Here is a 144,179-nt window from a genome sequence, read left to right on the forward strand (position 1 = left end):
GAAACCCTGATTTCTCCAAAAATAATAATAGTAATCAAAAGCTAGGCGTGCTGGCACACACCTGCAGACCTAGCTACTGTGGAGGCTGAGTGGAAGGATCACTTTGAGCCCAGGAGTTTGATTGTATTGTGTATTGTGAGCTACGCTCGAACCACTCCACTCCAGACAACACGGCAAGACCCAGTCTCTAAACAAAATAAAGGAACATCACAGCATTGTTTATAGAGATTTAGAAATGATCCCAAAATGTCTTCAGGGAGATAAATCATCTAAATATAGCTATATCGACTCTTCCTAAATTCCAAATTTCGGTGGGAACAATAAATGAGATAGAAGACTTCTTGAAATGTATCAAGACTCAGGAAGACAAAACAGAAACTTTCATTAGGCAGTATCAAGAATGTTCATTAATGCTATTTCTAATTTATGATACGATCATCTAAAGAGAAAATCCCAGCAACAAGAGTCCAAAGGAAAGGGAAAATAAACGAAAAGAACGACCACAGTTTCTACACATCCAACCTCTTCTCTACCACCTCTCAGCAAGACCTCCCACAGCCAATCACTGCTTTCTCTTGCGGACTTACCCTCTACTCTGTGAACACATGAGCCAGGGAACCCTGAGAAGTCCCTGAGTGTCTTCCAGGGGCTCTGCAAGGTCAAAAGTCTTTTCATAAAAAGACACAGGTTTTGTTTAACTTTTCCACTTTCATTCTCTCACAAGTATAATTGGAGTTTCCCAGAGGCTACCTGACATGGGATGTCACAAGAAATTAAACATAGAAGCAGAAAGGAGAACCAAGTTTTCTTCTATTAAACCATACTTTAAAGACATACCTAAAAATATAAAACAATGTCACTGTTCTCACCAACTTTACTGCTTAAAAATGATAATTTTAATTAAAAATGTGATTTATGTAAACATATATTGTTTTAATTTTTCAGTTTTAATGTTTAATATGATAAATATAGATAGATATAATCCAAATAAATAAAAGCTCTTTGGGGTCCTCAATAACTTTTAAAAATGTAAAGTGTTCCTGAAACCAAAAAGTTTGAGGACTGATGCGCTAAATCTCATACCCTTTGATGTAGCTTCCACCCAGGTCATTTCTTAAATACTTGATCAATCATTTCCCATGTCCCTCACCCTATCCTTGTTGCAAAATTCCATTTTCCTACTCCAGCCCTCCCTGTCATGAGAAAGTTCCCAGGTGGTTGACATGATTCACTAAATCTTTCTTAACAGCTTTATGATGATAACATGACATATACAAATTGTATAAATTTAAGGTAACTTAATGTTTTGATATTTCTATACTTTTCAAAATGATCACCACAATCAAGCAAATTAGCATATTATCTCTACATATTTACCATTGTGTGTGTGTTGACAGTAATTAATTTATGATCTAGTCCTTTAGCAGAACACAAGAATATGATACAGTGTTGTTCCATGTTGTACATTATATCTCCAGAAATTATTGTAACTTGAACATTGCACAGTTTAATTAACATCACCCCATTTCCCCTCCCTGAGCCCCTGGCAACCACTGTCCTATTCTCTGTTTTTATGAATTTGACTGTTTTAGATTCCTCATGTAAGTGAGATCATGAAGTATTTGTCTCTGTGTCTTGCATTTTTGCTTGGCGCAATATCTTCCAGCTCCATCCATGTTTTCACAAATAGAAGGATTTCCTTCTTTTTCAAGGTTGTATAATATTTCATTTTATGTATACGCATCACATTTTCTTTACCCATTCATCTGTTCCTCTGCCAAAGGACACTTAGGTTATTTTCATATTTTGGTCATTGTGTGTCATGCTGCAATGAACAGGGGATGACAGACACCTCTCTAAGACTCTTATGTCAATTTCACTGGACATATATCCAGAAGTGAAATTGTTGGATTGTGTGGTAGTTCTTTTTTTTTATTTTTGAAACCGGGTCTCACTCTGTCATCCAAGGTAAAGTCCAGTGGCAAGATCATAGCTCACTGCAGCCTTGAACTCCTGGGATCAAGCGATCCTCCTACCTCAGCCTCCTGAGTAGCTGGGACTACAGGTGTACAACACCATGTCTGGTTAATTTTAAATTTTTTTCAGAGATGGGGTCTTGCTATGTTACCCAGGCTTGTCTGGAGCTCCTGGCCTCCTGCCTTGACTTCCCCAAATCCTGGGATTACAGGTGTGAGACACCACACCAGGCCAGTGCTATTTTCAATTTTCTTTGGAGGAACCTCAATACTGTTTTCTGTGTTTTACTAATTTGCATTCCCGTCAATAGTGTATAATGGTTTTCTTTTCTCCACATTCTTACCAACCCTTATCTTTTCTCTTTTTGATAATAGCCATTTTAACAGGTGTGACATGATATCTCATTGTGGTTTTGATTTGCATTACTCTGAAGTTTAGAGATGTTGAGCACATTTTCATATACCTGTTAGCCATTTGAGTTTCTTCTTTTGAGATGTATTTATTACGTTCTTTGTCTTAAAATAAAATTAGGTTATTCATAAGTTTGGAATTGATGTGTAGGTGTCCTTCTTACTTTTTTGAACTCCTTATAAGAGATATGGTTTAAAACATTTTCCGCATTTCATAGGTTGTGTTATCATTTCATTAGTTGTTTTCTTTACTGTGCAGAAGCTTTTTAGTTCGATGTAATTCATTTATCTATTTTGCCTTTGTTGCCTGTGCCTTTGGCATCATATCTAAACAAATTATTGCCAAGAGCAATGTCAAGAATGTTTTCTCTTGTCTTCTTCTAGGAGTTTTATGGTTTCGGTGATTACATTTAAACGTTTAATCCATTTTGAGTTAATTTTTACATAAGGCGTGAGCCAGGGATCCGATTTCATTCTTTTACATGTAGACATCCAGATTTCCTAACACCATTTGGTCAACAACATTTCCTCTCCCTATAGTGTCTCCCTGTCACCTTCCAGGGTGATCAATTACTGCAAATGTGTGGGTTATGCCTAGGTTCTCTATTTTGTTTCACTGTTTTATGTGTCTGTTTTTATGCCAGTACCACAGTGTTTTTTCTTTCTACAGCTTTGTAATTTAATTTGAAGTCAGGAAGTGTGATACCTGTAGCTTTGTTCTTGCTCAAAATTGCTTCTGCCACTCAGGGATTTTTGTGATTCTATATGAATTTTAGGATTTTTTTCTATTTCTGTGAGAGATACCATTGGAATTTTTATATGGATTACATTAAATGTGTAGATTGCTTTGAGTAATATGGACACTTTAATAATACAATACTAACTCTTTCAATCCATGGGTTGTCTTTCAATTTACTTTGGTTTAAATTTCTGTCATCAATCTTTTATAATTTGTAGTGTTTAAGTCTTTCACTTCTTTGGTTAGTTAATTCCTAAGCAGTTTATTTGATACTGTTTTTTAAATTTCCCTTTCAGACAATTCATTGTTAGTGTTTAGAAGTAGCAATGATTTTTGTATGTCGATTGTGTATCCTACAACTTTAGTAAATTTATTATATAGTCAGTCCTTCATATCCATGGGTTCTGCAACCATGAACTCAATCAACTATGAACATAACCTGTACACATTTTCCGTCTGTGGTGGTTTGAATCCACAGAGGTGAACCCATGGATACATAGGGCCAACTGTATGTGATTTTATGTGAGGGACTTGATCATCACAGATTTTGTTATCTGAGGGGGTCCTGAAACAAATCCCCAGCAGATATGAAAGACTAACTGTATTATTCGTAACCATTTTCTGTGGAGTCTTTAGAGTTTTCAATGTATAATAATCATGTTTTCTGTTAACAGAGGTAACTATATACTTCCTTTCAATTTTGATGTCTTTTATTTCTCTTGCCTGATTGCTCTGGCTAGGATTTCCAGTACTATGTTGAATAGGAGTGATGAGAGTAGACATCCTTGTCTTGTTCCAGATATTAAGAAAAAGCTTTCAGTTTTTCCCCAGTGATTATAATATTAGATATAGGTTTTTCATATACAGCCTTCACAGTGTTGAGGTAAGTTTCTTGTATACTTATTTTGTTGAGAGTTTTATCATGAAAGTATATTGAATTTTGTCAAATGTGTTTTCTGCATCCATTGGAATGTTATTTTTATCTTTCATTCTGTTAATGTGGTATATCACATTATTAATTTTTACACATTGAAACATTCTTGCATCACATAGATAAATTACAATTGGTCATGGTGTATGATCTTTTCAATGTGCTTTTGAACTCAGATTGCTAGTTAGTATTTTATTGAGAATGTTTGCATCTATATTCGTTAAGGATACTGGTCTGTAATTATTTTTTCTTGCATTGTCTTCGTCTAGCTTTTAAGTCATGGTAACATCGGCCTCATGAAATGAGTTTGAGAGTATTCTCCCTTCTATTTTTTTCTGAAGAGTTTAAGAAGTTTTGGTGTTAGTTCTTCTTTGGATGTTTGGTAGAAGTTGCCCATGAAAGCATCTGCACCTGGGCTTTTCTTTGTTGGGAAATTTTTGATTACTGATTAGATCTCTTTTCTTGCTTTTGGTCTGTTCTATTTCTCTTTGGTTCCATTTTGGTAGATTGTATCTTTCTAAGAATTTATCCATTTCTTCTAGGTTATCCAATTTATTGGCATATAATCGCTTAATTGTCCTTTATAATCATTTGTATTCCTGTACATTTCCTATAATGTCTCCATTTTCATTTCTGATTATATTTACTTGAATTTCTCTTTTTTTCTTAGTGTAGCTAAGGGTTTGTTATTTTTGTTTTTATTTCCAAAAATTCAACTCTAGCTTTGTTGATTTTTCTATTGTTTTCTATTTTATAGTTATTTTCTTTATATTCTAATCTTTATTATTTACTTCATTATGCTAACTTTGGGTTTAGTTAGTTTCTCTTTTTCTAATTGTTTATTTTTAAAGTTAAGTTGTTCGAGTTATATCTTTCTTATTTTTTAATGTAGGTATTTATCACTGTAACATTTCCCTCTTAGCACTTCTTTTGCTGCATCCTGTAAGTTTTGTTGAGTTGTATGTTCATTATTATTTGTCTCAAGATATTTTTAAAATTCCCTTTTGATTTCTTCTTTTACCCAATGGTTGTTCAAGCATGTGTTGTTTAGTTTCTGCATTTTTGTAAATGTTTCTGTTTTCTGTTATTGACTTCTAATTTTATTCCATTGTGGAATGAGAAGATACTTGGCGTTATATCAAACTTCTTAAATTTGTAGTATGCCTTGTGACCTAAGATTTGATCTATCTCAGAGAAGATTCTGTGTGCACTTGAGAAGAATGTATATTCTGCTGCTGTTGGATGGAAAGTTGTGTATCTGTCAGTGTTTAATCTACTGTGTTGTTCAAGTCAGCTGTTTCCTCTTTTTTTATTCCTGCCTAGATGTTCTATCCATTATTGAATTTGGGGTACTGTAGTTGGCTACTATTGTTTTAGTGTTACTGATTTCTCCCCTTAGCTTTGTTGATATTAACTTTATATATTTAGGTGTTCTAATGTTGGGTGGATATATATTTTCAATCTTCCCATTGAGGTGAACTTTTATCATTATATAATGACCTTCCTAGTCTCTAGTGACAGTTTTTGATTTCAAGTCTATTTTTTCTGATCTAAATATAGATACCCTTGCTCTTTTTTGTTTACCATTTGTGTAGAGTATCTTTTCCCATCCCTTCACTTTGAGCCTCTATGTATCTTTATATCTAAAGTGACTCCCTTATAAATATGTACTGATGAGTATCTTTCATGCATTGTGCCACTCTATGTCTTTTAATTAGGTAGTTTAATCCTTTCACATTTAAAGTCATTGTTGGTGGGTAAGGAGTAACTTGCGTTTGGTTAAGTGTTTTTCATATGTTTTGCAGTTCTTTTTTTTCCTCTCTTGCTGTCTTCTTAGTTTGGTTATTTCTTGTAGTGGTTTGGTTTCATTTATTTTTCTTCACATTCTGTGTAGCTCCTATAAGCTTTTAATTTGTGGTTGCAAATTTACATCTTCTATAAACAGATGTCTTAATGTTATCAGCTTTTTTGGAATCATTTTCTTTCTCTTCCCTCTTCAGACATATTTGCAAATACTCTGTTTTTCAAGACACAAGTAAATAGGGCTCTGGTTAGAAATTTATCAATACGAAAAAAAGATCCTCTGAGTCTTTTGATAAGTTAGAAAATAATGATAGACTGCGGTAGAATGTCATGTATTTCAAGTTCTGTCATCTATGTTACTCTGCAATATATTTTCTGTGTGTATTAGTCAGTTATATATTTATAAGGTAAATCCGTAAAGCATACGTTCTAGAATGCCCTAACTTAAGTCCTTAAGAGATATGCTCCTTATAGCCTTCTTGGCACTCCTGAAGTGTTAAATATTTCCATTGAAGAAGGTTGTATATGGCTTCTGAGTTGAAGTCTAGACAGGTTAGGATTATTTTTTGCTCCTTTTGCCCACACAGCACCCACTGTCCCCTCCCTTTGTTATTAGCCATTATCTGATACCCTAGATGAAGCCACCTTCTATCCTTCAGTTTTGGCGTGGTGGCTGATTTCACCCCCAGTTTCAGGAATAAGCACAGGACAGCTACTAACAAGTATATTGTTCTCTCAAGGAAGAAACCCAGCTAAGGGAGAAAGGGGGGTTGAAATCCAGCCGCATGCTCTTCTCCAAGCCACATGCCCTGATACAGGGCTGCATCTAACTGGAGAAAGGGGAGCCATTTTCTAATACTTGCAAAGGCACTGTGTGGACAGTGGAAACCCTGTATGTGCTCGTGACACAGGCCTGGCCAATGAATATACTTCTAATCCTGGCACAGATGAAACTAGAAATGGACATGAAATCCAAGCCTCACACCCAAAGTCAATCTCTACTCTCTTATTGAAACTATTAGAAGTGTTTCTGTTTTTCCTTTATTCTGGGGCTGTGGAACTAAGGAAATGTAAACTGGAGGAGTGATGATGGCCACATTGCAGCACAAAGGGAAAACTTGTCTGAGAATAAAATCAATGGGGAAGAAAAAGCAAGGAAGCTGAGAGGAGCCAAGTCCTGAGTCCCTACGTTCAGACATTCTGAAGCTACACCCTGGATTTTTCCATTATACGAGTCCACAAATTAGTATATATTTTTTGGCTTAGACCAGTTTGAATTTGAATTCTATTATTTATAACCAAAGGAGTCCTACCATATTATCTTAGCCAGATTTTCATAAACACGGTATATGTTGATCAACAAACTTCCTAAATGTTTGAAGTTCACTCCAAAGAGTGTGGGGAAAAAAGAAAGAAGAGGAAGAAAATAGTTACTTATCATCCACAGTAGTCAAGGAAGCTGCAGAAGCATCAAGCAAAAGCAGCAGAAGTTAGCTTTGTACTCCCACAAACCCAGCTCTGAAGTACTCCACCTAGTGGCCCACAGCAGAAGCTGCATTTCTAAAATCTTTAAAAAGACAGAAAAGGAATCACCACTTACCCTGGGAAACCTAACAGGGGAGCAGGCCACATGGGAATATGTCCCATTGGTTTGAGGTCGATAAGTCCATTTTCAAAGCTTTAGTAATTCCAGAAACAAGAACATATTTATTTTGCTTTGATCACACAATGCCTAGTTATATTAAAAGTAAGGAGACATTCAATAAATACCTTTTATGGAAATAAAAACAGACAATTTAGGAGAAAATTAACTATCGATGCATTATTTTCAAAGGTAAAGAACAAAGAAAAGAAATTATTCTGAACACACAAAACTATTTTATCAAGTATCATGGTAAATTATCATTACATACTAGGTCACTTAATAAATTTCCAGAGATGATTGGAAAGAGTTTCCACAATAGATTTTGTTTCACCCCAGGAAGAAGTTTCACAAAAAGTTAGTTACTTATCTCCATTGTTACCAGTACCAAACTAATCCTATCATTCTGAGTCAAATTACAAATAACGTCCACACTTTTCTCCAGTGAGATCACAGGAGATGCCTAAGTGGAATGTGTTTTAATGTGAGGGGATAATTGGTTTATATTTTTCCCTGAAAATAACAAATTCTAGACAACTTAAGCAAAATAGGAATTCGATGAAAGGATATTGAATAGTTCAAAAAATCATTGAAGATGCTGGAGAAGCAAGGTAAGAACTGAGGGAAACTCAGCACAGCCAAGTTCATTCGATGGAAGCAGATCTTGGGATGCCACCACTAGGATGTTGCCATTTGACACTTGTCACCATGTAGCTGGGCTCTGCTGAACCTAGGCACTTGCTACCACATTCCTGGACCTGCATCTCATCTCTGCTCAGTTTCTCAGAATCATCTCTGATTATTTCAGGTCTTTTGCATCATTTCATTGGGTTCCAAGTTTTAATAAAGAGACATCAGTTGGCTGGGCCTAGATATGTGCCCACATGTGAGTGGCCAAGAAACTGGAAAAAGGATCATGCACTCCTTTCAGCTTTTGTAATGGAAGGTGGGGCCTGTCCTCATATTTCGCTTGCGGTTCAAAAAACTAGGAAGGGTGTTTTGTTGAAATGAAACCCAAAACTATAGCTATCCATTTATAGCACCTTATTTGTACAGGAAGAAACCATGAGACAAAATGTATAAAAGTGCATGGGAGGTCTAAACATATGAGGGGGTTTCTGAGGAGAGAAAGATCATACTTGATTGGTGCTGTGGTTTCACTGTGCCTCCTCCGAGATTCAGCATTGACAATGTGACAGTGTTGAGGTGGAGCCTACGGGAAGTGATTAGGCCATCAGGACTCCTACCTCAGGAATGGGTTTAGGAGCCCTCATGAAAGGGCTCCATGGAGGGAGTTCATCCCTCTTGCCCTCCCGCCTTCCACCATGTGAGGACACAGTGTTCCCTGTCTCTGGAAGATGCAGCATCAAAACACCATCTTGAACGGAGAGAACAGCCCTTACCAGACATCAGACCTGCCAATGCCTTGATCTTTGACTTCCTAGTCTCCAGAACTATGACAGATAAACATCTGGTTTTCATAAATTGCCTAGTCTGTGTTATTTTTTTGTAAGAACAGCATAAATTGACTAAGACGATTGGGGATTAGAAAAAGTTTTTTGAAGTGGCATTTGAGAAGGGCTTGATAGATAAGATCTCTACAAATAGAAATAGAGAGATGGTTTGAAATCACCCAGGTGAAAGGAGTAACACAGCCATGTTCAGTCTGAATGCAAAATGGAGATGGTAAAAAGTACATAGGATTCCACCACCAGTGGGAGGACAGAATTGCAATGTGGCAGCAATCTGTAAATATAATATTTATCACTCATTCACATTTATTTAGAGTCTAATGTGTTCTAGGCTCAGAAATTAAGCAAAGAAAATCTAGCTATGCATAAGTCCAAGACTTTGCCTTTGTGAGAGTCAAAATAATGACCCCATAAAGATGTTCTAGTCCCTGGAATCTGTGACCATATTACTTTACATGGGGCAAAAGGGACTTTGGAGATGTGATTAACTCTTGAGTTAAGGGGATTATCCTTGATTATCTTGGGGGCCAATCTAATTGCATGTGTCTATAAAATCAGAGAATCTTTCCTGGCTACAGTCAGAAGGTGATATGGCTACAGAACAATGGCCACAGACATCCCACATTACTGGCTTTGAAGATGGAGGGATGGTCCCATGATCCAAGGAATAGGGACAGCATCTAAAAGTTGGAAAAGGAAATGGATTCTCTCCAGAGCCTCCAGAAAGCAATACAGCCCTGACAACACCTTGACTTAAGCCCAGTAAGACCACAGTCAGAGGTTTGCCCTACAGAACTATGGGGTCGTAAGTCTTTGATTTAAGCCACAAAATTGTGGTAATTTGTTATGGCAGCAATACAAAATTAATATTAAGAACTTTATTATTTGGAAGATAGGTAGACCAGAAATCCAAATTATAATATAATTCGATTAAAACCTATGGAGATTTGCGCTAGGTGTTTTAGAAAAGAATTGAGTATTAACAAGACTAACAGAAGAAATGTTCTAAAATTTACACACTAAGTACATCACATTTTTCTAATGATCACATTGATAGAGCAACTTAGAATCCATGGTTTTAACAAACCAACAGGCTTATATACATATATATAAAATATTATATATATATATATATAATATATGGAATAGCCCCATGGGCACGGGCAGCCCTGGGCCAAAGGGCAGCACTGTACTAGCAGCCCACACCCCACCTCACCCGCCTACCCTGAGCTGACTTGTCTACTAAATGATAAATAAACCTGTCAATCTGTCTGGTTTAACTTAGAAGGGCCTGGATGCAACAAGCCTGAGGGCTGTGACTGGGGGAAGAGAGGTCACAGACGGAGCTCCTCCTCCTTCTGCCACTGCCCACCAACTGAAAGCCACCAACTGAAGTTTGCTTAGATTCTCAGCCTACACCTTGTTCCCAACAAAACACATGCAATACTTTGGCCCCCACTACAATCTCTGGAATAAAATATTCTATGGATCTGCTTTTTGAGCTGCAACTTATCTTACTAAATTCCAAGAAGCTTATGTAAGAGAAAACCACCAGATAATACAAAATTTTCAATGTGATCATCATTGCTACTTTTAACTAGAAATTATCCAGTAAATGTATTGTGAACTGCTTTGTGACTATGGTGATTTGTTTAGTCTTTCTGATCCTTAGTTTGATTATCTCAAATATATGAGTATCACCAATTTTATAAAGTGGCTCTAAAAATTAAATGAAAGAAAAATAATCCTCCTACTCCATATATTGAACACTTACAAAATTATAGGCATTGTGTCCAGATTTTTAAATACTTACCTGATAGAAGTCTCCTAACAACCCTCTCTTTTAAATTACAAGCATTTTGCCATGGTTTTTACACATGTAAGTTATGGAAGCCTCGTAACAATCACATCTTTTATAGATCAGCAAACTGAGGCTCAGACGAGTTAAAAACACATTCACCATCAAATCATAATGAGGGATGGAACTGGGATTCAAATCCGGTTCTCTCTGATGCCAAAAATGGTGCAATTTAACGAGGACCAAGTTACACCCAGAACATGGAGGGATTAAAATATGTGGATTCCCTTTTCTGCCCCCTCATGTGGGAATTTCAATAGCTGTCACTGCCTCAGAGCAATCCTAAACTCCCTCCCAGGTTACCTTGCAATGGCCCCCTTATTCGTGGGGATGATTAGGAATCTGCATTTTTGGACCACAAGCATCTATAAAGAGTTGTGTTGATCAAGAAATAAAATTTTCTAGGCCATAGGTTACTGTGAATTATCTAGCTTCTCTGCAAAAAATAAAGGGGCTATTCCATGTAAAAAAACACAGGACCCACTGAATCTGTGCAGAAAGACTTAGAACTATACTGCAGGAGCAACTTACTGACAGCTGCGCCTGAAGACCAGCCGAAACACACAAAGCAAGAGCACCTCCAATGACCAGGTGTGGTGGCTCTTGCCTGTCATCCCAGCAGTGTGGGAGGCTAAGGTGGGTGAATCACTTGAGGCCAGGGGTTTGAGACCAGCTTGGGCAACACAGTGAGCCTTGTCCCTACAAAAAAAATCATTTTTTATTATTCGAATCAAGAAGAGTACCTCTAACCCCTTGCCGTTGCTTTAGGGTAGATAGCTCTGGTCTAGAACTCAAGATATGAAACTGAGTCCCAGTGTAGCTACTTAAGTTTAAATACAAGAGCTGTCAGACATTTCCTCTAAAGCAACGAAATCTGTAGCATCCATTTTGTACTTTGGAAACTTAGTTTTTGGCCAGCCTCTAGGAAGAAGAAGGCCCATAACTGGGCATATGGGTAGAGAGGAGAAAAGAAACCACCTGGATGCAACAGAGAAAGACCAAGGCATGGAGACGCCAGGCAGAGCCAGTCCTCATGCTTGGGGCCTGAGCCTAGGAAAGGAACTAGGTGAAGAAGGGAGGAGCCCCAGGCTGTGGATGTCTCTGGGGGAACCTTGGTTCAGCAATGGCCAGAGGAGCTCCTGAGGCCAAGCAGTATCTGTCGCCTCCCTACCTTTGGGGGTCTTCTGGTCGCCAATGTGCTGCAAGTCATGGCTCTGGAATCAAATTGGGCTCAAATTGTGCGAGCTCCAACGCAGTGGAGCCTGGCGCTACTCCCACCTCCTCCTCATGGATCTCAGAGCTGCAGGATGGCTCTGCCCACCGCACCCTAAGCTGGCCCTGCTTGGGGCTGGCATTGGGGGACAGGATGTTGTGGGCGTCTCTGCTCCTTTCTGCTGGTGCCTGTGCCTTTGCTGGCCAACGACTCATAGATATCAGAGCCACAGGATGGCCCCGCAGAATCACTGCGCTGGCCCTGCCGGGGGCTGGCTTTGGTGCACATGCGACCGGTCATCGTGGTCCCCATGGGGCACCTCTGCTCTTCTCGAGGCAGCTTGGGCCTTCGCTTGCCCCTACGTCTGCAGAGCTGAGCACCTGCTGCCTCTCCCCAGGAAAGGCAACCAAATGCCACCAACTTAAGGCACCCACTGAAGGCCGCCAACTGAAGGCCGGTTGCCCAGCCAACCTGATCGTGTCCTGCTTAGGAAGAACCAATCAGGCCTTGAGTTTCCTCCACGCGCTGCCCTTCCATTTGTGACGTGTGAGTCCAGGCTCTGGCTCACAAAGCCGCGCCCCCCAGCGACCCCGCCCCACCTTTCATTTATTGGTAGCTGGAAGCAAATTTCAGGTTTCCTTACTGTGAATTATGAATATGAATTATGATGCAATTACTATATCCTAATGTACCTCATGCACTATCTGACAGCCAAAGTCCCCTCTTCCCCCATGGCCTCTGAGTTTTTTGGAAACTAGAAAGAAGATACATTTCTGCAGGTGCTTTCAGAAAAAAACATTGCCACGATCTAAGGTTACTCTGTGATGTCAAGTCATATTTCATATGCCATACATATTCTTATGTATATTCATAATTCAAAATGCACATATTCAATCAAATTAATAGGACTAAAAAGGAAATTTTCTAAAATTTATACACTAAGTACATTATATTTTTCTAATGATCACTTTGATAGAGCAAACTTAGAATCTATGGTTTCAACAAATGAAGAGGCTTATGCAAGAGAAAACCACCACCTAACACAAGATTTTCAATGTGAACATCATTGCTACTTTTCACTAGCAATTATCCAGTCAATATATTGTGAACTGCTTTGTGACTATGGTGATTTATTTAAACCTACTGATCCTTTGATTATCTCAAAAATATGAATAATACCAATTTTATAAACTTGTTCTAAAAATTAAATGAGAGAAAAATAATCCTCCTTCTCTATATATTGAAAACCTACAAAATTAGTAACATTGTGTCCAGATTTTACACACTTACCTTACTGAAGCCTTATCACAACCCCATCTTTTAAATTACAGGGATTATTCCCAGATTTTTAAACACTTACTTTATGCAAGTCTCATAACAATCCCATCTTTTATAGATGAACAAACTGAGTCTCAGATGAGTTAAAAACACATTCACCATCAAATCATAATGAGTGATGGAACTGGGATTCTAATCCAGTTCTCTCTGACACCAAAGGTGGTGCAATATAATGAAGACCAAGTTATATCCAGCACATGGAGGGATCAAAACATGTGGCTTCCCTTTCTCTAGCCTCTTACATGTGAATCTCAATGGCTTTCACTGCCTCAGAACAATCCTAAACTCCCTCCCAGGGTGCCTTGCACAGGATCCCTTCATTTTGGGGACGATAAGGAATCCGCATTTTTGGACCACAGGCATCTATAAAGAGTTGTGGTGATCAAGAAACAAAATTGTCTAGGCCATAAGTTACTGTGAATTGTCTAGCTTCTCTGCAAAAAATAAATGGGCTATTCTCTTTATTTTTTACTATTCCACTATTGACAATAGCCTAGAATCAACCTAAGTGTCCAAGAAGACTTGGTTTGACCCTGAGGATTACTAATGTTTTCACTGTGGTCATTGTGGTAGATTATATTATCATTCTCCCATTATCTGGTCTTCCTACTGCAGTGACCCTATCTCCTAGAAGATTATACATTTCTGTCCTATTGAAGAAAGGGTCAGATTTAGATATGTGACCTGTTTGGCCACTGAAATGCAGGTAGAAGTGGCATGTGTAATTTGTAAGCAGAAAATTTCCTTTTTCAAGGATCTGGCAGGCATCCCTTTCAAATGTAATCCTCCAGAAAGATAATACCTTATTTCCCAGTCTCCATGAGAGAGTAAGAGCGTAATCTTGCTCCAAGTTGTAAAAATTACCTTATATCATAAAGATAAAAGAAAGTTTAATTTTCCTTTGAGAAAAGACAGTTAGCAAAGACAGGTGGCCTATGATCGCCCCCTTACCCTCACTTTCAAAAACTCCACGGCCCTTTGTATCAGAGGAGCTGAGTTCAGACTAGGTCTGGCCTCTCTCCCGTATTGCAATAGCTTGAATAATATCTTCCTTACTTATTTAACTTTTTCCAGTGCAATTTTTTTCTTTGACTCTTTCCTCCCTCTCTAAAACTTACATTGAAATTTTAGTAGGATTCAAGGCAGCCAATCTCGACCCTTGAATATGTAAAAGAACCCTTTAAGATTAAAAAATCCATGTTATCTTCCATAAATTATTTCTCCAGACTATTGCCTTATTAAAAGTTTCTAGTTCTTATTTTTGCATTGAAAAGGAGAATGATGATTTTTAAATAAGTTCCTACTCACTTTTAATTTCTACTATCACAGTTTTATTGCTTTTCATGGCAATAGATTCCTCTGGTTCAACAAGAAGGCCAGAACAAGGAAGTACAGAAACATCTCAATGTATCTCAAGAAGTTATTTAACATGGACAGTGTCATTTAATATCTTTAACATCCCTATCAAATGGATGCTATTATTATCCCCATTTTACAAGATATTAAAACTTACATACTGTAAATAACCAGCTGAAAGTCATACAGCATGGAAAATACAATAAGCATACAAAGAAGCAATGGCATTAGAAGTGGAAGAGGGTGAAGGATTAAAAGGCTAAACTTAGTTTGGTTAAGAAAAAAGAAAACTAGGAGGTGGCAAACTCTTGTTGGAAAGGGGAAGGATTTGGGCAGAGCAAGGTAGTGGAGTAGATCTCTTCAGTAATCATACCACTACAGACACATCTATATGAACAACTATCCACATATGAAATTACCTTTACAAGAGCTAAGGAACCCTGAATACGTGAGTGAGTCTATGAAGCCCCTTTGGACTGCAAAGAGGAGTAAAACCATGCTTGGACAGTAAGGGAAACAGTACTCTTTGACTGTGATACTCCTCCTCCAGGCCATAATGGTATTATATGCAGAAAGTCCTCCTGAACTCACAGTTCTTACACTGAATAAAGTGAGCAGAAGTTGAATATTTTTTCCACCATACTGAGTGCCTTCACAGTAGACTCACTCCTGCATCAGCCCACAAGCAGCACCATGAGTGTCAACAGAGCTGAACCACCAGAAGCATGCTAGGGACATAAAGAAGGGATTGGGTTAGCAATACTTACCATATGAAACTTAGCAGTGGCTAGCCATTCCTACCAGAGGAAACATTATACCAGGCAGGTTGTTTATGGGCACCACACTGTGGGAAACATGATACACAGACTGTCCAGATTTGATGGCCTGGCTCGTTCTCCCCCTACAGACAGCAGTCTTTCTGTGGATCACCCATGGGCCCATCCAGTTACATTGCATCAATGGTGAAGCCCCATTGCAAGACTTATGTCTAACCTTTGCTTTGGGCACCTCCTAATGCTAAAATGGAATATAATGGAAATCCACACAGAATTTCTAAACAAGCCCACTGAGAAACAGTCAAGAACAAACCCAGACTGAGAAGATTGAAATAAATATTTAATTCATCAATGTGTAGACAGAGATGTACATCTACAAAAAATAAGAATAGCCTAGGAAATACTGCCTCATCAAATGGAGAAAACAAGGTGTCAGCAACTGAACCTAAAGACAGGCAAATGAATGATGTGGCAGACAAAAAAATTCAAATAGCTGTTTTTTTTTTAAAATCTGTGCACTTCAACAAAGCACAGAGAAACAATATGGAAATTTATGAGAAGTTCAATAAAGAATTTAAAATAATGGGAAAAAATCAAATGGAAATCCTGGAGGTGGAAAGATCAGTAAACAAACTTAAAAATGCACTAGAGGGCATCAAGAGCAGAACTGATCAAGTAGAAGAAAAAAAGCAGTGAGCTCAAAGACAGGCTCTTTGAAAATACACTGTCAGAGTAGAAAAGAGAAAAAAAATGAGAAGAAACAAAGAAAACTTATGAGATCCATGGGACACCATCAAGAAAAAAAATCTACAGTGTTAAAGTGGAACTAAGAATGAAAAAGAGTTAGAAGCTTATTCAGAGAAATAACAGACAACTTTTTAAACTTGGAGAAGGATTAAGATGTTTAGGATGGCCAAAGCTCACTAATTTGATTTAATCTGAATAAGACAACCACAAGACATATTATAATTAAACTTTCAAACGTCAAAAACAAATAGTAGGTCCTGAAAGCACTAAGAAAAAGGAAGCATATAACACATAAGAGAATTCCAATGTGCCTGGCAGCAGACTTCTCAGCAGAAACAATATAGACCAGGAGAGAGTAGGATAATAGAATCAAGTGCTGAAGAAAAAAACTGTCAACAATGAATACAGTATCCAGCACAGCTCTCATTTAGAAATGAAGGAGAGGTTAAAACATTCTAAGACAAACAAAAGATGAAGAAATTCATTGTAACCATACCTGCCTTAAAAGAAATGTTAAAGAACAATCTTCAAACTGAAGGAAAAGGGCACTAATATGTAATACAAAAAATTGGAAGGTATAAATCCACAGGTAAAAATAAATATTCAGACAAATTCAGGATGCTCTAGTATAGTAATAATTGAATATAAACTACTTACATGTTTTTAGTAAGAAGGTTAAAATACAAAACAAAAATAATAACAACTACAATAATTTGTTAAGGGATAAGTGATATAAAAGATGTAAATTAAGACATCAAAAATGCATAATGTGGGGGAGTGATTGAGTTAAAGAGCAGAGTGATTGCTTTTCTCCATTTCTTATTATCAAAATTAAGTTGTTATCCATTCAAAATTACCTATTGAAACTATAAAATATTCTTTGCATGCTTCATGGTAACCAAAAGGCAAACATTTTTATTAGATACACTAAAAATAAAAGAACTAGAAACAAAAACACACAGAGAAAATCATTTAACTACAAAGGAAGACAACAAAGGGACAAAAAGGTACAAAAATTCTAAAAGACAACAAGAAAACAGTATATGGCAGTACAAGTCCTTATCTAACAATAATTACCTTGAATGTAAATAGATTAAATTATCCAGTAAGAAGACAGAGAATGGGTAAATGGATTAAAAACATGACCTAACTATATTCTTTCTACAAGAGACTCCCATCACCTGTAAATACACACATATATCGAAAGTGATCAGATGGAAAAATATATTTTATGACATTGGAAATCAGAAGAATGCAGAAGTAGTTATATTTATATCAAATAAAATAGACTTCAAGTAGAAAAACTGTAAATACAGACAAACAAGGCCATTATATAATAATAAAGGGGTCAATACAACAAGAGAATACAATAATTGTAAATATATAATGCACTCAACGTTGGAGAATCTAAATATGTAAAGCAAACATTAATAGATCTAAAAGGAGAGACAAAAAACTGTACAATAATAGTATGAAACCTCAACATCCCATTTTCAGCAATGAACAGATCATTGAGAGAGAATCTCAACAAAGAAACATTCAAATTGCACTCTAGATCAAAAGAATTTAACAGTTATTTACATAACATTTCATCCAACAATTGGATAATTCATTATCTTTTCACCTGCATATGGAATATTGTCCATGATAGACATGTTAGACCACAAAACAAGTCTTAACTAATAAAAAAATCAAATCATATCACGTGTTTTTTTGACCATATGGAATAAAGCTAGAAATAAACAACAGAAGGAACTTCAGAAATTGTGCAAATATATACAAATAAAACAACATATCCTTAAACAACCAATGGGTCAATAAAAAAAATTTAAAAATGTCTTAAGATGAATAAAAATGAAATCAGAACATATGAAAACTTATGAAATACAGCAAAACGGTCCTTAGAGGGAAGTTTACAGCAATACATTTCTACATCAATAGAGAAGAAAGATAATGAATAAACCATCTAACTATGTATTTCAAGGAACTATAAATTCAAGAACTAAGACCCAAATTAGCAAAAGAATATAAAGATCAGAGCACAAATATACAAAATGAAGACAAAAAATACAAACGACTAATTAAATGAAGGAATCTTTTTTGAAAAGGTAAAATTGACAAATGTTTTGTCAGACTAAGAAAAAAGAGAAAATTCACATAAAATCAGAGATGAAAAAGGATATACTATGATAGACTCTAGAGAAATAAAAGGAATCATGAGTAAGTACTACAAACAATTATATGCCAATAAATTGAAAAACTTAGAAGAAAAACGTATGCTCTGGACACATATAACCTATCAAAATTGAAGAAAGAAGAAATAGAAAATGTGAACACACCAATGACAAATAATGAGACTGAAGGAGAGATTTAGGCTCTCAGTCAAGGAAAATCCACTTCACACAGTAGCTCACAACTGTAATCTCACAGTTTAGGAGCCCAAGGCAGGAAAATCACTAGAGGCCAGGAGTTCAAGATTAGCCTGGGCAACACAATGACACTCCATCTCTAAAAATAAAAATAAAAATTCCCCAGGTATAGTGGTGTGTACTTGTACTCAGGAGACTGAGGCAGGAGGATCACTTAAGACCAGGAGTTTGAGGCTGCAGTCAGCTATGACTGCACCACTGTATGCCAGCCACAGTGATAGAGTGAGACCCTGTCTCTAAAAAAATAGAGGAAGAAAGAAAAGTTCACGACTTGGTGGTTTTCGCTGACAAATTCTACAAAACATTTAAAAAACTTATACAAATTTTTTTCAAACTATTTCAAAAAAATGAAAAGGAGGGAACTCTTCCAAACTCATTCTATGAAGACAGCATTTCCTGATTCCAAAATGAGACAAGAACAGCAAATAAAAGAAAACTCCAGGCCAATATCATTGATAAACATAGATGCAAACATTCAAAACCAGCAGTTCTAGCAATGAAAATTCAAAAGCACATTTAAAAGATTATTCACCATAATCAAGTGGTATTTACCTGGAGAGGTAAGGATAGTCTAATACATGTAAATCAATAAAATGTGATACATTACATTAAACAATGAATGATAAAAAACATATAATCATTTCAATAGATGCAGAAAAAGCATTTGACAAAATTAGACATCATTTTATGATCAAATCTCTTAACAAATTAGTTATAAAAGAACATAATAAAATAAAGATCATATGTGATAACCCACAGGCAACATTACACTGAATGGTGAAAACTTGAAAGTTTTGTCTCTAGGATCTGGAACAAGACAAGGATGTTCACTTTAATCACTTTTTTCAACATAGTACTAGAAGTCCTAGTCAGAACAATTAGGTAAGAGAAAGAAATAAAAGGCATCCAAATTGGAAAAAAAAAAAGTCAAATTGTCCCTCTTTGCAGATGACATGATCATATATGTAGAAAACCCAAATACACCACTGAGAATCAGAAATAATAAATGAATACAATAAGGTTTCAGGATACAAAAGCAACATAAAAAATCAGTAACATCTCTATACTCCAATAGCAGACTATCTGAAAAAGGGATCAAGAAAGTAATCCCATTTAAAATAGCTATTAAAGAAACAAAATACCTACAAGTAAGTTAAGCCATGGAAAGATGAAAATTATTAAACATTGATAAAAACAATTAAAAAATTAAAATAAATAGAAAGATATCCCATGTTCATGGACTAGAAGAATTAATATTGTTGAAATGATCATACTACTCGAATCAATCTATAAATCCAATATAATCTCTATCAAATTTCCAATTTCATTCTTCACGGATATTAAAAAAATCTTAAAATCCATGTGAAACTACAAAACACCCCAAATAGCCAAATAAATCTTAAGCAAAAAGAGCAATGCTAGAGGTATTACACTATCTAATTTCAAAATATATTACAAAGCTATCCTAACTAAAACAGCACGGTATTGGCATAAAAACAGTCATGTAGACCAGTGGAACAAAAATAGAGAGCCCAGGCATAAATCCACACATTCACATGCAACTTATTTTTGACAAAGGTGCAAACATTCAATGGGGAAAAGACAGTCTTTTCAACAAATGATGCTGAGAAAAGTTCATATCCACATAGAAAAGAATGAAAGTAGACCCTTATCTCTCATAATATACAAAAATCAACTCAAAATAAATTAAATGTTTAAATGTAAGACCCCAAACTATGAAAATAGTAGAAGAAAACATAAATGAAATGTTATATGTCATTGGTCTGGGCAAGGACTTTTTAGAAACACATCAAAAGACATGCACAACAAAAGCAAAAATAAACAAATGGGATTACTCCAAATAAAAACTTCTGCACTGCATAGGAAACAGTCACAAGAGTGAAGAGACAACCTACAAAATGGGAGAAAATATCTGCAAACTATTCACTTGATAAGGGGTTGATATCCCAAATTTATAGAAAACTCAAACAACTCAATAGCAAAAACACAAATAATTGGATTAGAAAATAGTCAAGAGAGTTGAATAGACATTTCTCCAAATAAGACAAAAAAATCAACAACAAGTATATGAAAAAATACTCACCATCACTAATAATCAGAGAAACACAAGTCAAATCCACAGTGAGATATCATCTCACCCTGCTTAGAATGCTTTTTATGAAAAAGTCAAAAAATAACAAATGCTGGCAAGGATGTGAAGAAAGGAGAATGTTCATACACTGTTGGTGGAAATGTAAATTAGAGCAATTTCTATGGAAAACAATATAACTTCCAAAAATATTAAAAATAGGCTTATCACATAATCCAGCAATCCCACTACTGGGTATATATTCAAAGAATATTAAATCAGTATGTCAAAGAGATTTCTGGACTCTCATGTTTATTACAGCACTATTCACAATAGCCAAGAATCAACTAAGTGTCCAACAATGAACAAATGAATAAAGAAAATGTGGCATATATGCTGTATTTGGCCATTCTTGCATTGCTATAAAGAAATACCTGAGATTGGATAATTTAAAAGAAAAGAGACATAATTGGCTCCTGGTTCCATGGGCTGTACAGGGAGCATAGTGCCAACATCTGCTTGACTAGTCAGGAAGCTTGAGAACTCATTCACTACCATGAGGATAGCACCAAGTCATGAGGGATCCACCTCCATGACCTAAACACCCCCTACCAGGCCCCATCTCTAACAGTGGGGATTACAATATAACATGAGATATGGGTCAGGACAAATATCCAAACTATATCATATGCACATTTGGCCATAAAAAAGGATAAAATCGTGTCACTTGTGACAACATGAATGATCATAGAGGACATTGTGGTAAGTGAAATAAGCTAACCACGGTAAGACAAATATCACATGATCTCATTCACATGTGAAATCTAAAAACACTGATCTAATAGAGAGTAGAAGAGTGGTTACCAGACTGGGAAAGATAGGGAGGAGAGGTTTTAACAATGTGTTATGTATCAAAATACCACATTGTACCCCATCAACATGTGAAATTATCATGTATCCACTTAATAAAAGAGAAGAAAAAAGAAAATTTAAGAGTCAAGATACTGGGGCACTGGAAGAGATAGAAGAGAAGGTGAATTGGCAATAAGGAAGAGAGAGTCTGAAAGAGCATGTCACAGAGTGGAACATTAAAGTTTATAGCATTAGAAATCAATTTTTAAGTTATTGAAAAGTTAAGTTTATAGCCATGAAAGTGAGTAGCTCAAATGAAGTGAAAGTAAAAGTCAATGAAAGATTAAATTAGAAAATATATTGCTTGGCATTCAGTAGTTACTTCAGAAATATTAATAAATCTTAAGAAAATTAAGAACGCCAAAGCATTCATAGTGGACCATTATCGTAATACAAATCTATGAGATATTTTATTCTTTCCAGTGAAGGGAGTAATTCAACAGTCTTGATTATAGGTTAGAAAATGATTTCTCCAGGTGCGACCCACTGACCACATTCATTGTATTTGAATTGCTTGAGCAATTTGTTTCAGGAGAAAATGGAAAGATTTTAAGATGGACCAACGAAATTACCACTGAGTGTCTTTAATGGAAATCTCAGCCTTGTCTAGAATAACCTGGGTTATCTGTTTCTATAGGGTCTCTGTGTCTTTTGTTTTCCTTGTTATTTACAATTCTGTTAGTTGTAGATTACTGATAGTAATGCAAATATTCTTGACTATAGACAGGCAAATGATTTATTTTGGTGGAAGTATAATTAATTTTCCTTTTTCCACCTTCCATCAAGAAGTCAGTTTTGAACCTATCAAGCAGATTTATTTCAGTGTTCCTTAGTGCCTAGATATGTGTGGCTCTTTTAATTTTCCATAAAGCTCAGTATAACATCTTACTGGCTCCCTAATTAAATAAATGAGTTAAACAAAAATCTTAGACAAGTGTTCATTTTATATTTGTAAGTTATAATTTACCCTATTTTAAGCAATTTTCCTTTATCATTCCTAAAAATACAGATTCCTATCCCCCATGCTAGACCTATTGAATCAAAATCTCAGGCCTAAGGCACAACAATTTGCATTGTTAGTAGGCTTTACAAATGATTTTTAGGCATACTAAATTGTATTAACCATTACCATTCTAATTCTTTAAACTTTAATTATTGTATTTATAATTCCATCTTCATCAAAGTAAACTTTTGGTTAGCAAAAAGGGTAGAAACCCCCTTATTCAATCAGACTGGGAACAGTAATAAACAGATTAATCACAAATTTAAGTTAGATGGAGGAATCATAAGAAGTATTAGATGTAAGTCTTTAAAACTTAACTTTAATTTAAAAGATGTGTGTAAATAAATTTGCCAGAATTTTGATGACAAGGTCAAAGCTTTGCACAGATTCAGAGTGGAGTTTCTTGTGGAAACTACGCCAATGATATGTTGTCATTGATTTCTTGTTCACTTTCTGTGAAGACAACTGGGGTAAAGCAATCTGAAATCCTAGATTACACAATTTTTCCCATTTGTTTCTAGTTGTCTTGCCAACAACAGTTAAGCTGAGAGCAGCTGTTTGAGTTTCTTATTTTTCCAACACATTTAGTTTATTTCTCAAAGAAACAACAATACTACTGTTGTTATACTCATTTTCTAAGTTTACATAATATTTATTTATTTATTTATTTATTTATTTATTTATTTATTTATTTTGAGACGGAGTCTCGCTCTGTCACCCAGGCTGGAGTGCAGTGGTGCGATCTCTGCTCACTGCAAGCTCCACCTCCCGGGTTCATGCCATTCTCCCGCTTCAGCCTCCCCAGTAGCTGGGAGTACAGGCACCCGCCACCACACACAGCTAATTTTTCTGTATTTTCAGTAGAGACAGGGTTTCACCGAGTTAGCCAGGATGGTCTCGATCTCCTGACCTAATGATCCACCCGTCTCTGCGTCTCAACATAATATCTAATTAAATCACATAACTACAAGAACAAGAACAAATGGTGTAAACATATTTAGGAATGAACACAGCTTCCCCTTAGAAACTATACAATTTCTGTGATGGAAGGAGAAATGTACAGGCATTAAAAGTAGCTCAAAGGCTTTCAGTTTGCAGTGGACATCAGCCAATAAGTTGTACAGGGGTACTAGAAAGTGCTGATTGCAAATCAGTTAAGTGGAAGTCTGTTAAGGCAGCATCCACTGTATCTTAATCTGTGAAGTGAATGTTCTAAAACTGGGTTCACTTTTGCTATAAAGGACCAGATGATAAATATTTTAGGCTTTGCAAACCATACGGTCTCTATAGCAACCATTCATCTCTACCATTGTAGCAGGAAAGCACCATAGATCCATGGATGTGCTCCAACAAAACTTTATTAAAACAGGCAGCTGGTCTGAGGGCCATGTATATATCTTGCTGTTTTCATACAGTTTTCTAAGTTAGTAGTTCCCTGCCTTTTTAACAATCAAGGATTACTTTTAATCCTCTCCTCTGATTTTATGTTTCAAAAGCCCTAAGAAAAACCCAAAAAATATATGTATTTTGTAATTTTGGGGGTTTCTTATTTTACTAATAAGTATTAATGATATATAAAGGATACCCACTAGGTCACTAGGAAATAATCAACATTATTAACACTAATGACTTAGTTCTGGATGGAAATAAGAAGTATTCGACTATATATATATAACTTAAAACCTGTATAGCTTTTTCTGGTGTAAATATATAACTTTTTGAGATTTTTCAAGTATTAAGTACAACTTTTGGGAATCCTCACACCTGGCTCCCTATGATGACATTCAAGAATTCCTTAGGATTCTGGGAATCTTAGAATGAAAGTCACTGCTCTGTAGGAATGAATGAATGAATGAATAAGAAAGGGAAGGAAGAAGAAAGAGCATGTTTACTAAATGTAAATTAATCATCAAGGAACGTTTATTTTACTAATAAATTTGTCAACTTTGGGTTGCCAAATCTAACAAAATACCAACATGGCATTCATGGTGATCACACCTCTAGTCAAATTTTATTTTAGTTCATTGACTATAGATTAATATCCTGAAATACTCAAAAATTCTGTCCTAATTCTGTGAATAATTCACTTATTAATCACCCTATACACTACTTAATGAATGGAATGGTGCTTGGAATAAAGATAATTACAGGGCTAAAACGGTTTTCTCTAGAGGCAGGCTATAGGATTTTATTGTCTGACTGGAATAAAACAAAATTAATCAATATTTTCTGCAACTGGTGGCTTTTGACTTAGTCGTCTATTAATAGCTATCAATCACTATAACCTCAGTCCTATTTCCTCCATTCTTCTTTTTGCTATCATAAAAACTTGTCCACTTTTTTCCTGTTAGATCTATATGTTTCTCCTCTTTTCTTTTCATCCAAACAACTGGACATCAACTTAGTACAGATAGTGCAATTGATCTGAACCCTACAGAACTCACTGTTCCCATTTACATAACTTACATAACTGTCAAGCTGAAATCACTCTCAAATTTTTTTAATTCAAAATTTTAATTTCATTTAATCATATTTATTTAGTCATTAGTTAATTTATTTTGAAGATAATTTTAACTTGTATTTTACATTCAGGGGTACATGTGCCAGTTTGTTACATGGGTATATCTCATAATGCTGAGTGTTAGGGTATGAATGATTCCATCATCCAGATGCTGATTTGGTATGTTTTGACTCTGTGTCCCCACCCAAATCTCATGTTGAATCGTAATTCCCAATGCAGGGGGAATGACCTGGTAGGAGGTGATTAGCTCATGAGGGCAGATTTTCCCCTTGCTGTTCTTAGATGGTAAGTGAGTTCTCATGAGATCTGATGGTTTAAACATATGGCACATCCCCCCTGGCTCACTTGGTCTCCTGCCGCCATGGTAGAACGTGCCTTGCTTCTCCCTTCACCTTCTGCCATGATTATAAGTTTCCTGAAGCCTCCCAGCCATGCTTCCTGTACAGCCTGTGGAACTGTGAGTCAGTTAAACCTCTTTTCTTTATAAATTACCCAGTTTCGGGTAGTTCTATACAACAGTGTGAGAACAGATTAATACATGAGCATAGTACCCAATAGTTAGTTCATCAAACCATGCCTTCCTCCTTCTCCCCTCTAGTAGTCCCGATGTTTATTCTTTCCATTTTTATGTCCATAAGTACCCAATGTTTAGCTCCCACTTATAAGTGAGATCATGTGGTATTTCGATTTGTATTCCTGCATTAATTTACTTAGGATAATGGCCTTCAGCTACATCCATGTTGCTTCAAAGGACATGATTTTGTTATTTTTATGGCTGCATAGTATTCCATGGTGTGTGAAATGGTTTGGAAGGTGGCCCCTATAAATCTCACGGTGAAATGTAATCCTCAGTGTTGGAGGTGGGGCCTGGTAGGAGGCGTTTGCGTCATGGGGGTGGATCTCTCATGGCCTGATAACGTCCTTGTGATAGTGAATTCTTTCGAGATCTGGTTGTGTAAGGGTGTGTGGTACTTAACCCCACTCTCATTCTCTCTTGCTCCTGCTCTGGCCATGTGATGTGCCTACTCCCTCTTTGCCTTCCATCATGAGTAAAAGCTCCCTGGAGACTCCACAAGCACCATGCAGATGCCGTCACCATGCTTCCTGTACAGCCTGCAGAGCTGTGAGCCAATTAAATCTCTTTTCCTTATAAATTACCCAGTCTCAGGTATTTCTTCATAGCAATGCAAGAATGGCCTAATAATACTGCGTGGATTTACCACATTTTATTGATCCAATCCACTGTTGATGGACACCTAGGTTGACTCCATGTCTTTGCTATTGTGAATAGTGCTGTGATGAACACACAAGTGCATATGTCTTTTTGGTAGAATAACTGACTTTCTTTGGGTCATATACCAGTAATGGAATTGTTGGCTTGAAAGGTAATTCTATTTTAAATTCTTTGAGAAATTTCCAAACTGCTTTCAACAGTGGCTGAACTAATTTACATTCACACCAATAATGTATTAATGTTCCCTTTTCTCCACAGCGTCCCAAGATCTGTTGTTTTTTGATTTTTTAATAGTAGCTATTCTGACTGGTGTAGGATAGTATCTCGTTTTGGTTTTGCTTTGCATTTCTCTCATGATTAGTGATGTTAAGCCTAATCTTTGCCACCAGAAAACTGGGAAAATACAGTGTTGCTTGTCAAAATAAATTGTTTTACTTTGCTTTAAAAATAATCAATTGAGTAGTATATTTCTTCCAGCAAAATTAAGAAGTAAACATTTAGAAATGTACAGTACCTTGCTGTTAAGTCTTCACACAAGTATACCAATCGAACATAAAGGCCATCTTAAACTTTCATTTGAAATGAAAGACAATTTTTAAGAGGTTAAGGGCTAGTAATTTGTTAAAGTACTGAAGTTAAATTAGCTCAAGTAAATACAAAGACTTTCCTTTAATTAAAGCCTTTTAAATGAACACTTTAAAGCATAGTTGGTTTCTCCCTCAAATCTTGTCCAAAGACACTGTTAACAACTCAGTATATCAAAGAAGGTTTCAGACATGATTATGAAGCTCCCTCAACTTACAATGTGCTATTTGCAACCTTAGATGGCTATCATTCTGGCTTTTCTACTTTTTAGCAACAATAAGCACACCCTTCCCATTTCTCCCCAACCCTGACTTACCCCTCTTTGCATTTAATATATAATTTTTTGCAGAGTGTTCTTACACGTCTTTAACTGTAAATATGACAAAAGCACACCATATAGTACACGTGCCACACGTATAAATTGTTGTATCTAGTCATACAATTTTCCTTTTAAAGAAGGAATATTTTATTTTCAAAAAGCAAAGACTCTAGGAATCTTTTCTAGCTGTCAGTCATAAAAACATAAATTCTTGGTTAGATTCCAAAATTTGCCTAAGAACCACTTGTGGTACTTGTCAAACACATGTATTCTGAGTCCCATCCGTGATCTTCTGAATCAGAATCAGCAGGTGAGAGGCCTGGGAATACACATTTTAAACAAACGTCCACGGTGATTACGATTAGTCAAGCTTGAAAAAAATTTCACTAGGATCTTTATGACTGAATAACCTCACAAACATAGGAAAGTTACTGGAGAAAAATATGAGCAGAATTTCAGAATTCTGCCTTTGCTGAAAGTGTTTGTTCCCTCCTCCTCTACTCATCAAGACCTGACTGTTTATGTAACTCCCCCAAACCATCAACACCTGGGAGGAGTTGAAAATGATTTTAATGAAGAAGAAGAGCTGATGTTTAATTTCAAAACTGACTGTGACAATAGAAGGGAGAGACATGAATTTATCTTGATTCTAACACAAAGCATTGTATTTGAGTCTACAAACGAAATTGGTTTCATTTTTATTTTTTGTAAGTTTTTGCCAAACTCTATGCATATATAGAGGCTGGGCAAGAAAGAAAGAAATCCAGAAATATGGCATATGCCATCCCTTATTTATTTCCCCATGCGACCAGCCAACAGCTTCTTCACCTAGTCCCTGCTTCAAGCTGAATTTCTGTCTACTTCTCTATTGGAAATGGAGCTTCCCTAAAGACTGCCTCAATGTCAGTTACCCACCGGCCTTTTTTCCATCTTGTGCTCCTAAACTTCAATGATATTAAATGATATTACCCTTTCTAGAAATTCTCCTTAGCTTTGATTTTATAATTTTACTCTAACTCTGTTTCACTCCTTCTTTTATAGCCTTTCTTTTCTCTATCCCTTTACTGCAGACATGTTGTACGGCTTTGTTCTTGACCTTCTGAGCTCTCCATATTCATTCCCTCAGAGCTTGTATCCATTTTCTTGGTGTCGGCCTTCCTGACTATCTGATTATTACCATCATATAACGAAGTTGGTGATGAGCATAGCTAACATATCCTAGGCATTTTCCATGTAGGTTATCATAAGCACCCTATATAATTCGTACCATTTAATTCTTCAACCCTAAATGATACTATTACTAACCACATTGTATGAGATGAGGAAACTGAGATTTTCATCAAAACCGCGGAAAGCAAACATGAGAAGCCCCTGTGTGTCTCCTTTGTTAATGCCTCTGGACATCATGGCATGTGGATTGCCCTGGAATGGGGATTAGGAAGCGCAGCACTGTGAAAACACCAGAAAATACGTTATGATAGCGGGTAAGGCCACTCATCTCTGCACATTGAGACGGTTTTGTTTCTGAGTCAGGTTTGAGATGAGCCAATCCTGACTCCATGGTACCACCAGGGATCACGAATTTAATAAAATCTTCGTGGATGCTCGGAACCCAACTGGTCTCTGTTTTCTACTTTAGGGAAAGAGCCACAGCTTGAGTGGAGTGGGGTGGTTTTGGTGTCACATACGCGATCAATAATACCCACCGTTTTGGTGTCACATACGCGATGAATAATACCCACCGCTGCAGAGGAATCACCGTGGACTACTCCTCGTTTCATCCCATGCTCTTGCGATGGATCCCTCTCACCTGTTTACTGATTTCATTCAAATTCTCCAGCGAAAACAGGACCCCGACTTGCCTTCTCTATCCTGGTTCCCATCACTCTGCTTTACAGGCCTGTCCTGCTCACGGCTCCTCACACCAGCGCTGCACGGCTCCCTCCACACCTCCGCCCTGTTTCCTCCATCAGACAGGACTAGCTTCCTCCATCTCTATCGGGCAAAAGCCTGCCCAGCGTTCAAGACCCTCCACAGATGCCGCCTCCACGATTAGCCTTCTTTCTGACCCCTGAGCCTGTAACACGCGCCACCATAACTCTCCACCTCAGCCCACATTCCCACAGCACTCACGACGTCCGCGGCCCTCAACATGGTGCTTCATTCTATTTTAGGGTATTTCCTGCTTGTTTCCTACACACACAGTCGCACGAGGCACAGCCCCGAGTGACCGGCGCAAGAGTGGCCCGCGCTTCCAGCCGCGCCGCCGCAGGCCAACGAGGGCAGCCTAAGCCGCTTCCCGCCCCCGCGGGGACCGTCGCCAGCCCGCAGCTCTAGCGGGAGGCCGTTTCACAGCGCGCCCGGCAGCCCCGCCACCGCCAGCACCGGCGCCTCGGGCGGGCTTTACTCCCCTCGGGGAGGTGCGAATCCTCAGGGGCTCCTCGAGAGGGAGCCAGGGAGCAGCTGCGTGCGGCACCTTTCGGCCATCTGCGGCCGCCGTAGCTCCCCAGCAGAAACTCGGAAGTGGAAATCTCAGCCATTCAGCATTTGGGTCAAGACGGAGGCGGGTTCTGGACAGACGTACGCTGTCGGGGAGTGTTTACTTTGCCTCCACTTCTGTTCCTCCCCGCCCTGGTGCTGCTCCGGGTCACATACTCGTCCTGAGCCAGCTTCAGCCTCTCCGCGCAGAAGTCTCCTGGAGCCAACTTCTGCGAGTCGAGTACTCTTATGTGAAGTCTACCAAGCTCGTGTTCAAGGGAACCAAGGTGAAGCGGTGGGTCCTGCAGCTGTGGCGGGAGCCTCCTCAGTTCTTTTCGGACGCACTCCAACCCCGCGAATCCGGTGGAAGTCGTGGCGTGGAGAGCTGGCTTTGTGGCATCCCAGGCTTCGCCCTGGCCCCTGTCCGGGCTGGATGGAGGCCGGACCGCGGTTCCTGGCGCCTGTGCAGAGAGGGGCAGGTGACCCGTGGCCCCGTATCCACGAGTTTGGGTCCCCTGAGGCATCTCTCCAGGCCTCTGCCTGGTGGGTCTGCGTTAGTCTAATCTTGTAGTTCATGATGATAACTTCCTTTATTAGGGATTATTCTTTTCTCCATCGTCTCTTCCTGGAAAGGTTATTGATTACTTTTTTCTCAGCTAATATGTAGAGTGAAACCAGGATGAATCACACGGTGGTTGAGGTGTATATGGGCTTTGATAGGAATATGGGCTGGAACCTGCACTCTATCATTTACTAATTTTGTAATTTGTGGCAAATTGGTTAATATGTCTGAACTTCCATTTACTCATTAAGAGATCAAATATCTTTGAACCTCCGTTTACATATTTATACTTTCAGACCATTTTTTATACCTTTAGAAGACTGTGAGGATTAAATGAGAGAACATATATGCAGTAAATAAATTGAACCAAATGTGAGGAGGAGGTCATAGTGGTAATTTATTAGCTCTTTAGGAGAAAAATACCTGTGCACTCATATCCCCGCTTCTTTTTTCACTGGCAGATTTGCCCGAGGTTGACTGTACATACAAATATTGAGCATTTCCTCCTGGTCTCCGTGATAAACAGAAGTTTTGATATTTTTAGGCGAGATGGAAAGAAAGTATCAAGGAGTGAGCTGAAGCCACTGCCCTTGAGAACCCTCTCGAGGAGTCTGGGCTCATGAAGATGCCAGAATAAGTGGCAGGTATATCCTGAATGAATGTGAGATTTTTACTCTGTGAATTTCCTGTGAGAAGTGGTGAGTTATCTTCTGAAAACTTTATGATGATAATGCAGACAAGAGTGTCTTAAGATTATCGTAATAATCATAATTAATGCTTGTATAGCACTTTCAGTGTGCCAAGAAATAGTTGTAGGTACTTTGCACATTAACTTTTTTCAAATCGCTCTTGGTTTTTTATTTTTTTATTACGATGTAATTCATAATTATAAAATTCACCCTTTTGTACAGTGGTTTTTAGTATATATTCAAGAGGTTCACCACTGTCTAGTTTCTCAGTGTTTTCGTCATCTCAGAAGGAAATCTCTTCCTACCCATTAAAGCAGTCACATCCCATCCTCCCCCTCTCCTAGTCCTTGGCAACCACTCGTCTGCTATCTATGTGAAATTGCCTATTCTGAATATTTCCTAAGAAATCATGCAACATGTGGCCTTTTGTGTCTGGCTTCTTTCACTTATAACATTCTTGAGGTCCATCATTGTTGTAGCACTTTTTCCTTTTTATGGCTGCATAGTAGTCCATTGTATGGATGTAACATTTTGTTCATCCATTCATCAGTTGATGAACATTTAGGTTGTTTCCCCTTTTTGACTATTGTGACTAATGCTAGTGTGAATATTCTTATGTAAGTATTTTTGTGGGTGTATGTTTTCATTTCCCTTGGGTATACATACTTAGGAGTAAAATTGCTGGGTCATATGGTAACTCTTTAACTTTTTGAGGAAAGCCAAACTGTTTCCTGTAGATGCTGCACCATTTTACATTTCCACCAGCAATGTGTGAAGATACATATTACCTCTTAATCCTCACAATAGCCTTAAGTGTTATTATCCTAACTTTTTAAGTGGGGAAACTGACTCACAGAGAGATTCAGTACCTTTTCCAAAAATTGCAGAGCTAAGAAGTGACAGAATCAGGATTTAAAATCTGGAAGTGTGGCTCTACAATCTGCTTTGAACTTTAACATAATATGTACAAAGCCTGAAGCAAATTCTCAGCACTGTATTTAAGAGAGCATAGCAATGTAAGTCTTCCTAAATCAATAATTTATAAATGAAACAGCTTAAAAGACTTCCAAGTTTCAATCTTATGATATTTATTTATCACACAAATCAATATACCTAAACTCATCTATATAAATTATGTCCTGTAGTAAGAAGAAAAAGAGCAAAGATAAGAAGAGAAAAAGAGAAGAAGATGAAGAAACCCAGCTTGATATGTTGGTGAGTCAGTTTTCAGTGCTTTATTCTGAAAAAAGTTAACATTTCTTGAGATCTCATTGAAAACATTTTCCTAGTTAGAAATTTATGATGTATTCATATTTGTCTTAAAGTGCTTAAATATTACCTACAGTTGTAAATTCCATTTATTCTTTAGCACAGTAGATGCTACTGATGCCTTTACTTCATTATCAGAACACAGCACAGGAGAGAAGAATTACAACTCTCTGACTTAGTAGGCACCATTAGACTGCTTAATAGCTGGAGATTCTGATACATAATTTTAAAGGCTTAATGTAAATGTTATTCAACCAAATATATTTTACAAGTTATTTTCTTTGAACATGTATACATTTTAGTTGTAGAAGTCAGTTGTCTCTTAAACGAAGTGTCTTCACAGGAAAAATCATTATTTTGTGAACTCTGAAACAAATGAAAATTTTAAATACAATATCAGGGTAGCCTGTAAATGATACTGGAAATAAATTGACCCAAACACACTTAACCAGCCTGTTTTCTGTTTGGCTGTTTCCATACTTTTTTTTTCTCTTTTAAAACTTGGTAAGTTGCATTTTGAATCTTCATAAATTATGGTAGCTTAAAAAATATATAAAATATGGAATGGTATAAAGCTAATATTCTGGAAGAATCATTGTTTTTGAATTGGCAAATCAACAATTCTAAAATTAGGGTAAATATCTAGCGTAGATATGTAGATGTGGAATTGCTGTGTCAAAGGATAGGTGAATGTTTAACTATATAAGAAACTGCCAAAAATTTTCTAAAGTGGTTGTGATATTTTACCCTCCCACCAAGAATGAATTAGTTCTCCAGTTACATCCTTGCCAAGAGTTGATGGTGTTATCAGTCTTTTCTCCCAGTCTGAGTTTTTCCCAGTCTGAGTTTCTTAATGGTGGTTTTCGGATGGACACCTTTTTTTTTTTTTTTTTTTTTTTTTTTTTGAGATGGAGTCTCACTCTGTCGCCCAGGCTGGAGGGCAGTGGCGCGATCTCGGTTCACTGCAAGCTCCACCTCCCAGGTTCACGCCATTCTCCTGCCTCAGCCTCCCAAGTGGCTGGGACTACAGGCACCTGCCACAACGCCCAGCTAATTTTTTGTGTTTTTAGTAGTGACAGGGTTTTCACCATGTTAGCCAGGATGGTCAGAAGCTTTTAATTTTTATAAATCTTAGTTTATTTTTTTCTTTTATGGTTATGGCCTTATCTCTTTGATCTAAGAGATCTTTGCTTACCCCAAAGTCAGGAAAATATTCTACATTGTCTTTTAGAGGCATCATAGTTTTAGTTTTTACATTAAATCTGTCATTAATCTCAAATTAATTTTTGGCATGGTGTGAGTTTGGTTTCAAGATTTACTTTTTTTTTTTTAATATCTTGATAGCCATTTGTGCCAGCACCACTGGTGTTTCCTTTTTCCATTAATCCAGTTTCGTATATTCATAAAAAATCAATTAACTTTCTATGTATTGGTCTATTTCTGGACTCTGTTCTATCGATTTTCTGTTTTTCTTTTGGTATATTTCTCTTGATTGCTATAATTTCATGAAGTCTTGAGATAAGGTAGTGTGTGTCCACCAACTTTGTACTTACTAACTATTAGTTTATTAATTTCTACAGTGAAGCCTGTTAGATTTTCTCGGAGAACAGTATTGAGTCCAGATAATTTAGGGGAGAATCAACATCTTAATATTGGGCCTCAATATTTCATAATTTTCAATGTAGCAGTCTTGCATGCCTGTTTAAAAATTTATTCTTAAGTATTTTATAATTTTACACTACTGTCAGTAGAACTTTTGAATTTGATTTTCCAGTTGTTTGCTGTCAGTATATATAGATATACAATTGATTTTTGTATAGTGACTTTGTAGTCTGATAAGTCTGTTTCACTTCTTACTTCTAATGATTTGTTTATATAGAAAACTAAGAAATTTGCAATTATATTTCCTGTGACTATCGTTTTACTTCTTTCTTCCTAATCCTTATGTCTTGTCTTGCTTTTTATTGGTTTATTATACTGTTCAGGACTTCCATAGTGTTGAACAGAAGTCACGAGAATGGGCATAATTGCATTGTTTCCAAGCTTAGGCAGAAAACTTTTAGTAGTCCACCATATGGTATGATGTCTGTAGGATCTGCAGAGAAAACCTTTATCAAAATGAGGACATTCCTTTTAAACTTTGTTTCTTGGGAGTTTTTATCATAACGATGTTTAATGCTGTCCAGTGCCTCTTTCTGTATCTGTTGAGATGATTATACAACTTTCTTCATTCTGCCATTGAATAACATTGGTTTCATTTTCGACTTTTAAACTAACTTTACATCCCTGAGATAAACCCCACTTGGTTGTGGTGCGTTGTCTTTTGGGATATTGCTAGATTTGACTTCTAGGTGTTCGTTTTTCTTCTTTATAAGATTTCTATATTGGTGTTGATGGGAGATATTGGACTTTTGTATCCTTTTCTTGTAATGGCTTTATTTGATTTTGGTGTCAAGGTGATATTGGGTGTCATAAAATTAGATGGGAAGTGCTGTCTCCTTCCCTGTTTTTGGAAATAGCTGTGTAAGATCGGTATGATTTCTTCTTTACATGTTTGATAGGATTTACCAGTGAAGTCATCTGAACCTAGAGGGTTTTGTTTGGTTTGGTTTTAGTTTTTTGTGGGAAAATTAAGATTTTTTAAGAGATATTTTCAGATTTTTGTGTTGTCAGTTTTGGTAATTTGTGTCTTTTAGGAAAATTTCATTTCATCCAAGTTGTTGGATTTATTGGCATAAAATTGTTCAGAATATTCCTTTAATATCCTTTTAATGTCTGTAGAATCTAATCTGTATTGCAGTCTCTTCATATTGGTAATTTTTGTTGTTTCCACTTTTTCCTGGATTAGTCAGTCTAGCTGGAGGTTTATCAATTCTTTATAAGATCATTTATTTTAGATCATTAATGATCTTTTAGTACGGGGGTATTCAATCTTTTAGCTTCCTTGGGCCACAATGGAAGGAGAATTGTCTTGGGCCACAGATAGAATACACTAACGATAAGCTGATGAGCCAAAAAAAAAAAAAAGCAAAAAATTTCATAATGTGTCAAGAAAGTTTATGAATTTGTGTTGGGCTGCATTCAAAGCTGGCTTGGGCCACATGCAGCCCTCAGGTTGGACAAGCTTGTTTCAACATTACTTATTTTCTCTTTTTTTCATGTTTTATTTCATTTATTTTTAGTCTTTTTTTTTCCTCCCTTTAACTTATTTTCAGTTTACTTTGCTCTTGTTTTATTGCTTCTTAAGAAGGGAGTTAGATCTCCTCATTCCATGTTAGTTTTAGTTATAGTCAACACATTTTGTTTTCATTTTCATTCCATTCAAAATATCATCTAGTTTTCCTTGTGATTTTTCTTTTCATGGACACTTGAGTTATTTAAAAGTGTACTGTTTTTAATTTCTACTACATAGAGATATTATAGGTATGATATTGTTGCTGATTTCTAATATAGTATAGTTGGAGAACATACTTTCTTAGTGAATTTCCATGTACACTAGAAAAGGATATGTATTCTGCAGATGTTGGTTCAGGTTTTTTTTTTTTTTTTTTTTTTTTTGAGATGAAGTCTCGCTCTGTTGCCCAGCAGGCCGGAGTGCAGTGGCATGATCTTGGCTCACTACAGCCTCTGCCCCCCAGGTTCAAGTGATTCTCCTGGTTCAGCCTCCGGAGGAACTGGAATTACAGGCACCTGCCACCATGCCTGGCTAATTTTTTTTATATTTTTAATAGAGGCAGGATTTCACCACGTTGGCCAAGCTGGTCTCAAACTCCTGACCTCAGGGGATTCGCCTGCCTCGGCCTCCCAAAGTGCTGGGATTACGGGCATGAGCTGTGGCGCCTGGTAGTTCATTGTTTTTTAGATGTCAGTTATATCAACTGGTGGAGCTTGTGACTATGCACATCTTCTGGGTCCTTACTGATTTTTCACTCATCCTACTATGTATTGAGAGTTATGTTAAAATCTCCAGCTGTAATTCTAGATCTGTCTACTTGAACAGTTTTTGCTTAAAGTATTTTGAAGCTGTCATGTGTACACATTTAGGATTGTTAAGTCTTTCTTATAAATTCAGTCTTTCATTTTCGTAACATTTTAACCTTTATTTCTGTTAAATGTCTTGATGCCTAGTTAAATTATTTGACCACCCTTTTGCTCCTGTTAAGCCTGGGCCTTTGTTAGTTTGTGCTTATTTATTAGTTTTTTGCCTGTAGACTTAGACAGTGACTCTTACTCTAGGAAAGTTTCATCCTCATGGGCCTCAGCCACATGTTCTAGGTATATTTGGTGAGTTCTCTCCACTCTGCTATGTCCCAAATTTGTGTGATCTCTGGCATCTCCAGTCAGCCCTCAGAAGTGCCAGCCACTCTGCATGGGCCTTGTGGAGCCTGCCTACTGTATGCACTCCCCCCAGCCCTTGGCCCCAGACCTGCAGAGAAGAACTTTTGCATACTCTTTTGAGGCCTCACCTGTATGTTGTTCCCTCTTCTCCAGTACCTTATTCTATAAACTCCAAACATGTTAGCACTGCAAGACTCTCAGCTTAGTGACAGTGACATTGCCTCATTTTTGGAGGTCTCTACCGCTCTCTGCGTGGTCAAGAAACTGCCATTGGGCAGAAAACAGAAGTGTGTGTTAGATTTGCCTCCTGTGTTTTCCTGTTCTCAAATATCACAGTCCTGTTCTGCCTGTGTTCCAATCCCCAAAAACAGTTCTGTCAAATATTCTATCCAGTTTCAGTTTTCTCATTGGTCATGATGGGAGGGCAAGTCCATCTTGGCTGGAAGAGGAAGTCCTTCTGCGTCTTTTTCTCTTTGTCCTTCCACCTTCTTTTGCATTGTGGATTTTCTAAACTCGCCGTAAAAATAAGCATGTGCCTATTTGTGAAGGGAAAGAAAAAAACCTTTTAATTTTTTAAAGCTGTTCTGTTGGTTCCTCACAAGGATCTGAAGGGATTGGTAAATAGGATGAAAGAAACTCTGTCTTTCACATGGAGAATACCATGTGTGACATTAATAAAAATGAGCATGTCTGTAAGCAAATAGTTTCACTGAGCTCTGCTAGATTCAGAAGCAACTGACTTACAACATCGTAGTTTGCAAAACACAGATTTGATTTACCCAGGAACTAAAGCTAAGTAAGCTATGGGTTAATAGAAGGTCTGTGAAGGGTACTTAGACTACAGTAAGATTTGGGAATAAAATTCCATTTCCAAATCTAAGATATATCATTCCTTTGTGCCAAGCACATAATGAAGGTAGAGATTTAAGGGGGCCCTTAGCACAGAAGCACTGGGTTAGTCAGAAGGTGAGGTGAGCTCTCTCACAGCCTTGATGCTAGAATGAGGGTGCCCTGGGAGTATCTTAACAGCCATGACACTGGTGCATCGGGCCATTTTTTTTTTTTTTTTTTTTTTTGAGACAGGCTCTTGCTTTGTTGCTCAGGCTGGAGTGCAGTGACATGATCATGGCTCAGTGCACCCTAGACCTTGTAGGCTCAAGCAATCCTCTCACCTCAGACTCCCGAGTAGCTGAGACCACAGGCTTGTACCACCATACCCAGCTAATTTCTTAATTTTTTTGTAGAGATGGGGGTCTCCTTTTGTTGCCTAGGCTGATTTTGAACTCCTGGGCTTAAGTGATTCTTCTGCTTCCACCTCTCAAAGTGCTGGATTACAAGCATGCCAGACATATGGAAACATTCTCAACTATGTGAAAATATGTGAAAAGCTTTGTTATGCATTGTGAGACAACACAGCGGGAATATTTCACCATCTGCCTACGGTTTAAAAGGAAACAACTTTAAGCATGTGTCTAAATAGCAAGTAATGTTTTACAGCGGATTCTCTTAAATTCAGCTTGGGCGTCTGCAGCATATACACAGCTTGAGCTGTAACCTGACGTAGAGACAGGCAACTTCAGTGCCCACTGTTCTTAGGATCCACTGCTTTTTCGCAGCTAAAATCCCCGAGTGGCACCGTTAAGTATTGTGTTATGTTACTTTAGTCGCTAAACATATAAGCATACCTCCAAAGGTTGAATGTAGGCCACTTGCAGAAAGTAGGCAGAATGCTCACATTTAATTCTTGATGATACTGTGTTTAGCTTTCTTATTCTTTGAAATCTCATTGAGAAGAAATACTGGCATCTGCTGAAAGTAATTTCTTTTTCAGTTGACAATATTATAAGTAATGTTATTGTATCATTTTCCTACTTGGACAGAGGGTGAAAATTTTGAGGAGCTTCTCTGCCAGAAATTTCTGCTTCATTTGCAAAACATTAATGAGATATTATATTTAAATGATTTTATTTAATATTAAGTGTACTTGGTGAACGTGGCATAGAACATACAAAATAAACCTAATTTAAAATTATTAACTATTATGTTTATAAGAAAGACTTGCTAATCATAACACTGTTCATAATGATTCTGAATAAAGCATTATTTCCTTTACTGAAAACAATTGTAGCTATAACTCAATCACCTAAATTGTCATTAGTTTTATTGCTTTCTAATCGTCTTTAGCTGAAATTTTAATTTTGATTAATTTTCTTTTTCTGCATTGGTTTTGTGTGTGTGTGGAGGTAAAATATACAGAATATAGAATTTGCCAATTTTTCTATTTTTACGTGTACACTTCAGTGGCATTTAAATACATGCACCATTTTACCTTCCCACCAGCATTGCAGAGGGTTTCAGTTTCTCCACATCCTGCCCAACATTTGTTTTTCTGGTTTTCTTGGTTTCTGTTTTTTGTTTGTTTTGATAATAGCATTCTAATGGGTGTGAAGTGGCATTGCATTATGGTTTTGATTTATATTTGCCTAGTGACTAGTGATGTTGAGCGTCTTTTTGAGTGCTTATTGACCATTTGTATATCATCTTTGGAGAAATGTCCGTGTATATCCTTTGCCCAGTTTTGAATTGTGGTATTTGTCTTTTTGGAGTTCTCTATATAGTCTGGATATTAATTCCTTATAATGTATGTAGTTTACAAATATTGTCTCCATTCTCTGGGTTACCTTTTACTCTGTTGACAGTGGTTCTTGATGCACAAAAGTTTTTAATTCTGATGAAGTCCAGTTTGTCTGTGTTTTCTTTTGTTGCCTGTGCCTTTGATGTTCTATATAAGAAATCATTGCCAAATTCATTGTCGTGAAGCTTTCCCCATTTTCTTCTAAAAGTTTTCTAACTTTAGCTCTTACATTTAGGTCTTTGGTCTATGTTAAGTTACTTTTTGTATTTGGTGTTAGATAAGGGTCCAACTTCATTTTAGCTAAAATTTTATATATTTTAAAATTGATTATGAAAAGCATGAAATGTTTAGTTGAATAGAAAATTTTGTGCAGTGGAATTAACTGAATCTTTAAAACCTTTTTATTATGGAAATATCCAAACTAATCCATACATAGAAGAATATAATGAGTCCCCCATGTGCCCAGGCCCCAGCATTAATTATCAATATTTTGCCAATCTCGTTTCATTTCATAAACACTCCCACACACAATTTTTCCTAGAAAATTTTAAGTAAAATCACAGATATTACATCATTTTACCCATAAGCGCATAAATGTACATTTCTTAACGTAGTATGTCTTTCTCTCATCACCTGTTTTGTTCTTTACTTTTATACTTTATACTATGTCATTATCAGACCTTGTAAAATTAACAAGTATTCCTTAATATGTCATATCCAGTTAATGATTGACTCATTTCTACTCTAGTTAAAGTACAATTTAGAAGGAGGTTTGAGGATATTTTTTAACGTTAAGATATAAACTTTTATGACAACTGCTAAAATAATTTTTGCTAGAATCTAACATTTCTATTGGCAAATTGGAAATTAGTATACATAGACATAGATTCTGCTCATTTTACTTTCAATCTAAAATCGTAGTTAAGATTACTGGCCAGGCGCAGTGGCTCACACCTGTAATCCTAGCACTTTGGGAGGCAGAGGCGGGTGGATCACGAGGTCAGCATTATGATAGGCATTGCCTCTGGAAAGCAGGCATGAATAGATGGCTGGGGTCTATCATGAGAGAGACCGTTCTCCATATATCACTTTGTACCTTCACATGTTGCCTTTTGTTTTGTTTTGGTCTTTTTTTGAGACAGGACCTTGCTCTGTCACTCAGGCTAGAGTGCAGTGGCGTGATCATAGCTCACTATAACCTTGAACTCCTGGGCTCAAGTGATCCTCTTTCCCAGCTCCCCGAGTAGCTGGGTTTACAGGCATGCACCCCCATGCCTGGCTGTATGTTGCTATTTTGTATTTTAAAACCCTAATCCTGACTGTGCTGGTAGTCGCATGAATCTGTGCACATACATGCAAACAAGTACATGTAAAACTGGTGAAATCTGAATAAGCTTCATGGATTATATCAGTGTCAGTTTCCTGATTCTAACAATGTATGATACTTATGCAAGATGTCATCATTGAGACAAAGAGAGTAAAGGATATGTGAGATCTTTGTATTATTTCTTACGACTGCAAAATAAAAAGTTTTTAAAACTAAGTTATAATAAAAAAGAACTCTGTGTCAAAACCAAAATATAAAGTAGAAATATCAATTTTATTTTTTAGGAATCTGGTGGACAGTAACAAACTTTGGTGAAATTTCAGGAACCATAGCCATTGAAATGGATGAGGGAACCTATATACATGCACTCGACAATGGACTTTTTACCCTGGGAGCTCCACACAAAGAAGGTTTGTGTCTGGAAGGGAAGATCCTGCCAGAAGTGTAGATTTTAGGACATTCATTCACTTAGGCCAAACTCTAACTAGTCTCAAACATTTTCCAAAGGAATGGAACCATTGCATTTGACTCTTCCATTTTTTTTTAATTCCTTAATATTTACCAGCCATTGGCAAGTCCCTCTTTCTAATATAAGCATTTGAAAACATTCCGTGTAGTTCCAGAAGAGTATCTTTGGAAATCAAAAGAATATGAATAATTAAAATAGTAAGTGGAAGGAAAAAGGAAAACCTATTTGAGTCAAACATGTTTGAATTACTTTTTTATTCAGACCTATTACCAAAACTAACCTGGGTGCATTTAACAATTTGAAGTTTCCTCATTTCCTTTAGCCCATTAGAGGAAGCACTAATGAGATACGAAGTAATTAGAAGATAAAAAGCAGTATCATTTGGTCAGCAAGGCCATCCATTGAATAAATGAAAGCATTTAGCTTTTTTAAATAAGTGCTTATTTATGACTGTATTTTAAAACATAAAGAGAAGCTATCTCGAAAGTTATTAAATAAACATTATATCACCCTATCTTACTCAGTGTATAAAATTAGCACTGTAGTTAAAAGAAGGTAAAATAGATCTTGATTCCAAAGATACAGTATTACAATGACATCAGTATATCTGAATATTCTTACATTTAATTGCAGAAGAAAATAGCCACATTTTTAAAGCAAAATAATGTCTTTATATTTATAGCAAACGTCAAATTTATTTTCAAATGTTTTCTCTCCAATAGTTGATGAGGGTCCTAGTCCTCCAGAGCAGCTTACGGCTGTCAAATTATCTGATTCCAGGTGAGCTTATGTTGTAATATAATTAGTAACCAGTGATTTTAAAAATTTAATTGTATTCATTAAAAATTTTAGCATCTGTCTTAAGCCCACGGTAATTTTGATATAACAAATGAAATAGCTTTTTTGAGAAGTAGATTTTGTGATCTACTTTTAGTGGATTTCCTATCAATATATAATGCTAGGCTGGAAAAAAGATATGTAAGTTAAAAAATGAAGATTAATAATTTCACACACCAAATAAGATAGATTAAAAATATATATCAAATAGTACAAAACCTGGTTCACTGTTGGTATGATATTTAAACTCACTGTTTGGAAGTCTAAAGACAAACAGAAGACTAAAAAAAGGAATATTGTTGAAACCAGCAGAGAATGTTACAGTATCATAATGACCAAAAGAATATTTTTACTCACTATTGTTACAGTTATTTTATAAATTAACCTTTTTTATTCTCACCTTGTGCAGAAGTATAGAATGATTCTTTGGGTAAAAGATACTGAAAGTGAATTTACATATTTTAGTAATTGGTTACATCAACATGATAATGATTTCTGTTATACAATCATTAACGTATAAAGGAGTAAAAGTCAATTCTGGCATCCGAGGAGATTCTTGGTAAGGTAAAAGAAATCATAATTTTAAAAAATCACGTTAAGATGATTATTTCTATTCTTTCTTTGAAAGACTGATAAGTAGGGTGAAAGACAAAGAATAAAAGCAGAGGAAGAAAAAATTCAATAGTTTTAAACTGCTTTACAATTATAAACAGAAAAGGATTATAAAGAAAATCAACTGACAAATGAGGAAAATATTTGCAACAATCTTAATAGGCAGTGAGTTCTTACTGTTCAAATGTATTTTGTATAGAATTCATAGCACTGAAGACCCCAGTAGAAAAATTGTGAACAATCAGATCTGAATAGAAAAATGGACAAGGGACATTACCAGATAATCTAAAAAGTAAAAAGGAAAGGAAAAGAAAAACAATTGTTATTCTAGTTAACTACTAAAATGCAAATTAATAGGATACTGTTTTTTTCATATCAGGTTTTCGAGTATTTTTTTAGAGTAATAATGTTTAAAAAAAAATCCATGATACAAAACATACTCTGTTAATTTGAGGTAAGAATGTAAATGGAAGCAGCATTTTCTGGAAAACAGTTTGATGACATAATTTTAGTAATTTATTATTGAAGTTTATAACTAAAGAGGTATAATTGAAGAATGATGAATTTTGAAAATATTTGTTATGTAATATATAAAGTACAATGTTTATATTAAAAAAGCAAAATATAAAACTAAATTTAAATCTGCAGTGTACAATATGGCAACAACCAGTCACATGTAGCTTTTTTTTTTTTTGAAGGCACATAGTCTCACTGTGTCACCCAGGCTGGAGGACAGTGGTGTGATCATAGCTCACTATAACCTCAAATTTCTGAGCTAAAGCACTCCTCCTGCATCAGCCTCCCAAGTAGCTGGTATTACATGTGCGCACCACCATGCCCAGCTAACTTTTTAGATTTTTTGTAGAGATGGGGTCTCACTATGTTGTCCAGGCTGATCTTGAACTTCTTGCCTCAAGCAATTCTCCCATTGCCTTCCCAAAGCACAGAGATTACAGGAGTGAGTCACCACTCAGCCACATGCATCTTTTGAACACTTGGAATATGTCCAGTCTGAAATTTTAGATATGTACACACCCACACACATACACATGTCCTGTTTTGATGCCCTATAATTAATTTTCTCTCAGTTTTTAACTTTTATCTATCTTATTAATGTACAGAATCACCCTGAAATCTGGCTATGGAAAATATCTTGGTATAAATTCAGGTGAACTTGTTGTTGGGCGTTCAGATGCAATTGGACCAAGAGAACAATGGGAACCAGTCCTTAAAAATGTAAGTGCTGTTATTGTTTATAAAAACTCCTTGTTAATTTAACAGAAAGTCTGTAACAGTCAATCATAACATATTTAAAAAGAAAAAGTAGGATGCAATAGTATAATACATTAAATAGGAATAAATCGGTAAGAACATAGAGCCTTAAAGAGGTCTCAAAATATAGTGCAACAAAAATAGCATTAGTACTTTTGCCCACAATTATTTCTGTATACCCTTAGTGCCTAGATATGGATCTCATTTCCATTGAAGAACCAGTCAATTTTAGGTCACAGAGTAGGAAAACAGAATAGTTCCTAAGTATCTTCTTTGTAGCAGAAATCATGGATGCTTTCAGAAACATTACAGACTGTAAGCGAACAGCGGAGCTAGCTAAGACCAAGTTGTGACAATTTGCATATAAAATATAAATAATAATAGTTCATTGAAGTAAATTATCTCTAAAAGACTTTCAGTTCATAAGCTTAAAATAGTGTATGAAAAGATTTAATATAAGAAAAAAGATAGTATACTAATTCTTAATTTTAGTAAGTAGTTGTAGTATATGGATGTTTTGTTAAATCTTTGTTGATACAGAATACATAATTTCCTTTTTCTGTGTGAGAAGTAAAGATTGAACAAAAATATGTGAGTGCTAAACTGTCTTTAAAAAGTAGATAACTATATCAAAAACAGTAAGGACCAGTGGGCACCAAGCAGAACAAGCAAATAGAAGATAAGCTCAGCCTTTGAGTAGCAGCTTTGGTAGTATACAATAATGAACTGAAAATAGGAACTCAGCAGTGTTTTCTAAGATGACAGATTAAACAAACATCCCACCAGAAAGAGGTAATCACTTAGACTAATTTCCTCATCCCCTAGGATAAAATCTTAAGTCAGTGACTTGAAAAGTATTTTGACCCAATCCATTGAGAAATGCATTTTTACATTGCAGCCCAGCACACACATATGTATAACTGAAGCAAGAGTTGTACTTAACAATACTTACTTATCCATGTGTTATGCACTTTGACATTTCTTATTCTCTTTTACCATTCCTCTGTGTGTCTGTGTGTTTTCCTTTCCCCCCCACCCACCCAATACCATTCAGGAAACACTGCATTGATTTCACTACCTGCTAATGTGTTGCAACCCGTTTGAGATGATCCTACTAGTTACGATGAGATGCTTCTAATAAAAGTTACACCAGTAGAAAATGCCAATATTTCATAAGGCCAGGATGATGACTTAGATAGTACTAATAATACAACACTTTAGGAAACTTCATTTCATTTTATTTTTAGGAAGGACACTAAGTTTCAAAAATTTAAATTTAAATGAAAGAGGGTCTTAAAATTCTCTTGCAAAAAGGACTCAGCTGAATAATCTGTGACACAGGTTTAAATCGCCTTGGTTCCAGGGCTCACCCGGAGCCATCCAGGTGAGAGACCACCCAGCCCTTGTGACTTGACTAAGAAATTAAATCGATGTTATCAGCACGTTTTTAACTGGATGTGATATAAGGTTAACATATTTTATAATCATTGTATTTATAAATATTTTGTCTAAATGTTATGGTATTCCAAGTTTTCCAAAAGAATCAACCAAATACAAGTTATACATAAACGTTATATTTGTTACGGGAGTTAAGCTAACCAAATTTATAACCCAGATTTAGATACACAAGAAAATCAGTTTTTAAAGTTTTGTTTAATAGAAAGCAGTGTAATACATCAAACATTAAACAACTAAAAATGTATATGAATATTTATTTTCACACATGAAAGTCCCTCAGACATTGATTCTTAAATTAAAAACACCAAAGGCATTGTATATACCTTTTCATGTTTTCTAATTGTGAAGAAAATAAATTTTACTTAAAATGCTAATATTTGTACAAAGTATGCATTCATAATTATGTTCTCCTCTTTAAAGTTAATTTTTCAAACAGAACTAAATCAGTTTTATCTTCAGCAGGTCTTTTAGAAAGGAAGCAATCCTACCTCATCTAATTAGAATAGTCCTACTAGGAAGATACGCTACAAATATTTATTGTGGTAATCTCTGAATAGTAAAATGAAAGGTGATTTTGGTTTCCTTTTCTATATGTTCTTGTATTATATTTTTCAGGTTTTTCTCTAAGTTCTTTTCTGTGATTTTTAAATCAGGGAGGAAAAATTAATTCAGTGTAAACACTTAATGTTTCTTCTACAAGAAGAATTCTCATGGCTATTTTGTTATTTTGTTTCACTTAGGGGAAAATGGCTTTGTCGGCCTCAAATAGCTGCTTTATTAGATGCAGTAAAGCAGGGGACATAGAAGCACAAAGTAAAACAGCAGGAGAAGAAGAAATGATCAAGGTAATGATGACATTTTATACAGATGACTGCATTCACACACGCGATGTGACTGTATCTCTTTAAAATGTTAAGTCATCATTTACAGTCACTTTAAAGATTTGTTAATGGCTTTTTATAATGTGGTGTTTCAAATAGAGTCATTTTTAATTATAAATCCCATAGTTGATGGCTTGTTTATACAATGTGGTAGAGAAATCAGTGCATCTAGGAGCTACCTTGCCATTATCTCCATGGATTAGTATCTTTTTCTGGTAGTTCCACATGCTCTTTTTAAGCTTTCATTTTCTTGTTTTCTTGCTTGTACTTTAAAATCTAATTTTTAAAATAGATAACGTGTACACGTGGTCCAACATTTTTAAATAAAAGCATATGAAGTTGAAGACATATGCCTGCCATGCATCTTACTCACCTGTTTCCCACCTCCTTTTCCTCTTTCCCTTTGTTTTTTTTTATAGCCTCCTAAAATTTCTTTATAAACATATGAATATATTTATAATTTTCAACTGTTTTGCACTAAAGGCAGCCTCCTCTATAGTCTTCTCGACTTTGATTTTTTTTCCTTAAAATTGTATCTTGGAGAGTTTTCTACTATTAGTTTGAATGTAGAAAGTTTTCTCTTTTTCTTGCTTTTCCTCTCTTTCTCTCTTTCTCTTTTTTAACAGCTACATAATATTCCATTTTAGGGATGTACCTTTATTTAGTCTGTTGTAGATGGAAATTTAGGCTGTTTCCAGTCTTTTGCTCTTATAAACAGTGCTGAAGTACATAATATTGAATATGCATCAATTTGTATATGTGCGGGTGGACTTGAAGATAAATTTCCAGAAGCAGAATTACCAGGTCGGGGTATACACGTTTGTATTTATGTAATGCTTGAGCTTCTGTGATGATAATCACTCTATGAAACATAAAAAAATCATAGCAGAACTTCTGGGGCCTTAGCCCTTACATTTTAAAAATATTTTTATTAATAGTACCCATCTTCTTTGCATTAGGAGAAACATGAATCACATAAAACATGATTTTATTTTATTTTTAAAATTTGTTTGCATCACTAAGCTGGAAATAAAAGTTCCTTATTCCAGGCTAAATTCCCTCATCCATAGTCAGACGCATTAGCTATTGCACCAGTAGACTGTGGCCTCCCTAATTCTACTCTTTGTTTTACATCATTGTAAATGTTATACAGACATCTTCATTTCAAGGTGAAATTCTAAATAATACTGTTAATATAACCTAGATTAATCAGGTAGTTAACTGGAATGTGATGAAAACATTTAAGGCTTAATTTTTTAGACTTACAAAAGCCACTGATCTTTAATGATAAACATATACCAGGATGTGTCTAAAGAATAACTCCCCCCTTCTTGACACATGGCTTTTCTGTGTCTTGGCATTCCATCGCAGTACTGAGCATCCTGAACCTTGCTTTGTTTGTCTCTGTTGGGAATCACAGGTTTCATCCAGTCTGACCCAGGTTTGCTCTGTAAGGCATTGTGGGGGCCAGAGTGGAAGGGTCTAAGAGAGGGGGCAAATGCCTTTTCTAAAATGCCCTTCGTTCTTATAATTACAGCATAAAAATTAATGTTACATTTTTCTCTACTACCAGTGTAATTTAAAAGCATCTATCAATTCTCTGTACGTGCTTCATGTTAGATTTCCGGTCATATGTTTGATTTTCTTTTTAGAATAGTCTTGATTTCAGATAATTTCAAATCTAAAGCTCAAACAATTTCAATCTAAAATGTAGGTTTTTCTTACAGTTAGAGAAGTGAAATGTTATATTTTTTCGTTGCATGCATCCGGCACATGCGTTGTAGTCTTGAATTTCCATAATGCTCCTGTGAGGTGGATGTGAGCTCAGCCTTACAGACAGGAAGACAGCCTCTGACCCTCCTTACATCCTAGTGGTTTTTGTCAGTCAGTTCATGGAAATCACAGTGATTTCAAGGTGTGGTAAGACAGGATGTGTACCCAGGCCCAGCTGACTCCAGAGGCTGCTCTCAGTATTTCATAGCACATTGCTTCTCAGGAAACAGGTCATTGAGGAAATGCAGATGGGTTTGTGATTACATTTAATTTTATTTATTTATATTTTATTGTATCATGTGTAAATTGTTTTTCATCTGGATATCATCACAAAAGTGTTATTGAAGGCAACAATTACAAGTATATGTGCAGTGCTTTGCACTTATACAAAGATACAAAGATACTTACACAAAGATGGCGTTTTTCACAATTTAAAGCAATTTTCAGATGAAATACAAAGTTTTCTGGGTCTCTTTGGTTAGTCAAGTACTTGGAAGCTCTGAACAGTGATTATTTAGGACTCTTTTCATACCGTTTAATTGCAGGCTCTGCTAATCTCTGTCAGCCCTTCACCTTTATGACCTTGCCTTATCTACCAGAACACAGATCCCTCTTACTAAAGGTAGCATTGTGTTACAGGCCCTAGCAGGGAATGTTTTCAGGTCTGGGACCCCTCTAATCAAAACTGTCACAAAGATGTCATTGGCACAAACACGTTATTTGTCATCACTTTCTAAGCAGCCCTGGAACTGGACTCTGGCCACAGAGATCATTTAGGAGACATGAGTCCTTACCATTGCCAATTGCCTGTTCTGTGGGCGATCCTAATTGTTGAATGCAGATCAATTAACTTATGACATGTGATAGTAAACATCTGTCCAAACTTAGGAGAATATAAGAAGCCAGTAAGAGAGGTGGGTTCCAATTAATTAAAAACAAGTTGTGTAATGTTAAAAGTTTTAATACTTTGATAATAGTCTGTGCAATGTAAAATAGCTATTAAGCTTTCAGTCTGATCAAATGAACACTTGTCTACTAGGGATAATTTGATCCTAGTGTATTCACTTGGAGGACAAAATTAAATGAATGATTTCTTTATTGCCTAGCAGGATCTGATGTGTAAAATGTTTCTGAAATAATTTTGTCTGTAGTGTTTCTGACACAAGGGCTGCGGAGGAAGCATGTGATAGCACTTACTCATATAGATTATATATATGAATTAAAAACGCATAGCCAGAACCTGTCTTTTTCTGAATATAGTTGCTCAGTTAATTTTTTCTTCTGCATAAGAAATCATCTCGAATATTCTTTTTTTTTTATTATACTTTAAGTTTTAGGGTACATGTGCACATTGTGCAGGTTAGTTACATATGTATACATGTGCCATTCTGGTGCGCAGCACCCACTAACTCGTCATCTAGCATTAGGTATATCTCCCAATGCTATCCCTCCCCCCTCCCCCCACCCCACAGCAGTCCCCAGAGTGTAATATTCCCCTTTCTGTGTCCATGTGATCTCATTGTTCAGTTCCCACCTATGAGTGAGAATATGCGATGTTTGGTTTTTTGTTCTTGCGATAGTTTACTGAGAATGATGTTTTCCAATTTCATCCATGTCCCTACAAAGGACATGAACTCATCATTTTTTATGGCTGCATAGTATTCCATGGTGTATATGTGCCACATTTTCTTAATCCAGTCTATCATTGTTGGACATTTGGGTTGGTTCCAAGTCTTTGCTATTGTGAATAATGCCGCAATAAACATACGTGTGCATGTGTCTTTATAGCAGCATGATTTATAGTCCTTTGGGTATATACCCAGTAATGGGATGGCTGGGTCAAATGTTATTTCTAGTTCTAGATCCCTGAGGAATCGCCACACTGACTTCCACAATGGTTGAACTAGTTTACAGTCCCACCAACAGTGTAAAAGTGTTCCTATTTCTCCACATCCTCTCCAGCACCTGTTGTTTCCTGACTTTTTAATGATTGCCATTCTAACTGGTGTGAGATGATATCTCATAGTGGTTTTGATTTGCATTTCTCTGATGGCCAGGGATGATGAGCATTTTTTCATGTGTTTTTTGGCTGCATAAATGTCTTCTTTTGAGAAGTGTCTGTTCATGTCCTTCGCCCACTTTTTGATGGGGTTGTTTGTTTTTTTCTTGTAAATTTGTTTGAGTTCATTGTAGATTCTGGATATTAGCCCTTTGTCAGATGAGTAGGTTGCAAAAATTTTCTCCCATTCTGTAGGTTGCCTGTTCACTCTGATGGAAGTTTCTTTTGCTGTGCAGAAGCTCTTTAGTTTAATTAGATCCCATTTGTCAATTTTGTCTTTTGTTGCCATTGCTTTTGGTGTTTTGGACATGAAGTCCTTGTCCATGCCTATGTCCTGAATGGTAATGCCTAGGTTTTCTTCTAGGGTTTTTATGGTTTTAGGTCTAACGTTTAAATCTTTAATCCATCTTGAATTAATTTTTGTATAAGGTGTAAGGAAGGGATCCAGTTTCAGCTTTCTGCATATGGCTAGCCAGTTTTCCCAGCACCATTTATTAAATAGGGAATCCTTTCCCCATTGCTTGTTTTTCTCAGGTTTGTCAAAGATCAGATAGTTGTAGGTATGTGGCGTTATTTCTGAGGGTTCTGTTCTGTTCCATTGATCTATATCTCTGTTTTGGTACCAGTACCATGCTGTTTTTGTTACTGTAGCCTTGTAGTATAGTTTGAAGTCAGGTAGTGTGATGCCTCCAGCTTTGTTCTTTTGGCTTAGGATTGACTTGGCGATGCGGGCTCTTTTTTGGTTCCATGTGAACTTTAAAGTAGTTTTTTCCAATTCTGTAAAGAAAGTCATTGGTAGCTTGATGGGGATGGCATTGAATCTGTAAATGACCTTGGGAAGTATGGCCATTTTCACGATATTGATTCTTCCTACCCATGAGCATGGAATGTTCTTCCATTTGTTTGTATCCTCTTTTATTTCCTTGAGCAGTGGTTTGTAGTTCTCCTTGAAGAGGTCCTTCACATCCCTTGTAAGTTGGATTCCTAGGTATTTTATTCTCTTTGAAGCAATTGTGAATGGGAGTTCACTCATGATTTGGCTCTCTGTTTGTCTGTTGTTGGTGTATAAGAATGCTTGTGACTTTTGTACATTGATTTTGTATCCTGAGACTTTGATGAAGTTGCTTATCAGCTTAAGGAGATTTTGTTCTGAGACAATGGGGTTTTCTAGATAAACAATCATGTCGTCTGCAAACAGGGACAATTTGACTTCCTCTTTTCCTAATTGAATACCCTTTATTTCCTTCTCCTGCCTAATTGCCCTGGCCAGAACTTCCAACACTTTGTTGAATAGGAGTGGTGAGAGAGGGCATCCCTGTCTTGTGCCAGTTTTCAAAGGGAATGCTTCCAGTTTTTGCCCATTCAGTATGATATTGGCTGTGGGTTTGTCATAGATAGCTCTTATTATTTTGAAATACGTCCCATCAATACCTAATTTATTGAGAGTTTTTAGCATGAAGGGTTGTTGAATTTTGTCAAAGGCCTTTTCTGCATCTATTGAGATAATCATGTGGTTTTGTCTTTGGCTCTGTTTATATGCTGGATTACATTTATTGATTTGCGTATATTGAACCAGCCTTGCATCCCAGGGATGAAGCCCACTTGATCATGGTGGATAAGCTTTTTGATGTGCTGCTGGATTCGGTTTGCCAGTATTTTATTGAGGATTTTTGCATCAATGTTCATCAGGGATATTGGTCTAAAATTCTCTTTTTTGGTTGTGTCTCTGCCCGGCTTTGGTATCAGAATGATGCTGGCCTCATAAAATGAGTTAGGGAGGATTCCCTCTTTTTCTATTGATTGCAATAGTTTCAGAAGGAATGGTACCAGTTCCTCCTTGTACCTCTGGTAGAATTCGGCTGTGAATCCATCTGGTCCTGGACTCTTTTTGGTTGGTAAACTATTGATTATTGCCACAATTTCAGCTCCTGTTATTGGTCTATTCAGAGATTCAACTTCTTCCTGGTTTAGTCTTGGGAGAGTATATGTGTCGAGGAATTTATCCATTTCTTCTAGATTTTCTAGTTTATTTGCGTAGAGGTGTTTGTAGTATTCCCTGATGGTAGTTTGTATTTCTGTGGGATCGGTGGTGATATCCCTTTTATCATTTTTTATTGTGTCTATTTGATTCTTCTCTCTTTTTTTCTTTATTAGTCTTGCTAGCGGTCTATCAATTTTGTTGATCCTTTCAAAAAACCAACTCCTGGATTCATTGATTTTTTGAAGGGTTTTTTGTGTCTCTATTTCCTTCAGTTCTGCTCTGATTTTAGTTATTTCTTGCCTTCTGCTAGCTTTTGAATGTGTTTGCTCTTGCTTTTCTAGTTCTTTTAATTGTGATGTTAGGTTGTCAATTTTGGATCTTTCTTGCTTTCTCTTGTGGGCATTTAGTGCTATAAATTTCCCTCTACACACTGCTTTGAATGCGTCCCAGAGATTCTGGTATGTTGTGTCTTTGTTCTCGTTGGTTTAAAAGAACATCTTTATTTCTGCCTTCGTTTCCTTATGTACCCAGTAGTCATTCAGGAGCAGGTTGTTCAGTTTCCATGTAGTTGAGTGGTTTTGAGTGAGATTCTTAATCCTGAGTTCTAGTTTGATTGCATTGTGGTCTGAGAGATAGTTTGTTATAATTTCTGTTCTTTTACATTTGCTGAGGAGAGCTTTACTTCCCAGTATGTGGTCAATTTTGGAATAGGTGTGGTGTGGTGCTGAAAAAAATGTATATTCTGTTGATTTGGGCTGGAGAGTTCTGTAGATGTCTATTAGGTCCGCTTGGTGCAGAGCTGAGTTCAATTCCTGGGTATCCTTGTTGACTTTCTGTCTCATTGGTCTGTCTAATGTTGACAGTGGGGTGTTAAAGTCTCCCATTATTAATGTGTGGGAGACTAAGTCTCTTTGTAGGTCACTCAGGACTTGCTTTATGAATCTGGGTGCTCCTGTATTGGGTGCATATATATTTAGGATAGTTAGCTCCTCTTGTTGAATTGATCCCTTTACCATTATGTAATGGCCTTCTTTGTCTCTTTTGATATTTGTTGGTTTAACGTCTGTTTTATCTGACACTAGGATTGCAACCCCTGCCTTTTTTTGTTTTCCATTTGCTTGGTAGATCTTCCTCCATCCTTTTATTTTGAGCCTATGTGTGTCTCTGCACGTGAGATGGGTTTCCTGAATACAGCACACTGATGGGTCTTGACTCTTTATCCAACTTGCCAGTCTGTGTCTTTTAATTGGAGAATTTAGTCCATTTACATTTAAAGTTAATATTGTTATGTGTGAATTTGATCCTGTCATTATGATGTTAGCTGGTGATTTTGCTCATTAGTTGATGCAGTTTCTTCCTAGTCTCGATGGTCTTTACATTTTGGCATGATTTTGCAGCGGCTGGTACCGGTTGTTCCTTTCCATGTTTAGCGCTTCCTTCAGGAGCTCTTGTAAGGCAGGCCTGGTGGTGACAAAATCTCTCAGCATTTGCTTGTCTGTAAAGTATTTTATTCCTCCTTCACTTATGAAGCTTAGTTTGGCTGGATATGAAATTCTCGGTTGAAAATTCTTTTCTTTAAGAATGTTGAATATTGGCCCCCACTCTCTTCTGGCTTGTAGGGTTTCTGCCGAGAAATCCGCTGTTAGTCTGATGGGCTTCCCTTTGAGGGTAACCCGACCTTTCTCTCTGGCTGCCCTTAACATTTTTTCCTTCATTTCAACTTTGGTGAATCTGACAATTATGTGTCTTGGAGTTGCTCTTCTCGAGGAGTATCTTTGTGGGGTTCTCTGTATTTCCTGAATCTGAATGTTGGCCTGCCTTGCTAGATTGGGGAAGTTCTCCTGGATAATATCCTGCAGAGTGTTTTCCAACTTGGTTCCATTCTCCGCATCACTTTCAGGTACACCAATCAGACTTAGATTTGGTCTTTTCACATAGTCCCATATTTCTTGGAGGCTTTGCTCATTTCTTTTTATTCTTTTTTCTCTAGACTTCCCTTCTTGCTTCATTTCATTCATTTCATCTTCCATTGCTGATACCCTTTCTTCCAGTTGATCGCATCGGCTCCTGAGGCTTCTGCATTCTTCACGTAGTTCTCGAGCCTTGGTTTTCAGCTCCATCAGCTCCTTTAAGCACTTCTCTGTATTGGTTATTCTAGTTATACATTCTTCTAAATTTTTTTCAAAGTTTTCAACTTCTTTGCCTTTGGTTTGAATGTCCTCCCGTAGCTCAGAGTAATTTGATCGTCTGAAGCCTTCTTCTCTCGGCTCGTCAAAATCATTCTCCATCCAGCTTTGTTCCGTTGCTGGTGAGGAACTGCGTTCCTTTGGAGGAGGAGAGGTGCTCTGCATTTTAGAGTTTCCAGTTTTTCTGTTCTGTTTTTTCCCCATCTTTGTGGTTTTATCTACTTTTGGTCTTTGATGATGGTGATGTACAGATGGGTTTTCGGTGTGGATGTCCTTTCTGTTTGTTAGTTTTCCTTCTAACAGACAAGACCCTCAGCTGCAGGTCTGTTGGAATACCCTGCGGTGTGAGGTGTCAGTGTGCCCCTGCTGGGGGGTGCCTCCCAGTTAGGCTGCTCGGGGGTCAGGGGTCAGGGACCCACTTGAGGAGGCAGTCTGCCCGTTCTCAGATCTCCAGCTGCGTGCTGGGAGAACCACTGCTCTCTTCAAAGCTGTCAGACAGGGACACTTAAGTCTGCAGAGGTTACTGCTGTCTTTTTGTTTGTCTGTGCCCTGCCCCCAGAGGTGGAGCCTACAGAGGCAGGCAAGCCTCCTTGAGCTGTGGTGGGCTCCACCCAGTTCGAGCTTCCCGGCTGCTTTGTTTACCTAAGCAAGCCTGGGCAATGGCGGGCGCCCCTCCCCCAGCCTGGCTGCCGCCTTGCAGTTTGATCTGAGACTGCTGCGCTAGCAATCAGCGAGATTCCGTGGGCGTAGGACCCTCCAAGCCCGGTGTGGGATATAGTCTCGTGGTGCGCCGTTTTTTAAGCCGGTCTGAAAAGCGCAATATTCGGGTGGGAGTGACCCGATCTTCCAGGTGCGTCCGTCACCCCTTTCTTTGACTCGGAAAGGGAACTCCCTGACCCCTTGCGCTTCCCAGGTGAGGCAATGCCTCGCCCTGCTTCGGCTCACGCACAGTGCGCACACCCACTGGCCTGCGCCCACTGTCTGGCACTCCCTAGTGAGATGAACCCGGTACCTCAGATGGAAATGCAGAAATCACCCGTCTTCTGCGTCGCTCACCCTGGGAGCTGTAGACCGGAGCTGTTCCTATTCGGCCATCTTGACTCCTCCCCCAAGACGTTTTCTCTCTAATATTCTTATGTGATATGTAAAGTGGGGAAGGTGGAAGATAAACATATAACCCATTGGATTCTCTTTTCCAATATCTAGATTAGATCCTGTGCTGAAAGAGAAACCAAGAAAAAAGATGACATTCCAGAAGAAGACAAAGGAAATATAAAACAATGTGAAGTCAATTACGTGTGTGTATGCTTTTCCTTTTAGACCTACAGATTTGACAGTGAAGTGCTTCTCAAAGTGCTTTCAAAATAAATTACCTAATTAGCTGGGGATGGTGGTGCATGTCTGTAGGCCCAGCTACTTGGGAGGCTGAGACAGGAGGATTGTTTGAGCCCAGGAGTTCAAGGCTGCAGTGAGCTCTGATCACCACTGCATTCCAGCCTGGGTGACAGAGCAAGATCCTGTCTGAAAAAATAAAAACTGATGGACAAGAAGAGGCAACACGATGTAGCCTCTAGGACAGAGCACTGAGCTAAATTCTTTTCTTTTCTTGAGGGTTCAGTTTTCCTAATCATCCTACCAGCTCCCAAAGCTACTCAGTCTGGTTAGTCACCCTCTCTATTCATTCATAGAATGGGCGTGATGCCAGTCAAAGGCTGTTCTCTGGCCAGGACACAGGGGACTCCAGCCAGCATGCCCTAATAGAAGTGGGGTCTTGTGCTACCCAGTCAATGAGTGGCCCTCCTCTTGAGAGGTCACAAAGTTCATCTTGTTGTTCAAAAGCTCCAGCTTATTAAAAAAATACAATTAGACTTTTTTTTCTCCCCCAAGACGGAGTCTCGCTCTGTCCCCCAGACTGGAGTGCAGTGCCATGATCTTGGCTCATCGCAACCTCCGCCTCCCAGGTTCATGTGATTCTCCTGCCTCAGCCTCCCAAGTAGCTGGGACTACAGGCACAAGCCACTGCCCTCAGCCAATTTTTGTATTTTTAGTAGAGACGGGGTTTCACCATGTTGGCCAGGCTGTTCTCGAACTCCTGACCTCGAATGATCTGCCTGCCTTGGCCTCCTAAAGTGCTGGGATTGCAGGCGTGAGCCACTGCGCCTGGCCTACAATTAGACTTTTTTAATAAGTGAAAAAGAAATTAACAGTATTTATAAATTTAATAGTAAATATGTATAATCAGAGTTTGAGGTATTTTTCAATGAAGACATTTTCTTTGCAGAAAGAAATTTCAGAGCTTCCAAGACCACAAACTTAAAATAAGTAAAGAATACAGTAAAATTCTTAAAAAGGCTCAGAAAGATGAATTTTTGCATGAAACCCTTCTGGACAGGTAGCTATTTACTTATTTTCACTATTTTCAGTAGCCAATACAAATGGCATGTAGAAAACCTATATTCTCTTAAATTACTGTAGTTTTCACATTTTTGTCTTTATTTATAATTTATGAGTGTGGCAATATTACCTAGAGAGGACATCATGAGTTTGGGAAAAGACTGTCAAGAAAGAATATCTAAAAATTATAATCGATTCTAAGTATATACTTTAAGAAATTCAGGTTTGACTGCATCTACTTCATAAATTTATCATTATCTTTTTATAACTATTAGAACCAGAGTTAGAAAGAAGCAGTTTGACTAATACAAAAATTATGTGGATTCTGTTAGAGTAGTTCAGGTTCCTTAAAATAAGCATAGATCAACTAAAAAACTATGTATAAAAGCTAAATAAGTGAAATTGAAGCAGTTTTATTGTAAGATTTGGAAGAGTGCAGGATGTTTATCATAGCACATTATTAATATTTATTACTCTTCCTATGTAGATAAGTGATGTCCTAGATTTACAACACAGAAAAACAGGTAAAGACGTTTAGCTGTCAGTGTACAAGTATAAATCAATTAAGTGCCAGATTTTGATAATCACCAGCTGCTCATTCAAGTCCTATGTTGCAAAGTTACTCTTACCCTTTTTTACATTACTTGATAAAGGAAATGTTTAATTACATATTTCCTGTTAACTAGCTGGTAGAGTTCATACCTAAAGTCAGTAAATAATGTTAAGACTTTTTTCCAGCTGAGCAAATGAATATGTATCTAGTTGTAAGAAATCAAGAAGAGGATATAAAATATAATCAGGATATGGACTCTAAAACGGAATAAGCTCTATGTCCTGTAACTTTTTTCACTTGTAATAATACAGCATTCTCACCCTATTAAATGGAAATTTAGAGCACCCTTAAATTCCAGAATAATTAAAATTGCTTTTTGGATTGAAAAGCCCTTAGGCAACATTTATTGTACATTAGGAAATAACTTTTATAAGATTAGAATCCATTTTTTATGGAAACCAAATTTAAAAGTATACATGTTTTAATATAAGTGTTGTGGTAATACAATAACCAAAACTGAACACACAGTTTTAAAGCTTTTTATATTTAGTAGCAGTTGAATATATATGGCATGTTTTACATAGATTAATTTTACTATTTTTCTTTATTTAAACAAGAGAACCAAATTGAAAGCCGACAAATACTGCAGATGACTGGGATTTTTGTTTCTGTCTTATCTTTTTGTGTTTTTCTTCTGAATAAAATATTCAGAGGAAATGCTTTTGCAGAGTTCTTGAGTAGTTGTGAAATTATTGTTTAGCTAGTAGCTAGTATAACAAGGATTAAACAAGTTTAATCAGGATTCTTCATGGATGTACTTTTTAGCTAACTACAGTTTTTCACATGGAAATGAAACTTACAGTACATATTTAACGTACCACAGAATTTTTTTCTGGATTTCCTGTCCTGAAGCATGAAGTGTACTAGAAACCAATTCTTCCTGCGCTACTTGTGGAATCTTTCTTAATGGATCATAATCTTACTTTACTTTAAACAATAGATGCTTAATCAGTGCCTTTCATAGGAAGTTAGAAACTCCCAATCCAATCAACAAGGCTTTGATTCTACCTCCTAAGTACTACCCAGATCACAGACAATCCAAATATCAGAACTAGGGGGCTGGACAGAGAGGACAAATCGTCTATTAGGGAGTGGGACAGAAAGTGGAAACATTACAAAGGAGCAAGTAGGCTCAGAACAGAGGGGAGAGTAGTACTGGGGAAACTCCCTACTGAGGACAGGTTTGCCACAGTGGGTATGTATGTGATGCTTTTGTCTTCGTGGGCTGGAATGGAAGCTGATAAAGAAGTTCAGACGCTACGTGTTGCTTAGGTCTGCTTTGTTGAAGCCTGTCTCTTTCAGAGTTCCTAAACACAATATTCCCGTGGCATCTAATCCCAGTGAGTGCTCCAAATCCAGGCTGTGTATCAGATGCTACGGGAAATTCTGCCTCAGGACTGAGGTTGGTTCAAGCATCTGGATGATGTCAAAAGTCCACGTTGTGTGCTGGCCTAACTTGAAAGACCCTATCTAGTTCTAGCCTTAAATTCCTTCTGTCACCAAATCTAGAGTTACATGGCATCTGTACAAGCTAGGTAGCTGAGGCATGGGATCAGCCCTATAAAGGAGCTTTTGGAGCTTTTGTTGTAGGTCTAGCTTCAACTTGGCACTCCAGTTCCAATAGCTGGACTTTCTCTCATCGTGTGTTCTGATCCTTGGATTGGGAACAAAGTAACCACTCTGATCCCACAAAGCAGTGGTTCCGGTTCCCAACTGGGGACTATTTTGCCTCCGAGGGGACATTTTTGGTTTTCACAACTGGAATATGGTGTTAGAGAGTAGAGGCTAGGGATGCTGCAAAGCATGCGGCAGAATCCTGTTCCGCCCAGAATGCTAACAGTGTCAAGGTTGTGGAGCCTTCCTACCCAAGGGCTTGGTCTATTCCTTGCTTTTGCCAGCTCCCTAACCCTTAAACACAACAGTTCAAATCTATATGCATAAGCATCTCCTAGGAACCTGCACATTTCCAATATAGACTACTGAGACCCATCCGTAGAGATGCAGGCTTAGGAGGTCTAGGATTGGGCTCAAAATTTGCATTTTAACAAGTACTCCAGGTCATTCTGAGCAAGTGATACAAACCACAGAATGAGGAACACGCCTTCAAGAGACTGAATCTTGCTTCACAACACTAGCTTGGTATCTGAGACAATCTGCCTGCTGACTGGCTTTCCTGGCACAAACATTCTGCATGTAGGCACAGTGTGTTCCTGGACTCCATGTCAACCCGTTCACCCTCATGTTCCCTTGGTTCCTGTCCCCAGTCCAGCGAGCAGAACTGATTACAGATCTTGACAACAGAAGATACAGATTTAAAATAACTTGCCTGTTTCCATGGACTTTATCCACTAGTGAAGCAGGACAAGTGGACAAGGGGAGAGGGTAGGTGTGGGCTCCTTCCCTATTCCTCCCATTCCACTTTATACAAACCCCAGCTAGACCACTGGGAGAGCAACGGAGGTTAAGAATGACTGCATCTAAATATTGTCATCTGGTCCACTCTTCTTCCATCTTGTACACAAGGATATGAGTTTGTTTAAAGCACTACTGAAATCAAGATAAACTCTGGCTTAGCATGCCCCTGACAGATCAGTCTAGTAATCTTATCAAAACCAAGATTACCTAAAAGCATTAATCAAAGGAAAAGCTCCCTCACCCCAACCTATGACTGCCCACATTTTTCAGATTGAATCATTTCAATTGTATTTTAAGGTTCATTGACTCTTTTCCACCTCCAAGCTGCTCCTGAACACAACTGATTACTATTTTTTAATTTTGAAAACTTTCTCACTTCTAGAATTTCCACTTGAGCCTGTTATTATTGTAGTTTCTTCTTCTCTGCTGTAATTTCCTATCCATTTATTTTAAGGGTTTTTGGGGTTTTGATTTTAGTAAGAATTACAATAACTAACTACTTTAAAAATCCACACTAATTCCAACATCTGGGTCATCTCGAGGTTAGTCTCTATTGATTGCCTTTTTCTTTGAATATGTTTCTTTATATGTTTGATATAATGGGATTGAATTCTGAGGATTGTAAAACTAGATTTTGTTTTGTTCCTCTGAATATTTTGATAATTTTTTGTTGTATTTGTTGTATTTTGTTTGATTTTTTTTCTATTGTATACTTTACAATATATTTTCCTACAATGGTTTTAACATTTCTATTTCTCAAAATATTTATGTTTATGTTAAAAATTATACAAAGTATCTTGGTGCAGTGGCTTCCATCTGTAATCTCAGAACATTTAGAGGCCAAGGCAGGAGGGTCACTTGAGCCCAGGAGCTGGAAACCAGCCTAGACAACAGGGCAAGACCCTGTCTCCACAAAAAATTATTAGGGTGGTGCAAAAAGTAATTGCTGGTTTGCCATTACTTTCAATGGCAAAACCCGCAATTACTTTTGCACCAACCTGATAAAAAATAAGCTGGGTATGGTGGTGGCGTGTGCCTGTGGTCTCAGCTATTTGGGAAGTAAAGGCAGAGGTGGGAGGATTGCTTGAACCCAGGAGTTCCAGACCAGCCAGAGACCCTGTCTCTATGAGAAAAAAAAAATTATCTGGGCCCACGTACCTGTGGTACTAGCTACTTGAGAGGCAAAGGCAGAGGTGCCAGAATCACTTGAGCCCAGAAGTTCAAGGCTGCAGGGCACTGTGATTGTGCCACTGCACTCCAGCCTGGGTGATGGAGCACGACCCTGACTCCAAATAATAATAATAATTACAAAAAGGAAAGACCTAGAACACCAGGTTAGGGTTAAGTATTCTAAAATTCAGCTGACTTACTCTGTTCTCTATAAAACAGGTTGCCACAGAAAATATAGCATGCCCAGTTAATTTGAAATTTCAGATAAACAAATACTTTTTTCAGTGTAAGTATATCCCATACAATATTTGGGACATGCTTATACTAAAATATTATTCCTTATTTATCTGAAATTGAAATTTAACTGGGTATTACATAATTAGAGCAGCCTGACCATAAAAGATATGTAGGCTGAGCAAAATTCTACTTTAAACTTGAAGCTTTATAATAAATGCATTATTAATCAAGAACTATTATTTACTGAGACCTGTGTAGATCCCCATATTTATCTTTTTAAATGTGGAACTAGGAAAGCTACATAAAGAACATTTATAGAAATAAATGACTGTTCTGTAGCTGAAAGGAAAACTCTAGCTTTTATTTTTCTCCCCATACTTAAGCTTTATTCTACGTTCGTATAAACAATAAAATTACAGCTCAACTTTGGAAGCACATATCATAATATAAAAATAAAGCAAAGATCCCAGAAACATTTAACAGGCAACAAATCTTTCACGTCATCTTACTATAGCTACTAAACATATAATAACTTAGAATGATCCATTAATTATAAGTAAAGAATAAATTCTTTTACAAAACATAAATATTAATATTATTGACCATCATAAGAGCAAATATTTTAAGTAAAACACCATGAATACTTTACAGAAAGGAGCGAGCTGTAGATACAGTCATTCTTGGATTTCTTTCAACACCAGTCTTTCTTCCCTTTTGACCTGAACTGGGAGTTGAATATTTCCTCTCTGCCCTCTGACCCTCTAGTCTCTGAAGGATCTTTTGTACTAGAGGTATGTGCAGAGACTTCCTGGAAATTTGGATTTGTAAGTTGTGCTGTTGTATCTTCTAGGCACTGCAGTGATGCAGATATAGAGCTGTTGCTCTTGCTTGTATAAGTGTAATATTTTGATTCAAAAAAGGAAGTAAAAGGAAGATAGTTGATTACATTTGGCTACTGACATTAATAATAATAAATAATAATTGTACTTGTAATATAAACATCTGAAAATTTTAGTCCTAAGAATGGCTGTCCACATAAGAAAATTATGTAAAAATAATTAATGTCTATTATAATTTCTTTAACCAAAGAAAAAGTATAATTTAAAGATGGCTCTTTAAGGATCAAATTGCAGCAATTGGTAAAAGTAGATACTAGTCATATTTATTAAGTGACACACAGTGATACTGAAGGCACTTATTTCTCAAGAAGCATCATTTTTTCCAAAAAGAACATACTACATCCTAAACATGAAATGAAAATAAGCTTTAATTTTCACCACAGGAGGGCGACGATCAGAGAACTGAGGTGGTACAGATCCATTAGAGGACCATATCCATGAGTCTATCAGTCTCTACTGTAGGACAGAGCAAGAATTTTTAAAGAATCTCAGTGATGGCTCCTTTTCAAAAAAATACAAAGATTAAAGCCTTTGAAACGTAAATTATTTTTTCCACTTATTACATTGAGGACAAAGTTATATTGCAAAGTTAAGATTTTTATAACTATCCCTAAAATTGATTCTCAGTGACTCCCTTGATCTACATATGTTAAGGAAAAAGGCGAGATGAAGATGTGTTAAATATTTTCCAGTTTTTAATAATCAATTTTAATATAAGGTATACCCAAATAATGGTTAATTAAATGACAATGAAAGTATGTTATAGCAGATGCTCACTCATCAACATGCCTTGAAATTAAAGGTTTATAAGGTGCATAAGGGCAAAGTTTTTGATGTTGCCATTACATTCACAAAAGTATCTGAGGCACGTACAGCATGAAGTTCACTAAGAGCTTGCAACATAACCAGCACTAAATTTTGTTGAATAAATACATGAATACTTTTGTATAGCATCTGTGCAAAATCTCTGATGTAAAAATGAAAATAATCTGAAAATATGCAAAACTGAAATTTCCCACATACGGCTGCCAATTCGTACAAACAATAAGATGAATTTCAAGATGAGAACATGACAATAAAATCAAGTTTCAAAATGCCTGGCTTTTTTTTTTTTTAGCAAAACCCATGTTCAAAAAAAGGAATGACATCAAATGTTTTGAGAACCAAAACTTTACTGCTGCTTTTCTAACACCCTGTTGTTAACCTGAGACCCCATCCTCTTACTGTCAATAACAGACTTTCATCATCAAATACAAGAAACAGGCAGGGCATGGTGGCTCACACCTGTAATCCCAGCACTTTGGGAGGCTGAGGCGGGTGGATCACATGAGGTCAGGAGTTTGAGACAAGCCTGGTCCACATGGTGAAACCTCATCTCTACTAAAAATACAAAAATTATCTGGGTGTGGTGGCAGGCGCCTGTAATCCCAGCTAATCAGGAGGCTGAGGCAGGAGAATCGCTTGAACCTGGGAGGTGGAGGGTGCAGTGAACTGAGATCGAGCAACTGTACTCCAGCCTGGGCGACAGAGCAAGACTCTGCCTTAAAAAAAATAAATACACAACATAACAATCTCTGGGACACATTCAAAGCAGTGTGTAGAGGGAAATTTATAGCACTAAATGCCCACAAGAGAAAGCAAGAAAGATCCAAAATTGACAACCTAACATCACAATTAAAAGAACTAGAAAAGCAAGAGCAAACCTATTCAAAAGCTAGCAGAAGGCAAGAAATAACTAATATCAGAGAAGAACTGAAGGAAATAGAGATACAAAAAACCCTTCAAAAAATTAATGAATCCAGGAGCTGGTTTTTTGAAAAGATCAACAAAATCGATAGACCACTAGCAAGACTAATAAAGAAGAAAAGAGAGAAGAATCAAATAGGTGCAATAAAAAATGATAAAGGGGATATCACCACCGATCCCACAGAAATACAAACTACCATCAGAGGATACCACAAACACCTCTAGGCAAATAAACTAGATAATCTAGAAGAAATGGATCAATTCCTCGACACATACACTCTCCCAAGACTAAACCAGGAAGAAGTTGAATCTCTGAATAGACCAATAACAGGAGCTGAAACTGTGGCAATAATCAATAGCTTACCATCCAAAAAAAGTCCAGGACCAGATGAATTCACAGCCGAATTCTACCAGAGGAACAAGGAGGAGATGGTACCATTCCTTCTGAAACTATTCCATTCAATAGAAAAAGAGGGAATCCTCCCTAACTCACTTTATGAGGCCAGCATTATCCTGATAACAAAGCCTGGCAGAGACACAACTAAAAAAGAGGATTTTAGGCCAATATCCTTGATGAACATTGATGCAAAAATCCTCAATAAAATACTGGCAAACCAAATCCAGCAGCACATCAAAAAGCTTATCCACCATGATCAAGTGGGCTTCATCACTGAGATGCAAGGCTGGTTCAACGTACGCAAATCAATAAATGTAATCCAGCATATAAACACAACCAAAGACAAAAACCACATGATTATCTCAACAGATGCAGAAAAGGCCTTTGAAAAATTCAACAACACTTCATGCTAAAAACTCTCAATAAATTAGGTATTGATAGGACATATCTCATAATAATAAGAGCTATCTATGACAAACCCACAGCCAGTATCATACTGAATAGACAAAAACTGGAAGCATTCCCTTTGAAAACTGGTACAAGACAGGGATTCCCTCTCTCACCACTCCTATTCAACATAGTGTTGGAAGTTCTGGCCAGGGCAATCAGGAAGGAGAAGGGAATGAAAGGTATTCAATTAGGAAAATAGGAAGTCAAATTGTCCCTGTTTGCAGATGACATGATTGTATATCTAGAAAGCCCCATTGTCTCAGCCCAAAATCTCCTTAAGCTGATAAGCAACTTCATCAAAGTCGCAGGATACAAAATCAGTGTACAAAAATCACAAGCATTCTTATACACCAATAACAGACAAACAGAGAGCCAAATCATGAGTGAACTCCCATTCACAATTGCTTCAAAGAGAATAAAATACCTAGGAATCCAACTCACAAGGGATGTGAAGGACCTCTTCAAGGAGAACTACAAACCATTGCTCAATGAAATAAAAGAGGATACAAACAAATGGAAGAACATTCCTTGCTCATGGGTAGGAAGAATCAATATCGTGAAAATGGCCATGCTGCCCAAGGTAATTTATAGATTCAGTGCCATCCCCATCAAGATACCAATGACTTTCTTCACAGAATTGGAAAAAACTAGTTTAAAGGTCATGTGGAACCAAAAAAGATCCCGCATCACCAAGTCAATCCTAAGCCAAAAGAACAAAGCCGGAGGCATCACACTGCCTGACTTCAAACTATACTACAAGGCTACAGTAACCAAAACAGCATGGTACTGGTACCAAAACAGAGACATAGATCAGTGGAACAGAACAGAGCCCTCAGAAATAATGCCACTTACCTACAACCATCTGATCTTTGACAAACATGACAAAAACAAGCAATGGGGAAAGGATTCCCTATTTAATAAATGGTCCTGGGAAAACTGGCTAGCCATATGTAGAAAGCTGAACCTGGATCCCTTCCTTCCACCTTATACAAAAATTAATTCAAGATGGATTAAAGACTTACATGTTAGACCTAAAACCATAAAAACCCTAGAAGGAAACCTAGGCAATACCATTCAAGACATAGGCATGGGCAAGGACTTCATGTTTAAAACACAAAAAGCAATGGCAACAAAAGCCAAAAATGACAAATGGGATCTAATTAAACTAAAGAGCTTCTGCATAGCAAAAGAAACTACCATCAGAGTGAACAGGCAACCTGCAGAATGGGAGAAAATTTTTGCAACCTACTCATCTGACAATGGGCTAATATCCAGAATCTACAATGAACTCAAACAAATTGACAAAAAAAAATGCAAAACAAAAAAAAATCAAAAAGTGGGCGAAGGATATGAACAGACACTTCTCAAAAGAAGACATTTATGCAGCCAAAAAACACGTGAAAAAATGCTCATCATCACTGGCCATCAGAGAAATGCAAATCAAAACCACTATGAGATATCATCTCACACCGGTTAAAATGACGGTCATTAAAAAGTCAGGAAACAACAGGTGCTGGAGAGGATGTGGAGAAATACGAACACTTTTACACTCTTGGTGGGACTGTAAACTGGTTCAACCATTGTGGAAGTCAGTGTGGTGATTCGTCAGGGATCTAGAACTAGAAATAACATTTGACCCAGCCATCCCATTACTGGGTATATACCCAAAGGACTATAAATCATGCTGCTATAAAGACACATGCACACGTATGTTTATTGTGCACTATTCACAATAGCAAAGACTTGGAACCAACACAAATGTCCAACAATGATAGACTGGATTAAGAAAATGTGGCACATATACACCATGGAATACTATGCAGCCATAAAAAATGATGAGTTCCTGTCCTTTGTAGGGACATGGATGAAGCTGGAAACCATCATTCTCAGCAAACCATCACAAGGACAAAAAACCAAACACCGCATATTCTCACTCGTAGGTGGGAATTGAACAATGACAACACATAGACAAAGGAAGGGGAACATCACTCTCTGGGGACTGTTGTGGGGTCGGGTGAGGGGGCAGGGATAGCATTAAGAGATACACCTAATGCTAAATGACGAGTTAATGGGTGCAGGACACCAGCATGGCACATGTATACATATGTAATAAACCTGCACGTTTTGCACATGTACCCTAAAACTTAAACTATAATAAAAAATATAAAAAGTCAAGAAACAATAGATGCTGGCAAGGCTGTGGAGAAATAAACACTTTTACACTGTTGGTAGGAATGTTAATTAGTTCAATCATTGTGGAAGACAGTTTGGCAATTCTGCAAGGATCTAGAACCAGAAATACCATTTGACCCAGAAATCCCATTACTGGGTATATAGCCAAAGGACTATAAATCATTCTATTATAAAGATGCATGCACGCGTATGTTTATAGCGGCACTATTCCCATTAGGAAAAACACGGAATCAATCCAAATGCCCATCAGTGATAGACTGGATAAAGAAAATGTGGTACATACACGCCACGCAATACTGTGCAGCCATAAAAAGGAATGAGATCATGCCTTTTGCAGGGTCATGAATGAATCTGGAAGCCATCATCTTCAGCAAACTAATACAGGAACAGAAGACCAAACACATGTTCTCACTCGTAAGTGGGAGCTGAATAATGAGAACTCCTGGACACAGGGAGGGGAAGAACACACACTGGGGCCTGTCAGTGGGGAAGGGGAGGTAGAGCATCAGGATAAATAGCTAACGCATGTGGGGCTTAATACCTAGGCACCTAGGCGGTGGGTTGATAGGTACAGCAAATCATCATAGTGCACGTTTACCTACGTAACAAACCTGCATCTCCTGCACATGTATCCTGGAACTTAAAATAAAATTAAAAAAAATAAAAAGAAAACAGAAGAGTACTGAAAATTGGCTCACAGTTCCACAACCTGTGCAGCAAGCATGATGCTCACATCTGCTCAGCTTCTGGGGAGGCCTCAGGAAACTTAACAATCATGGTGGAAGGGAAAGCAAGAGCAGGAGGAAGAGAGAGAGGGGGAAGGTCCTACACACTTTAAACAACAAGATCTCATGGGAACACTATCACAAGAGCAGCGCTAGGGGGATTATGCTTATCCATTAGAAACTGCTCCCATGGACCAACCACCTCCCAGCAGGCCCCTTCTCCGACACTGGGAACCACTGGAAACTGCTCCCATGGACCAGCCACCTCCCAGCAGGCCCCATCTCCAACACTGGGGATTACATTTCTATAGAAGTTTCCAATAATTTTGGAACACATACTAATAACATATTTATAAAAATACAGTCCAAAGTAGACCAAACACCATTCACTCTTCCATTTGAAAGTTTTCCCTCTATTCTAATATCACAATCTCCAGCGTCATTAATCAGAATCCTGCATTTAAGGGCATCTATTAAATTTTATAGCTGATTATAAAACCATCATTTAAAGAGGACCAAAATGAGACAACAATTGTCTGTGGATGATAAAAACATTAAGGGCAGCCACAGTTGAACACACGAACAACAACCTTTAAAGTAGAATTTGCTGTAGAGCCTATTATGAGGGAGATATTTTTAGTTATTACCTCTTTTATTCTAAACCATGGAAAAAGGAACTATCAAATTAAGTCCTTCTAGAAGAGTGAAGGGCTCCTGGCAATGTTTTCTTTAATTCATGATGTGGGATAAAGGGAGTTTTGACTGATTATGAGGCAATGTATATACCACTAAAGTTTCAACACCCTAAAAGGGAAAAAAGGAGGGGAGAGAAGTCCTGGAAGAACCAGATGGAGCCGTAGCAGATGATTTCAATCCACTGACCCCTGAATTGTGGGCTGGTTGTGCTGCATCGCTCTGTGACTTATGGTTCTGCCGCAACAAAGATCTAATTCCCAGGGTTATAGGAAAAGACACCTGCGGTACCTCTGAGGCACAGAGAAGGGATAAATCCAAACCTGACTTAAGTCTAGGGTTCTTAAACCACACAATCTGCTCACAAGGAGGACCTTAACTCTGAAGACACTGATTTGGGGCTGTTTCAAAGAAAGAAATTATAAATATGAGTGGGAAAGAGAACAACCTTCCCTATATCCAGCGGCAAAAAAATGAGGGAAAGGGAAGGAAGGAAGGAGGGAAGGAAGGAGAGAGGGAAGGAAGGAAGTAGGGAGGGAGGTAGGGATGGAAGGAAGTAAGGAAGGAGAGAGGGAAGGAAGGAATGAAGGAAGGAAGGAGAGAGGAAAGGAGGGCAGGAAGGAAGGAAAGAAGGAAGAGAGGGAAGGAAGGAGAGAGGGAAAGAAGGAGGGAAGGAAGAAAGGAAGGAAGGAAAGGGAAGGAGAAGGAAGGCAGGAAGGAAGGAAGGAAAGAGGGAAGGAAGGAAGGAAAGATGCAAAGAAGGAAGGAAGGAAGGAAGGGAAGGAACTTGGATATGCAGAAAAACAAAATTTAAATTAAAACGGAAGTTTATCATCTGACCTAATTGGAAATGTACTATTTTCTAAAACAATTTATACAGTCCAAAGATAAAAGTGTGCTGATTGGTATTTGTAACTCTCCAGCCTATATTCTGAATCAATTTTAACATCTGCTGAAATCTACCAATTGGCATACCTTCACAAACTTAATCAATACTGGAGCTCAAACTTTGTTATACCTGAGATTTCACTAAATTTAAACATTGCATCCCCTAATCCTAGCAGAGTAACTGCATATAGAATAGAGGACACATAGTTATGCCTCACATTTTTTACCTTGACTAAATTTCCCGTAGTCGTAGAAGCCTTTGTCCATAGGGGACCCGGATGCTCTGACCTAATGAGTAACAAATTGATATTAAATCATTTGCACTTACACATTGACTTCACCAAATGTAACCTTACAGAACTCCCTCTCCTGTTTTTTTTTAAATTTGATTTATTTTTAATTTTTCGTTTTTTTAGAGATGAGGTTTTTCTCCATTACCCCGGCTGAATGAAGTGTGGTGGCACAATCATAGCTCACTGCTGCCTTGAACTCCTGGGCTCAAGCAATCCTCCCATTTTAGCCTTCCAAGTAGCTGGGATTACAGGCGTGCACCAACACAGCCAATTAAAAAACATTATAGAAGTGGAGTCTTGCTATGTTGCTTAGGCTGGTCTCTAACTTCTGGCCTCAAGCAATCCTCCTGCCTCGGCCTACCAAAGTGCTGGGATGACAGGTGTGGACCATCGTGTCCAGCCTCCCCATCTTGATAAATTAGCAAATATGGTCCAACATAAATTACAACATGACTTCAGATAAATAAAACTTATTATATAAGACCTAATTAATTAGTGAAGGGGTGATAATTCTCATTGATTCAACGTTTAGCAGTAGAATTTGGCCTGTTCTTAAACCTGCAAATAATAAATGGTGTTTCACAGTGGATTGCTGTAATGTGACTGCAGTGCTCCCATCCATTAAGGCCCTCGTACCCAATGCCTAATATTGTGGTTAATTTTTTTTTTATTTCAATAGGTTTTTGGGGAATATGATGGGGTTTTTTTATTTCAATAGGTTTTTGGGAAACAGGTGGTGTTTGGTTACAGGAGTAAGTTCTTTAGTGGCGATTTCTGAGATTTGTGGTGCACGCATCACCCAAGCAGTGTACACTGTACCCGTTGTGTAGTGTTTTATCCCTCACCGCACCCACCCCACCACTCCCAGCCTTTTCCTGAGTCCCCGAAGACCATTGTATCATTCTTATGCCTTTGCATCCTCATGGCTTAGCTCTCACTTAAGAATGAGAACACACAATGTTTGGTTTTCCATTCCTAAGTTGCTTCACTTAGAATAATGGTGTCCAGTTTCATCCAGGTTGTTATGAATGCATTATTTCATTCCATCTTATGGCTGAGTAGTATTCCATGTGGTAAATATTTATACCACATTTTCTTTCTCCACTTACTGATTGATGGGCATTTAGGCTGGTTTCAAATTCTTCCAATTGCATATTGTGCTGCTATAAACATGCGTGTGCAAGTATCTTTTTCATATAATGACTTATTTTCCTCTGAGTAGATACCCAGGAGTGGAATTACTGGATCAAATGATAGATCTGCTTTTAGTTCTTTGGAAATCTCCTCACTGTTTTCCATAGCTGTTGTACTAGCTTACATTCCCTCCAAAAAGTGTAAAAGTGTTCCCTTTTTACCACATCCATGCCAACATCTATTAGTTTTTGATTTTTTGATTATGACCATTCTTGCAGGAGTGACGGGGTATCATATTGTATTGTGGTTTTGATTTGCATTTCCCAGATAATTAGTTATGTTGAGCATTTTTTCATGTGTTTGTTGGCCAGTTGCTTATCTTCTTTTGAGAATTGTCTGTTCATGTCCTTAGCCCACTTTTTGATGGGATGTTTTTCTTGCTGGTTTGTTTGAGTTCCTTGCAGATTCTGGGTATTAGTCCTTTAATCAGAAGTACAGATTGCGAAGATTTTCTCCCACTCTGTAGGTTATCTGTTTACTCTGCTGATTATTTCTCTTACTGTGCAGAAGCCTTTGAGTTTAATTAAGTCTCATCTATTTATCTTTGTTTTAGTTGCTTTTGCTTTTTGGGTTATTGGTCATGAAGTCTTTGCCTAAGCCAATGTCTAGAAGGCTTTTTCCTATGTTGTCTTCTAGAATTTTTATGGTTTCAGATATTAGATTTAAGTCCTTGATCCATCTTGAGTTGATTTTTGAATAGGTTGAGAAATGAGCATCCACTTTCATTCTTCTATGTGTGGCTTGCCATTTATCTCAGCACTATTTGTTGAATAGGGTATTCTTTCTCTGCTTTATGTTTTTGTTTGTTTTGTTGAAGATTAGATGACTGTAAGTATTTGGCTTTATTTCTGGGTTCTCTATTATGTTCCATTGATCTATATGGCTATTTTTATACCAGTAACATGCTGTTTTGGTGACTATGGCCTTCTAGTATAGTTTGAAGTCGGCTTCTAGATTTGTTCTTTTTGCTTAGTCTTGTTTTGGCTATACAGACTCTTTTTTGGTTCTAGGCTTTTATTACCTTAAGGTATGTCCCTTCTATATCTTTTTTAGTTCCATGTGAATTTTTGTAGTTCTGTGAAGACTGATGTTGGTACTTTAATGGGGATTGCATTGAGTTTGTAGATTGCTTTTGGCAGTATGGTATTTTCACAATATTGATTTTACCCATCCGTGAGCATGGGATATGTTTCCATTTGTTTGTATCTATGATTTCTATCAACAGTGTTTTATAGTTTTCCTTGTAGAGGTCTTTTGTCTCTTTGGTTAAGTATTCCGGATATAATTAAGATTTTGTCTGCAAAGATTGCATGCAATTGACAATTATAGGAATATACTATTATAATTATAGGAATTATAATATTCCTAAGGTTTTTATTGCAGCTATTGTAAAAGGGGGCGAGTTTTTTATATAATTCTCAGCTCGTTCACTATTACTGTATAGCAGAGCCACTGACTTGTGTACATTAATTTTGTATCCTGAAACTTTGCTGAATTCATTTACCAGTCCTAGTAGCTTTTGGGATGAGTCTTTAGGGCTTTTTAGGTATACGATCATGTCATCAGCAAAGAGTGACAGTTCGATTTTCTCTTTACCGATTTGGATGCCCTTTATTTCTCTTATCTGATTGTTCTGGCGAGGACTTCTAGTACTGTGTTGAATAGAAGTGGTGAAAGTTGGCATCATTGTCTTGTTCCAGTTCTCAGGGGGAATGCCTTCAACTTTTCCCCATTCCATATAATGTTGGCTGTGTTTGTCATATATGGCTTTTATTACCTTAAGGTATGTCCCTTCGATGTTGCTTTTGCTGAGGGTTTTAATCACAAAGGGATTCTGGATTTTGTCAAATGTTTTTTCTATGTCAATTTTGCTGAGGGTTTTAGGCATAAAGGGATGCTGGATTTTGTCAAATCCTTTTTCTGCATGTATTGAGATGATCATGTGATTTTTGTTTTTAATTCTGTTTATATGGTGTATCACATTTATTGACTTGCAGATATTTAACCATCCTGCATCCCTGATTTGTCTTCAGATCGTATATATCTTTCGCCCTATGATGGTTAATTTTATGTGCCAAGTTGGGTTGCCTAGATATTTGGTTAAACACTCTGGATGTGTCTGTGAGGGTGTTCCTTGATGAGACGAACATTTGAATATGTAGACTTAGTAAAGTGCTTGCCCTCCCCAGTGTGAGTGGGCCTCATCCAATCCATTAAAACCCAAATAAAACACAAGGGTAGAGGAAGAGAGAATTCACTCTCTGATGATTTCAGAGCTGAGACGTAGATCTTCTCTCGCCTTTGAAGTCAGACGTGGACTGTAACTTACGCCATCAGCTTTCCTGGTTCTCAGGACTTTAGGCTTGGACTGGAACTCCAACATTGGCAGTCCTGGGTCTCCAGCTTGCTGACTGGAGGTCCTGGGACTTCTTAGCCTTCATAACCACATGAGCCAATTCCTTACAATAAACCTATATATATTCATGCAACTGATAAATATTTTGTTGTTACAGATTTGGCTGCCATGTTCTTTTCGTGCCTGTTTTAACAGAGTCTCAGTCATAGCCTGCCTTCATCTCTGAAGGGACCAGGCGACCCACCGAGTGCCTCGGCAGCCTTGTTATTGCATGCAATCTTCACAGACAAGATCTCACTGCAACCAGCTTTCTACAGGAGCACAAGTGTGACATTATACTGATGACATCATTCTCAGAGAAAATTCATTTTACGCACTAAGGACACACAGATACAAGGAGGCTTACACAAAGGGAATGGATCTTTCCCCAACACAGCAGTGCAAGCCCCTGCCACTTTGCTTCAATTCCTGAAAATTCCTTGGTAAACATGAGGCTGCTCTATTCCTGACACTTTCAAGAAATAGTTATTGATCCTCTCAGCATCCACAATGTTAATACAAGCCCAACATTCTTTAATTTGTGTTTTGTTTTTTGGAGGCACAGTCTTGCTCTGTCACCCAGGCTGGTATGAAGTGGCACGATTTCAGCTCACTGCAGCCTCGACCTCCTGAGCTCTAGCAATTCTCCCATCTCGGCCTTCCAAGTAGCTAGGACTGCAGGTGTGTGCCACCACACTCAGTTAATTTTGTTTATTTTTTTGTAGAGAAAAGGTCTCGCTATGTTACCCAGACTGGTCTCAAACTCCTGGGCGGAAGCGATCCTCTTACCTCGGCCTCCCAAAGTTCTGGGATTACAGGTGTCAGCCACTGTTCCCAGCCCTTTAATTCTTTACTTGGGGTTCAGGTGACAACATATTTCTTATTTACAAATCTTACTTAATCTCACTGATGCTGTCTGTCATTGGCTAACTGACCCACCATGAATGAAGCCTCCTCCAACAAGTCTGGAATCTGTCCGAATCTAAATTAACAGGTGCTCCTATGAATTCCCTCAGAGAACACACTGTGGATGCTTTAGCAACCTCTTCCCATGCCTCCTGAAGTATCTGGATTGCATATGGTGGCCATAAGTAGTCCATGGGCTTCTGATGTAAAAAACAAACCTTCCCCTTTTCACTGTGTTCTGTACAGCATCAGGGCAGTGATTGCTGACCACATACTGGACCCTCTGGAAACAGAGGGCTCTGCATCCATGTCCACGAGCCTTCATGCCCATCTGGCCATCAGGCCTTGGGAAGCAGCACCCCACAGCCTTGGCACAGCTGCAGAGACCTCCTTGCCTCAGGATGGAGTCAAACCTGGACCCCCTGCCATTCTCATCTGCAGGAAACACTGGCCTCCTTCATCCTCAGGCTGTGTTGCTGGAAGTCACCCATCTCCGAGGCCCCTTGGGATTGACTGAGTGACCAGCAGTGAAGTTCATCCACCTTCTGAATGGATGCCATCATCTGACGTGATGGAGCTCAGTGTGTTGTTGCTGCGGTCTTCCCTCCCTTAGCCAGGATGTCCCTGATAAAGGATGACACCCAAGCCTCAGCACAACTGGCCAAACTTGAGGTGGTCATCTCAGCACTGATGCCAGGCCAACAATTAGCCCCATTTGTACATTTTTACAAATTTTTGGCAATTGCCAAGAATTATCCACCTTCCCTCCCCATTGAATTAAAGAAACTTCTTGCCTCATGGATACTCAGAATACAATCAAGGTAACAGATGCCTTTTTTATAACGAAGGACACAGTATGGATCTCACAGGGACACTCCTTATCCCCTGCAGAGTTCCTGACACTACTGATGGTGACCAAGGCAACATTTCCTCAGAAAACACAGTGCTAGGCTTGTGAAAGTGTCTAGTAGGGCTTCCACTGCCCCTATAGGCTGCAGGCAGCTGCTTTAGTTGAGAGATAGACTGAGCTCCTCAAAGAATTCCTATTTAAGTTACAAAGCAGCGAGTGGATGCCCTGCTGGGTTCCACTGTTGCCACAGGCTTTGATTACTCTAAGTTCATGCTTCTTAGGAAAGTGCACTTTTTACACCAATGCTACACAGTTCCCTCAGTTGCCTTTACTGGACATCAAAGAGTTCACATTTTTGACAACCGTTCAGTCCTGGACTGTCCAAGGGGTGGAGCTAGCTCAGTACAGGAAGCTGCCTGCTGCGTGTGGATCAGTAATATCAGACTTGCGCAACAACTCACTGGAGACATGAAAACCAATGCATGAGGGATGCATGACGTCACCCAAATAATTATGAACACTCTTGTGCTGCCAGAGACCCCAGATCTCTAAACCAATGCATGGGGAATGCATGATATCACCCAAATATTTACAAACACGCTTATTCTGCCAGAGACCCCAGATCACTTTTCCTGCCTCCTGCTAAATAAATGGGGGCAGTAGCTTTGCATCGGCTTCCACATTACATTACTCATAACTGTGGCCTTCGTAATCTCTTATGTCCCTAAACACTTATTACAATGTCTCAGCAGCTTTCGCTCAGCCTCTCAAAATATTAGTCATCACGAAAATAAATGTCTGATGTTAAAGCATCAGGGGTCAATTGTATTGTGACACCTAAAATTTCATGCAGCACCCCACCATGTCCTCAGCCTAATGGCTTTCATGCCCCCACCAGACTGCAAAACTCTGAATTAGTCAAGCACATCCCTGAAGGGACGAGGGGTTACCCCACCCTCTGATTTCTACCAAGCCTGCCTCCCACACCATCTGTTCCAGAGAGCAACCCTGGGTAGACCTGCATAAATGCAGTGTCATCCCCCACTGGGCTGAGTATGTGTGAGGAGTAAATTACTGGGGATTTCGTCTGCTCAGTGTTTGTTTTGTCTGCAGCCATTCCCAGAATTCTAGGGCAAGACTAGCTTCTTCACCAATAGGGTGAACAGGAAGGAACCCGAGTGGGAATTGCGTTTTTAAAAAAATCCCTTCCCACCCTCTTAATTACGTAATGCATGCATTTTTATAGCTTTTTTGCTCATTCCATTACCTGAGGTAAGCCACTGATATTTAACCCCTCCTTAGCCTCGGAGGAGGGCAGAGGAGCACTGGTCATATTGATTTCGCTAGCGGTGACATGATTTCCTCCTGTGCCACTCAAATTCTCTCCTTCTTTAACTTGATGCTCAGTAGGTTGTGTTTCTCTCATCTTTGCAGATTGTTAGGAAGATGAGAATCAGCTTTCATTTTTGGTGTTGCCATAGAGAAGACTCCATGGTAATCTTTCTTTGCACAATCAACTTTTTCTTTTCCCCCAGAAATTGCAAATTCTTATGTGAGAGATAGCTTTCTGGAGTCTGCAAACATAGATTATCATCTCTGTTTTGATGGTAAATTTCTTATATCCCCACCAACAATGAAATACTTACATATCATTTTGGCATGTCATATTGATTGCCAACTACACGTAAGAACATTCCTTGATTTTAAATCTAGACTAATTATGAAAATTAAGGTAGTCCCAAAAAATTATTGTGTACAAATTTATAGACCTTAGGATTAAATGAGTTACTATTAACTAATATTTATTGTGCAGTCAGTGTATGGCAGAAGCTTACTATGTACTATTTCATTTTATACTTAAAACAATATTCTATGCAAAATGCTATAATTTCCCCATGCCTCCAATTTGGACATGATAAAACTGGGTCTCGTAAAGTTTTCAACCCAGAGTTCTCTGCATAGTAAGAAGTAGAAGTAAGTCTAAACCTAAGTCATCTGATTTCAGAGCCCATATAGTTAAATGCTCTAAATGCAGCTTCCCATGGTGATGGTGACTATGAGAGCCTGTCACATGATGTAGGACAGTGCTTCCCTGTAACGTGTGCAAGATTCCTGTGATGATGGTGACTGTGAGAGCCTGTCACATATGATGTAGGACAGTGCTTCCCTGTAACGTGTGCAAGATCCCCGTGATGATGGTGACTATGAGAGCCTGTCAGATACAATGCAGGACAGTTCTTTCCTGTAACATGCACAAGATTCCCGTGATGATAGTGATTATGAGAGCCTGTCACATATGATGTAGGACAGTGCTTCCCTGTAACATGCGCAAGATTCCCCTGATGATGGTGACTATGAGAGCCTGTCAGATACGATGTAGGACAATGCTTCCCTGTAACATGCACAAGATTCCCATGATGATGGTGACGATGAGAGCCTGTCACATATGATGTTGGACAGTGCTTCCCTGTAACATGAGCAAGATTCCCATGACTGTGGTCATGGGAATGGTGACTATGAGAGCCTGTCACATATGATGTAGGACAGTGCTTCTCTGTAACATGCGCGAGATTTCCGTGATGATGGTGACTATGAGAGCCTGTCACATATGATGTTCGGCAGTGCTTCCCTGTAACATGCCCAAGATTCCTGTGATGATGGTGACTGTGAAAGCCTGTCACATATGATGTTGGATAGTGCTTTCCTGTAACATACACAAGATTCCCATGATGATGGTGACTATGAGAGCCTGTCAGATACTATGTAGGACAGTGCTTCCCTGTAACATGCACAAGATTTCCATGATGATGATGACTATTTGAGCCTTTCACATATGATGTAGGACAGTGTTTCCCTGTAACATGCACAAGATTGCCCTGATGATGGTGACTATGAGAGTCTATCACATATGATGTGTGCCAGTGCTTCCCTGTAACACGTACAAGATTCCCGTGATGATGGTGACTATGAGAGCCTGTCTGATACGACGTAGGACAGTGCTTCCCTGTAACATGCACAAGATTCCCGTGATGATGGTGACTATGACAGCCTGTCACATATGATGTAGGACAGTGCTTCCCTGTAACATGCACAAGATTCACCCTGGAATCTTATTAAAATGCAAACTCATAGACCACACTTTGACTAGCTAAGACAAGAGCATTTAAATGGATGTCCAGGTGACAGTGCTAAGATCCTACTGTTCATGTGGGCACTGGCTCACCATATGAACAAAACTTAGGACCTCCAGTTCCTGCTGGAAAAGAAATACAGATATATAGGATGTGACTGTGCATATGGAATATCTGTTGTGTTCTCGACATTGTACTAGACACTAGAGATAAAAATTCAAATATCCCTTGCCTCTTTCTGAAAGGAGCTTCCTACACAGTGGCTTCTGACTGCAGTGTATATTTTCTCTTCTGTCCTGGGTGGGTGAGCTCTATCTCAATGTTGGTAACTGAATACTGACCAGTGGGTTTGACGGGGGAGATCATAGCTGGCTGCGCTCCCACATAGCTATGACCATAGCATATCTCGTGATGCCATTTCCCCCTTGTCAAAAGGCTCCCTCCAGTATCATACACACTCTTCATGATTATAAATTCTTCCTCCTTCCACTAAATGTTCCCAAATTTTGCAAAGATAAAAACATAAACCACATTCTTGTCATATTAGTTATATATTAACGATGAAAGTTCCTTACTTTTCTTTCTTTTTTTTTTTTTTGTGACGGAGTATCGCTCTGTCCCCAGGCTGGAGTGCAGTGGTGCGATCTGGGTTCCCTGCAAGCTCCGCCTCCCGGGTTCATGCCATTCCCCTGCCTCAGCCTTCCGAGTAGCTGGGACTACAGGGACCCACCACCACACCTGGCTAATTTTTTTGTATTTTTAGTGGAGACGGGGTTTCACCATGTTAACCAGGATGGTCTTGATCTCCTGACCTTGTGATCCGCAAGCCTCGGCCTCCCAAAGTGCTGGGATTACAGGCATGAGCCACCACACCCAGCCCAAGTTCCTTACTTTTCATGTGTTTAATATTTTTTCCCAATTTATAGAATATATTAAGAATAAATTTTAGCCATGCAAATCTATTACAAACTTCACGATATACTTTGCTATTTTTATATTTCTTATACTCTTATAAAATGTGTGTTCTGGACTCAAGTTGGCTTCCATTTCTTCCCTCTGGCTTCTATTACTTTAGGCTATGAGCAGAGATGGACGAGGTGGCTACTGTAATGGATCAAGGCTATGAGCAGAGATGGATGAGTCATCGGCTGTAATGGATTAAGGCTATGAGCATCTTGTGAAGTAGGATGTTAAATATGTAAATGTCAGAATGAATCCAAACTTAACAATTCAAAATTGGATTGTAAAACAGCTCAAAAAAGACTGAAAACACAGCTCTACACTTTAGGAGGCTGAGTCAGGCAGATTGCTTAAGTTCAAGAGTTGGAGACAAGTCTAGGAAACATGGAAAAACCGTCTCAACAAAAAAATAATATATTTCTAATGAGCTGAGTATGGTGGTATGAGCCTGTGGTCTCAGCTTTTCAGGAGGCTGAGGTGAGAGGATTGCTTGAGCCCAGAAGGTAGAGGCTGCAGTGAGCTCTGATCACGCCACTGCATTCCAGCCTAGGTGACAGAGTGAGACCTGTCTCAAAAACAAACAAAAATAACAAACAAAAACAGCTCTAAACGAAAGTGGCTAGAAAAGTAGCTCAAGTTGTTCCTGTCTGGTTAAATAGAAACATAAATGAATTACTTATGTGCCCCAGTGGCTTCATAATGCTGAGAGCAAAGTCAATTATTCTAGCAGGTTCTAGAAAACTTATATCATGGGGTTCAATGAAAATATCAAATCATAAATATAATAATCAAATCTGAAAGTGAATCTAGTTTCAAAGACCTCAAAAGCCAGTGTTTAGGTAGCTCTTTTCCGATAGAGACAAGGGATTATTTGACTTCTTATCTCTGTTGTCTAGCACAATGCCCAGAACACAACAGATATTCCATATGCACAGTCACATCCTATGTATGTGTATTTCTTTTCCAGCAAGGACTAGAGGTCCTAAGCTTTGTTTATATGGTGAGCCAGCGCCCAAATGATTAGCAGAATCTTAGCACAGTCACCTACACACTCATTTCAATGCTCTGGCCCCTTATCCAAGCTAGTCAAAGTGTGGTCTATGGTTTTTCATTGCAAGGGATCCCCGGGTGAATCTTGTGTCTGTCAAAGGAGGAGAAGCACTGCCCTCAAAATATAGAAAAGGTGAACTAATTTATCCAGGCAGCCTGGCTATTTATTCATGTATTTATTTATCTTGTTGATGGGAAGATTCAAATTGACATACACAATCACCCTCATAAGGATTTCAGGTAAAAAACAAACAAAGGTTTAGATATCAGATGTGTTTTACAATTACCGCACCAGTCTTTTTATTACAGAATCTAGTAGCATATTTCCAATAAATCTAGGTGAAAATTTCTATCTCATGAGCCTTCTGTCAGTATTTTTAAAATTGGATACTCTATTAGTGGCCAAATTGAATCTCTTACAGACATCTCACTCAAACTGTATTCATACTTTCCAATAGGCCCCATAAAAATCCTTCTTCTGGAGCAATCTAATATATTTATCCACCTCTTTAGACACTTAGGTAAGTATAATACAAGTTTTTGTGTGTGTGTGTGTGTGTGTAGTGTGTACCTTGTGGACTTTTGTCCAGTTTCTGCAACACCTGACGCTGAGGCAAGTTTAATGTAAATAACGTCCAGCAATGTTAGAAATGTTGACTTTTATTTGCCCATCAGGGAAAAAAAGGTGAATGTTATTGTAGAGGAAATTTTCATTCTGGAAAAAATGCCTACTGTTTGAATATTACTTTCATGCTTTCCACAGATATTATACACAGATATTATATTGCAAGGATTATGTTTCAAAGTCATCAAAAATAGAAAATACATTTTATATTTCTAGCTGAAAATAAGAACAGTAATTAGCCTACCTTTGGGGAAATGTGATAAAAATACTAATGACCATCACAACTCATTAAAAGCATAAAATGTGCAATGATTTAAACTACATGTTATTTCTATGAATCTGCGTAGAAATGTAGACACATTTGATAAATGCCATTTAAAGTCTGAGTGCTTTGGTAAATGATTCATCTATAGGTTGAAGGGATTACTTTTATCTGCCTTCATAGTGAGAATTAGATTTCTGTTCTTTATAAAGCAGGGAATACAGATTGTGCAAGGAGTAAAAGCATTCAATCCTTATTAATAATGATGGTAGCTGAGCTGCAGAAAAGAAAGCCTGTCAGAGTAACGTGTTCAGTTTTACATCATAATCAGAGTGTGTCCATCTCTGTTGAAGGCAGAATTAAAAACGCCTTCAACATTTTTAAAATAATAGATGAAAAACATCTCAAAGTCACTTTTAAAATTTGAATTGACGATTCCACATAACAGGAAAAGGACCAGGAACATCTTAAATACTTCACGATGGAAGTGATGTTTTAAGTGTAATTTCATCAAGGAGAAGTTTTTCCAGAAAGTCTTTTGACCTCAGTAAGAAGCTTATTTACTCTGGTAAATAGTTTCTAGTAAGATGAGAAAGACTTGATTTTTTAAAAACAATTAAAAATTTACATTGTTTAATCTAATGTTGTGATTTCGAAAGTACTACTTTTGCTCTTATAGTTACGCATGTGTATTTATATGCATTTTCTTGGTTCATTCAAACACCAATAAAATACTTTACTATCCAGGCCCCTTAAAAGCCAAATTAATTTCTAAAAGTGAGGATTGTATGTATGCTGTGAGGTGTGCGCAGGTGTATGCGTATGATGTGTATGTATGGTGTGTGTATGTGGTCTGTGTGTGTAGTAGGTTCATGGGGTATGTATGTGTGTGGTGTGTATTGTGGGTGCTATGTGTATATACTGTGTGTAGTTTGTGGGTGGTGCATGGTGTGTATATGTGCTGTGTTTGTGGTGTATGTGTGGTGTGTGTATACTATGTGTGGTGTGGTGTGCGTGTGATATGCGTGTGTGCAGTGTGTGGTGTATGTGATGTGTGTGTATGTATGGTGCTGGGTGTGTGTGCACTGTAGTGTTTGATGTGTGATGAGTGTAGAATGTGTGGTGTGTGTGTGCACAGTGTGTGTGTTGTGTGTATGTGATGTGTGTTCTCTGTGTGTATGGTGCTATATATAAGTGTGCAGTGTGTGGGGAGTATGTGTGGGGTGTGTGTTTGATGTGTGTGGGGAGTATGGGGTGTGTGTGGTGCTGTATGTGTATGTTGTGTGTGTAGTAGATTCACGTGTGGTGTAGTGTGTGCAGTGTGTGGGGCATATGCGTGTGTGCACATTGTGCAGTGTGTGGTGTGGGGATGTGCGTGCGTGTGCACATGGTGTGTGTGCAGTGTGTGTGGTGTCTGGGGTGTGTGTGTGCACATGGTGTGGTGTGTGTGGTGTATCTGGGGTGTGTGTATGTGCACCTGGTCTGTGTGCAGTGTGTGTGGTGTGTGTGTGGGTGTGTGCGTGTGCACATGTGTGTGCAATGTGTGGTGTCTGTGGTGTGTGTGCGTGTGCACGTGGTGTGTGTGCAGTGTGTGTGGTGTGGGTGTGTGTGCGTGTGCACGTGGTGTGTGTGCAGTGTGTGTGGTGTGGGTGTGTGTGCCTGTATACATGGTGTGTGTGCAGTGTGTGATGTCTGTGTGTGGTGTGTGTGCGTGTGTACATGGTGTGTGTGCAGTGTGTGTGGTGTGTGGGCGTGTGTGTGCGTGTATGCATGGTGTGCTGTGTGCAGTGTATGTCGTGCCTGTTTGGTGTATGTGTGGGGCATGTGTGCTTGTGTACACGGTGTGTGTGGCGTGTATGTGGTGTGCACATGTACACATGGTGTGGCATGTGCAGTGTGGTGGGTTGTGTGTGCAGTGTGTGGTGTCTGTGTGTGGGATGTGTGTACACATGGCGTGGTGTGTGCGGTGTGTGGTCTGTGGGGTGTGTGCGTGTGCACATGATGTGTGCGTGCAGTGTGGTGTCTGTGTGGGGTGTGTATGCGTGCACATGGTGTGTGTACAGTGTGTGTGTGGTGTGTGTGCCCATGGTGTGTGTGCAGTGTGTGGTGTCTGTGGTGTGTGCATATGCACATGTGTGTGCAATATGTGGTGTGTTTGTGCACATGGTGTGTGTGCAGTGTGTGGTGTCTGTGTGATATGTGTTCATGTGCTCATGGTGTATGTGCAGTGTGTATGGTGTCTGAGTTGTGTGTGTGTGCACATGGTGTGGTGTGTGCAGTGGGTATGGTGTCTGTGTGGTGTGTGTATGTGCATTGTGTGTGGTGTCTGTATGGGGTGTGTGCCTGTGCACATGGTGTGGTGTGTGCAGTGTGTGTGGTGTCTGGGGTGTGTGCATGTGCAGATGCTTATGTGCAGTGTGTGTGGTGTCTGTGTGCGCACATGGTGTGTGTGCAGTGTGTGTGGTGTCTGGTGTGTGTGTGTGCACATGGTGTGGTGTGTGCAGTGTGGGGTGTGTGCATGTGCACATGGTGTGTGTGGAGTGGGTGTGGTGTGAGTGGGGTGTGCATGTGCACAGGGTGTGTGTGCAGTGTGCGTGGTGTCTGTGTGTGCATGCGCACATGGTTGTGCAGTGGGTGTGCTGTGTGTGCAGTGCGGGGGTTGTGTGCGTGTGCACATGGTGTGTGTGCAGTGTTTGTGGTGTCTGGGGTGTGTGTGCCTGTGTGTGGGATGTGTATACGTGTGTGTGGGGAAAAGAAAGAAATCAGACTGTTACTGTGTCTATGTAGAAAGAAGTAGACATAAGAGACTCCATTTTGTTCTGTACTAAGAAAAATTCTTCTGCCTTGAGAGGCTGTTAATCTGTAACCCTACCCCTAACCCTGTGCTCACAGAAACATGTGCTGTGTCGAGTCAAGGTTAAATGGATTAAGGGCTGTGCAGGATGAGCTTTGTTAAACAAATGCTTGAAGGCAGCATGCTTGTTAAGAGTCATCACCACTCCCTACTCTCAAGTACCCAGAGACACAAAACACTGCGGAAGGCCACAGGGACCTCTGCCTAGGAAAGCCAGGTATTGTCCAAGGTTTCTCCCCATGTGATAGTCTGAAATATGGCCTCGTGGGAAGGGAAAGACCTGACTGTCCCCCAGCCTGACACCGATAAATGGTCTGTTCTTGGGAGGATTAATAAAAGAGGAATGCCTCTTTACAGTTGAGATAAGAGGAAGGCATCTGTCTCCTGCTCCTCCCTGGGCAATGGAATGTCTGGGTGTAAAGCCCAATTGTATATTCCATTTACTGAGATAGGGGAAAACCTCCTTTGGGCTGGAGGTGGGACATGCTGGCAACAATACTGCTCTTTAAGGCATTGAGATGTTTATATGAACATCAAAAACACAGCACCTTTTTCTTTACCTTGTTTATGATGCAGAGACATTTGTTCATATGTTTTCCTGCTGACCCTCTCTCCACTATTACCCTATTGTCCTGCCACATCCCCCTCTCAGAGAAATGCCCGATAATGATCAATAAATACTAAGGAAACTCAGAGACTGGTGCCGGCGCGGGTCCTCCTTATGCTGAGCGCCAATGCCCTGGGCCCACTTTTCTTTCTCTATACTTTGTCTCTGTGTCTCTTTCTTTTCTCAAGCGTCTTGTTCCACCCGATGAGAAACGCCCACAAGTGTGGAGGGGCAGGCCACCCCTTCACATGTGCACATGGTGTGTGTGCTGTTTGTGTGGTGTCTGTGTATGGGTGGTGTGTGTGTGTGCACATGGTGTGGTGTGTGCAGTGTGTATGTTATGAGTGATTGCTTCTCTTAGCATGTGGACATCAGTCTTCAAGACCAGCTTTCTCCATGTGTCTGGGAACATAAGAAACAAGTTTCTGCAATAATTTTTACACAGGTTTTCCAGAGAGGGACCAAATCTCTGTCGTGAGTGGGTATCTGCGCCTTTGCAGGAGGGAATGTGATGTCCTGGCTTGGCTCACACCTTCTGAGGGCTTAGGCAGTTTTCCTGCTGGATCCCTCACTGTGGCCAGAGAGGGAGGGCTCTGTTTCACCACAGGGAACCAGAAGAGGACTGGTGCGTGGGAAGACCAGGTAATCATAATGGTATTAATAATAGTGGTAATAATACTGTTTTATACATTGTATATGTCATAAGGATTTTAAATTTCATGTAACATAATTGTTGTAAAAATGTCCCCAGTGTGTTTTGTGCTATTTGCGTGGTGTTGAAATATGTAAGAATTTACATTTTAGGTACATTAGGTTTATTCCTTTTTATATGGTTTCTGTTTGAAATTTTGATTTTAGAAGACATTCATTCTCAAGGTCATAAAACACACACACATCTAATTTTCTTTTCTCTCTCTCTTTTTTTACATTTAATACTGGAATTAACTTTTATGTAAGGTGTGGGACAATGATTCAATTCTGTCATTTTATATTCTCAAATCATTACCCAATATTTTAATACCATAAATGGAACAATCGCTCTGTTTTGTGGGTTTAAAATGTTACCCTGTTACTAGATAAAATTACACTCAATTTCTGTGTTTTTAATTCCCTTTCATTAATGTGTTTATTTTTGTGCCATTTCAAATTTAATTTTGAATAGTGACAATAATCTAAAATATCTTATAGTAAATTTTATAATATTGGCTCTCATTGTGTGTATGTTCAATATATGGACTTAAAATCACATGTTCTTGTTCAAAAATATTTTTCTTGGAATTTTTATTGGAATTTGAGCATATTTTTAAATGCTTTACAGCAAACTAAAGAGCTAATATTATTGAGTCCTCTCATCCAGAATGTGACATGCAAATTCCTCAAACCTCCCTTAATGCCATTTAGTCAGAATTAATATGTTAAATCAATATAAATTAGTATAAATGAGTATAAATAATGAGTAAAATAAATTAATGTGTTTGGCTCCACGTTTCTGTCTTCTGCCTTCTATTACTGATGTTTTGTTCCTATCTTTGTTGTTTTCTATAGTTTCTTTTATTATGTCTTTTTCTGTCTTGTGATTTGAAAACTATATGACACATTGTAATGTTTTAATTTTTCTAATTTTTTGCTTTTAATTTTAACTAATTTTATTTTTTAGAGAAGTGCAGGTTCACAGCTAAACGGAGCAGAGAGTACAGACTTCTCCTATGTCCCTTTCCCCCACACACAGCCTCCCCACTACAGCTTCCTGCCTCACAGGAGCACACCTGTGACAACCAGGAACCTACCTTGACCCTTCATTATCACTCAAAAGCTTACAGTGAACATTCACGTTTACTCTTCATGTTGTGCGTTCTGAGTCTTGACAAAAGCATAATGGCAACGGGATATTATTCACTGCTAACAGGAGATGAACTATCAAGCTACAAAAAAATACATGGAGGAAACTTAAATGCATATTGCTAAAAGAAGAAGCCAATCCGAAAAGTCTACGTACTGTTCGATTCCAATTATATGACGTTCTGGAAACGGTGAAACTATGGGAACAGTAGAAAGATCAGTGGTTGCCATGGACCAAGGGGAAGGAAGAGATGGATACACAGAGCACAGAGAATCTTCACGGCAGTAAAACCATTCTGTATGATACTGTAATGGTAGACATATACATTTGTAAAAATCTATCTTAACTTTTAATCTTTTAAATTACTTTTTTTTTTTTTGATGGAGTCTTGCTCTGTTGCAAGGTGGGAGAGCAGTGGCACGATCTCGGCTTACTGCAACTTCCGCCTCCTGGGTTCAAGCGATTCTCCTGCCTCAGCCTCCCGAGTAGCTGGGACTACAGGTGCCCGCCACTGCGCCCGGCTAATTTTTCTATTTTTAGTAGAGACTGGGTTCACCATCTTGGTCAGGCTGGTCTCAAACTCCTGACATTGTGATCCACCTGCCTTGGCCTCCCAAAGTGCTAGGATTATAGGCGTCAGACACCGCACCTGGCTGTTTTTGTTTTAAGAACTGCAGACAAGCTGGGTGCAGTGTCTCAAGCCTGTAATGGCTGCACTTTGGGAGGCTGAAGTGGCTGGATTGCTTGAGCCCCGGAGTTCAAGACGAGCTGGGCAACATAGTGAGATCCCGTCTCCACAAAAAAAGGTATTTAAAAAAATAGCCAGGCATAGTGCTGCATGCCTGTAGTCCCAGCTACTCAGCAGGCTGTGGTAGAAAAATTACTTGACCCAGCAGTTGGAGGCTGCAGTGAGCTGTGATCATGCCACTGCACTCTGGCCTGGGCGACAGAGCGAAACCCCATCTCAAAACAAAGAACAACTAGAAACCTACAAGCATACTCAGAGATATTGTGGGTTTGGTTCCAGACAACTGCAACAAGGGAAATGTTACAACCAAAAACCTACAAGCACACCTCAGAGATATTGTGGGTTTGGTTCCAGACCACTACAATAAGGCAAATGTTACAACCAAAAACTTACAAGCACACCTCAGAGATAGTGTGGGTTTGGTTCCAGACCACTGCAATAAGGCAAATGTTACAATCAAGTTAGTTGCATAAACATTTTGTTTCCCAGTGCTTATAAAAGTTATGCTTAAAATTATATTGTAGTCTAATGAGCATTTAATAATTAATAATTAGTAATTAATAGCATGTCTAAAAACTGTGTACATACCTTAAGTTAAAATACGTCAGTGCTAAAAAATGCTAATGAATATCTGAGCCTTACCAAGTCATAATCTTTTTGCTGGTGAGGATCTTGCCTCTATATTGATGACTGCTGGCTAATCAGTGTGGGGGCTGCTGAAAGTTGGATGCCTGTGTCAATTTCTTCAAACAATGAAGTTTGTTCCTTTCACAAAAGATTTCCCTGTAGCATGTGATGCTGTTTGGCACCGTTTTATCAACAGTAGAACTTCTTTCAAAATTGGAGTAAACCCTCTCAAACCCTGCTGCTGCTTTATCAACTAGGTTTATGGAATATTCTAAATCCTTTGTTGTCATTTTAACAATGTTTATAGCATCTCCACCTGGATTATATTCCATCTCAAGAAAATATTTTCTTTGCTCGTCCATAAGAAGCAACTCCCTATTTGTTCAAGTTTCATCATGAGTTTACAGCAATTTCATCTCACCTTAAGGCCCTAATTCTAATTCTAGCTGTCTTGCAATTTCTACCACATCTGCAGGGACTTCCTCCACTGACATCCTTAGCCCTCAAAGTCATCCATGAGGGCTGGAATCAACTTCTTCCAAACTCCTGTTAATGTTAATATTTCAACCTCCTCCCATCAATCACAAATGTCCTTAATGGCACTTAAGGATTGCTATTAAGGACATTTGTGATTCACGGGAGGAGGTTCAAATATCATGAAAGGATTAATGGTGAATCCTTTCCAAAAGGTTTTCAATTCAGTTTATCCAGATTCATCAAAGAAATCACTATCTATGACAGCTATACCTTTACAAAATGCATTTATTAATTAATAAAAACACTTGAAAGTCAAAACCACTCCTTGATCCACAGGCTGAAGGTAAATATTGTATTAGCAGTCATGAAAATAACATTAATTTCCAAGTACATCTCCATCTAAGCTTCTGGATAGCTAGGTGAAGTGTCAATAAGCAGCAATCTTTTTTCTTTTTTCTTTTTCTTTACTTTTATTTTTTCTTTTTCTTTCCTTCTTTTTTTTTTTTTTTTTTTGTTTGACGTAGTTTCGCTCTTGTTGCCCAGGCTTGAGTTCAGTGGTGCGGTCTCGGCTCACTGCAACCTCCGCCCCCAGGGTTCAAGGCATTCTTCTGCCTCAGCCTCCCGAGTGGCTGAAATTACAGGTACTACCACCATGCCTGGCTAATGTTTTTGTATTTTTAGTAGAGATGGGGTTTCATCATTTTGGCCAGGCTGGTCTTGAACTCCTGACCTCAGGTGATCCTCGGCCTCCCAAAGTGCAGGGATTACAGGTGTGAGCCACTATGCCTGGTCAAGCAACAGTCTTTTTAAAGGAATTTTTTTTTTTTTTTTCTGAGCAGTAGGTGTCAATAGTGGGATTAATATATTCAGTAAACCATGCTATTAACAGATGTGCTGTCACCCAGACAGTGATGTTCCATTTCTAGAGCACAGAAAGAATAGATTTTGCATAACTCTTAAGGGTCCTGAGATTTTCAGAGTGGTCAATGAGCACTGGCTGTAACTTAAAGTCACCAGCTGCAGTGGTCCTCAGAGAAGTTTTGAAGCCAAACATTGACTTCGCTCTAGCTATGAAAATTCTACATCTTCACTAAGCTTAATCATTTCTAGCTCTGGACTTAAAGTGAGAGACGTACAAGTCTTCCTTTCATTTGAGTTCTTTGAAGCCACAGTGGTTACTAATTAGCACCCCCCGGTGGGTGTCACCCTCCTCCCTCCTCTATCAAGTTCACCCACACCGGGGCGTGGGGAACCGCGCTTCCCGCAACCCACATGCCCTGTGCGCCTGGGGCTCTCCCACAGGGGGCTTTCGTGAGCCAGGCAGCAAGGGCCATCCCGCTGCTCCAAACCAGCCAGGCTGCGCAGGCAGAAGGACTATCCCAACCTGCCCAGGCATGCGGGGCTTTGTGTTCGCTGCCCTGGCTCCTCCAGAACTGGGGCTTTCCCATCCTCAGACTCCCTGGTAGTCTCCGCTCCCCAACAAATGACTGGAAGACCAGAACCCGCAGCGCGAAGTCCTTCTGGGCGCGTGCTCAGTGGGACAGCTTGGGCCCCCTCAAGCTGAGTCACAGGGGCAAGGTGTGCTTGCGCCACCCACGTCCCACCGGAGTACGTGGTGGGGCTGGAGCCCCAGGTCGCCAGGGCGGCGTGGGAACCCGAAGACGGGGCACCTCCACCTCCAGAGCTCGCGACCCCGGAGGCCTCCGCGTCAAGCACAGATGCCAGCCATCCAGGCGCCTCCCAACAGCTCCAGGAGCCAGGGCTCTCGTCTGCACTCACCTCCAGCCTGTTAGATGAGCTCCTGTCAACCCCAAAGTTTCAGCAAAAGGCTCAATCTTTCCTAGATCCGGCGCCACTAGGGGAGCTGAAGGACGTGGAAGAGCACGCTTTGCTGGAACCACTCCTCAGCCAGGAAGAACACAGGGCTCTTCTGGAGGAGCAGGTTGGAGCGGGGTTGGGGCGGGGTGGGGGCAGGGCGGCGGCCTCTCTTTCGCGGTGAACCTCAGGCTTGGTATGGAGAGGCGTATCTTCCCTTCCAGCTGACCTGCCTAGGATCCCTGAGTTCCAGGTCCAGCGAGAGACTCCACACAGAGGAGGGCTGTCAAGAATGACAAGAAAGAATTCCTGAGCATTCCGGGGATCCCAGGGCCGGTCCAGGTACCGGCAGGTGGGCTGTCTACTGCGCTTACGTGGGTTTCCAGGCAGCAGCCTGGGTTTTCTGACTAGCCCAGGCGGAGCTCTCATCCCTTTTTCCCCGCGTTCTTCAGTCGGGTTGGCGGAGACCTCAGTCCGCGAAACACTGGGCCGGGGCAGAAGCCAGGCCAGTTCTCCTTTCTGCTGCTCCACTCCTGCCTCTTCGTTCACCATCACTTGCCAACCCGTGTCCCATCAGCCTCCTTGCCAGCACAATGGAGGGCCTTGCAACTAAATGTAGACCTGAGACCCCCTGCAAACCGGGGTGCTGCCCATTCCAGGCAAAAGGGAAGGCAGGCAGAGATGAGGACAGGAACGGAGACAGAGTGAGATGGAAGGATGGAGCTAGGAGAGGATGGGTGGAAGGAGGGACCCCGGAAGGGAGAGAAAGAGGGAGGGAGAAAGGGAGGAAAAACCCGGGGGAGGGAAGAACAGAGGGAAGGATGGACCAAGGGACAAAAGGAACAAGAAGCAGAGAACGGAAGGCAGAGACAAAAACGGTCTTATGCCTCCAGAGCCAACAGGACCCAGCACTCCGGGAAAATGTTGGGTTCCCATTGCGGTCTAAGTGCTGGGCCCACAGCCCCGTTGGCCAGCGGGGCGATCAGCGGCCCTCTGGATCGCCAGCCTGGGTTACTTCATCCCGGAGCAATTCAGACCAATTCCATTTCCGAAGGAATGAGCGAATTCCCCAGAAAGCAATGAGTTGAGACTCAGGTGGTTGTCTGCTTTTCATCCACATGGTTCACAGATGACATATCCCCACATTGAGCCCTGCAACAGAGCTCGAGGCGGATAGTCCCATCCACACGGCAGTCACACTGAGGCCAACTGAAGCGTGATTCTGGATTCCACGTTCTTTGCCCTCTGCAAAAGGTGCCTGTTGCTCAAGTTTCTGCCCCCCGAAAGCGTGACCATGTTGACTGTTTGTTTCCCGAGCTCTGTGGGGCCCCGGAAACTTCCAGGAATGCGTGGAAGACCAGCATCATGTCGGTGCTCTCCTTTCCAGTTTTCAAACAGGCTATATTGGAGACTCCCCATTTTGCAGGAAACAAGAATGCATCGTCAGGCTGTGATGTACGGGATGTTTCTTTTCTCTGTGGTTTTGCTTTCGTTGTCTACGTGAAAATGAACAAGATCCACACACCTGCGTGTGTGAGACTATCACGGCAACTGTGACACCCACGCGCTGGCAATAGAGTTGGCAGCCTGATCGCGGGACAAAGGTACTGATGGACATCCAGACACTCCCCACCACAATCACTGGCAAACCCACTCCCAAACACACAGATGCACAGGGGCGCACGCGCGGGAACACAAGCACACACACAGACACACAAAGACACAAACAACTTGAAGGAGAGCAAGGGACAGAGGGATGGAGAGATAGAAACGGAAGGAGAGAGAGAAACAGCCATCGAGAGAGAGACAGAGAGGAACTGGGGAGATTGAGAGAGAGAGAGAGAGCAAGGTGGAGAAGGAAGTAGAGAAAGGGAAAGGGTGAGGGAGCTACAGAGGGAGAGCAACAGAGCCTTGGAGAGGGAGGCTCTATCTGGTAGACAGGGTCCCCTTTGGCCAGGGTAGGGTGGAGGGTGACTGGGCCGGGCTGGAACAGGGGGGCAGGGCCGCCCCTGCGGGAAAATCAACGGAGCCCTGATACGTGTTTTTACTTGGATTGGTTGGTGGCCTTGGGGGTGCATTTCATAGCGTCATTCCTTTGTTGGCTCCTCCCTGTCCTCTTGGTGCTGTGGGCCCCGAAAGTTGTAGAGTGCACCCGTCACTGTGGCAGGAGCAGTGGCGCTGAGTGTGCCCACGGGCCGCGGCTTGGGTCTCTTTCATTTTCCGGGTGGTATGGCCGTAGACAATGGCAGTGGCGCCTGGCTGGCAACCTGGGGCCGCGAGGCTGGGATCAGGCATCCCGGAGCCGCTTGCCCGTGGCCGGACTGCTCTCCCCCTCTACGCCCAAGCACCACCACTCGCCGCGCTGCACTTTCTGCCGACCTCCTAGAGCGTCCGCTGTCGCTGGTGGCCAGACCAAGCGCGAGACCTACGCGGCGCCAGAGGCCTCCATCCCCTGCCAGGGCTCTGGACTCTCCATGCGGCCACCCTCTCGCTGACACTCCAGGCCTTCCCCAGGCTCTCGAGCTCCAGAGCTTACAACACCTGGGGCCCGCTCAGGACGGGGTGTGCTCCGAGGCGTCAGGGCCCAGGGCTCAGGGCCCAGGGTCCTGGGGTACCCTCCGGTCCTCCACCTTGCTGCGGAAAAATTATTTTGGATTCCTGGCCGCCCTCCTGAAAGGCCCCCTCTTGCCCCACACACCCAGAGCCGCCAGGGCTGCCCAGGGGCTAACAGCCGGCCCAGCCCCGCGGGCCCTTTTTCTCACAACGCCCACACCATCGTCGCTTGTTCCGACGAGGACGCGCCGTGGCCAATGGGGCAGGAAGGCTCTGCTTTGCCCCGTACTAGCACTAGAGCCCCGGCAGCCTCATCCCTGGAAAGAGGGGCTGACGGACACCCAGACACACCCCACCACTACTACGAGCAAACCCACCCTGACACACACTCGGTTGCACACGCGCAGACACACACACACACGGACACACACACCACACCCGGGCACACACACACGGACACACAAAGACACAGACACAGAGAGCTTGAAGAGAGACCACCCCTCATATTGTCTTATGCCCAATTTCTGCCTCCAAAGAAAGAAGTAAAATCTAAAAGGCAGAAATGAAATCCACAGGCAGACATCCCTGCGCCACACCCTGGGCCTGGTAGTTAAAGATCGACCCCTGACCTACTCGATTATATTATCTATAGATTACAGACATTGTATAGAAAAGCACTGTGAAAATCCCTGTCTTGTTTTGTTCTGATCTAATTACCTGTGCATGCAGCCCCCAGTCACTTTCCCTCTGCTTCCTCAATCCATCACGACCCCCTCACATGGACCCCCTTAGAGTTGTAAGCCCTTAAGAGGGACAGGAATTGCTTACTCAGAGAGCTAGGTTTTTGGAGACCTGAGTCTGCCGATGCTCCCAGCTGAATAAAGCCCTCTCTTCTACAACTCGGTGTCTGAGGGGTTTTGTCTGCAGCTCCTCCTGCTACAGAAGGAGAGCAAGGGAGAGAGGGATGGAGAAATAGAACCAGAGGGACAGAGAGACAGCGATAGAGAGAGAGACAGAGAAGGGGGAGGCGAGACAGAGGGGGGAAGAGAGAGCCCCACAGTAGAGAGTGAAGTGGAGGAGGAAGTAGAGAAAGGGAGAGGGTGAGGGAGTTGTAAGAGCGACAGCGACAGAGCCTTGGAGAGGGAGGCTCTGCTCAGTTAGACAGGGCACCTTTCAGCAGGCCGGGGTGGGGTGGAGGGTGCTTGGGCCGGGCTAGAACAGGGGGTCAGGGACCCCATCCAGGAAAACCAACAGAGCCCTGAGACGTGTTTTTTTTTTTTTTTTCTTGAATTGGTTGGTTGCTTTGGGGGTGCGTTTCAGAAGGTCCTTCCTTTGTTTGCTTCTTTCTGTCTCCTTGGTGCCGTGGGCCCCGAGATTTGTAGAGTGTGCTGGTTTGTCTGCTGGGAGCAGTGGCACCGAGCGTGTCCACGGGGAGAGACCTGGATCTCTCTCCTGTCCTCAGGACTGGAGTTCACACGAAGTCTGTGGCATTGGGAAAGCGGGTGCACAGGGACGGATTTCCTCGTGGCTGGCGAAGACAATGTCCTTCCCCTGGGGAAAGCAGCCCACGGGTTCTGGAGCGGAGGTCTTCGCTGGGGTCTGTGGGACCCGCTGTCCCTGCCCGCCCCTTCCCCCGACTTGGACGGTTGCCGCATCGCTGGAAGAATGAATAGAATTGCCTGGGAGTCCGGGGAGCGTGAAGACAGCCGGGACCTCAGGGAACCCGCGCCTTCGCCCTCGGGGTCGGTCCCGTCGCGCCAGGGTTGGAGCCGGGCTCCTGGTGGGGCTGCGGCGAGTCGGAAAAGGTGGGATGCTGCTGCCTGGCGGTGCTGCAGCGGCGGATCTTCAGGACGAGGTCCTGGGCTTCGGCTGGGGCGCGGGGGTGGTCAAGGGGTAGTAGAGGCGGGGGGCAGTTGGGAAGCACGGAGACAAAAGGGGGAAAGAGGGAGGGAGCGGGGAGCCAAAAGCCTACGGCACCCGCTATTACCAGGCGGAATCCCATCCAGGTACTAACCAGGCTCGACCCTGCTTAGCTTCAACAGATCAGAGGCGAGAGGGCCCGTTCAGGGTGGTGTGGCCTAGATGCCAGCAGCAGCGCCTGGCTGCCCCAAGAGCCCGGCCTAGCCACGCCCGCACGACTCCAGGCGTTACCGCCACCCCGGGGCCGCGGGTCTGGGATCCGGGACCCCCAGAGGCGCTCGCCCGTGCCCCCGGGCAGCTGTCTCCCTCTACACCCGAGCACCGCCGACCTCCCAGAGACTCCCGCAGTCACCGGCGGCCAGGCCTGGCGCGGGACCAATGTGGCGCCGCCCTGCTGTTGCTGGGGGGCGCCGGAGGCCTTTGTCCCCTTCCCAGACTTCCGGCTGTAGGGGCGGCCTCCTTTCCGTCCACGTTCCAGTCCTTCCGTGAGCTCCCGAGCTCCGGAGCTTCCACCACAACTGCCGGCTCAGGACGGGTCGTGCTCATCCCTTAACTTTTTAACTTTTTGTTGTTTCTATTTATATTTTATTGTGCTATGTCTTGAAATGTTGTCGTAGTTATTACTTTTGATTGGATATTATTTAGTATTCCTACCTTGAATAAGAGTAGTTTACACAACACCCATCTATAGTGTTATAATATTCTGTTTTGTTTTGTATCCTATTAGCAGTGAGGATTTTTTTTTTTTACTTTTAGGTGATCATTTATTGCTCAGTAATGTCCTTTTCTTCCTGATTGAAGTACTCCCTTTAGCATTCCTTTAGGACAGGTATGGTATTCATAAAGTACTTCAGCTTTTGTTTGTCTGAAAAAGTCAGTATTCTTTTTATTTGAAGAAAATTTTCACTGTATATTCTATTCTAAGGTAAAAGTATTTTTCCTTTAGTACTTTAAATATTTATTGCTTCTCTCTCCTAGCCAGTAGAGTTTCCACTGTAAAGTCTGCTGCCAGACGTGTTGGAGCTCCCCAGTATGTTATTTGTGCTTTTCTCTTTCTTCCTTTAGAACTTTTCTTTATGTTTGATTATTGGAAGATCGGTTGTTGAATGCTTTGAAGTAGTCTTTTTTGGGTTAAATCTGCTTAATGTTCTATAACATTTTTGTAGTTGGATATGGATATCTTTCTCTAGGTTTGGAAAGTTCTCTGTTATTATCCCTTTGAATAAATTTTTCTACCCCTGCCCCTTTCTCTACATCTTCTTTAAAACCAATAACACTTAGATCTGTCTTTCTGAGGCTATTTTCTGGATCCTCCCCTGCCTCTTTCTCTACATCTTCTTTAAAACAATAACTCTTAGATCTGTCTTTGTGAGGCTGTTTTCTAGATCCTGTCGGCATGATTTGTTGTTTTTATTCTTTTTCTTTTGTCTCTTATATGTATTTTCAAAGAGCCTGTCTTCAAGCTCACTATTTCTTCGCTTGATCCATTCTGCTATTACATGGCTCTAATGCATTCTTCAGCATGCCAATTGCATTTTTCAGCTCAGAATTTCTGCTTAATTTGCTGTAACTATTCCAATCTCTTTGTTGAGTTTAGCTGATAAAATTTGGAATTTCTTTACTTTGTTATCTTAAATTTCTTTCAGTTTTTTTTTTTTTTTTTTATATACAGCTCTTTTGAATTCTCTGTCTGAAACATCACATGTCTCTTTTTCTCCAGGATTTGTCCCCGGTGCCTTATTTAGTTCACTTGGTGAAGTCATGTTTTCCTGGATGGTGTTGATGCTAGTAGATGTTCTTCAGTGTCTGGACATTAAAATCTTGGGCATGCAGCACTATATGAGAGGTTTAAAAAATAAAATTTAAAGAGAGAAAAGGTGAATATTTATTGTAGTCTTCATTGTCTGGGCTTATTTGTAGCTGTCTTTCTTGGGAAGGCTTTTCACATATTTGAAAAGAGTTGGGTGTTGTGGTCTAAGCCATATCTGCTTTATGGGGGACCTTATACCCAATAATGCTGTAATTCTTCCAGACTCAGAGAAGTACCTCCTTGACAGCCTTCAACAAAATCCAGGAGAATTTTCTGGTTTACTAGCCAGAGACTCTTTTTCCCTACCATTATTTTCTCTCAAAGATACAGAGTCTTTCTCTCTGTTCTAAGCCACCTAAAGCTGGGATAAGAAAGGCACAAGCACCCCTGGCCACCACCACTATGACTGTCCTGGATCAGACCTGAAGCTAGCACAGCACGGGTCTTGCTCAAGTCCTGCTGCATGCACTTTGTGACGACTGCCTATGTTCACTCAAGGCCTTTGGTCTCTACAATTAGCTGGTGGCAAAGCCAGACAGGCCTGTGTTCTCTCCTTTAGGGCAGTGAGATCCCTCAGTCCCTGGCTGGGTCCAGAAGTGCCATTCATAAGTCAGGGCTTTGGCCACTTTTTAATAGGGATTTTTGTTTCTCTCTTGTAAATTTAAGTTCCTTATATTAAATATTAGATCTTTGTCAGATACATAGTTTGTAAATATTTTTTCCTCATTCTATAGGTTGTTTTTTCACTCTACTGATAATTTCTTTTGTGGAGCAGAAGCTTTTAAGTTTAATTAGATCTCACTTGTCAATAGTTTTATTTGTTGTTTTTGGTGTCTTTATCATGAAATCTTTGCCTCTTTCTATGTCCAGGATGGTATTGTCTAGGTTGTCTTCCAGAGCTTTTATACTTTTGGGTTTTACATTTAAGTATTTAATCCATCTTGAGTTGATTTTTGTGTATGGTATAAGGAAGAAGTCCACCTTCAATCTTCTGCATATGGCTAGCCAGTTATCCCAGCACCATTTATTGAATAGGGAATCTTTTCCCCATTGCTTGTTTTTGCCAGCTTTGTCAAAGATTAGATAGTTGTAGGTATGTGGTCTTACTTCTAACCTCTCTATTCTGTTCCACTGGTGTATGTGTCTGTTTTTGTACTAGTACCATGCTGTTTTGGTTATTATAGTGCTGTAGCATAGTTTGAAGTCAGGTAATGTGATGCCTCCAGCTTTGTTCTTTTTGCTTAGGATTGCCTTGGCTACTTAGGTTCTTTCTTGGTTCTATATGAACTTTTAAATAGCTTTTTTCTACTTCCGTGAAGCATGTCATTGGTAGTTTAATAGGAATAGCTTTGGACAGTACAACCATTTAAATGATATTAATTCTTTCTCCCATTAACATGGAATGATTTTTCATTTATTTGTGTCTTCTCTGACTTCTTTGAGCAGAGTTTTGTAATTTTCATTGTAGAGATTTTTCACCTCCCTGGTTAGCTGTATTCATATGTACTTTATTCTTTTTGTGGAAATTGTGAATAAAATTGCCTCTCTGATTTGGCTTGTAGTTTGGCTCTTCTTGGTGAATAGGAATGCAAGCAAATTTTGTACATTGATTTTGTGTCCTGAAACTTTGTGGAAGTTGTTTATCAGCTTAAGGAGTTTTGGGTCACAACTATAGGGTTTAGATAGAGAATTATGTTGTCTGCCAACAGAGGTAGTTGGACTTCTCTTTCTATTTAAATACCCTTTATTTCTTTCTCTCGTCTGTTTGCTCCAGAAAGGACTTTTAATACTATGTTGAATAGGAGTGGTGAGAGAGGGCATCCTTGTCTTGTGTGGGTTTCAAGGAGGATGCTTCCAGATTTTGTCCATTTAGTATAATGTTGGCTGTGAGTTTGTCATAGGTGGCCTTTATTATTTTGAGGTATGTTCCTTTGATACCTCATTTAATTGAGAACTTTTAACATGAAGCTTTGTTGAATTTTACTGAAAGCCTTTTCTGCATCTGTTGAGACAATCACGTGGTTCTTATCTTTAGTTTTATTTATGTTATGAATCACATTTTATTGATTTGCCCATGATGGACCAACCTTCCATTCCAGGGAAGAAGCTTACTTCACTATGATGAATTAGCCTTTTGATGTGTTGCTAGATTCAGTTTGCAAGTATTTTGTTGTGGATTATTGAATGGATGTTCATCAAGGATACTGGCCTTAAGTTTTCTTTTTTTGTTGTGTCACTGCCAGGCTTTGGTATCAGGATGTTTCTGGCCTCATAGAACAAGTTGGGGAAGAGTCCCTCCTCCTCTATTTCTTGAAATAGTTTCAGTAGGACTGGTACTGGCTCTTCTTTGTACATGTGTTAAAATTTGTTAATCTATCAGGTCCTGGGCTTTTTTGGGGAGTTGATAGGCTATTTGTTGCGGATTCAATTTTTGGAGCTCATAATTGGCCTGCTCAGAGACTGAATTTCTTCCTGGTTCAGCCTTGAGAGAGTATATGTGTCCAGGAATTTATTAATCTCTTCTAGGGTTTCTAGTTTTGTGTATAGAGGTGCTCATAGTAGTTGCTGGTTGTTATTTTTATTTCTCTGGGGTCAGTGGTAACATTCCCTTCATCATTTCTAATTTTGTTTATTTGAATCTTCTCTCTTTTCTTCTTTATTAGTCTATCTAGTGCCCTATCTATCTTATTAATTTTTTCAAAAAACCTTGATTAAGTCATCTTTTGAACTTTTTTTCTTGTCTCAATTTCTTTCTATTCAGCTCTGATTTTAGTTATTTCTTGTCTTCTATAAGCTTTGTGGTTGAGTTCTTCTTGCTTCTCTAATTCTTTCAGTTGTGATATTAGGTTGTTAATTTGAGATATTTCTAATTTTTCGATATGGGCATTACTTCTTATGCCCTACTCTAACTTTTGTCCTTCTAGAAACCTCAGAACTATGCTTTCTAAACCAATTCAAACTTTCTCAGTGAATCAACCTCGTCTCCCTGAGGCAAAGTTCGCAATTTTCCATTACACATGGTTCTCTTTCTCTGTAAGAATATCTAATGCAACGATGCAAATGTTTCTTTCCCTCCTGGTAATGCGGGAAACACCTTTTGGCTGAGACCGAGACTTAAAACCTTGTTCTTCCAACACTAATGAAGATCTATTTAGAAAGCCTCCATTTTTACAGAAAAGATATATAAACACCAATGAAAATAAATATGAAATTATATGACATGCAATTATATTTTGGAAATACTGAATAAATAAGTGAACTAAGCTCTAAGAAAAAAGATGATGATATAAAATGATATAGAAGTAAAAACCTCGGCTGGTATAGCATAATTAATGTATCAGTAAAGTATGTACATTGTAGAAGGGGCAGGAAGACAGCACACAGAGTGAGACCGGACCAAAAGCTTTAAGGAAAGTTCTATACCCTTAAACGAGATTAAAGTGGACTCAGGAAAACATGGGCCACATGAGGGGAAGGACACATGTTCCAGACGGGCCAAAGCTCAGAGGATCTCTACCTTCTTCAGGAGGAAAGGGGAGGCAAAGCAGCAGGCAGAAGGCAGCACGGCCAGGTCAGCACAGGGCACTCAGGCCAAGCCAGGTGGGCTCCATCCTACAGGTAGTGAGGAGCCACTGCCGGGTGGGCTTTATTCATTAGTTTGTTTTGTTTCCTTTAGTAATGAAGGCACATGATCAAAGTTGACCTTTGTAAGTGCTGCAGCTGAACAAAAAGACGGATATAACCAGTATTTTAAAAATTATGTTGTATAGAGCACTACCCTCAGTGAGATATTAGTAGAACACACTTGCACACACACTCACACACACTCACACTGAGCCCAGATTATTCTGGCAAATGCTGGGTTAAGCAAACTAAAAGAAGCATCTTTTGTGCTGGACTTCTCAGAACCTGGAATGTGGCTATATGACTCATAAAACAGCAAGGTTAAGACAGAGCATGTCATTTTTCCCCAGAAAAGTTGAAACACTTTCTTTCCCTTGGCTTCAGTGTCACATTCTTTCTCCTGGTTCTCCATCAACCTCTTTGGCTGCTCCTTCTTGATTTCCTTTTTGACAATCTGCTGCTGCTCAGCCATTCTCTTTTCATTCCCCATGGATTTCTCAAGTGTGTTTCTATTCCTGCAGATTAAACTTCCCTTGTTTTTCCTGACACCTTTCCTTGTCTGACCCTCCCCGGTTCTAAGGCAGGTGTTCCATCTGTGTGGGCTTTTGGCATCCTGGGATGCTCCCAGCATGTTCCTTGCCACACGTCATCAGGTTTTCTCCGTAGACTCTGCGAGGGCAGCAGCCTTGTCTCCACCATTCCTTCAACGCTCAGCACATAACACGGAAGCTGACTCCATAACATTTAGTGGGCCAACTGAGACTAAATGTATGTTCCTCTAGATCTTAAAAAGTTACAGAAACATAGCACAATAGTCAAAAAAAATTCTCTTTAGTCAGGAGTTCTCTATATATGTGCAACAGTTTGAAGTCATTATTAAAGCAAAGTGAAAGAGAAACTGTCACAAAATTCCCTAAGATAAATTATTTTGCTTTAATCTTCAATTCGTTATGTGAGATAATCAAGACCATGTGTTATTGTACATATTTCTAGCTTACAACACAATGACCTGATTTTTATTGTTTGAAATAACTGCAATATAAATCAGTTAATTAAAAATTGCATAAATAATCCTTTCAAATAAAATTCTGCCTAAATTTTCCATTACTCATATGTTCAAATGATAATGAGCTCATAGGCTTTTCCAATACCTCAGTCAAAACATTGTACTGATTCCAGCTGTGGGAATACTACCTGAAAGTTATTTTACAGATGAGGAAAAGGTACTTATGTGACGTTGGCCTTTGCACTACTGTGCCCTTTGGGTCAGGAAAAAGCTGTTCCCTTAAAGTCCTAAAATCTCTTCTGTCAGGTCTGAAGGGTGGGTGGGAAACACAGTTTTACGAATTTTAGCCACAGATGTTTTATTCCTTGCTTAAAGCAGTGACTAGATAAAGGCCACTAGAAGAGCCTCCTATGTTTCTTTAGAAGTGTGTGCCTGAGAACATCTTCCTGAAACACTCCCTTGTCTCTGCCCAAAATCATTTTAGGTAGGAAAATCAAAACTCAGCAGGCTGAGGAGATCGAAGGGGATCACTGAGCTCTGAGTCTTATGAGGGAAGAGAGAGAGGTCTAAGACTTTTTGTGTATAAATTTAAGGGTTCCAAGTACAATTTTGCTGTAAGCATGGATGGCATAGTGGTGATGTCAGGGCTTTTAGGTATCCATCATCAGAATAACGCACATTGTACCCATTAAGTAATTTCTCACTGTTCACCCCTTCCATCCCCTCACCCTGCTGAGTCTCCCTTATCATTACACTCTCTACGTCAATATCTACACATCTTTTAGCACCCGCTTATGAGTGATAAAATACGATGTTTACTCTGTGTCTGGCTTTCTTCACTTACAACAATGGCCTCCAGTTCCATCCATGTGTCTGCAAAAGTTATGATTCTATTGTTCTTTATGCCTGAATAGTATTTCATTGTGTATATTTTCTACATTTTCTTTCTCCAGTCATTTGTTGATGGACATTAGGTTGATTTTATATCTGTGCTACTGTGAATAGTGTTGCAACAAATACACAAGTACAGTTATCTTTCTGATACATTGATTTCTTTTCCTTTGCATAAATACTCAGTGGTGGGATTGCTGAATCAGACAGAGCCAATAGATGATCAGTAATGGTGGCCAATCATCAGCTAGAAACAAAGTACTTAGCAGGGCTTGAAAACACCAAAACTCTGAGACCACTGACCTTCAAAAACTTCAACAGCCCTGAGTGAAAAGTCCAAACACATTTATCTACCATTCGAAGACGCTTTATTGTCTGTCCTCTGTGCATCTCAGTAGTCTCTTTTTGCCACACTGTCTATATACTGCATAAGCCATTTATATGAAACTATCTGACACTCCAAGGCATCTTATACTATATAGTCAACCATGTATCCCTAGTACCTAGCACAGTCCTGGCATATAGTTTGCTACTAAACTTTTGCAGAATGAAGGAATTATCTTGTATCCAGGTTCCAAGTTTTAAGGTGATTCTTCACTAAAAAAAGTATTACAGTTCACAAATAATCTACTTCCCTTTTTACAAATGGGATTGATTTTTATCTTATCTCCTAATAACATTACTTTCATTTACTCTGATCTAAATATACTGTCCTAAGAGAGCAATTAGAAAGAGTTGAAGCTGGAGTTTGAAGAATTGTACATGGTCCTGTGATCCCCTACCTTGTTTTAACCTGAGTGACTCTCTCCTAGAGGAGAGAGAGCCGGAGAGACTCCATTTTAGTTTCTTCAAGGGCAGCCCCCATTACGTCCCTCCCTTAAGGGCATAACTAGTGTAAACTGACTCAAAGCACGTCCAGGAATGCACTTACTGATAAGATATTGAGGCGAGCTGCACCAGCAGCTCCTAGGGACACGCTCGGTGAATGTCACGCAAAACCCCTGCGTGTCTCTTTTTGTGATAGTTTAAGCCCCTGCACCTGGAACTGTTTATTTGTTTTGTAACTGCTTTTGTAACCAATTATTTTTTTAACTATTTGCCAGCTCTGCTTCTGTAAAAATTGTTTCGGTTAAACTTCCCCTCCCCTATTTAGACCACAGAATAAAAACAAAACCAGCCCCTTCCTCAGAGCCAAGAGAATTTTGAGCGTTAGCTGCCCTCGGTCGCCGGCTAATAAAGGACTCCTTAATTTGTCTCAAAGTGTGGCGTTCCTCTATAACTCGCTTGGTTACAACAGTCCACACTGTGGCCTGAGGTGCATCGCCCACCTGAGCTTCATCTGTTAGGTATGTCAGGGAATATAAGCAGGGTGAGAGTGGCCTCATCAGAGGACCCCAGATCTCTGGCTTCCCCATCTGGCAAGTGCAGCTCTGTGAACAAAGACTTCAGAGCCAGATGACAAGAACGGCCCAAGCAGTCCACTAGGGAAACCTGGGCCCAGTGTACATCAATGCAGAGCATCAAGCATGGCGTAACAGGTGCACAGTTGCCTATTCCTGTTCAGAGATGACTGCATCTCACACACTGTAAAATGAGGAAATGCAGAGAAGCAGATCTAACTGAAGAAGACAGCAGGAGCAACAAGGAGGGACAACCATGACCTAGGAAGGCACTGTGCCAGAGACGCCTGGACCCCACGCTAGGCTTAGTGCCTTTTATACTCTTGGGACCCAGCGCTTTCCCTCTCCATCACAATGCATACATGACATTATTTGTTGTTTAAAATATTGTCCTTAGATTTCACCTTTCCTAGGAGACACAGGCAAACCCTGTGACACTACAGCTTCTGGCAAACAGTAGGTGCATCACAAACATCTGCTGAGTTCACACACTCTTGCCTTCTCAAACCTTCTTGTCAAGTCTTCAGTGAAAAGGAATTGCTGATTGAGCAAGAATTAAACTTCTAGAGACTCCTGGATCCACTGAAGTTTGAGACAAGGTGAGATTTGTTTACTGCCATATTCCTAGCTCATAGCATACTGTAGTCACTTAAAAAATGTTTGTTGAATCAGTGAGTGAATTGATTCATACGTCATACTTATCTATATATTTTCTGAGAAAAATTGATAAATTTAATAGTTTAATTCTAGTATAATTTTACTTTACTTACTCAACGAACCTGACAATTCAACTCGGTGCGAAGCACACTGCTGCTGAAGAAAAAGAGGTGTAAGATACGACTTCTGTCTACAAGAAAGCCACAGTCTAAAAAGTAGAAACATACGAACAAATTATAACAATAAATAGGCTAAATTCGAAATCAGAGGGGTTTGTTTCTATTTTAAACAGCTCTAGTCAGGAAGTGTTAGAAAGTTCTAAACAGGAAATGTTCCAACACACCATCCAAACATGAAGCAGGAGACACCCATAATTGAGTTTGCTGCCACCAACCCCAACAGCAAGAATTCCAGTCTCGCTACTGCAAAGTAAGTGTCACTCTGATTTTATTACTGCTGTGTAACCCAGTTTTAGACTCTCTGGTTCTCTCTTAATATTCTAAAAAACTGTTAAAGAGAAAATATTATTATGGTAATGAGCCCATCCACTGCAGCCATCTCAACATCATACCAATTATAAGGCCTATCATTTAAATAGAAAACTGTTAGTTTAACTTATTTATCCAAATATCAGTATTAGATAAACATGTTTGTCATCAGACTTTGGATTTGTGGGTTAAATAGCATATAAATATGATTACAGCCTTAAAGTTTACACTTCTCTGGTTTGCTCAAATTTTTTTTCAAAATAGCATATGCCTTTCTAAAAAATTGTTAGTATATTTTTTACAATGAACATTAAAATATATATTTTCCAAAAACAAAATGCAGCTCCCATTGGTAAATGATGATGTTGAGATACAACAGACAACTTCTCTTGGAAACCATTTAATCAGTGCTCACTTTTGCACTCTTTCCAGAAATGACAATGGCTTTAAAATGTAGAAGTATATTATACAACTAAACTTACACTTATTCAGTATTGTGCAATATTTAGTACTTGTTCTAGCTATCTCTTGATGAATAGTAAGCCATTCCAAAACTTCAGGAATTATTTATTGTTTAATATTGTTTATTGTTATTATTTGTTCAGTGATTTTAAATAATATTATTTCTCATGGTTTTGTGGGTTGATGGGCACTACAAAAGTTCTCTTTTGGAGTCTTTCTTGCAGTTGCTGTTGGTTGGCTGCTGCTGAACTCACCTGAAACCTCCACTAGACTAAAGAGCCTAGACGGGTCACTCATATGGCTGGCAGTGCATTTTGGCTGCTGAATGTGATGTCTATCTGACCTCTCCATGCTATCTGGAGTGCTCACAACTTGGTAGTTTGTCCCAAGACACACAGGCAAATACTACAAAGCTTCTTAAGACCTAGCCTTGGAGGTCCTAGAATACAACTTCTGCTCCATCCTATTGGTAAAGCAAGTCATTGTGACCAGCACAGATTCAAGAAATTGGAGATTCGACTCCAGCTGTCAATGTAAAGAGCAGCATGTGCATGCAGGGAGGAAAGAAATTGAGGGCATCATCTTGAAAACTATCATATCACATTATTATTCCAACTAATGAACATTATGTTTTAGATGGGTAGTACTAGCTACTCGTCTCTCCCCCAGAAACCCAAGCTAAGCATGGACATATTGAAGAGAATGTCAGCACCATTAAAAAAACTCTAGAAAAATCACATGTGATGACTGAGGTTAATTCAGTCTGTCAATTACATCAATATAATTCCCTTCTTGTAACCCTAAATAAGGTGAAGCAGAATTGAATTCTACAAAAGCCTTTCATCTGTTTTCCTATGGAATAATTAACAAACCCAATAAATGTATAAATAGTATGAAGTCCAATTTATTTTAGATTTTTACCTTTTAATTTCAAAGCTTATAGAAATCCAGAGAACTAATCATCATAGTCCGTAATGCCTGGACCAGAAGTCCTTGTTCTAAGAGTATCTTGTGGCACGCTAAAAATGTATTACTAACTAGGAAATTTAAAACTCTTTGTTAGTGATTTTAAGAGAGCTGACTAGCTCATCACCACAGTTCACACAGGTTAAGAATGGAGATTACTCTGCTGAGTGGATTCATAGTGATCAGAAAAAAATATCACAAAAGAGGGAAGGAGATAGAGAAGGGGAAACATACTGTCAATCCCTACAATTAAAGTGATTTTTTGAATGGTTTGATTTTGTATTTGCAAAGGAAAGGCAGCTTATTGTGATAGAATAAGAATCCCACATATATATATATATATATATATATATATATATATATATATATATATATTTTTTTTTTTTTTTGAGACGGAGTCTCGCTCTGTCGCACAGGCTGGAGTGCAGTGGTGCGATCTTGGCTCATTGCAAGCTCTGCCTCCTGGGTTCAGGCCATTCTCCTGCCTCAGCCTCCCAAGTAGCTGGGACTACAGGCACCCGCCACCACACCCGGCTAATTTTTTGTATTTTTTGTAGAGACAGGGTTTCACCATGTTAGCCAGGATGGTCTCGATCTCCTGACCTTGTGATCCTCCCACCCCAGCCTCCCAAAGTGCTGGGATTACAGGCGTGAGCCACTGAGCCCGGCTTGTCTTCTTTTGAGAAGTGTCTGCTTACGTCCCTTGTCAATGTTTTAATGGGGTTGTTTTCTTAATGTTCAACATCACTAATCATCAGAGAAATGCAAATCAATGTGAGATAGCATCTCATATTAGTCAGAATGGCTACTATTAAAAAGTAAAAAAAAATAACAAATTCTGGTTAGACTTCAGAGAAAATGAAATGCTTATACACTGTTGGTGAGAATGTAAATAGTTCAGGCACTGTGAAAAGCAGTTTGGAGATTTTTCAAAGAATTTAAAACAGAAGTACTATTCAACCAGCAATTTCATTGCTGAGTATATATCCAAAAGATAATGAACTCAAACAAATTTACAAGAAAAAAACAAACAACCCCATCAAAAAGTGGGCGAAGGACATGAACAGACACTTCTCAAAAGAAGACATTTATGCAGCCAAAAAACACATGAAAAAATGCTCATCATCCCTGGCCATCAGAGAAATGCAAATCAAAACCACTATGAGATATCATCTCACACCAGTTAGAATGGCAATCATTAAAAAGTCAGGAAACAACAGGTGCTGGAGAGGATGTGGAGAAATAGGAACACTTTTACACTGTTGGTGGGACTGTAAACTAGTTCAACCATTGTGGAAGTCAGTGTGGCGATTCCTCAGGGATCTAGAACTAGAAATACCATTTGACCCAGCCATCCCATTACTGGGTATATACCCAAAGGACTATAAATCATGCTGCTATAAAGACACATGCACACGTATGTTTATTGCGGCATTATTCACAATAGCAAAGACTTGGAACCAACCCAAATGTCCAACAATGATAGACTGGATTAAGAAAATGTGGCACATATACACCATGGAATACTATGCAGCCATAAAAAAGGATGAGTTCATGTCCTTTGTAGGGACATGGATGAAATTGGAAACCATCATTCTCAGTAAACTATCGCAAGAACAAAAAACCAAACACCACATATTCTCACTCATAGGTGGGAATTGAACAATGAGATCACATGGACACAGGAAGGGGAATATCACACTCTGGGGACTGTTGTGGGGTGGTGGGAGGGGGGAGGGATAGCATTGGGAGATATACCTAATGCTAGATGACGAGTTAGTGGGTGCAGCGCACCAGCATGGCACATGTATACATATGTAACTACCCTGCACAATGTGCACATGTACCCTAAAACTTAAAGTATATAAAAAAAAAATTCTACAAAAAGAAACCCCACATGCACTTGTATATGTGTCATATTGCTATTCACAATAGGGAAGGCATGGAATTAACTTATGTGTGGATCAATAAATTGGATAGAAATATGTGCCACATATACACCATAAAATACTATGCACACATTAAAAAGAATACAATCATGTCCTGTGCAGCAACATGCATATGTCTGGAGGCCATTATCCTAGGGAAATTAATGCAGGAACAGAAAACCAAATACCACATGTTCTTGCATATAAGAAGGATCTAAACATGGGGTACTCATGAATATAAAGATGACAGCAATAGACACTGAGAACTACTAGATGAAGGAGGGAAGGAGGAGGGCAGGGGGTGAGAAACTATGAGTGCTATGCTTACTGCCTAGGAGATGGGATCTATTATATCCCACATTGTTCAGCATCACACAATATATCCATGTAATAAACCTGCAAATATACTCCCTGAATCTAAAAAAATTTAAGGCAGAGACAGAATAAGAGGGCAGAATAGAAGCCTACGTTCTCATCCACCACACAAAAGCACCAAATTTTCACAACTCACTACATTCAAGAAGCACTGTCAAAGGGACCAAAAATTGGGTGAGCAATCACAGTACCTGGTATTAACTTCATATCACTGAAACAGACATTGGAGAAGACAAACAAATAAAAGATGGTCTAGAAGCACGGATGCCACCTCTTTTTCAACCACCAGTAGTGGCTACATCATGCAGAGATAGTATGTTTGGGAGAGGGAGAGCATAGTTTGTGAGGCTTTGCAATAAACTCAGTACTACCCTGTCACAGTGAAAAGCAGATCCAGACTGTACTCAGCTGACATCTGCCAATGGGGGGAGCACTTGTATTGGCCTTAAAAAGAGGAAAACCTCCCATCTTAGTGTTGGGAGCTTGAATTTTTACAAGTCTTGCCATCATGAGTTGACATGCTATTGGACTCTAAGATAACTTAAGGGCAGTCTAGGCCACAAGGACTTCAATTATTAGGCAATTCATATTCTGAGCTGGACTCAGAGCCAGTGGAATGTGGAGGGTGGGGAGAATGGGGTCTACTGAGACAGCAGCCAGAAAAGCTAAGGGAGTGCTCACAATACCACTCCCCCACTCCCACCTAGCAGCAGCCACAAAACACAGAGAAACCTGTGAATTTGGGAGAGGGAGAGCACAGTGAATGGAGGACTTTTCATTAAACTCAGTGCTGCCATGTCAGTAAAGACCTGGCAGAATTCATCACCTGCTGACTAAAGAACCCCTGTACCCAGAATAAAAAACAGTGACAACCAGGTAATACACCATGGGCATTGGACTCTGAGAAGCACTAACTTCAGGTGTGACCCAGTACATTTCTAGCTGTGGTACCTATGGTGAAATACTTCTGTTTGAGAAAAGCAGGGGGGAAAGTAAAGGGTCCACTGCATTGCACCTGATATGCCAGCTCAACCACAGTGGGGTAGAGCACCAAGAGGATTCTTACAGTCCCTGAGTCCAGGCCTAGAGTCTTCTTGGTCAGCATTTCTGCACTTGCCCTGGGCCAAAGGTCGAGTCCCAGGCATTGCAGAATTTATCACAATCTAATTAAAGAGTCCTTGGGCTTTAAGTGAGAAAATGATGATTTGGTGGAAACCCCCCATGGGCCAGTAGTGTTGGAAGTCATAGAAGAGGCTCTTCTGCCTGCAGACAGGGGAAGGAAGAGTAGAAAATACTTTGTCTTATTCCCTAAGTGCCAGGTTAGCTACAATAAAATAGAAGAGCAGGAAAATTTTGAAGATCCTATGCTTTAATCTCTGGCTCCCAGGTAGCATCTGTGGACCCACTCATGGCTAGGGGAACTTGCCACCCTATAGGCAGAGACACAAACCTGGCTGTCTTTGCCAACTATTAATCACAGAGTCCTAGGGTTTTGAATAAACTTATATGGTAGCCAAGTAGTGCTTGCAGTGGGCCTTGCATGAGACCAAGTTCTGTGCCTACTTCAGGTGTGAACCAGCACAGTCTCAGTGGTGGTGGCCACAGGAGTGCTTATGTTACCCCAACCCCAGCTTCACAGGTCTCAGCACAGAAAGAAAGACTGCTGATTTGAGAGAATGTAAGGGAAGAGAACAAGAGTCTTTACTTGATAAATCACGAGAATTTTTCTTGATGTTAATCCAAGGCAACCAAGGCAGTACCTCTATGTGTTTGCATAAACAACTTTGCTATTGGGTTTGGGACCCAAGTTTCTTTGAATACCTGGAAAGTGTTCCCAAAGATAATGGGCACTAACAAGCCCAGACTGTGAAGACTACAATAAAGACTGAACTCTTCAATGCCCAGATACAGATGAACATGTACAAGTATCAAGGCCATCCAGGAAAACATTACCTCACCAAACAAGCTAAATAAAGCACCAGGGACAAATCCTGGAAAAACAGAGATATGTGACATTTCATACAGGAAATCCAAAATAGCTGGCTGAGGTAATTCAGAGAAATGTACAATATAAGACAGAGAAGGAATTCAAAATTCTATCAGATAAATTTAACAATGAGATTGAAATAAAAAGAATAAAGCAGAAATTCTGAAGTTAAAATGCTATTGTCATACTGAAGAATGGATCAGAATTACTTAAAAGAATTGACCAAGGAGAAGATAGATTTAGTGAACTTGAAACCAGACTATTTAAAAATACAAAGTCAGAGGAGATAAAAAAGAATAAAAAATAAAGCATGCCTATGGAATTTAAAAAATAGCCTCAAAATAGCAAATCTAAGAGTTATTGGTCTTAAAGAGGAGGTTGAAAAAGAGATGAGTTGAACATTTATTTAAATAAATAATATTAAATAATATTAAACAATTCCTCAACATTTGATATCAACATTCGAGTAACAGAAAGTTACAGAACATAAAGCAGATTTAACCCAAAGAAGACCACCACAAGGCACTTAACTGAACTCCCAAAGGTTAAGGATAAAGAAATGATTCTAAAAGCATCGAGAGAAGAGAAACAAATAACTTTCAGTGGAACTCCAATACATCTGACAGCAGACTTTTCAGGGGAAAATTGACAGGCTGGGAGACTGGCATGACATATTTAAAAAGCTGAAGGAAAAAAAGACTTTTACTTTAGAATAATGTATCTGGCAAAAACGTCCTTTAAACTTGACGGAAAAATAAGAACTTTTTCCGACAAACAAAAACTGAGGGATTTCATTAACACCAGACCTGTCCTACAAGAAATGCTACAGGGATATCTTAACCCAAAAGAAAAAAAGTAAGTGAGCAATAAGAAATCATCTGACGGTACAGAACTCACTAGCAATAGCACATGGAAAAACACTGAATATTATAATGTGGTAATTATGGGGTGCAAAAATCTCAATAGAAAGAGTAAACATACGAACTTTAAAGTAGTTTTTTCCAATTCTGTGAAGAAAGACATTGGTAGCTTGATGGGGATGGCGTTGAATCTGTAAGTTACCTTGGGCAGTATGGCCATTTTCACGATATTGATTCTTCCTACCCATGAGCATGGAATGTTCTTCCATTTGTTTGTAATCTCTTTTATTTCATTGAGCAGTGGTTTGTAGCTCTCCCTGAAGAGGTCCTTTACATCCCTTGTAAGTTGGATTCCTAGGTATTTTATTCTCTCTGAAGCAATTGTGAATGGGAATTCACTCATGATTTGGCTCTCTGTTTGTCTGTTATTTGTGTATAAGAATGCTTGTGATTTCTGTACATTGATTTTGTATCCTGAGACTTTGCTGAAGTTGCTTATCAGCTTGAGATTTTGGGCTGAGACGATGGGGTTTTCTAGATATACAATCATGTCATCTGCAAACAGGAACAATTTGACTTCCCCCTTTCCTAATTGAATACCCTTTATTTCCTTCTCCTGCCTGATTTCCCTGGCCAGAACTTCCAACACTATGTTGAATAGGAGTGGTGAGAGAGGGCATCCCTGTCTTCTGTCAGTTTTCAAAGAGAATGCTTCCAATTTTTGCCCATTCAGTATGACATTGGCTGTGGGTTTGTCATAGATAGCTCTTATTATTTTCAGATACATCCCATCAATACCTAATTTATTGAGAGTTTTTAGCATGAATGTTGTTGAATTTTGGCAAAGGCCTTTTCTGCATCTGTTGAGATAATCATGTGGTTTTTGTCTTTGGTTCTGTTTATATGCTGGATTACATTTATCGATTTGCGTATATTTAACCAGCCTTGCATCCCAGGGATGAAGCCCACTTGTTCATGGTGGATAAGCTTTTTGATGTGCTGCTGGATTCGGTTTGCCAGTATTTTATTGAGGATTTTTGCATCAATGTTCATCAAGGATATTGGTCTAAAATTCTCTTTTTTGGTTGTGTCTCTGCCCGGCTTTGGTATCAGGATGACGCTGGCCTCATAAAATGAGTTAGGGAGGATTCCCTCTTTTTCTATTGATTGGAATAGTTTCACAAGAAATGGTACTAGCTCCTCCTTGTACCTTTGGTAGAATTCGGCTGTGAATCCATCTGGTCCTAGGCTTTTTTGATTGGTAAGCTATTGATTATTGCCTCAATTTCAGAGCCTGTTATTGTTCTATTCAGAGATTCAACTTCTTCCTGGTTTAGTCTTGGGAGGGTGCATGGGTCGAGGAATTTATCTATTTCTTCTAGATTTTCTAGTTTATTTGCATAGAGGTGTTTATAATATTCACTGATGGTAGTTTGTATTTCTGTGGGATCGTTGGTGATATCACCTTTATCATTATTTATTGCATCTATTTGATTCTTCTCCCTTTTCTTCTTTATTAGTCTTGCTAGTGGTCTATCAATTTTGTTGATCTTTTCAAAAAACCATCTCCTGGATTCATTGATTTTTTGAAGGGTTTTTTGTGTCTCTATTTCCTTCAGTTCTGCTCTGATTTTAGTTATTTCTTGCCTTCTGCTAGCTTTTGAATGTGTTTGCTCTTGCTTTTCTTGTTCTTTTAATTGTGATGTTAGGGTGTCCATATTAGATCTTTCCTGCTTTCTCTTATGGGCATTTAGTGCTATAAATTTCCCTCTACACACCACTTTGAATGCGACCCAGAGATTCTGGTATGTTGTGTCTTTGTTCTCGTTGGTTTCAAAGAACATCTTTATTTCTGTCTTCATTTGGTTATGCACCCAGTAGTCATTCAGGAGCAGGTTGTTCAGTTTCCATATAGTTGAGCGGTTTTGAGTGATTTTCTTAATCCTGAGTCCTAGTTTGATTGCACTGTGGTCTGAGAGACAGTTTGTTACGATTTCTGTTCTTTTACATTTGCTGAGGAGTGCTTTACTTCCACCTATGTGGTCAATTTTGGAATAGGTGTGGTGTGGTGCTGAAAAGAATGTGTATTCTGTTGATTTGGGGTGGAGAGTTCTGTAGATGTCTATTAGGTCTGCTTGGTGTAGAGCTGAGTTCAGTTCCTGGATATCCTTGTTAACTTTCTGTCTCATTGATCTGTCTAATATTGACAGTGGATTGTTAAAGTCTCCCACTATTATTGTGTGGGAGTCTAAGTCTCTTTGTAGGTCTCTAAGGACTTGCTTTATGAATCTGGATGCTCCTGTATTGGGTGCATATATATTTAGGATAATTAGCTCTTCTTATTGAATTGATCCCTTTACCATTATGTCATGGCCTTCGTTGTCTCTTTTGATCTTCGCTGGTTTAAAATCTGTTTTATCAGAGACTAGGATTGCAACCCCTGCCTTTTTTTTGTTTTCTATTTGCTTGGTAGATCTTCCTCCACCCTTTTATTTTGAGCCTGTGTGTGTCTCTGCACATGAGATAGGTTTCCTGAATACAGCACATGGATTAGTCTTGACTGTTTATCCAATTTGCCAGTCTGTGTCTTTTAATTGGAGCATTTAGCCCATTTACATTTGAGGTTAATATTGTTATGTGTGAATTTGATCCTGTCATGATGATGTTAGCTGGTTATTTTGCTCGTTAGTTGATGCAGTTTCTTCCTAGCATCGACGGTCTTTACAATTTGGCATTTTTGGCCGGGCGCGGTGGCTCACGCCTGTAATCCCAGCACTTTGGGAGGCCGAGGCGGGTGGATCACGAGGTCAGGAGATCGAGACCATCCTGGCTAACACGGTGAAACCCCGTCTCTACTAAAAATACTAAAAATTAGCCAGGCGTGGTGGCGGGCGCCTGTAGTCCCAGCTACTCGGGAGGCTGAGGCAGGAGAATGGCATGAACCCAGGAGGCAGAGCTTGCAGTGAGCCGAGATCGCACCACTGCACTCCAGCCTGGGCGACAGAGCGAGACTCCGTCTCAAAAAAAAAAAAAAAAAAAAAAAAAAATTTGGCATTTTTGCAGTGACTGGTACTGGTTGTTCCTTTCCATGTTTAGTGCTTCCTTCAGGAGCTCTTTTAGGGCAGACCTGATGGTGACAAAATCTCTCAGCATTTGCTTGTCTGTAAAGTATTTTATTTCTCCTTCACTTATGAAGCTTAGTTTGGCCAGATATGAAATTCTGGGTTGAAAATTCTTTTCTTTAAGAATGATGAATATTGGCCCCCACTCTCTTCTGGCTTGTAAAGTTTCTGCTGAGAGATCAGCTGTTAGTCTGATGGGCTTCCCTTTGTGGGTAACCTGACCTTTCTCTCTGGCTGCCCTTCACATTTTTTCCTCATTTCAACTTTGGTGAATCTAACAATTATGTGTCTTGGAGTTGCTTTTCTTGAGGAGTATCTTTGTGGCATTCTCTGTATTTCCTGAATCTGAATGTTGGCCTGCCTTGCTAGATTGGGGACGTTCTCCTGGATAATATCCTGCAGAGTGTTTTCCAACTTGGTTCCATTATCCCTGTCACTTTCAGGTACACCAATCAGACCTAGATTTGGTCTTTTCACATAGTCCCATATTTCTTGGAGGCATTGTTCATTTCTTTTTATTCTTTCTTCTCTAAACTTCTCTTCTCACTTCATTTCATTCATTTCATCTTCCATCACTGATACCCTTTCTTCTGGTTGATTGAATCGGCTACTGAGGCTTGGGCGTTCATCATGTAGTTCTCATGCCGTGGTTTTCAGCTCCATCAGGTCGTTTAAGGGCTTCTCTGCTTTGTTTATTCTACTTAGCCATTCATCTAATTTTTTTCGAGGTTTATAACTTCTTTGCCATGGGTTCAAACTTTCTCCTTTAGCTTGGAGTAGTTTGATCGTCTGAAGCCTTCTTCTCTCAACTCGTCAAAGTCATTCTCCATCCAGCTTTGTTCCGTTGCTGGTGAGGAGCTGCATTCCTTTGGAGGAGGAGAGGCAATTTGATTTTTAGAGTTTCCAGTTTTTCTGCTGTTTTTTCCCCATCTTTGTGGTTTTATCTACCTTTGGTCTTTGATGATGGTGATGTACAGATGGGGTTTTGGCATGGATGTCCTTTCTGTTTGTTAGTTTTCCTTCTAACAGACAGGACCCTCAGCTGCAGGTCTGTTGGAGTCTGCTGGAGGTCCACTGCTGACCCTGTTTGCCTGGGTATCAGCAGCAGTGGCTGCAGAACAGCATTTATTGCTGAACCGGAAGCACTGCTGCTTGATCGTTCTTCTGGAAGTTTTGTCTCACAGGAGTACCTGGCCATGTTAGGTGGCAGTCCACCCCTACTGGGGGTGCCTCCCAGTTAGGCTCCTCGGGGTTCAGGGACCCAGTTGAGGAGGCAGTCTGCCCATTCTCAGATCTCCAGCTGCATGCTGGGAGAATCACTAGTCTCTTCAAAGCTGTCAGACAGGGACATTTAAGTCTGCAGAGATTTCTGCTGCCTTTTGTTTGGCTATGCCCTGCCCCCAGAGGTGGAGTCTACACAGGCAGGCAGGCCTCCTTGAGCTGAAGTGGGCTCCACCCAGCTCGAGCTTCCAGGCTGCTTTACCTACTCAAGCCTCAGCAATGGCAGGGGACCCTCCCCCAGCCTCGCTGTCACCTTGCAGTTTGATCTCAGACTGCTGTGCTAGCAATGAGTGAGGCTCTGTGGGCGTAGGACCCTCCAAGCCAGGTGTGAGATATAATCTCCTGGTGTGACGTTTGCTAAGACCATTGGAAAAGTGCAGTATTAGGGTGGGAGTGACCCAATTTTCCAGGTGCCATCTGTCACCCCTTTCTTTGACTAGGAAAGGGAATTCCCTGACCCCTTGTGCTTCCCAGGTGAGGTGATGTCTAACCTTGCTTCTGCTTATGCTCAGTGCACTATACCCACTGTGCTGCATGCTCTGTCTGACACTCCCCAGTGAGATGAACCCGGTACCTCATTTGGAAATGCAGAAATCACCCATCTTCTGTGTCGCTCATTCTGGGAGCTGTAGACTGGAGCTGTTGCTATTCGGCCATCTTGGCTCCAAACTCTGTTTTGCTTGTTTCTTTGTTTATGCAATCAGTGTTAAATTGTCCACAGTCTAAAATCATGTATCATATTATTTTCAAGCCTTATGGTAATTTCAAGTCAAAAAGTGTACCACAGATGTACAAAAAGTAAAAAGCAAGAAATTAGACTATAATTCAGGAGAAATCACCTTCACTAAAAGGAAGACAGGAAGAAAGGAAAGAAGGAAGAGAGGATAAAAATCAATCAGAAAACAAATAAAAAATGGCAGGAGTAAGTGCTTATCACTGATAACATTGAATTGAAATGAACTATATACTTCAGTCAAAAGAAAAATAGTGGATGAATGGATAGAGAAGCAGAACAATAATCTGTGACCTACCAAAAAAACACACTTTACCTATAAAGATACACTTAGGCTGAAAATAAAAGGATGGAAAAATTATTCCATGCCAATAGAGACCAAAAAAAGCAGAAATAGCCATACTTATACCAGACAAAAATAGATTTCAACAAAAGACTGTAGGAAGAAATTAAAATGTCATTATATAATAATAAAGAGATCAATTCATCAAGAGGATATAATAATTGAAAATATATATGCACCCAACACTAAAGCATCTAGATAAATGAAGCAAGTATTACAAGAGCTAAAGAAAGAGACCTCAATACAATAATGGCTGGACACTTCAACACCCCACTTTAGTCATTGGATAGACCTTCCAGACAGAAAATAAACAAAGAAACATCAGACTTAATCTGTACTATAGAACAAATGAACCTAATAGATATTTACAGAAAATTTCTTCCAACAGCTGCAGAATACACATTCTTCTCCCCAGCACATGGGTTATTTTCAAGGATAGACCATATGTTAAGTAACAAGTCTAAAAACATTCCAAAAAATTGAAGTAATATCAAGCATTTTCTCTGACTACAGGGGATAAAACTAGAAATCAATTTAAAAAGGAATTTAAGAAACTATACAAACATATGGACATTAAACAATATGCTCCTGAATGATTAGTAGGTCAATAAAAAAGTTAAGAAGAAAACAGAAGAATTTCTTGAAACAAATGATAATGGAAACATAGCATAGAAAATCCTATGGAGTATAGCAAAAGAGGTACTGTTAAAAAAGGAAAATTTATAACTGTAAGTGCCTACATAAAAAACAGAAAGACTTCAAATAAATAATCTAAAAATACATCTTAATTAATTAGAATAAAAAGACCAAACCTAACCCAAAATTAGAAGAAAAGAAATAGTAAAGATTAGAGCAGAAGTAGATAAAGTTAAAATGATGAAAATAATGTAAAGAATTAATGAAAGAAAAAGTTGATTTTTTGAAAAGTAAAACGATTGACAAATATTTAAACAGGCTAACTAAAAAAACAGAAAAGATACAAATTAGTAAAATCAGAGGTGAAAAAGGAGGCATTAAAAGTAATGCTTCAGAAAAGCAAAGGATCATTAGTGAATACTATCAGCAATTGTATGCCAACAAATTAGAAAACATAGAGGAAATTAATTCTTAGACACACACAACTTACCAAGATTGAACTAGGAAAAAATCTAAAACCTGAACAGATCAATAATGATTAACAAAATTAAAGCCTTAATAAAAAAGTCTGTAGGACCAGACTAAAAACTAGAGAAGGAAAGAACATTTCCGAACTCATTCTTTGAGGCTAGTATTACCCTGATATCAAAACCAGACAAAGACATATTAAAAAAAGCAAACTACAGGTCCATATCTGAGAATATTGGTGCAAAAATTTGCAAAACACCTAGCGAACTGAATTAAACAATACATAAATAGGTAATTCATAATGACCAAGTGAGATTTATCCCAGGGATGCAAGGATGGTTCAACACGCAAATCAATCGATGTGATAGATCACATAAAGAGAATGAAGGGGCCAGGCACAGTGGATCACACCTATAATCCCAGCAATTTGGGAAGCCGAGGTGGGTGGATCACCTGAGGTCAGGAGTTTGAAACCAGTCTGGCCAACATGGCAAAGCCCCATCTGTACTAAAAATACAAAAATTAGCCAGGCATGGTGGTGAGCACCTGTAATCCCAGCTACTCGGGAGGCTGAAGAAGGAGAGTCACTTGAATCAGGGAGGCAGAGTTTGCATTGAGCTGAGATCATGCCATTGCACTCCAGCCTGGGTGACAGAGGGAGACTTCATCTCAAAAAAAAATAAAAAATAAAAAAATAAAACAAAACAAAACAAAAAACAAGGACAAAATTCATATAATCATTTCAATTATGCTAAAAAAGTTTTGATAAAATTTAATATTCTTTAATAATAAAAACCCTTTGAAAACTGGGTATGGAATGAACATACCTCAACATAACAAAAGTCATATATGACAGACCCACAGCTAGTATCACACTAAGTGGGGAAAAACTAAAAGCCTTTCCTCTAAAATCTGGAAGATGACAAGAATGTCCACTTTTACCACTGTTATTCAACATAATGCTGAAAGTCCTATCTGGAGCAATCAGAGAGGAGAAAGCAATATAATGCATCCCAATTGGAAAAGAAGTCAAATTACCTTTTTTTTTTTTTTTTTGCCAATGTTATAATGTTATATTGGAAAAAGCATAAAGACTCCTCTGATAGGGTTTGAATGTGTGTCCCCTCCCAAATCTCATATTTAAATATAATTCTCAATGTTGGAGATGGGCCTGGTGAAAGGTGATTTAACCATTGGGGTGGATTACTCATAAATGGCTTAGCACCATCCCATTTGGTGCTATCCTCATGATAGTGAGTGAGTTCCCATAAGATCTGGTTATTTAAAACTGTGTAACAACTCGCTCCTCTGTTTCTTGCTCCTGCTTTTTGCCCTGTGATGTGCAAGATTCTGCTTCAACTTCTGCCATGACTGTAAATTTCCAGAGACTTCCACAGAAGCATATTCCAGTACTATGTCTTCTCTAAAGCCTGTAGAATCATAAGCCACTTAAACCTACTTTGTAAAAAATAAATTATCCAGTCCCACTCTCATAGTGATGCAAAAATAGCTTAATACAGAAAATTGGCACCAAGGAATGGAAAATGGTTGTAAGAATACCCCAAAATGTGGAATCAGCTTTGTAATTGGGTAAACAGGGAGAAGTTGGAAGAATTTGTAGGATTCAGAAGACAGAAAAATGAGGGAAAGTTGAGATTTTCTTAGAGACTGGTTGAATGTCTGTGACCAAAATGCTGATAGTGATCTGGACAGTGACGGCTGGGCTGAGGAGGTCTCAGATGAAAACTAGAAACTTATTGGGACTGAAACAAAGGTCACGCACGTTGTCTTAGCAAAGTGGTTGGCTGAATTTCTGTCATGCTCTAGGGATATGTAAAAGTTTGAATTTGAAATTGATGATTTAGGGTTTCTGTTGGAAAAATATCTAAGCAGCAAAGCATTTGTGATGTGGACTGGCTGCTTCTAACAACCTATGCTCACATGTTCTAGCAAAAAAATAAAAATAAAATAAGTAGTAACTTATACTTACACAAGAAGCATAGTGTAAAAGCTTGAAAACTTTGCAGCCTAGTCATGTGGCTGAAATATAAAAAGCTTTTACGAGAGGAACTCAAGCAGGATATGGGTCAACCACTTGTTAGAGATATTTGTATAACCTAAAAAAAAGCAAGTGTTGGTAGCCAAGACAATGGGAAAGATGAATTGAAGGCATTTTAGAAATCTAAAAGGCAGCCCCCCATCACAGGACCTGAGGCCTAAAAGAAGAGAATAGCTTCTGGGATCAGGCCCAGGAACTGCTGCCTTGGGTAGCTTTGGAACAAGGCTCCTGCACCCTGGCCACTGCTTCAGCTCCAGGTGTATGTCAAATTGACCCAGTTACAACTCCAGTCACTGCTTCAGATGGTGCAAGCCATAACCTTGGTAGCTTCCATGTGGTGTTAGTCCTGTGGGTTTACCAAATGCAAGTAGTTGAGACTTGGGAGCCTCCACCTTTATTTCAAAGGATGTATGAAAAAGCCAGGATGTACAGGCAGAAGCATGCTGCAGGGGTGGAGCCCTCATGGAGATCCTCTACTAAAACAATGGAGAAAAGAAATGTGGGGTGACAGTCCCCAGGCAGTCTCCCCACTGGGTCATGGCCTAGTAGATCTGTGAGGAGAGGATCGCTGTCCTCCAGACCCCAGAATGGTAGATCTAGCTACAGCCTGCACCTTGCACCTTGAAAAGCCAGAGGCACAGAATGCCAGCCCATGAGAGCAGCTGTGGGGGCTGAACCATGCAAAGTCACAAGGTAGAACGTTCCCAAGGCATTAGCGTGCCCTGGAAATGGAACACAGGGTCAAAAATAATTATTTTGGAGCCTTACAATTGAATAACTGCCCTTCTGGGTTTCAGACTTTCACGGGTCCTGTGGCCCCTTTCTTTTGGCTGATTTCTTCCTTTTAGAATAGGAGTATTTACCCAATGCCTCTGCCTCATTTGTATCTTGGAAGAATCTAACTTGTTTTTTTATTTTACAGGCTTATAGGAGGAAGAAATTAGCTTTGTCTTAGATGAGACGTTTGACTTCTGAGTTAAGACTGAAATTAGTTAAGATTTTGGGGAAGTCATGATTGTATTTTGAAATATGAGAAGGATATGAGATTTGGAATGGCCAGGGGCAAAATGATACAGTTTGGATGTGTATTCCCACCAAAATCTTATATTGAAATATAATCCTCAATGTTGGAAGTGGGCCTAGAGGGGAGGTGATCGAATCATGAGGGCAAGATTTCCATGAACAGTTTGGCATCATTTCCTTTGGTGCCATTCCCACAATAGTAAGTTTTTATCAGAGCTGGTTATCTGTGTGTGTGTAGCACTTCCCCCCCTGCCCTCGCACTTACCGTGTGATGTGCAAGCACTGGATTTGTTTTTCACCTTGTCAATTGTCAGAGGCTTCCCCAGAAGCAGAAGCCAGTGCTATGCTTTCTGTGCAGCCTGTAGGACCATGAACCAATTAAACCTATTTTCTTTATAAATTAACCAGTCACTGATTACTTTTTATAGCAATATGAGAATGGCCTAATACATCCACCAAAAACTATTAGAGGTAATAACTTGAGTCAATTTGCAGAATACAAAATCAACATATACAAATCAGTAGGGTTTCTTTATGCCAACAGTCAACAAACTGAAAAAGAATTCAAAAATGTAATACTATTTGCAGTAGCCACAAATAAAACAAAATGTGTGGGAATTTACCAAAGAAATAAAAGTTCTCAACAATTAAAACTGTAAAACACTGATAAAAGAAATGAAAAAGGACCCAAAAGTTGGAAAGATATTTTTATGTTCATAGATTGGAAGAATCAGTATTTTTTTAAAAATGTCCATACAATCCATAGCAATCTATTCATTTCATTCCATCTCTATCAAAATAACAGGCCAGGGGCAGTGGCTCATGCCTGTAGTCTCAGCACTTTGGGAGGCCGAATTTGGTGGATCACGAGGTCAGGAGTTCAAGACCAGCCTGGTCAACTTGGTGAAACCCCACCTCTACTAAAAATACAAAAAAATTAGCCAGGCATGGTGGCAGGTGCCTGTAATCCCAGCTATTCAGGAGGCTGAGGCAAAAAGTTGCTTGAACCCAGGAGGTGGAGGTTGCAGTGTGCCGAGATCACATCACTGCACTCCAGTCTAGGTGACAGAGCAAGACGCCATCTAAAAAAAAAAAAGAAGAAGAAGAAGACATTCCTCACAGATACAGAAAAAAAATTCTGAAATTTATATGGAAACATCACAAAGTCAAAGCTATGCTGAGTATATAAAACAAAACTGGAGGAATTCCATTACCTGGTTTTAAATTATACTACTAAATTATAGTAATTAAAACAGCATGACACTAGCATAAAAACAGACATAAAGGCAGATAGAATGAAATAGAGACCTTAGAAAGACACTCATACAGCTAAATTAATTTTCAACAAAAGTGCCAAGAATATACAATAAAAAATAAGACAGTTTTTGTAATAAATAGGGCTGGTAAAACTGGCATTCTGTGTGAGGGACAAACATTCAGACCCTCATAGCAGTGTTCTGGAATCCTATGTGAGGGACAAACCTTCAGACCACAGCAGGAGTGTTCTGGAATCCCCTGTGAGGAACAAACATTCAGACCCTCATAGCAGTGTTCTGAAATCCTATGTGACAAACGTTTAGAACTCAGCAACAGTGTTCTGGAGTCCTATGCAAGGGACAAATATTCAGTCCCTCATAGCAGTGTTCTGGAATCCTATGGGAGGGACAGCTAAATTAATTTTCAATAAAAGTGCCAAGAACATACAATAAAAAATGATACAGCTTTTGTAATAAATAGGGCTGGGAAAACTGGCAAGCCATAGGCAGAAGAATAAAACTAGAACCCTATTTCTTGCCACTTACAAAAATCAAATTAAAATGAATTAAAGACTTAAACCTAATGCCTCAAACCATCAAACTTTTCAAGAAAACATTGGGGAAACTCTTTAGGTCATTGGTTTGGGCAAAAATTCCTTAAATAATGCCCCAGAAGCACAGACAACCAAAACAAACATGGACAAATCGGATTACAGAAAGTCAGAAAGCCTTTTTAAAGTGACGGAAACAAGAAACAAAGTGAAGAGAAAATCCACAGAATGGGAGAAACTATTTGTAAATTATCCATCTGAAAAGCAATTAATAGCTACATGATATGGTTAGGATTTGTGTCCCCACCCAAATCTCATATTGAATTGTAATCCCCAGATGTTGAGGGAGAGACTTGGTAGAAGGTGATTGGATCATGGGGGTGGTTTCCCCCATGCTGTTCTTCTGATAATGAGTGATTTCTCATGAGATCTGATGGTTTTATAAAGGACTCTTCCCCCTTTGCTTCACATACATGCTCTCTCGCCTGCTGTCATGTAAGAGGTGCCTGCTTCCCCATCTGCCATTATTGTAAGTTTCCTGATGCCTCCCCAGCCATGTGGAACTGTGATTCAATTAAACCCATTTCCTTTATAAATTACCCAGTCTTGCCAGGTGTGGTGGCTCATGCCTGTAATCTCACCACTTTGGGAAGCTGAGGCGTGTGGATCACTAGGCCAGGAGTTCAAGACCAGCCTGGCCAAGATGGTGAAACCCCGTCTCCACTAAAAATATAAAAATTAGCCAGGCATGGTGGCAGGTGCCTGTAATCCCAGCTACTCAGGAGGCTGAGGCAGAGAATTGCTTGAGTCAGGAGGTGGAGGTTGCAGTGAGCCAAGATTGCACCACTGCTCTTCAGCCTGGGCAACAGATCAAGGCTTCATCTCAGTAAATAAATAGATAACACAGTCTCAGGTTTTTTTTATAGCAGTGCAGGAACAGACTAATACACTACAATATATTGAGTTCAAAAAATTCTACAGAAAAAAGTAGTAATCCAAATAAAGAGTGGACAAAAAATTTAAATAGACATTTGTGAAAAGAAGACATACAAATGTCAAACAGACAAATGAAAAGGTGCTCCACATTACTGATCATCATAGAAATGCAAATCAAACCCAAAATGAGATATCATTTCACCCCAGTTAAGGTGGCTTTTATCCAGAAGTCAGTGAAAAACAAATGCTGGTGAGTATGTGGAGTGAAGGGAACCCTTGTACACTGCTGTTGGGAGCACATTTAAGGACAGTTTGGATGTTCCCAATATAATTAAAAATAGAGCTACTATATGGTCCAGGAATCCCACTGCTCAGTATATGCCTACAAGAAATAAAATTGGTAAATCAAAGACCTATTGGCACTCTCATGTTTGCTACAGCAGGGTTTATAATAGCCAAGATTTGGAAGGAACCTAAATGTCCATCAACAGATGACTGGATAGAGAAAATGTGGTACATATACACAATGGAGTACTATTCAGCCGTAAGAAAGAATGAGAGCCTGTCATTTGCCATAACATAAATGGAACCGAAAGTTTTTATGTTAAGTGAAATGTCAGGCACAGAAATACAAATGTCACATCGTCTCACTTATATGTGGGTGCTAAAATTCAAAACAATTGGTGTCATAGAGATAGAGAGTATAAGGATGGTTACCAGAGGCTGGGAAGGGCAGGGAGGGAACAAGGGGATAGTGGGGATGCTAAATGGGTAAAAAAACAATTGTTAGAAAGAATTAATAAGACAGCATTTGATAGCACAACAGGGTGATTATAGTCAAAAATAATTTAATTCTACATTTAAAAAAACTAAAAGAGTATAATTTGATTGTTTATGACACAAGCTATAAATGCTTGAGGGGACAGATACCATGTTTTTTATTATGTATTACTCATTGCATGACTGCATCAAAGTATGTCATGTACCCCCATAAATATATACACCAACTATGTACCCACAAAAATAAATTAAAAATTGAAATTAAAATTAAAATTAAAACCAAAGGGAAGAGAGTATAATGAGGTATGTGTGACCCATGGCTTGAACTAGCTTTTCAGGTTAACTTTGGAATGTCCTTATCCAAGAAGAGAGGTCCATTTAGTCAACAGGAGTTTAGAACTTTATTTTTAGTTTATAAATGGAAAAAAGAAGGATTTTTAATCCTGAGCCATAGTTCTCAGTCAATCAATCCCTGCAGGGAGCCCTGTTCTTTACTCTGAAGATAAACACTAGTTTTCTTTTCCATGGAATAACACCGCATTTCAAAATGAGGGGAAACATCTTGCAACTAAGAGGTACAGCCTTATTAAATTTGATTTGGTTTCCATTGTAATTAATTTAATCACATGTGTTCTAGAGATTGTCCTCAGTCTTCCCCTAGTTTAGGCCCATAATCTGTTGAATTTGCTCAGCTCCCTGCTCAACAGCAGGAAATCAGAATTATTTAAAAACCTCATTGTTGCTGGGAGTGGTGGCTCTTGCCTGTAATCCCAGCAATTTGGGAGGCCAAGGTGGGCAGATCGCTTGTTGTCAGGGGTTCGAGACCAGCCTGGCCAACAGAGTGAAACCCCATCTCTACTAAAGATACAAATATTAGCTGGGTGTGGTGATTCATGCCTGTAATCCCAACTACTTGGGAGGCTGAGGCAGGAGAATTGCTTGAACCCGGGAGGCGCAAGTTTCAGTGAGCCAAGATAGTTCACTGAACTGCAGCCTGGGCAACAGAGCAAGACTCTGCCTCAAAATAATAATAATAATAATAATAATAATAATAATAATAATAATAATAAGTAAAAATAAAAATCTCATTGTGTTTTAAATGAAATTTCTTTTGAATATCAACTATATCAACTTGCATATGAACTATAATCATTTTGTTTACTTTATATCCAATCTTCAGAAATCTTTGAGGACTAATTTCACTCTTTTCTGCCATTTTGGTAAACATACCAAATGCCATCAAACAAAATGCACAAAATTCCTGAGAAATACATTTTCTCCTTGAGGATTAAACTTGCTGTGTTAGAGGAACTCATGGTTACCTAGCTTCTAGTTTAATAAACATGACTAGAATATTCTATCTTAATATGAGTAGCTAGGTACTCACAAGGCATCTAGAAGGTTAATGTTCATGGTCTGAAAATAGTCACATTTTTTACCTAGCCACAAATTACAACTGCAGAATATTTGTGGCCATACAAGACATCTTCCACCAAGCCTGAAAAATGTATAAATGTCCTAGGAGTGCAGCATTTTTTTGTAAGGATATTATTAATGAGGTAGCTTAGGTCAATAGGTTAATGGTTATTGTTTAAACCAATAGCCCCGACTTTAATGACTACATCTGCACCTTCCAAGTTTAATTATAACTCTTTCTCTTTATAGTTATTTATAAGTAGAGACACTAACAAAAGACAATGCATTCCTCCTCTTGTTTTCTGAGGATGTCCAACTCTGTAATGGAGTAATTTCTAATAAGCTTGCTTCTTTCACTGTGCTCTCTGACTCACCTCAAATTTTTTCTTGCACAAGATCTAAGAATCCTACTTTGTGGTCTGCATCAGGACCCTCTTTTCCAGCAACATCTTTCAGCAACACCATGAACGGACACCAAGACAAGACCCTCACTCCAAGGAAAACAATCCACACAGAATCAATCAGCTGACACCTGGCAAGTGGGCCATCTTTTAGAGTCGTGAAGCCATTCTGGTGGGCAAGAATGATTATCCACTATTATCATACTCAAATTAGAGGCCAAGCCCACAGGGTTACAGGCCCTGGGAATATTGAGAAGAATGGATTTGGCTAAACAAGATATTTGCCACTTTCTCTTTTTGGACTGTCCAACTTGTGCTCTCTGTCCGTCACCTGAGTGCTCTACATATTGTCACCTTTCTGCTCACCACCTCTGTTTTGTAGTAGCCTGGAGGCTGCCCCAGGACAGAGGCCCCAAGCAGTTTAGCTTTTACTTTCCTCGGCGATCCTCTGACTCTTAACTGACTGCTTGTTTAATTTGCCACTGGTCCAAGTGACACTGAAAAAAAGAATTGTCTTCGAACCTAGTATTTTTTTACCTTAACTATCAGAAAAGATCAGCAGTAACCTTGCCATCATTATGACTAGAAGTTGAAATGTGGTATTTAAGAGCTCTACATGATAAGATCAGATATGCCTGTTTAGTGACAGCCTCTTCTATGACAACCCTCTGCAAACAATTACCCTCAAGATGGAGAACATGAGGGTTTTTCTTAACAGTTTTCTCTAATTTCTTAACCATAAAGCCATCTTTGATGAGCTGGTATAGGACAGCTGGACACTACTTTCTAAACCCAGTATGTCACTTTTTTCCTGAGAGAGTTTTGTCAGTTTTGCCATAGCAGTGTGAAAATGGACTAACACATTACAATATACAAGCTACAGCCTTCCCATTTCCCCTGTTTGATCTGACTCCTATTTTGCAGCTTAATTTGTTTCATAGAAGAGAAACTAAGAGGGAGGAAATACGTTATATACAGGCTTCTCTGATGCTTGGTCAGGATAAAAAATTAAAATGGGCTTCTATATGTTTGATGGAGGAAAAGACAAAATAGGGACAGCACGTAATTGATTACCCTTTTAATGCAAGTACCTCTTAATATTAGGCTTTTCTTAGCTGGGGCTGAACTCCCCCTGCCAGTCCAAGCACCCCATAAGAACACAATGAGACTCCTTCCAGTTCTGGTGAGGTGTGCAACATGTTATTAATTTCTTCGAGTTTTCCAGGGTTATCTAGTGTCCGGTCATCATCTTCTCCCTGCCCTTCGAGTCCTGTCTTATGTACACACCCCACTCTCGAAACACCCGAGCTTCACCAGAACAACATGCAGTGGGGCCTCTTATCAGCTAGCAAAGTTGAATGTTTGCCCTCTCTGGGAAGTGACAGATGATAATAGGGACACTATATTGAAGGGGTGGCCTGTCCCTCCACACCTGTGGGAGTTTCTCGTCAGATGGAACAAGAGACTTGTGAAAAGAGTCTCAGAGACAAAGTATAGAGAAAAAGTGGGCCCGGGGCATTGGCGCTTACCATATGGAGGACCCGCAGCGGCACCAGTTTCTGAGTTTCCTTAGTATGTATTGATCATTATCGGGCATTTCTTGGAGAGAGGGACGTGGCAGGACAATGGGGTAATAGTGGAGAGAGTGTCAGCAGGAAAACGTGAACAATTGTCTCTGCATCGTAAACAAGGTAAAGAAAAAAGTGCTGTACTTTTGATGTGCATATACATAAACATCTCAATGCCTTAAAGAGAAATATTGCCTCCAGCATGTCTCACCTCCAGCCCTAAGGCGGTTTTCTCCTATCTCAGTAGATGCAATATACAATCGGGTTTTACACTGAGACATTCCATTGCCCAGGGACGAGCAGGAGACAGATGGCTTTGTCTTATATCAACTGCAAAGAGGCCTTCCTCTTTTACTAATCCTCCTCAGCACAGACCATTTACAGGTGTCGGGCTGGGGGATGGTCAGGTCCTTCCCTTCCCACGAGGCCATATTTCAGAATATCACATGCGGATAAACCTTGGACAATCCCTGGCTTTCCTAGGCAGAGGTCCCTGTGGCCTTCCACACTGTTTTGTGTCCCTGGGTACTTGACAGTAGGGAGTGGTGATGACTTTTAACAATCATGCTGTCTTCAAGTATTTATTTAACAAAGCACATCCTGCATATCCCTAAATCCATTAAACCTTGAGTCGACACAGCACATGTTTCTGTGAGCACAGGGTTGTGGGTAGGGTTACAGATTAACAGTATCTCAAGGCAGAAGAATTTTTCTTAGTACAGAACAAAATGGAATGTCTTATGTCTACTTCTTTCTACATAGACAAAGTAATAGTCTGATCCCTCTTTCTTTTCCCCACACTATATAGGTATATGTACCCTTTTCTACGTCTGAATTAGCCATATGCAGGGAAAAACTAAAACAGTTTTCAGAGGTTCTGGGAAAACTCATAGACAAATTTAAGAGGCTAACCTTGATGTATGATCTGACCAGGCAAGATTTGCATATATTTATGTTTACCTGCTGCATGGTAGAAACACAGTGCATTATGGAAGTGACTAGAGCACATGCTAATAGGGTGGCAGCCTGCAACCAGGGGCAAGACACCTATCAAATAGGAGGCATAGCAGTGCCTGACTAGGACCCAAAAAACTAGAATCTAGAAAAGACAAATGAATTAGGAAGAAAGTGGGATATAGAGAGAAACAATTATGATCATTTGACTCCTTGAAGGAATAAAAAAAAACTGTGATAAAGCTTTTTAATTTTTATAAAGTCTGGAAAATTACCCAGGGAAAAGATGAAAACCTAGCCTTATTACAAGGGTGGATAATTTAGACCTTGAGGAGATACACTAACACTGACCCTGACTCCAAGAAGGGACAAGAATTGCTAGGAGTTTATTTTATAGACTGGTCTGCTTCTGATATCTATAGAAAGCCACCAAAAGCAGCCTTAGGCTTCCAGACTCCATGGATCAGATTTTAGACTTGGATTTTGCAGTTTTCCATCACAGGAATAGGGCCAAGAAAATATAAAATAAAGCAAATCTTCCAAGAGGCCCAGCTTCTAGCTGCAGCCTTGTGCTCTCCACCACTTCAGAGGCAGCCCCTTAACCCCTGGCCCTCACAGAGGAAGTGAGAAGGTAAAAGTCTCAGTCTGTCCCTCTGGGCCACTGTGCCTTGGATATAAATCAATGTGCCTTCTGTAGGAAAGTCGGCCACTGCCGAAGGAAATGCACTGTGCTTCCAAGGGAGCCATAATCAGAGCCCGGCAGACTCAAAACTGGGAGGGCCTGATACTTCCTACCTCCGCTCCCATTGGACTATTAGCTATCGAGAGATGGAGGAGCCTCAGGTGACGCTTGAAGTAGCAGGTAGGAGTATTAACTTCGTATTAGGTATGGGAGCAGATTACTCTGTCCTGATTCAATACAATGGGCTCCTGTCTTCTCATGATGGACAAGCCCAAAATCACTGCTTTTTGTATCTTCTAAGTTGTCCTCCAGAGCCTCTAGGTTTCTCGCCTGCCTTTTTAGTACTGTCTGATTGCCTGACAGTACTATAAACCTGGGGAGAGGTTTATTGACTCAGGAGACCAAGTCATGGTCACCTTCACAGATCATAAAGCATAGAAAGTATTACTTTTGCTCCTGACCCCTCAGGGGAAAAAAGAAGTTAAGAATGAGCTGTCACATTTATCACCTGAGGTGTTGTCTCAAGTAAATCTTGAGGTTTGGGCCACACAGGCTCTGGGAAACGCACTAAACACCTCCCCCATTCAAATCCAACTTCAGCCTAGTGCTCCTCGTCCTCAGAAGAGACAATACATTTTAAGGTGAGAAGCATGAGGAGAAATTCAACCCCTTATTGCCAAATTCTTGCCATATGAGTTATTAAGGCCATGAGAGTCTCCTTACAATACTCGCATGTTATCAGATAAAAAGCCTAATGGCAAGTACAGATTTGTCAGAACGTTTAGAGCATTAAGAAATGCAGTTGTCTCCATACACCTCATTGTCCCCAATACTTACCAAGTCCCAGGGGATGCAAGCTGGTTTACATTCCTATATCTGAAAGATGCAATTTTCTGGATCTCAATGCATCCAGATTCATAATATGTTTGCCTTTGAATGGACTGATCTAGATATCCATTCAGCCTCAAAACTAACCTGGACGGTCATCTCTGAAGGTTCTGGGATAGCCCCCACTTATTTGAAAATGCTCTAGCTAACGACTTAGCAAATCTACAATTGGAAAGGGACACAATTATTCAGTATGTAGGTGACTTGCTCATTGCTAGCCCAACTAAACAAGACTCATAATAATAATTTTAAGTTGGTAAATTTCCTAGGAACTTGTAGATATAGGGCATCACCACACATGGCTCAGATTTTGACTGAAAGTCTTAAATGTTTGGAATCTGTCTTAACCTCTGGAACTGATCCCTAGAAGATAAAAAAGTTATTTTAGTCATCCAAGGGTCCCTGTCCAAAAAATGACTGTGGGCTTTTTTAGGAGATGGCTGGGTACTGCTGCTTATGGGTGCCCAGATTTGGGCATGTAGCCAAGCCTTTATATGATACACTAAAGGGACAGATTTAGAGCTCCAAGAATGTAATGAGAACTGCAAACAAACCTTCAATACTCTCAAGGAGAAATTGGGCTCTGCTGCAGCCATGGGAGTCTCCAAGTTGGATGAACCATTTTTTCTTTATGTGACCAAAAAGAAAGGCATAGGCCTTGGGTAATCTTGTCCCAAAACTGGGGGACATTCCAAGGCCAGTAGCCTAATTTTCTAAGCAGATAGGCCAGGTGGCCTCAGGGTGGCCTTGATGTCTTAGAGCTATTGCTGCTACCAGTTTTCTAGCAGGCAAAACTAATAAACGAACATTAGAACAGCACCTACTGGTTTTTGACCCCACACCAAGGGAAGGTGGTCCTAGAAGCTAAAGGGCAGCAGTGGATAATAGGAGGACATTTATGAAAGTATCAGGCCTTATTGCTAGACCCTCCAGACATAACCTTTAAAGGCTGCCAAACCATAAACCCAGCTACTTATCGGCCAGAGTCCCCAGGTGCTTCTAGCCTTCCTGGCATACAGATTGTATTAGTCCGTTCACCTGCTGCTAATAAAAACATATCTGAGGCTGGATAATTTACAAAGAAAAGAAGTTTTATTGACTCACAGTCCCACATGGTCAGAGGCCTCACGCTCATGGCAGAAGGCAGATGAGGAGCAAAGTCACATCTCTTACATGGCAGCAGGCAAAAGGGCTTGTGTAGGGAAACTCCCCTTTATAAAACCGTCAGCTGTAATCCCAGCACTTTGGGAGGCCAAGGCAGTGGATAACCTGAGGTGAGGAGATCGAGGCCAGCCTGGCCAACATGGTGAATCCCCGTCTATACTAAAAGTACAAAAATTAGACAGGCTGGTGTTAGGCACCTGTAATCCCAGCTACTCGGGAGGCTGAGACAGGAGAATCGCTTGAACCCAGGAGTCAGAGGTTACAGTGAGCCAAGGTCATAATAATGCACTCCAGCTTGAGCAACAGAGCAAGACTATGTCTCAAAAATAAATAAATAAATAAATAAATAAACCATCAGATCTCATGAGACTTACTCACTGTCACGAGAACAGCATGGGAAAGACCCACCCCCCGATTCGATTACCTCCCACTGGATCCCTCCCACGATATATAGGAATTATGGGAGCTACAATTCAAGATAAGATTTGACTGGGACACAGCCAAAGCATGTCACAGGTTATGAAACAAATTTATTCTAGCGGGCCAGACCTAAGAGAGATGAGCCCCTTGACCATCCCAAGGAAGAGTGGTTAACAGATGTATGTTGTTTTATACATCAGGAAAACAGGAGTGGTAGATATGCTATTAGTAGTCAGCACAAGAGAATCAAGGCACAAGTCTTGCTGGCCTCCACCTCAGCACAAAAAGCTGAGTTAATTGAACTTACTCAGCCCCTGCAGTTGGGAAAGGATTGAAAAGTTAACATTTACACTGATTCCAAATATGATTTTTTAGTGCTTCATGCTTATGCTGCAATTTGGAATGGGTAGGGACTCCTGACCCCCAAGAGCTTTTCCATACAACATCATTCAGATTTTGAGCTTGTTAGAACGCTGCTTTGCTGCCAAAAAGTGACTATAATTAATTGCAGAGGACTTCAAAAGAGAGACTGACCATGTAGAAGGAAATGCCCTTGCAGATGCCGCAGCCAAGACCCCTGCACTGAAAAGGCCAATGAAGCTTATGGATGTGCTGGTCAGCATACATTGAACTGAGCCAGAACACTCTGAAGAAGAACAAAAATGGGCCAGGGATTGCGTTTCAGTCCAGGGTCCCTCTGGCTGGCTGAATGATGGTAATAAATTACTAATGCCAAGTACCAATCATAGGAATATAATTCAGCACTTTCATGATTCTTTTCACCCTAGAAGGGATTCTTGGTTTCCGTTAATGTCTCATTTGTTTATAGGGGTAAATCTTTTCAATACACCAAAACAGGTGACTCAGCCCTGTGAGCTCTGTGCCTGACATGACTCAAACGGCTAGCAATTTTCTCGTTCTCCAGGTAAACCTGTCCAAAGTTGAGGAACCTATCCAGGTGAGAACTGGCAACTCTAATATACTCAGATACCTTTCTGCAGGAGCTTCAAATATTTGTTAATTCTTATTGATACCTTCATTGGTTAGATCGAGGCATTCCCCACCCCATCTGAAAAATGTTTACCAGAAGAAATAACTCCTTAATTTGGGTAATCTAAAAGCCTGCAAAGTGTCAATGGCCCGTCTTTCACAGCAGGTGTATCCCAACACCTATCCTCAGCTTTAAGAATCCAATATTACCTTCACTCTGTCTGCAGACCGCAGTCCTCTGGAAAGGTGAAAGGGTTAATCCTACTGTAAAGAAGACTCTAGCTAAATCAGATGCCTGACTATCTCTAACACCCATAGCTTACTGCGGGTTTAAACTGCTCCAAAGTAAAACTTATAATTAAATCCTGTTGAGTTAACATTCGGAAGACCTTTCCTAAGCACAGATCTCCTAATAGATGAAAAGACTCATCAATTACGAAAATATGTCATCAATCTAGGACAGGTGCAAAGACACTCTGTGAATATGGATACAAGAGTCTTCCCCTCCCACATGGGAGGAAAATTCAGTTTCAGCTCAGCTAGGGATTTAGTCTTACTAAAGATGTGGGAGGAAGTTCTCCAGCTGACCAGCTTTCCCCAACGTGGAAAGGACCACAGCAAGGACACGTGAGCTCTCCAACAGACGTTCAATGCCAAGGGATTCACAGGTGGGTACACCTGTGTGGAAGTAAAGCTGTTGCTTATTCTGGGAGCCAAATCCGAGGCTGAGGGAGGTGGGCGCGGGGCTAGTACAGCGTTGGTGGAGTGTGGGCTGGGTAGCTGCGCGTCTGCTCCTCCTTCTCGCGTTTCTCCTGCCGCTGTAATCCCGCCTTGGCCATGAGGGAAATCGTGCTCACGCAGGCCAGGCAGTGAGGGAACCAGTTCGTCACCGAGGTTGTATATGACTCCATAAAAATTAAAATTTTGTATGAGAGAAAAATGTCTCAAAGTCAAAGTCAACAGACTGGAGAAATAGATCTGCAACATACATGACAGACAAAAAGCTATTTTGGGATATATATATATATATACACATATAAATATATATACATATAAATATATAGATAGATAGATGTAAATATCCGTTTTTAACACCATTTAAGAAAATACCGTCCTTTCCCCATTGAACAGTGTTGACGCCCTTGTTAAAAATCATGACCATATTTTTTGGTTCTTTATTTCTATTGCATTGGTCTTGTGTCTGTCTCTATGCTGGTACAGCATTGTTTTGCATACTGAAGTTTGAAACCAGGAGGTGTTAGTCCTCTAACTTTGTTAGTTTTTAAGATTGATTTGGCTGCTTGGGGTTTTTTGAGATTTTATCTGAATTTTAGAACAGGTTTTTCTGTTTTTGCAAATATTGGAATTTTTGCAGTGATTTTATTGAATCTGTAGATGACTATAGATAACAATGGCACCTTGACAAGATTTTGTCTTCCAGTCCATAAACACATGATGTCTCTTCATTTATTTGTGTCATCTTTAATACTTTCATGCCATGTTTCTAGTTTTTGCTGTACAGGTTTTTCATTTCCTTGGTTAAGTGGGTTTCTAAGTATTTTATTCTTTTGATGCTATCATACATGATACTGTTGTCTTGATTTCTTCTTCACATAGTTTATTGTTATTGTAGAAATACAACTGATTTTTGTGTATTATTTTGTATCCTGCAGCTTTGCTGAGTTTTATTTATTGCATCTGACAGTTTATTTCACAGAAACTAAAAGATTTTTAATATATAAGGTTATGTCATCTGCAAACAGATAATTTTACTTTTTAAAAAATTGGAATATCTTTAATTCTTTTACTCACCTTGTTGTTTTAACTAACTAGAACCCTCAGTACTATACTAAATAGCAGTAGTAAAAGCAGGCATCCTTGTTTTTGCTCTTAGGGTAAAAGCTTTCAGTCTTTCACCATGTTAGCTGTGTTTTTTTGTTTTGTTTTGTTTTTTGTATAGCATTATGTTAAGGTGTTTTCTTTCTTTTTATAGTTTATTAAGTATATTTTGTCATGAATGTGCATTAAATTTTGACAAATGCTTTTTCTTCTTTGCTTAAGATGATTATATGAGGGTTTTTTCCTTATGTTAATGTGATATTATGCTGGTTTTCATGTGCTGGAACATACTTTCATTTCAGGAGTCAGTTATACTCATTCATAGCATATAATCCTTTTAATGTACTGTTAAGTTTGAGTTGCTGGTATTTTGTTGAGGATTTTTGCATCAGCATGTATAAGGGATGTTTGTAGTTTTCTTATGGTGCCTTTGTCTGGCTTGCTGTCAGGGTAATACTGGCCTCATAGAATAAGTTAGAAAAAACTACCTCCTCTTCAACGTTTTGAAAAAGTTTGAGAAGAAGCGGTGTTAATTCTGCTTTAAACATTGGGTAGAATTCAACAGTGAAACCATCTGGTCCAGACTTTTCTTTGTTGCTGGGTTTTTGATTACTGATGCAATCTTCCTGCTGAATCTCCTTGCTGAATAGGTTTATTCAACTTTTCTGTTTCAGTCTTAGTAGGTTTTTTGTTTCTAGGAATTTGTTCATTTTATTTAGGCTATTCAATTTTTTAGTGTATAGTCCCTTAAGGTACTCTCCTACACCCCTTTTTTACTCCAAACATTTTTTAGTAATGTACCCATTTTATTTTTGAGTTTAGTAATTTGAATATTCCCTTTCTTTCTTAGTTAATCTAGATAAAATTTTGTCAGTTTTGATTTTTTCAGAGAACAAACTAAGTTGTGTTGATTTTTGATATTGTTTTTCTATTCTCTATTTCACTTATTTCCACTGCTATCTTTATCTTTTTTTAAATTTTGCTAGCTTTTAGTTGTCCCTCTTTAATAGTCCCTCTTTTTCTCTCTGTTTTTAGTTCCTTAGGAGTAAAGTTGTTGATTCGGTATCTTATTTTTTATAATCATTTATAGCTATAAATTTTCCCTTATGGTACCATTTTTGATGTATCTCTTAACTTTTGGTATTTCACGTTTTTAATTTGTCTCTAGATATTTTTTCTTTTCTCTTGTGATTTCTTCCTTTATCCATCCTTGAGTGTTTCATACCTATATTTTTAGACATAAAATGTGTAACCCACAATATTTTCCTGATTTGTTAGTTTTATTGGTTGTAAGTTTTTATTTCAGAATTAAATGTGTGTATCAACATTTGTTATGTTCTCATAAACTTTGTAATACATGGAGATTCCTGGTCCACATATGTAAGTCTCTACATGAATATTATTTTGAAGCATTTAACCTTCTATTTTAATATTTCAAAGGTCTAAATGAAATTGAGATTTTGGTTTCTGAGATGAAATCATGGTAGGTGACTGAGAAATGCTTAAAAATTAGCCAAAACTTAAAATTAAGTTAAAGTTTACCTTCCATATTCAACCTGAATAAGTCACCCTGTATTGCTGGTAATAAAGAATAAGTTTTTAATGATATAAAAGGAAACTTCAGAGAATGTTTTTTTTTTCCCCAGTTGACATATAAATTAAAAGATATAAAAAATTGTTATGGCCTTATGCATTTTTTACTTTAGAATTCCAACTTTTTCTGGTTAACATTTTTCCAAAGAGATTCCTGTGTATTTGAAAGACAAATAATTTTTTAGTTGAACTGCTTAAGCAGTTCAATAAGGCCATGATAATTTCTTGAGCTTGTGGGACTCCATGAGAAAATCTGACATTATGTTCTATTCTCTTGGAAGGTAGAAATATCGTTTGACTTCTATTGTGCTGACAAGAAATGTCCTGAGCAAGGCTACCTGGGACAATGACCTCACACATGGAAAACATTGGAGCCCATCTCTTTCCAATCTGCTGTTTTCCAAAAATTAGGGAAGTTCAGTTTTCCCTTTGATACTCTCTGTTGCTACCAATCCCAATGCCAGGGCTGTCCTGCTTATACAAGTGACAATGACAAATATAGGCCTGAAGAAAGATGAGCTGATGGCATTCCCAGCTTATTACCTCTCCTTGGGGGCCTTATCTCACATACATGGATTCAACTCATAGACTCAGCTGGGTGAGGATCTATTATTCAGCTACATTAGAAGTGACTGCTTAAGACTCAGGTGTGTGGTGAAATGAGGCAGAATTTTCTCTATGGAGTGTTGGGAGAATTTTCTCCTCATAATTACCATCTTACTATCACTAAATCATAACTAAAATCAGGAAATTATTCAAGAAGAAATAGAAATGTAATCTTAAGAGGACATAAATTTAGAGATTTGTGGAGAGCTCTTCATAATTTTATGCTGTTCTCTTTGAGCTGGGATTATAGTTGACATTTCATTATAATATATTAGCTGTTCTAGACTTTATGCATTTATGTAAAGTTTTCTTTGTTGTACTTTAAGTTCTAAGATACATGTGCAGAGCATGCAGGTTTGTTACATAGTTATACACGTGCCATGGTGGTTTGCTGCACCCATCAACCCGTCATCTACATAGGTATTTCTCCTAACGCTATTCCTCCCCTAGCCTCCCACCCCATGACAGGCCCCAGTGTGTGATGTTCCCCTCCCTGTGTCCATGTGTCCTCATTGTTCAACTCCCACTTATGAGTGAGAACATGCAGTGTTTGGTTTTCTTTTCTCTTTTTCTTTCTCTCTCTCTCTTTTTTTTTTTTTTTTGAGACAAATTTTCACTCTTGTTGCCCAGGTTGGAGTGCAATGGCCTGATCTCGGCTCACAACAACCTCTGCCTCCTGGGTTCAAGCGATTCTCCTGCCTCAGCCTCCCAAGTAGCTAGGATTACAGGTATGTGCCAATATGTCTGGCTAATTGTTTGTATTTTTAGTAGAGACGGGGTTTCTCCATGTTGGTCAGGCTGATCTCAAACTCCCCACCTCAGCCTTCCAAAGTTCTGAGACTACAGGCAGGAGTCACTGCTCCTGGCCTGGTTTTCTTTTCTTGTGTTAGTTTCCTGAGAATGATTGTTTCCAGCTTCATCCCTGTCCCTGGAAAGGACATAAATGCATAGTATTCCATGGTGTATATGTGCCACATTTTCTTTATCCAGTTTATCATTAATGGGCATTTGGGTTGGTTCCAAGTCTTTGCTATTGTGAACAGTGCTGAAATAAACATACAGTGCTGAAATAAACATACAGTTCATGTGTCTTTATAGTATAATAATTTATAATGCTTTGGTTATATACCCTATAATGGGATTGCTGGGTCAAATGGTATTTCTGGTTCTATATCTTTGAGGAATTTTCACACTGTCTTCCACAAAGACTGAACTAATTTACACTCCTACCAACAGTGTTAAAGCATTCCTGTTTCTCCACAGCCTCATCAGCATCTGCTGTTTCCTGACTTTTTAATAATCACCATTCTAACTGGAGTGAGATGGTATCTCATTGTGGTTTTGATTTGCGTTCATCTAATGACCAGTGGTGATGAGCTTTTTTTCATATGTTTGTTGGCCACATAAATGTCTTCTTTTGAGAAGTGTCTGCTCGTTTCCTTTGCCCACTTTTTTGGTGGGGCTGTTTTTTTCTTGTATATTTAAGTTCTTTGTAGATTCTGGATATTAGCCCTTTGTCAGACAGATAGATTGCAAAAATTTTCTCCCAGTCTGTAGGTTGTCTGTTCACTCTGATGATAGTTTATTTTGCTGTGCAAAAGCTCTTTACTTTAATTAGATCCCATTTGTCAATTTGGGCTTTTGTTGCCATTGCTTTTGGTGTTTTAGTTACAAAGTCTTTGCCCATGCCTATGTCCTGAATGGTATTGCCTAGGTTTTCTTCTATGGTTTTTATGGTTTTAGGTCTTATGTTTAAGTCTTTATTCCATCTTGAGTTATTTTTTGTATAAGGTATAAGGAAGATGTCCAGTTTCAGTTTCTGCATATGGCTAGCCAGTTTTCCCAAAATGATTTATTAAATAAAGAATCCCTTCCCCATTGCTTGTGTTTCTCAGGTTTGTCAAAGATCAGATGGTTGTATGTGTATCGTCTTATTTCAGAGTTCTGTATTCTGTTTCATTGGTAGTTTTTGTACCAGTACCATGCTGTTTTGGTTACTGTAGCATTATAGTGTAGTTTGAAGTTGGGTAGTGTGATACCTCCAGCTTTGTTCTTTTTGCTTAGAATTGCCTTGGCTATTTGGGCTCATTTCTGGTTCATGAGAAGTTTAAAATAGTTTCTTCTAATTCTGTGAAGAATGTCATTGGTAGTTTAATGGGAATAGTATTGAGTTCCTTTATAAATTACTTTGGGCAGTATGGAAATTTTCAGGAATGAATTCTTCCCTATCCATGAGCATGGAATACTTCTCCATTTGTTTGTGTCCTATCTGATTTCTCTGAGCAGTGGTTTGTAGTCCTCCTCGAAGAGGTTCTTCACTTCTCTTGTTAGCTGTATTCCTATGTATTTCATTCTCTTTGTAGCAATTGTGAATGAAGTTCATTCCCGATTTGGCTCTCTACTTGCCTGTTGTGTGAGTATAGGAATACTAGCAATTTTTGCACACTGATTTTGTATCCTGAGATTCTGTCGATGTGGTTTATCAGCTTAAGAAGCTCTTGGGATGAGATGATGGGGTTTTCTAGATACAGGATCATGTCATCTGCAAACAAAGATAATTTGACTTCCTCTCTTCCTATTTAAATACTTTTATTTCTTTCTCCTGCCTAATTGCCCTGGCCAGAAATTCCAGTACTACGTTGAATAAGAGTGGTGAGAGAGGCCATTCTTTTCTTGTGCCAGTTTTCAAGGGGAATGCTTCCAGCTTTTGCTCATTCAGTATGATATTGGCTGTGGGTTTCTCATATATGGCTCTTAGTATTTTGAGGTGTGATCTTTCAATACCTAGTTTATTGAGAGTTTTTAAACATGAAGGGATGTTGAATTTTATTGAAGGCCTTTTCTGTATCTATTGAGATAATCGTGTTGTTTTTGTGTTTAGTTCTGTTTATGTGATGAACTACATTTATAGATTTGCCTGTGTTGAACCAACCTTGTATCCCAGGGATGAAGCTATCTTGATCGTAGTGGGCCAAGGTACCCTTATCAGTCTTAAGTTCAGTGTTTTTACATAATCCCATATTTTTTTGAATGTTTTGTTGTTCTTTCTTTTTTATTCTTCTTTCTCTATTCTTCTCTTCCTGTCTTATATCAGACAGACAGTTTTGAAGCTCTGAGATTCTTTCCTCCACTTGGCCTATTCTGTGAGTGATAGTTGTCGTTGCGTTGTGAAGTTCTCATGTTGTGTTTTTCAGCTCCATCATGTCAGTTATGTTTCTCTCTAAACTGAATATTCTGGGTATCAGCTACTGTGTTCTTTTATGATTTTTAGCTTCTTGCATTAAGTTAGAACGTGCTCCTTCAGCTCAGAGAAGTTTGTTATTACCCACCTCCTAAAGCATACTTGTGTCAATTCAGCCATCTCAGCCTCGGGTCAGTTCTGTGCCCTTGCTGGGGAGGTGTTGTTGTCATTTAGAGGAGAAGAGGCTTTCTGCCTTTTTGAGTTTTCTGCGTTTTTGTGTTGATGCTTTCTCATCTTTGTGGGCTTATCTACCTTTGATCTTTGACGTTGATGACTTTTGAACGGAGTTTTTGTGGGGTTTTTTTGTTGATGTTGTTGCTGCTTTCTGTTTGTTTTTAACAGTCAGACCACTCTTCCCTAGGGCTAGGGCTGCTGTGGTTTTTGAGCATCCACTCTGGACGCTAGTCACCTCAGTCTCTCCTGCACCTGGAGGTATCACCAGTGAAGGCTGAAAAACAGCAAAGATGGCAACCTGATCCTTCCTCTGGGAGCACCAGTCCAAGGGGGTACTGACTTGATGCCAGCTGGAACGCTCCTGTAAAAGGTGTCTGGTGACCCCTGTTGGGAGGTCTCACCCAGTCAGGAGGAACAGGATCAGGGACTGCTTAAAGAAGCAGTCTGGCTGCCCTTTGGCAGAGCAGGTGTGTTGTTCTGACCCCAGGAGTCTGCAGAGCCAGCAGGCTGGAAAGGTTCAATTGGCTGAACTGGGGAGACAGCAGCTACCCTTCTCCCTGGGGACTTCATCCCAGGGAGAAATCAGAGTTCTGTCCATAGAACTCCAGCTGGAGTTTCTAAAATCCTGATGGGGAGGCCCTGTCCAGTGAGGAGGGATGGACTTTGGTCTCACTTAAAGAAGCAGCCTGGCCACGATCAGTCACAACAGCTGTACTGTGTTATAGGGGACTCCTCCTGGTCCCTGGTGCCAGCAGGCTAGAGTGGCCAACTCAAACCACAGATAGAGCCACTGCCTCTCCCCCTGAGAACTCGGTCCACCTCCGGCTATTTCCAGCCTGCTGCCACTGGCCAGCTGGAATTCCAAGCCAATGGGTCTTGTGAGGTGCTGTGGGAGTGGGGCCTCAGAATGATGTCACTTGGCTCCCTGGATTCAGCCCCCTTACTAGGGGAATACACAGATGTATCTCTCGCTTTGCTGGAATTCTCAGGGTAGAGTATGCAAAATTCCTGGGTTTCCATGCATGCCCCAGTAAGCCAGCGAGCACTCCGCTGAGACTCCACACAGCTCTGTGCTTCAGACCCAAGGCCGTGGTGGCTGAGCTCATGAAGTGACCTCCTCATCTGCAGGTTGCAAAGATCCATGGGAGAAGCATGGTTTCCTGGGCAGAGTCGAACAATCACTCATGGCCTCCCTTGCCTGCAAGTGGGGGCTCGGCTAGCCACACCTGTGTGGGTCATTGACCCACTTGCTTTTCCTGACTCTCTGTGGGTCGAGCTGTCTGCCTAGTCAGTTCCAATGCAAGAACCTGAATACCTTAATTGAAGGTGCAGAATTCACTCACAGTTTTCATTGCTCTCTGTGAGAGCCATGAGACACAGTTGCTTCTAATTGGCCAGTTTGGCCCCATCTAAAGTATGATTTCTTAATACATGAGATGTTTTAAATACATAACATAATGATACTTATCACTAATATATTTTGTCTCAATGTGATATACAAATTGCTAATAAATCAATTCTTTTTTGGTTACCACAAAGCTATCTGGAAATGTAACGTCTGGCATTTATAAAATTTTTGTAGAGTTAATAGAACTTTACTTGAAGGGAGGCTGGCAATATACATCATGACTTCAAGCACTGCCAGTGATGTTGTGGAGTTTGAAGTGGTACTCACATCTTGTTACTGGGATTATAAATTAGAAACTATATCAATTGTGATTAAACAATATATACCAAAATTATAAATGGAAATACTCTGATTCAGCAATTTCATTTCCAGAAACTTACCCTACAGACATACTCATGAAGCCTGGAATTATGTATGAATGGGAGAAAGTATTATACCACCTTTTTAATTAACAAAAGTCTAGAAATCACCTTAATGTTTATCAGTCACATTAATGATTAACACCTGTTTATTGAAATTATGGTTATTCATATGATAGACTACTACGCAGCTATTTAAAAAAATAAATTTTAAAAGGATGCTCAAAAATGATGTCCAAGATATGTTACAAAGAAAAAACCTGGGTGCAGAACCATGTGTCTGATATGCCTCCATTCCTATAAAATTAGAGTGTATGTAAATGCATAGATTATCTCTATTAACTGGCAACAGTTACAAAATTCAAAGTTAATGCAGGCAACGCCTTTCTTTTTTACTGCTAAAACTTCAAGGAACTGCACAACATTTGAGGATTTCCAACACAGACCAATCTACCTTTGAACCTACAGATTTTAGGAAATGAAGCTCTTGAAAAATCAAGCATTAATATTCCTAGCGACAGTTGTTAGGAACATAATTAGAATGATCCATTCTTTGAAAGTCTGTAAAATTTGCTCATACAACCATCTGGGCCTAGTCCTTCCTTTGTGAAAGATTTTATTTTACTAGAGATTTTATGTTCTTCATGTGATAGTACTTCTTAGGTTTTCTATTTCTTCTTGATTCTTGAGTCAATTTTGGTACCACTTAGTACCCCACAGGGTGCTTGAGCTCAGAACACATCAGTCAAAGGAATAGAGAAGAAAGGAAGGCAGGAAGGAGGGACGAAGAAAGGAAGGAAGGAAGGGGACAAAGAAGGAAAGAGAGATGGAAGGAAAGAATGAGAGAAGGAAAGATGGAGGGAGAGAAAGATGGAGAGAGAGAGAAAGAAAGAGAGAAGGAAATGAGAGAGAAAGAAGGAAGGAAGGAGGAAGAGAAAGAGGGAAAGAGAAAGAAGGAAAGAATAAAGGAAGCAGGGAGGGAGAGAAAGAAGAAGGTACAGGAAGGAAGAAAGGAAGGAAAGAGGGATGGAAGGAAGGGAGAGAGGGAGGGAGGGAAAGAAAGAAAGAGAAAAAGGTGAAAGGTGGGGATGGGAAGAGAAGAGGAGCCAGCCACAGGCTACAGGCTGTTTGTTCACTCTTTTAGTTGACCCAGGCAGTTCTGCCTTTTAAATATTCCACCTTCTGCCATGAGTTACACTGTTCAATATTCATTCCTCAGAGCATTCAAAGGTCTATGTGTGCCCTGCTATGATGGAGCATGGCTTCAGCTCCCAAAAACAACTCTCAGCCAAAATATTCATGGCTGGTCCCTCCCATATACTCATCAATCCCCCATGTATGGTCTTCATGTGTCCCCCCAAGCTCAAGTGTTGGAAACTTAATCCTCTATGTGATAGTGTTGAGAGGTGGGGCCTAATAAGAGTGATTGGGTTATGAGATTCTGCCCCCATGCATGGATTAATGTCACTATCTCAGGAATAGGTTAGTTATCTGGGGGGTGGGTTAGTTATCTTGGGAGTGTGCTTGTATTAAAAGCAAGTTCAGCCCCTTTTACTCTCTTTCTTTCTGAAAGTCTTGCTCTGCTGCCTTCAGCCATGAGATGACACAGCAAGAAGGCCCTCACCAGATGCAGACCCCCTCATCCTTGGACTTCCTAGCCTCCAGAACTCTAAGAAATAAATTTCTTTTCTTTATAGATTCCCTAGTCTATGGTATTCTGTTATAACAGCAGAAAATGGGTTAAGATATCCCATTACATGGAGAGTGCTGATCCACAGGGTTGAGATCATTGACTTAGGGCTTGGAGTCTTATACAACATCCCTACGGGAGTTGGCCTCCATATTCCCTAACTTCCAGGAATCTCAAATGGTTATCTCAGACCAAAATATAGCCCAGACATTTTGCATTTGGCAATATTGCCCACTTTTCTACAACTTTATCATGGCAGCTTTGATGTGTTCACTTCTATGATCCCTGAAAGGATATGAGTTCAAGATCCTGCAAGGTTACAATCCAAGGATAGAAGAGCCTAGACAAGAATCCCATCACCTGGGTGATCAGTGCAAAGATATATCACAAAGTCTCCATAGGCAAAGCCTAGACAAGAGTTACATCACCTGGGTGACACGCAAACGACAATGACAACTTATTTTCATCCCCACTTCAGTCTTTGAGGTTAGACAGACCTGGATTCAAATCCAAGCTCCACCCCTCACTGTGTGAGCTTGCTCAAGCTGCTAACCTCTCTGAGATTGACTCTTCATTTGTGAAATGAAGATAAAGGCCCTTCTCTCAGGGGCTCTGCCAAGGATGAAATGAGTCATGCATTGGTCAGGACAGGTGATGCTGTGTAACAAACAAGCCCCCTAACCTCAGTGGCTTCAACAGCAAAGTTGACTTTTTTTCTTTTTTTTTTTGCAGGGGGTGGGGTGCGGTGGATGGAGTCTCGCTCTGTTGCCCAGGCTGGAGTGCAGTGGTGCAGTCTCAGCTCACTGTAACCTCCACCTCCTGAGTTCAAGAGATTCTCCTGCCTCAGCCTCCTCAGTAGCTGGGACTACAGGCGCCTGACACCATGCCCAGCTATTTTTTTATATTTTTAGTAGAGTTGGGGTTTCACCATGTTAGTCAGGATGGTCTCGATTACCTGACCTCATGATCTGCCAGCCTCAGCCTCCCTAAGTGCTGAGATTACAGGCATGAGCCACCGCACCCGGCCTTGACTTCTG

General features: G+C 39.5%; 1 protein-coding gene across 16 annotated transcripts; it reads left to right on the forward strand.

Moving 5' to 3' along the window:
* Nucleotides 1–29,896: 29,896 nt before the first annotated feature.
* LOC101144369 (protein FRG1-like) lies at nucleotides 29,897–85,601 on the forward strand. 16 transcript variants are annotated; one of them, XM_063697132.1, is made up of 9 exons: nucleotides 29,921–30,119; nucleotides 30,939–31,038; nucleotides 31,971–32,099; nucleotides 32,229–32,298; nucleotides 40,937–41,062; nucleotides 41,844–41,901; nucleotides 43,692–43,806; nucleotides 46,041–46,145; nucleotides 73,039–74,586. In XM_063697132.1, the coding sequence occupies exons 5-9, from the start codon at nucleotides 40,993–40,995 to the stop codon at nucleotides 73,183–73,185; spliced, it is 495 nt and encodes a 164-aa protein (XP_063553202.1). In that variant the 5' UTR covers nucleotides 29,921–30,119; nucleotides 30,939–31,038; nucleotides 31,971–32,099; nucleotides 32,229–32,298; nucleotides 40,937–40,992; the 3' UTR covers nucleotides 73,186–74,586. The 16 variants fall into 16 exon arrangements, with proteins under 16 accessions (XP_055215500.1, XP_055215503.1, XP_063553208.1 ...); XM_055359525.2 differs by lacking the exon at nucleotides 31,971–32,099 and having other exon boundaries at nucleotides 29,897–30,127; XM_055359528.2 differs by lacking the exon at nucleotides 31,971–32,099 and having other exon boundaries at nucleotides 29,897–30,119; nucleotides 30,939–31,092.
* Nucleotides 85,602–144,179: the final 58,578 nt, after the last annotated feature.

Source organism: Gorilla gorilla, chromosome 14, assembly GCF_029281585.2.
Source record: "Gorilla gorilla gorilla isolate KB3781 chromosome 14, NHGRI_mGorGor1-v2.1_pri, whole genome shotgun sequence".
Lineage (NCBI taxonomy): Eukaryota > Metazoa > Chordata > Mammalia > Primates > Hominidae > Gorilla > Gorilla gorilla.

What these genes read in the sequence shown, in the direction of transcription:
- LOC101144369 (XM_055359517.2), top strand. Translation starts at nt 82,100, where the DNA reads ATGGTGTGGTGTGTGTGGTGTATCTGGGGTGTGTGTATGTGCACCTGG.